Source organism: Perca fluviatilis, chromosome 3, assembly GCF_010015445.1.
Source record: "Perca fluviatilis chromosome 3, GENO_Pfluv_1.0, whole genome shotgun sequence".
Taxonomy (NCBI): domain Eukaryota; kingdom Metazoa; phylum Chordata; class Actinopteri; order Perciformes; family Percidae; genus Perca; species Perca fluviatilis.
The window spans coordinates 22,662,240-22,806,418 of NC_053114.1; the positions used below are offsets into that span (position 1 = coordinate 22,662,240).

General features: G+C 40.6%; 4 protein-coding genes across 6 annotated transcripts in view; 3 read left to right on the forward strand and 1 right to left on the reverse strand.

Moving 5' to 3' along the window:
* Window positions 1-7,664: 7,664 nt before the first annotated feature.
* On the forward strand, window positions 7,665-49,695 carry acsf3 (acyl-CoA synthetase family member 3). 2 transcript variants are annotated; one of them, XM_039795601.1, is made up of 10 exons: window positions 7,665-7,768; window positions 10,026-10,801; window positions 13,293-13,448; window positions 17,995-18,149; window positions 18,928-19,073; window positions 28,714-28,811; window positions 29,193-29,319; window positions 44,941-45,075; window positions 46,383-46,494; window positions 48,559-49,695. In XM_039795601.1, exons 2-10 carry the CDS (start codon window positions 10,043-10,045, stop codon window positions 48,671-48,673), a joined length of 1,803 nt encoding a protein of 600 aa, XP_039651535.1. In that variant the 5' UTR covers window positions 7,665-7,768; window positions 10,026-10,042; the 3' UTR covers window positions 48,674-49,695. The 2 variants fall into 2 exon arrangements, with proteins under 2 accessions (XP_039651535.1, XP_039651538.1); XM_039795604.1 differs by lacking the exons at window positions 44,941-45,075; window positions 46,383-46,494; window positions 48,559-49,695 and adding an exon at window positions 35,931-36,029.
* Window positions 49,696-51,060: 1,365 nt separating this feature from the next.
* On the forward strand, window positions 51,061-89,702 carry cdh15 (cadherin 15, type 1, M-cadherin (myotubule)). Of its 2 annotated transcripts, none has more exons than XM_039795992.1 (14): window positions 51,061-51,402; window positions 79,403-79,543; window positions 80,765-80,920; window positions 81,635-81,779; window positions 82,626-82,807; window positions 82,891-83,019; window positions 83,135-83,317; window positions 84,633-84,877; window positions 84,987-85,123; window positions 85,373-85,603; window positions 85,691-85,930; window positions 87,922-88,070; window positions 88,205-88,396; window positions 88,900-89,702. In XM_039795992.1, the coding sequence occupies exons 2-14, from the start codon at window positions 79,403-79,405 to the stop codon at window positions 89,098-89,100; spliced, it is 2,331 nt and encodes a 776-aa protein (XP_039651926.1). In that variant the 5' UTR covers window positions 51,061-51,402; the 3' UTR covers window positions 89,101-89,702. The 2 variants fall into 2 exon arrangements, with proteins under 2 accessions (XP_039651926.1, XP_039651924.1); XM_039795990.1 differs by lacking the exon at window positions 51,061-51,402 and adding an exon at window positions 71,071-71,590.
* A 2,893-nt stretch (window positions 89,703-92,595) lies between these two features.
* spg7 (SPG7 matrix AAA peptidase subunit, paraplegin) lies at window positions 92,596-100,653 on the reverse strand. Its single transcript, XM_039795704.1, has 17 exons — window positions 99,968-100,653; window positions 99,306-99,408; window positions 99,116-99,205; window positions 98,752-98,993; window positions 98,508-98,647; window positions 98,065-98,167; window positions 97,839-97,964; window positions 97,404-97,566; window positions 96,784-96,957; window positions 96,565-96,689; window positions 96,215-96,317; window positions 95,895-96,005; window positions 95,687-95,802; window positions 94,918-95,074; window positions 94,238-94,401; window positions 93,953-94,030; window positions 92,596-93,807 (listed from the first exon to the last, which is right to left on the reverse strand). The coding sequence occupies exons 1-17, from the start codon at window positions 100,193-100,195 to the stop codon at window positions 93,601-93,603; spliced, it is 2,430 nt and encodes an 809-aa protein (XP_039651638.1). The 5' UTR covers window positions 100,196-100,653; the 3' UTR covers window positions 92,596-93,600.
* Window positions 100,654-131,938: 31,285 nt separating this feature from the next.
* ankrd11 (ankyrin repeat domain 11) overlaps window positions 131,939-144,179 on the forward strand; it is a 100,830-nt gene continuing 88,589 nt past the window's right edge. Inside the window, 2 exon segments of the mRNA XM_039794179.1 lie at window positions 131,939-131,953; window positions 137,615-137,691. The gene's annotated coding sequence lies outside the window, so the exon portion shown is untranslated.

A 144,179-nucleotide genomic window follows, 5' to 3' on the forward strand; every position in this document is an offset into this window, starting at 1 on the left:
CCTTGTTTTCTGTGGTTTCCATATGTCAACATCCACTGATGTGCATTTCATCTATGTCCGCTCGGATGGTGCAGAAGTAAATATTAGCTTGTGTACAAAAAGATACGGTTAATCTGTTCTCAAACTTAATGGTTTAAAAAAACCGCAGCTAATTAACCGCACACCAAAACAGGAATACATTTTAATATTGATCCCCTTATGTCCCTGGTGCATTGTGTGTGTGTGTGTGTGTGTGTGTGTGTGTGTGTGTAGACAAGAGTATGATTATGAATATTTTAAGAGCACATTTAACATGGCGAAGCCAGAGCAGCCTCGGTGAGGGATTTGCGCCTACTCTTCAGCTAATGACCCCAGGCGCTTCCAGCAAAGCTTCTTCATATTTTAAAGAAAGTCGATAGAGCTGCAGCCCAGTCAGCAGCATTAAGATTCATACAGACGCCACAGGGACCCTGAAAAAATTAATAACACGCGTGTCTAACAATCCTTCCTACGATTTAGTGGAGCACCCAAGCTCTCTGCCTGAAATGCAAAGTAGTAATGAACACACAGATAAGATCAATTCTGAACATGCATTCCCTACACTTCGAGTCAGTGCAAAAAACATACTCTTTACACCCACTCTTTCCTTCATCTCCTTCTCAACAAACACTGACCAAAGATATCCAAACACATTCTTAAAGACCTAAGATGGCACAACTGAACAAAAGCTTCTTCTTTTTTCACTTTGCCTGGCTATAATGAATTTTTCAAGACTTGTCGTCTGCAGAGGCATTGACAAGTCCTCTTACTGCAATGGAGGTCTTTGTCTAGAATCCATCTCAACAGCTCTTTACTTGTTTACAGTTCACCAGAAGTTTTCACGCTGTACTGCTAGTGCACTTCCTATCGTCCAACAAGACATGGATGCACCCGCCACACATACACTACCTTTCAAAAGTTTGGGGTCACTTAGAAATTTCCATTTCACTTCATTATAGACAAAATACCAGCGGAGATCAGTTGCATTGCTTTTTTAACCAGGGCAGCAGTTTTCAGATTACATTATGTGCTTACATAATTGCAAAAGGGTCCTCCAATGTTTTCTCAATTAGCCTTTTAAAATGATATCAGATTAGTAAACAGAATGTGCCTTTGGAACACTGGATGAATGGTTCCTGATAATGGGCAATGTAGATATTGCATTAAAGATCAGCCACTTCAACAGTCGTGAACCCTTTTGCAATTATGTAAGCACGTAATGTAATCTGAAAACTGCTGCCCTGGTTAACAAAAACAATGCAACTGATCTCAGCTGGTATTCTGTCTGTAATGGAGTGGAATGGAAATTTCTAAGTGACCCCCAAACTTTGTATGTGTTCCTTCTTTCTTTGACAAAATTACAAGAAAACAAAAAACACAGAAAGTGTTAGCACACTCATAAAAGAGAGCTTGTGTTCCTCAATGCGTCTTCCCAAGTGTAAATAACGGTTAAATGAATACATGAATGAAAATACATGTTCGGTTTTAAATAAAATCAGGATAGTTTATTATCTGTAACGTATCAGAATTTCTGTTTTAGTTAAACATTAATTCAATATCACACTGAGTGCATCTCTGCAAGGGCTGTCTCAAAGCTTAGCAAGTTGAAAAAGAAAATTACATAAAATGTACAGAAATAAGTTGAGTTTTAGGACTACCAGTAGGTGCGGTGTTGTACTGCAGTGGGCTTCCCTTAGAGTCAGGACAACAGTGCAGTGGTAGGCTCTAGCCTCCCTGGGAGGCTAGACAACATATGGCATTGTCTCCTAGAGAACAACACACCACCCAAGCAGCCTGGCAGCCTCAGTGTGTTTGCGTGTGTTTGCGTGTGTGTGTGTGTGTGTGTGTGTGTGTGTGTGTGTGTGTGTGTGTGTGTGTGTGTGTGTGTGTGTGTGTGTGCGTGTGTGTGTGTGTGTGTGTGTGTGTGTGTGTGTGTGTGTGTGTGTGTGTGTAGGGGCAAGTGATGGTGCCTGCCTGTAGTACTGTATGTGCATGTGTACAGAGGATGGAATAAAAAAGACCCTTGCCAAGTTTCTTTGCATGACAGAAGAAAATGAATTGATAATGTATGGAGAAAAACAGACATTAATCATAACACACATTTAAAAGGCTTTCAGAGAGATTAGAAACAACTATCTCCTGATGTGAACTCTTTTGTTATCTAAGCTGTATCATGAACATGCTTTAAACATGTGATAGAAGACGGACAACTAAATATTTCACATATGGAGCAACCATATGCAACTTTGGCATGCTTGTTGGGATGAGATGCTGTAACCCTTTTAATGTTCAGAGGCAGCATATTTTTCAGGATGCAGGACAGAATTAGTGAGCTGAATTAGACGGGGTCGGCGGAAGTCCTGATCGTCTAACAGAATAGTTTCCATTTTCCTGTGTGTGAGTTAAAAGGGAAAGAGGAGAATCAATAAGGCATTAGTAGAAAGCCATCAAACAATTCTGCAGCCATCTGAAGCTTATTACAGCCAGTAGGTCAGGAAGTTGGATATCATTTATTTAGGGTGAGTTACCTTAAGACTACAGTTAAATCAACTTTATTCCATCCATTTGACCACGCCGTCTGCCTCAGTTATTCAGAGAACGTGTAAATTACAATAACAAGTTGCAGGCATTTTCATATAAGCTTTGTGTTTGTCCCCAATGAATTTGAAGGACGTTTTATTAAAAAATATAAAGGGAGAGCATCTCTGCAAACAAACATGTCTACCCTCCACAGTAAGTATCTTGAATCCAAGGTCCTGTGCTAACCCAAACAATGCAGACCTGCAGCACAAGCCACTTCAAATCCTCCAGTGGAGACATCGCTCTCTGAGGCCACGATGAGAGGCTCATGTAAGCAGCTCAACAGCAGCCTGTTTGCCCATATGTGCCTCACACCCCACAGTCTCCAGTGGGTTCTGGCTCTGTGCAGTGATACCATCTCATCTGCCAACATGGACCACTTGGAAAAAAACCAATCCCTCTTCTGGTTGGCCTATTCTGCCCTCATTGGCTCATGTTATGATCTGCATAGATAGTGCAGCCAGTCTGTCCACCAAGTCAAGTGCCCAATCAAGGGCTGGCCAGTAGAAACAGAAGAAATACAGGTGAATGAAATTAAGCAATGACTGAGATGCAGAGTCAGGATTACAACTGAAAATCAGTGGAGGTACAGTGCTTTAACAGAACGAAAGAAAAACTAAAATAAAATTCATAATCTAAAGTAATTCAAAACTCTTTACAAATTCACTTTATATGATAATCGAACGTACACTCACCTAAAGAATTATTAGGAGCACCTGTTAAATTTCACATTAATGAAATTATCTAATTAACCAATCACATGGCAGCTGCTTTAATGCATGTAGGGGTGTCGTCCAGGTCTAGACAATCTCCTGAACTCCAAACTGAATGTCAGAATGGGAAAGAAAGGTGATCTAAGCAACTCTGAGCGTAGCATGGTTGTTGGTGCCAGACGGGCTGGTCTGAGTATTTCACAATCTACTCAGTTATTGGGATTTTCACCCACAACCATTTCCAGGGAATACTAAGAATTGTCTGAAAAAGGAAAAACATCCAGTATGCTGCAGTCCTGGGGGGTGAAAATGCCTTGTTGATGCATGAGGTCAGAGGAGAATGGGCCTTTGACTCAAATAACCACTTGTTACAACCGAGGTATGCAGCAAAGCATTTGTGAAACCACAACACGCACAATCTTGAGGCGGATGGGCTACACCAGCAGAAGACCCCACCAGGTACCACTCATCTCCACTAAAAATAGGAACACGAGGCTACAATTTGCACAAGCTCACCAAAATTAGACAGTTGAAGACTGAAAAAATGTTGCCTGGTCTGATGAGTCTCGATTTCTGTTGAGACATTCAGATGGTAGAGTCAGAATTTGGCGTAAACAGAATGAGAACATGGATCTGTCATGCCTTGTTACCACTGGGCAGGCTGGTGGTGGTGGGGGTGTAATGGGTGGGGCATCCCTTTCTCCTTCAGAACTGCCTTACTTATTTGTGTCATTGATTCAACAAGGTGCTGGAAGCATTCTTTAGAAATGTTGGCCCTTATTGATAGGATACGGTCCAACACGGTATTAGTATGGTGTTCCTAATAATCCTTTAGATGAGTGTATAACAGACACGAGCAGGAGAAGGAGAAGCAGTAAGTAGTGGTGTTTTGTCAAATCACCAAGGTGTGAATCCTTGGGGCCAGTATTGATGATGACATATACTGTGGGAAGGAGACAGACAGGAAAGCAGGGTCCAGTGTCATATCAGCAGTGTGTGTCTGCAGGTCCCGCGCGGCGTTTGCTTATCCCCTTGCCACCGCACATATGTTTGGGAAATGGAACAGTTGGACGTGGCCGAGGGCTAAAATGGGTCAGACCGACACAGATGGTGAAAAAACTCCCACTGGGTCACTGTCAGATGACTAACACCCACAGAAAAACGTGAGAGAATATTTGTGTGTGTATGTGTGTAAGGGAGAGATGTAGTTAAATGTTGACAGATTTGAACAGCTTGCCAACATTTTTCTTGAAACAAGGCTAGAAATAAATACAAACACAACAAGTTTTGAATTCCAATTGGGTCATGCTGTGCTCGAGTAGCCGAAAGCAAACAACAAACACTAAAGAAAACTAGTGGATGTCAAAAATTCCTGACATTAAATTTCTGCTTTTGTAACTTCTCTTCCCTGCTTCCCTTGACTTTACTTCATGCGAGCCAAAACTATATGATCAATAACTTGAGTCACTGCTCATGTTGCCATTTACTACTGCAACTGTAATCACAATAAACACACTGTGCATTTTATTTTACATAGTGCTGCTATCAAACTTGTATACCATGAGAGCTGACATTTGGGATGAATTAAAAGCTTTGGGGTTTGGCCTTGGGAAAGTGGCGGCTTCTCTACAAGAAAAAATCAATTAAGAGTTCAAGAGAACCCAAACCCATGGAGTTGGAGTTTAACGCACATCAGTGATGAAATGGAATCATCCAGACCAGTAGAAGGTATATTCTGAGACAAAAGTAAAAAAAATAAAAACATAATCTCACTGAAATAATGAGGTAATCTGCAGGCAAAGCTGTCCTACTACTGTAGTTTTCACAAATTCATGGTGTCACAGCTAAAATGCATTCAGAGCACTTCAGGCAAATGCCCTTGGTTGTCAAAACCTCCATTAGAATTGGAATGTGAGGCAATAATTGCAGAGATGAAAGGTCACTCCATTTGTTAATTATGAAAATCGGAGGGAAATTCCTTTCAGTGTAATCCTTGGCTGCCTTTTGATTTGATCTTTCAACACCATTTCCCAACACGGGCAAAGAGACGGGCCAATGCCGTCTGGTGAAGAGCACTGAACCCAAAACACATTGCCTTTCTGAATGTTATGTTACTGCCACTTATGTTTATATTTTGCTAACTGTGCTTTTATTGATTTGATGCTTTTTTTAAATCACTTTTTGTAAACCAAAAGATTCCAGTTCCAGCCTCTTTAAAAGAACTTGTGTTTGACATAGATACACGTAGGGGAGTCATCACAGAGCATCCTTCGTCTTTCACCTCAAATAAACCATGCCATCATTTAAGGACACACAAGTGTCTTTGCGCAGAATACAAGCCATGTTGTCAACCATGCATTGGTATGTGGGTGGCATGTGCTCTGTGAGGCAGTCATATGTTTACAGTGAATCTCTTGGATGAAAGTCAAGTTTGCAGCTGCAGCCTTGGAATAATTCATCCCTTGCCTTTTTACCCAGGAGGAGCCACAGGTAGTTGATGAAGTGGCAGTGCCAAGACTCCCAACTGGCGAAGACGAAGCGCAGCTGCCAGGAGTCAGCGCGGCCAGATGCCGCTGCTGATGTACCATGTGTTCCAAGCAGGGCAACAGTGTGTTTGTGTGTGAGCTGGGGTGGGAGGGGAGAGAACGAAACGCTTGCCAAGAGATTCCCACATTGATGCCAACCTGACACATGCTTGGGTACTCCCCACGGTTTGTGTTACCATCTCAGCTCTCTCACAGATCTGTGGGGGGTGCCCTCTTTCCCTCTTTCTTTTTCCCTCAAATGCAGTCCTTTGCCAAGATGCGAGTTGGCGCCTGCTCGTGGCCGTCCTGCCCATCAGTGGTGAGATCCTTTCAGGTGGTCGTTGCTGAATGGTGTGTTGGCATCAGGCCATTGCAATAGAATTCTGGCTTCTGCTAGATACTCTACTAATAATACTACTAATCATGTTTTCGCCATAACCATAACCATTACTCCTTATAGTAGCCATTTCTTGTCCCCTCACCCCTGACAAACATACGTGATGCCTTTTATCATCCACTCTTCATCCATCCTGGCACGTCTCCAGTAGCTGTAGATAACACCCTCAATGGCTCAGATTCCAATCCCCGTATAATGCATGTCAAAAAATAAGGCCAACTTCCAGGAAACAAATCCAAAAACATGGGTCATCTGTGCCTTACTTTGTTTCATCGGAGACGACATTCGGTCATTTTTAGGTTGAATCCTTAAAAAAATGCGGCAGTGCAATCTGCATCAAAAAAGACTAAAGACTGTACAAATGCCTTACAAAAAAAGGAGTCTCTGGAAATTACATAGCTGCTGGGGTAGCATAGCATCCCCTTGAATAGCGTTTTCCCCACGAATGGGAACGAGTGGTCTTTGACGATACTATTCCTGAGAGTGGAGGGGAGTTTTCTGAAACAAAGGCTCCAATTTTGTTAGGAACATGCCATCCTCGTTTGCAGTGTAGGGGGTTTGGGGAGGGAAGTGAAAACTTTTTGAACGTGTGCCATGTCTGTGCCATTCTCTTATCTGAGGCACGCGACTGCCAGCTGGCGGCTGAATGTGCCCACTTGCACCGTGATGATGAAGCCAGACAAGCTAGTTGGCACACTGAGTGGTAGAACTGGCATGTGATCTAAAGCCAAACACAGCTCTGTGTGAGGTAGTTGTATATGCTGCACTCTCCCTTCCCCAGCCTCTCCACTGGATATGCGGATCCTCAAAAAGGGGTGGGTCTTGCCAACCAATAAGCTTAAGAAAGTTAAGAACCACAGGATGGCAGACAACAACAAGTCATGCTAATAGCTCTATAATCAATTTGAAACTAGCTATCTGTGGGCATGTAATGAAACTTGTAAGGAAGTTTGAAATGACTGTGGTGTCCCTTGTGCAAAGCACTGCATCAGATCATGTGTGGGGGTGGTGATGGCGCATATCATGATAACGGATCATGCGGGAGATCCGGGTTCGATTCCCACTGTGATACATCAACCAATGTGTCCCTGAGCAAGACACTTAACGCCTAGTTGCTCCAGAGGCGTGCGACCTCTGACATATATAGCAATTGTAAGTCGCTTTGGATAAAAGCGTCAGCTAAATGACATGTAATGTAATGTAATGTGAAACATTTAAAAATATAAAAGGCTGAATGATCTAAAACAAAATAATAATAATGAATCCTAAAAGCAATACAATTTCATAAGTATCTGTGTTATTGTGCATTTTAATCAATTCGTGTAGTGAAGTAAGAGTAAGTAAAACGACATCAAAGTAACAAAACACAATGTTGGCCGATTAAAACTGTATTTTTGTCTCAGTCTTCACACAAGAGCTGGGTTTGCAGCATGGATTGTTCTGAGGCAGGAACCATTTAATTTGTTTCATGCCGGAAGAGTAATGCCGTTGCGCCGTCCTTCACTACAAGACGTACCGGTTATGTTTTGGGCAAGGTAAATATGAATTAAAGTACATTATGTGAACAGCTGAGCACGGTTATTACTGTAGGAATATTGATATATTATTCTCTGTAGAATAGGGCTTTTTATGTTCCGTATTTTGGGCTGAGGTCCGGTCAGTAGCGGGGTCGTCTTTCATCTGTCAATTTCAGTTACCTAACGTTACCATTACCTAGCTAACGTTACATAATCTCAAATATCATGGGATCAGCATCATCGGGTCAGCATTAGCTTTAACGTTAACGTTAAGTTACTTGTTCGACAACGTTAACGCTAGTGGCAATTACAAAAAGAGCAGTCCCTGTTGTAACTGGACATTGTTTTAACTTGATTTTAGTCGAGTTACACTGAATAACGTTATTATTGTGAAAAGTGTATCGTTAAACATAATCTACCTTTTTAATTAAACCTCGCATGTTTATAGACGTTATTAAAAATAGGTAAAAACATTGATTTTAGCATGTAAGAGTCATAAATATTGGTGATAATCACACAGTTACGCACAAAAACTCAACATTGTTAGCTAATAACTAAAGAGACACTCCACCGGTTTAACTGCACTTTAATTATCACCGAGAGATCCTGTGCCTGGGAGGTCCTATAGTCAACTATAATATATATGTGTCAGGAAGCCGGCGTTACAAACTGGAGTTGTGGGGTACGTGCAATGGATTATGGAAAATGTAGGATCCAGTATAGTCCAGGGATTGAGCTATATTTGAGACCAATAGTCAGAATTTCTCAGCTTCTGCTGCTTCGATTTTTACAAAATATTCTTTTGTAATTCTTCCATCTTTAAAAGAAAAGTGCAATACTAATTTGATGGAGTGCTCCTTTCATTTTTCAATTAATCAACTAATATTTTTTTTTCAATCTACCCCTTTTTCTGCTCACCATGTTTAAAGATGATAGAAGAAGAAACACATTTAAGCCTGTGCAGTGAGTGTGATAGAGATAATGGAAATTGAAGGAAAAGTGATTGCCAATTTGGTCGATTACATTTTACAAAAGGAGATCAGGAGGATACTTATCATATTGGTGATTCCTGTTTTGGATCAAATTTCCATGTCCCAATGATTTCCTTATTCTTATTATTGTCTAAAATTAGACAAATATGTTTAACAAATTAATTTTATTATGTGTTAAGATGTTTTCTATTGCTTTAACAGATAAATGACTTATTTTTTTACATCTCTTTAAAGCACCTTTTTCTGTGGTATATGCGTTCAATTCAGCATGTCCCCAATGCAATGTAATATATATCAATAAATATAATCCATAAAATGATAAAAACCTCAACTTATTCTTTATTACTTTGATAGACTAGGACACACTTCCTTTAGTCAAGGAAGTAAATCTGGTGAAACTATATTTGTTTTCTGTAGTTATATAATATATTATATGTCCCCACAGTCCTTTTCCACCCTGTTAGTCTGTATTTCATGTGACACACCTGCTTGAGGCACCCTTAAAGTTCCACCCTGTTAGTGTATATTATGGAAAATGTTTATCGGATAAAATATTTTTAAAAACATGTTAGAAATAGTTATTTAAGTCCTGTTCATCTGTAGAGTGTGTGCTAGCTAAATGTTGCTAACTCAAAGAGCTACAGCTAACTTAGCTAAAAAATTCCACCCTGTTAGGTTATGTATGCCTAACAGGGTGGAACCCCACAGATTATTATTATTATTATTATTATTATTATTATTATTATTATTATTATTATTATTCCAGTCAATACAGTAGGTTAACCATGCAGGACATTAAGGGAGAAATCAGTGGATATGGTGAATCTGAATCTGACTTGTTAGAGGCCTACTTGGTTCCACCCTGTTATGTTCCATTTAACCCTGTTAGGCAAGGTTTTTTTTAAATATTTTAACCACAACATTACGTGTTTGGTATGTTGTTTTAAGTGAGGTACATGAAATGCATATAAATATACATTTATTTCTAATTGATTTAATTCCCCATGTCCCTAACCGGGTGGAAAATGTACAAAAAACATCCCATAATTATAATATGTTCAGCCCCTAAGCTTGGCCAACGTGCATTCCTCATAGCTATTATGGCACTGTTCTGACAAAATGTTAAAAACATCAAATACAATCATTTGAATTTTCAGAAAATACGAAGCCAAAAATGTTATCCAAAACCGGAATCACCCATATGGTATTTGCCTTCAGGAGAAGATGTCAAACTTTGTGTGCTACTTGATAAAACTAAGCCTTTGTTTCCTGTCAACTCACAGAGGTCTGATACTAGCGGATGCAAGAGGTTCTGACTGTGGAAGGTCTGAACACCTCAAACATGCTGTCAGGACTGGTTTCTGCTGCCTGCCTCTCTCTGAAGTGGCCTCACTGGAAAGCAACTCTTCACAGAATGTATAGCCCATCAAAGCCAGGGCAATGGCTACTTGGAACTGTGGTTCAAAGAGGGGCTCATAGATGGTCTACAGCACCATCATCAAGGATAAACCACAAGCCAGTGTTTACCAGGGCTCCAGCATTTGGAGATAAGCTTGCTATCATAGACAACAGTGGCAGCCACAGCTACAAGCAGCTGTATTGCAGCAGCTTAGGACTTGCAGGTAGAATCAGCACCGCTCTCAACTCTGACTTTGGGCGTCTAAAAGGAAAACGAATCTCCTTCCTGTGTGCTAATGATGCTTCTTATACAGTGGCACAGTGGGCGGCTTGGATGAGTGGTGCGATGGCGGTGCCCCTCTACCGAAAACACCCTGAATCTGAGATGGAATACATCATCTCTGACTCCCAGAGTTCACTGCTGGTGGCCGGGCATCTCTATGCTGAAACCCTTGAGCCACTAGCACAGAGATTGGGGCTGCCCTGCCTGACACTGCCCCCTACTTCTAACCTGGGCACTTTAGATGGGGCAGACACCCAAGAGAGTGAGACAGGAGACTTCACGGACTGGGCGGATCGACCAGCTATGATTATCTACACCAGTGGTACCACAGGGAGACCCAAGGGAGTTCTACATACACACAGCAGCATCCAAGCCATGGTAAATGTTGTCTTTTAAACCATAATTACATTGGAGACAAAGCAAATTACATTTTAACTTCTTTTTGTCATAGATTCATTTGCTTCTAGTTTGAGGACATGTTAATCAGCAGTCAAATAGGTTGGTAAACAGCTTTGATATAGCAGAAGATGGGACAGCTTGTGCTAATAGACTAAAATGCGATGGCTAGTTAAAATAACGAGCAGTGTGGGTTGTCTGTGGTTATCCAAAACCTTCATGGCAGCTAAACACAACATTAATTGAAACGTACACAAAAATATGTTGTTTTTTGTTCACCTTAGTCTTTATGTAATCCTGTTTTAATTAATTTACCTAATTGATAACAGCATGGTAATATTTAAAATATTTGTAATGTTTCTGTGTTAGTTAATATTCAATTCATACAAGGGGACTTTATTAAACTTACCTTTTTTCTGATTTAATATTACAAATATACTATCTAACTATCTAACTAGGTAATATACTATGTCTGTAGTCATCAGAATATTTCGTGGGTGGTGCCTCCTTGTTGGTGTGTTGAGGCGCTTGTAGGAAGCTCAGATATTAGTGACTCCGAGTCAGAAATCTACGCAAGAAATGTAAATTTTCTTTGTCATGCTGTCCATGTTTGTCTTCTAAATTTGCATTATTTAACCATGGTATTTGATATGTCATGCAGTGCAGACAGAGATTATAAAGGGACTATCCAGAGCTTCAACAAATAGAGACCCATTAAATGTATGCATGTTTTTGAGTGCAAGAAGTGTTTCGACATCCCTACACCCACATTTGACTCCCTGATTAGCATCATTCCTCTTTTGTTTCAGTCGAGCTTTCTGAATAATCACTAATTTATGCCATTAGAGATCTCCTGAAGATTTTCCTGTATATTTTTAAGCGAAATTGACCTACATGTCTAATAGTGTGGAAAATTAAATTCCTCCTGAAAGAAAGCCGAGCTTCATTTGTCTCTGGTTAGCGTTAGTGAGTGAGTGAGTGAGTGAGTGAGTGAATGATTAAGTGAGTCTGTCTTGGAAGGCAACAACATCAGGTTGTCAGTCACTGGAAAGCTCTTCTGTCAGGTTAATGTGCATGAAGACTTGAGGCAAACTTGGAAGGAAAATAAATTATATATTACTTCCAAATGTAAGATCTCATCCCAATCTTCCACCATTTTTGATGTCTTTGATATACACTGAATGTTCTTTGCATCATTTTAGGTATTGAAATGCCTGATAGTGCCTACACAGACAGCTATTCTGCAACTTTCTCCCAGTGAATGGCAAAATAAAAAATCTATTATTTTGCATTTACATTCAGAAACATGGGGTGGAAGTTTCACTGTTTATAAACAAGACAATATTATACTTTATTATCTGCTTACACAAACATACAGTGAACAGGACACAATAACCAAAACTCATATGCAATATAATGCAATTCAACTTCTAAGGTACAAATAATCCATTTTAGTTGCATGAACAGTTTATCTCACACAGCCTCAAGAAGTTGAACAGTATAACTTTACAAAGGTAGTGTTTAGATTAAGCCTATTATAACACATTTAATTTCAAATGTTCCTCCATGACTTGATATTCACAGTCACAAACATAAAACTCACACAATTATACACAGGCAGTAGTTTCAGGAGCACAAAGATAAAGTTCAATCAGTTTCCATGCCCTCCATAATCAAATCTAATTTTGGCAATTAAATGAACCATAATGGCGAGACAGAATTTTTTTTTTTTTAGCTATATAAATAAAATTGACTTTACTAGAAGAACTTCAACGTTCTTATCCTTAATTCCTGAAGTAATTTCTGTGAGAAATAGTTCAGCAATCCACTTTTTACAATTCAGGCCTGTTATGAGACTTAAAATGTGCTATTGCATAATAACAACTGGCTTCTTAAATGTGATAAATCAGACACTTCAACAAAACAATTGGCTTTACTGAACTGAGGCTATTTTGTTGGTGATTTCTCTTATATTCCTGCTAACTGCCAAAAACCTACAATGACATGACATCATGCTGGGATATTTAATTTCAAAGCAGTTTTAATGATGGTATTTCAAAACATAAATGATAAACACTAGATTGTTGGTGTTCTTTCTATACTTACAGTTTGCACATCATGCAGGGATAAATTAATTGTTGAAGAGATGTATACAGTTTTCTCCACTAACAAAGTCTCAATAGACCATAATGCAGTTATATTCTAATAATCTTGAGTTATTATTATGCTCTTCAACTGCAACTAAATTCATTGTCCGCAGGGGTTGTCAGAAGTAATTCTTGCAGCAGCTGGAAATTACTAATTGAGGTGTGAATATAGCAGTTTAGGAGGAAATTAGGTACAAAAAGTAAAACAACAAAATTGCACTCAAATTCACAATTATCAGAACAAATGTCTGCAACAGTGGAAGCTGATTGAGGTTGCTGCTGACCCCCTTCGCTCTTCCCTCTCCTGTCTCCCCCCTCACCCTCAGGTCCAGTGTCTGGTTTCAGAGTGGGCGTGGTCCAGAGATGACGTCATCCTCCACACCTTGCCCCTCCACCACGTGCATGGCATTGTTAACAAGCTGCTGTGCCCACTCTGGGTGGGCGCCACCTGCGTCATGCTGCCTGAATTCCATCCTCAGAAGGTCTCGACTGCACTCTGTGTCTTTCTTTTTCTAACTCTTTCTCTTGGTACAGAAAACCTTTTTATTAAAACATCCGAAAAAAAGAGCCAAGTAATCATTGAGAGTAAGGCTAAGAAGTATTTCAGTTTCAGAAGTACTGTGTGGACAAGGTTCTGCTGGGTTGAAAAAGCTTTTTCTACATCAATTCCTATTTCTCTATCAGGGTATTCTCCCAACTTTCTCTTCGCTTCATCTCCGCTCCCTCTCTCCTTCTATCAGTCTCTCCTCATCCTCCTCCCTCTCTGACTGTCAAACTAAGTGTTTGGGGCTCAGTGATGAATTGCCTTGTGTGGCTTTGTATCTGACCAATGCCGACTCACGGCAGGGGCTTAAGCAGCGGATCAATCGATGAGCTGACATTGAAGGATGATAGTGCTTGTTTGGCCCTTAGAAGGGAGGTGTGTGTGTGTGTGTGTGTGTGTGTGTGTGTGTGTGTGTGTGTGTGTGTGTGTGTGTGTGTGTGTGTGTGTGTGTGTGTGTGTGTTGTGTGTGTGTGTGTGTGTGTGTGTGTGTGTGTGTGTGTGTGTGTGTGTGTGTGTGTGTGTGTGTGTCAGGACCTCTACAGCTTAATGACATTGAAGGTAGATGGAAAGGAAAGGTCTTTAAAGGACATATGTATCTGTCAACATTGGTATTGCTACACTGTAATATCAGTATTCAGCTGTTATCCCTGACCTTGTGTACCAAACCGCAAAACCCCTCTTCTCAACCTCAGAAAAAAAGCCTTTATTCTCCTCCTCCTGAAGTAACAGTGCATTGATGATGAAGTAATCGATAGTCTGTCTCTTCTATCTCCTAAAATCTCTGAAGGGTAGCCTGGGCAGCAGAGCCCGGCATTGATTTATTCTGATTTTGCCTGTAGATAGTGACAAAAAATTTCAGTGCAGGAATTGTGATCCAGTAAATCACACAAAAGTCTATTTCAAGTGCTGCTGCAAACTGACAGTGGCCGATACTCTGCCTGGGGTTCACAGCACTGGTCGGATTGTTTTGTTCATCACAGCAACTAATATTTTGATTAACACATTAAGCATTAATTTAGCCATAGGGGTGTCACGATTCTCCAAATCCTCGATTTGATTACATTTTCGATTCTAAGGTCATGGTTCGATTCGATTCTCAATTTTTACATTTGTTTTTTTAAAGCACAGGTTGCTATGCCATTATTCGAAGATTTAATTCTCAAATGCAGCCTGTTATTAATATGTACTACACTACTCAGGCTTATGCATTGTCAATGCCACTGTAAGCATGTGGTTGTTGTTACATATTCTGTCCACTAGAGGGACTTCCAACATTAGCCTGGCCTTGAAGGGGACCTACGTCACAGCGCATTGCATTTCCAAAACACCGCTCTCTGTTTACATTCATTTCCCACCACGAGCACACAGCGGCAAACACAAATCAACAGAGAACTCTGTAATGAAACATTATCTAACAAGTGTAGTGAAGCAGCTCTGTTGTAAAGGCTAACGGTGCTCGGTTAGCACAATGACATCGTGTTAGAAAACAGAGCCGAAATGATTTGTCAAAAAATAAAGTAACAAAAGTGTTAGCCACAATGCTAATGGCATTGATAACTAAGCCAAACGGTGCTGTCACTGCTATCGAACGTTGTCACTCACTGGAAATCCAAAATACTTCCACACTTCAGTGAAAGAGGAGGGGGTTCAAATTCTGTCGATGGGTCTCCTGCATCTGCAGTTGCCATGCTGTCTTTTGACTGGCTGTAGCTAAGCCGACCGGGTGTGACGTAGGGGCGTGGCAGTATCGACGATTCCATTTTTTTATTCGAAGTTCGAGATTGTGACTTAATTTCGGTCGATTTCGAATTAAAATCTAAATCGTGACACCTTTATTTAGCCACAACTGTACTTTGTATTTAGTGCTTATTACCAAATGTAAGCATGCTAACTAAAATGGGGATCAATGTAACTATTATACCTAGGGTTGCAAAGGGGCGGACATTTTTCGGTAAATTTCCGGAAACTTTCCATGGAAAGTTTTAACTGGGGAATTTTGGAAACATTCCAATTTGGGAACTTTCATGGGAATTAACAGGAATAAAAGGGAATTAATGGGAATAAACTGGATATTTTTAATATTGCTTTCCATTGAAAGTTTAGCTGGAGAATTTTGGAAACATTCCAGTTTTGATTTACTATGGTTAGTGGGCTATACAATTAACACACATAGGTTAATAATGTCAATGGGTTATGTATTACCCCCCAAGATTTTTTTTTTTCTTTTCAACTACATTTAAGTTCTCTGTTATAGACTAACGGTATTATAACAAGCAATATTAAGTTTCGCATTTATAAATTTTGCAACCCTAATTATACCTGCTAAACATCAGCATGTTGGCATTGTCATTGTGAGCTTGTTAGCATGGTGACGTTCAACCACTGGGTCAAAGTACAGCCTCACAGAGCCACTAGCACGGCTGTAGACTCTTATTTTGATAGCAGCGCCAAACCAGTTTCAGTGCCGATAACAAAACGATAGAATATTTGTGATACCTTTCCTTAAAAATTAAAACAAGTTTTTCTAGAACACCATTTTTTTTCTTGTTACCAAAATAACCCAAATGCATCAGCGCTGTGCAAAAACTTTCCTAAATAAATAAAGCACTGTGTGGAATTAGCAAATTTATGATAGTTGATCAAAGGAAATAGCTTATCAAAGATTAAGTAAATTAGTAGCAATGCTAACTTTTGATACCCTGACAGTTTGTGATACTCAGTGCTACAGACACATTCTCATTCAACATCCAGACCTTCTCAGGAAGAATTAGCAAATGTATTGGAGTCCAATGTTGAGTGTTGAGGCCTGAGCCGATCATAGAGTTGTTTAGGATGCAGGCCATGGCCCCCGGCTCTCATCACATCCTGTCCCCTAGGTGGAGTTCAGCTCTTTGACGGACATAAATTGCCTTCCTCTCCCGTCCAGACTGGACTTGGTGGAAGCGCTCCACTGCACTTGATAGACACCTCCCAGAATGGTCAGGGTACACTCAGTTAATAATCTGTCTCGCTGCACAAAGTTTTATTCTGTATGTGTACAGGTGAACTGTGAATGCCACACAATGTTTTGATCAAGTTGTAATGATATTGTGAGAAATGGGATACCAATCTGATTAGACTGTTGACAAATCTTGATCATCTCAGCTCTATTTGTCTATATATTTCAGTAATGCTAGTTTATTAGAAGCAGAGGAGGTGAGAGAAGTTAAATAGATAATAGATTAGGTGAGTCTTCGACGAGATGACTCAAAGGAGAAGTGGAAGGAAGAGTCTAGAAATTGCTGGCACATTAAGAAGGATGTGGTGCTATTGTAGGTGAGAGGGCTGATGGGAGCGTGTGTGTGTGTGTGTGTGTGTGTGTGTGTGTGTGTGTGTGTGTGTGTGTGTGTGTGTGTGTGTGTGTGTGTGTGTGTGTGTGTGTGTGTGTGTGTGTGTGTGTGTGTGTGTGTGTGTGTGTGTGTGTGTGTGTGTGTGTGAGTGAGACGCAAGCAGTGAAGCAGGAAATTACGAAATGGAGAGAGAAGGTAAGTGAATGTGAGATAGGGAGCGAAGGGGAGAGGGGAGAAAGAAAGATGGGGGGTCAGAGATGAAAGTAGAGAATGAAAAAGAAGCACTTGGGGAACGGAGGTAGAATGAAAGAAGAAGTGAGGATAAGTAGACTGAGAGGGGAGGGGAATGAAAGGCAGCTGGGGAGGAGCATTTGTCTCCCGGGGTGGGGAGAGACAGGACTTGGAGAAGCTGTCGTTCACCTTGACTTAATTCATGCTGTCTTCCCATCATCTACTGCGATTTTCCCTGTGTGTGTGTGTGTGTGTGTGTGTGTGTGTGTGTGTGTGTGTGTGTGTGTGTGTGTGTGTGTGTGTGTGTGTGTGTGTGTGTGTGTGTGTGTGTGTGTGTGTGTGTGTGTGTGTGTGTGTGATGAGGTGGGGTGGGTGGGTTGGTTGTGTAAAATAGCTTTGTCCTTGAACAAGTGAGTTAATGTGATATTTAAACAATATTTTTATATTTGCATGTAGTTCACAATGTATGCTCATGTACAACGCCTGTGTGTTTAAACCAGCATGCTTGATGCAGTGGCCGATGTGAGTGGCTCCTTCTGTAACAGTCAAAAAGCACATTTGTCAAAAGCTGTAGCTGTACAGAAGGCCTTTTAACTGCCCAACATGCCGGGTCTGCCCTACAGCAGTCTGCTGTTTTCCTCCTTCTGACCTTTACAAATCTGGACTTTTTTTCTTGTCTTTTTTGCCGTTGTGTTGACAAGTTTAGTATGAGGCTACTGTCTGGGCATTACATCAAATAAAAGAAAAAAAATTGCACTTTCACAGAATACATTTGGCTGTAATAATTTAGTTTGCATGGCCCCATCCATCAGATATACTTCTTTCCTTTTCGCCTTTCCTTATCTTCCTCTCCCTTCCTCCCTGTTCAGTTATATGTTGTGCTTATCTCACTGTGTGTTGTCTCTCTCTCTCTTTGTGTCCCAGGTGTGGGAGATGCTGTTGAGCTCCGAGGCTCCCCTGGTTAATGTGTTCATGGCCGTGCCAACTATCTACTCTAAGCTGATCCAGTACTATGATCAGCACTTCACACAGCCTCACGTCAAGGACTTTGTCAAAGCAGTCTGCAAAGAGAGGATCAGGTACTGGCTGTGTGATCAATGACGGGTGTTTACTCATGGGTTGATGTATTTGTGGATAAATGTATGTGTGTGTATATACAGACTGGTGACAAATGAAAGGAAACGCCCTAATAACGTAGATACATGGGCAAACATAACCAAGTTACTTCCTTACACAGCCGAAAGTGTCATTGAATCGTTTTCATGAGTATGAAAATGATGCGTATAAATGAATTAAAAAACGAATGAATTATACGCTATGGCCCCCGCTTGTCCCCAGATCTAAACCCAATTGAGCAACTATAGGAGATTTTGGTCCAAAGAGTATATAGGCTGAGGTCTGTTTTGGTAATGCACAGCAATAATGTAATAACGCATTGCATATTTTACAAATTTTTACATTGTTAGATGTTACATGTCATCACTGTTTGTAGTGTCCGCATTTTTTTAATTCATTGGCGATATGTTTTTCCACAACTTCATGGTTTTTTATCAAAATATGCAAATATTTTCTCCCCCGAACACCATGGAAAAAATCCTCTACTCATTGACTCACATCACATGCAAATGTCTGACAACGCAGCAGATAATATGAACCGTGGATGTACAAAAATAGTCTTCCTAATTATCTGAAACATGTTTTTCAAATTTCACAGGCATTTCATAAACCTCCAAGGCCATTATAAACCTGCTCCCCTGTTAATTTTCATTCCTATAGCATAGTTTAACCTAGGAATGTGTTATTAGGAGCATGTTGTGTTTCCCTCATGACTGGCCCTCACTTCCCTTCGCTCTCCAGGCTGATGGTTTCGGGCTCGGCTGCTCTCCCTCTTCCCACTCTGCAGCGCTGGGAGGAGATTACAGGACACACACTGCTGGAACGCTACGGCATGACAGAGATCGGAATGGCACTGTCCAACCCTCTCAAGGGCCCACGCATCCCAGGTACACAAGTTTGACTGACTGGATACACTTATACACCCACCCACACACACACTTATACTTGTACTCATTATGGGAAAAACCCATATAGGGGGAACCAGAAAAAGTAAGATAAAAGTAAACTAATGTCACACTCAGACCTGTTTCAGAGTTGTTTATTGTAACTCCTTCACTCTGGTGGATGATAATCATGCTCAGGTGTCGACACACTAACAGCACTAAGACAGCTGAAGATGCAGGTCTTGGTCCTCTTCCAGGCAAACTGTGGTGAGGTTACAAGCCAACTGCTGGATCAACGGCAGGAAGTGAAGCCAAGACAAGACATGTTTGATATCTGATAATCATCAGTCACTCCAGCTTAGAAACCCTTTTATGATAAAACAAACCAAGGGCAACATTTACTTATGTGCTCTTAATTGGTATGAACACCAATGGAGGTAAATTTGTTATCACTGGCTTTGGGTGAAAAAAACTACATTAACTTTACCTCCTTTGTCTGTTATTGCTGTGTAGTAATCCTAACGTAGCTGGCATTACCTTTTAAGATTTTTCTAGCTTATGATTATCAATCAACAAACTTGCAATTAGTGATTTCTTCTACTATAATCACATTAAACAGATTTTCTTTTTTTAAATCTGTGTCCAGGAAACATGGGCAGTGAGTAAGGTTTTGGACAGAGCTTGAGGCTTTCATGGAGACTAAATGTGAGACAAAAATGACTTCACAGAGCAGAGGATTGGGGGTTCTGCTTTCCGTTCTTCTCCCACAGTCGAAAGTTTGTGAGAGTAACTGATAATAGTAGATCCCATAAAGTGTGGTTTTGCTGATTTTGTTGGTGAAATCTGCTGGGCGTCTATTAAAACATTTAGATCTTAGTTATAATCATTATTTCAACATAAGTTTCATATATTTCAATATGAAGCAGATTCTAATGTCATGGACATATTTCTCTTTACATAAACAATAATGTGCAATCTTTTACACTACAGCATTATTGCCTGGGTTTACAAATGAGCTGTCACTGCAGTAATGACACCTTGTTTAATTCTGCCACCTTTCCCGGATTATTCTGCATTTTTGACCAAAGAAACCAAACTGTTAGTGTGACCACACACTTAGCAACGTTCTTGATATTGTTCCCACCCTCACCAGTTTGATTCAGTACTTCGCTATCATGTGTTGTGTTTTGAGCGTAGGCAGTTTTCTCTGGTGTGATGTCAGGTAAAACCCCACGATCCCAACGACAGCTCCCTCACACATGCAGAAACAAAGGCACTGGAAGATAAAAGTAAACTAATGTCACTCCAAGGTCTTGAAATGAGGTCAGACTCGAGGTGGTTGCTTTCTTCTCCCGTCTTCTCCTGTCCCCCCCTTCCTCTCTCTCCACACCTTCTCTTTCCCTTGCTGTTCCCCAGCCAACTCTTCCTCTTACAGGTAAAGCTAATTAGCTTGCAAGTGGATTGGGTAATCCTCTCTCTGTTGTTTTGTTGGGGTAGTGTTTTGTTTGTTTGTCAGGTAATGTTTGGCATAAACTGAGCAGGCTGTGTTAGATTCCTCTCTGGTGATTATTACGAATGGCTTTGGTTCTATTGATGTTTCCACTGCAGCACAGAGACGTGTGTGTGTGTGTGTGTGTGTGTGTGTGTGTGTGTGTGTGTGTGTGTGTGTGTGTGTGTGTGTGTGTGTGTGTGTGTGTGTGTGTGTGTGTGTGTGTGTGTGTGTGTGTGTGTGTGTGTGTGTGTGTGTGTGTGTGTGCGCCTGTTTGAGTCAGTCTGTGTTCTTGTCTTGTCTTTAAGTAGGTTAAAATAGATCAATAGCAACCACAGGAAATACTCTCAGAAGAGTAGTAGAGTGGAGTCACCCTCTCCCCCCTCTCTTACACACACACTCACTTTCTTTTTTTCTGCCCCCCCCCAACACCAACTTAGTAGCAGACAACTCAGCTCTTAATACACTTATTGACAGCAATTGTATAAATAATTTTCTACTGTATTTAAATCATCTAATTGGTCTGATTTTGTTGTGTAGCTTACAGTTTTGAAACATTCCAGATTAACAACAGTGTGGCTTTCTAGGTCATATTGCCCTTGTTGAAATGTAAATATTTGAGATTAGTTCATCCTCCTTTTTTTCTTCTCTTCTTCATCTCATCTTCTCCTTTGATTATTTTTCTTGATACTTTTCAGCCTTTTTGGTCTTTTTACTGACATAGAGAACCTTGAGTCTTGCCTTCCTTCTGATGTCATCCAGTCAAATCATTAATGTCTTGGAAGAATAACTGTAGAACAATGCTATCTGGAGCTTTGTCATTTCTTTTCCACTCCACACAGACCTTTTCCAACCAGTATGTAGCATTTATAACTTGCCTGTACTCTTGAAATTGGCACTCAATCTTGTTGAATCATAGAGACCGGAATGCTACAAGTCTCCAAGATTTCTACAGCTCCTGACGTGTGAAAAAAAAAATGATGATAGAGGAGGCTGTAGATGGGGAGAGAGATTCCCTGAGTTGAGGCGTAAATGGGTTTTGAAGACGTTGTCATTGAGGGAGACAAGTGTGTTTTTGTCATTTTATAGATGGCAAAAACTCAAGAAAGATTACTCGGTCTACACCTCATCACCCCGATCAGAGGAAAAGAGGACGAGTGGCTGAGAAAATTACCTTTTTTGCTTGGGTTTTGTAATCTCTTTTTTACCAAGTTTGTTTCAAAGGATAATTCAGTTCTTTTAGACTTTCAGTATTTTTTTCATAGTTTCGCCCATCATTCCGATCGCTAATAACATTAACATCGCTAATCACTGAGAAATCTGAGGGTGCAAAAACACAAGTTTTCAGATGATAAGACATCATCAGCCAAACATATTTGGATTGAAAACAAAGATGAAAGATAGAATTATTTCCCAAACCTGCTGTTTATTTCATGTGTTTCAGTTCTACCTCCCAAAAGAGTGGTTTAGATAATCTTTCAAAACTGTTGCAAACAACTTGCCTGATTGTTAAATTCTCCATCGGATAGAGATGCACTGATTGACCGGCTGGTGACCGGAATCGGACGATTTTCATGTGATCGGCCATGATCGGCGACCTGCCGGTCAGTCTGACATATGCCGATTTTATGCCGGTCAAATGCTGTAAATAAATAACATTGTAAAGGCTACCATACACAATGCATAGGAATTATATATATATATATATATATATATATATATATATAAGTTATACAACTTAAGAGTTCTCAAGGACACACACACGCCATCTCCACTGGCTAGACAGCCAGTCTCTTTTTTCTTTCTCTCCCTTTTCCGCCGGGTGGCGCGCGTGCCCGCTCGCGATGTGAAGCACGTGTCCGCGCTATTCTCGCACATGTAGGAAACCTTGTGAATTAACCTGCAACATGTCAGCTGTTTGGAACTGCAAGGCTATATTTATTTAATTTTTATTTGTTATTTATATATTATTGTATTGCCATTACCTGTTTTCCCTGTTTTCATAAAGAAGTTTAGTTTGCTAAATATAGCAAATTTCTTTTAGTTGGATATTGGATGTGAAAAGAAGGAAATGGTTCTTCCATAACATTGCACTTAGATGTGTGTGAATTTCCCACACCAGGAGTAATTTATATAGTTCTATTTTATAGCGATAGGTTATCTGTTCAAAACATTTTCTGTGTTTTATGCAAAATGTAAAATGTTCTAAATAAAAGATAGAAAATAAATATTTGTGTGTGCTGTAAAGTGGTTAAAAAAAAAAAAAATGAAATCGGAATCAGCTAAAATCGGTAGCGGCAGGTCAAACTCAATGAGAAATCGGAATCAGCCTAGAAAATTGTAATTGGTGCATCTCTACCATCGGATGTTGCAATATAACGGTGTTCCCAGATCAATCATCTGATGAGTAATCAAAAAAAATAAGACAAGTTAAACCAGCATTATCATATAAATAAATATAACTTTTAAGTAACGTACACCTTGACTAATCTTTCACATTAATTAGAATGACCCTGACAGCCTTGATTTAAAGGGGGGTGGGGAGGACCCATATTTTGGAGGCATTGATGGTTGGTTTATGCTAGAAAAGAGCTAGTTTGTACGACGCCTTGCTCAACCACGTCGGAAATCAAATCCCATATGTTTATAGTTGTTTTAAACAGCCACACTTGAAGTGAAAAGCCGGCCATCATAGAGAGGGGGAGACACAATATGGTTTGAATTAAAACAAACGGTGCACATTTTTTAGACAATCTCTCCAGGAAGACATTTATTGTGTTGCACTCTGAAAAGTGACAAAAATAGTTGTGTAACGAATGAACAAAGAGAGAGAAAAGTTCAAACCCTGCCTCCTTTCTCACCTCCGCACATCTGGCCGATCACAGGGTTAAGTGGGTGTGAATGTTGGATTTTCACATAGCCCTACCAATCCCAGTCGAAAAAGGTGTTGGGGGAGGAGGTTTCCAAAGGCATATGACTGCCCGACAAGCAGGTTTGATTAAGCCTACTGGCAGCTTCACCCTGCTCAAATGTCTGAGCAAAGCAGTGAATGTCCTCCAGCTGTAGCTGATCCTGATCCATTCTATCCCCTATACTGTCAGTCTAATGAAAATAAGATACCAGAGCCACTGTGTGCTTTAGATCTAAATTAACCTTGTTCGCACTGTCTACAGCACTTCAGGATGCACTGATCATTATAAATTAGCTAGATTCAGCGTGTCTAACCTTCTGCATCAAGCTTGTTCGTTATCCTGCTTCTCCGCTGAGAAACAGTTCTGCGGTCAGTTGGTTCTGCGGTCAGCTGATAGCCTGCTGGACTGAGTGCAAGTGATTGTGTGTGATAGACATTGCTATTGAGGACTGGAGTGGATCAGATCAATATGAAGTGAGAGAATCACTCTTGAATCAGGATCTGACCTGCCTTTTATTGGGAGAGCAATGGTCTGTGAAATGGCATAATAGCCTACACACACACACACAGACACACACCCCCCCACACACACACACACCCACACACACACACACACACACACAGAAGACCACTGAGACCTTCCCTGTATCCCCTGTGCACTCTTTGCTATAATTACTTAACTCAGGAGGTCACACTTGCACACACACAAAGATGGAGGCCGCAGGTGACGTCAGTACACATGTGCGTATTTTCAATTTGTAACACTTTTTTTCCCACATTTCTTATTAATAGTTTCACTTAAACATTACTGCAGCTCACAGTTAGGAACAGTTTTGAGTTATTTCATAATTTGTCAGCTCACTTATAACATTTTTATGCAACTGTGCCGCAATAAAAAGCCTTGTCAAGCACTCAAGGCAAGGCAGCTTTATTTGTATAGCACATTTCAGCAACAGGGCAATTCAAAGTGCTTTACATAAAACAATTAAGAGCAGCAATTAAAAATATAAAAACCGATTAAAAATACGAGAATAAAAGTTACAGTGCAGTATAAGAAATGCACAATTATGTAAAGAAAGGCAGCATCAAATGGCGCTTACCCACTGCTAGTACCAGCTCTGCTCGACTCGACTCGGCCGCGGTGCCCCATCCTCCATTTTCCATTGCAGATTTAGTACCGCCTCATGCGTGAGGCGAGCGTGGCTGGTCGTCATAGCGACGCCGCAGGAAACTGCCATGACCTAACGTTTTTAAATCTCGGCATGTGGCTGTTGCCACAGCCACAAGCCAAATTTTGTTTCAAAAGAAGCTGGAGGCAGCATAAAAAACACAGCTGACTAAACTATTTAAAAATGGCGGGTTTGTTCAGGACACCCCGTCTGTCGCTAGCAATGATGACTCAGTGAATAGTGACGATTCTCTCTGACCAATCAGTCGTCTGCAGGTTTTCACATCACCTTTTGGTATCGCCTCAGCTCGCTTGGAACCTCGATGGAGGTGATACTAAAAATAGTACCTGTTAGCTAGTACCAGGGACTTTTTTTCATAATGGAAAACCAAAAAAGGCGAGTAGAGTCGAGGCGAGTCAAGCAGGTACCATGTAATGGAAAAACGCCAAAAACGAAAGGTCTTCAGCCTTGATTTTTTTTAAAAACTGAGAGTTGTGGTGGACCTGCTGTTTTCTGGGAGTTTGTTCCAGATATGTGGTGCATAAAAACTGAACGCTGCTTCCCCCTGTTTAGCTCTGACTCTGGGGTCAGAAAGCAGACGTGTCCCAGACAACCTGAGAGGTCTGGGTGGTTCATAGTGTAGCAGCAGATCGGAAATATATTTTGGCCCCAAACCGTTTAGTGCTTTATAAACTAGCAGTATTTTTAAATCAATTCTTTGAAGGACAGGAAGCCAGTGCAAAGACTTCAGGACTGGGGTGATGTAATCCACTTTCTTGGTCTTAGTGAGGACTCGAGCAGCAGCGTTCTGAATCAGCTGCAGCTGTCTGATTGATTTTTTGGGGAGACCTGTAAAGACACCGTTAAAGTAGTCGAGTCTACTGAAGATAAAAGCATGGATACGTTTTTCCAAATCCTGCTGAGACATAAGTCTTTTAATCCTTGATCTATTCTTCAGGTGATAATAGGCTGACTTTGTAATTGTCTTAATGTGGCTGTTGAAATTCATGTCTGAGTCCATGACCACACTAAAATTTATGGCTTTGTCCGTTAATATTGTCGATTGAAGCTGAGCGCTCCCTTTTAATCGTTCCTCTTTTGCTCCAAAAACAACCTCTTTAGTTTTTTTCTTTATTTAATTTAAGAAAGTTCTGGCACATCCAGTTAATTTGTTCAATGCACTTACTCAGTTTTTGTATTGGACTGTAGTCTCCTGGGGATAAGGTTATGTAAATTTGTGTGTCTTCCGCATAACTATGGTAATTTATTTTGTTGTTTTCCATAATCTGATCCAGTGGAAGCATGTAGATGGTAAACAGAAGAGGCCCCAGAACAGAGCCTTGGGGAACTCCACACGTCATATTTGTACGCGCAGATGCATAATTACCTATAGACACCTATAGACCTGTTCTTTAAGGGGATTCAAACCAGTTTAGTACTGTGCCAGAAAGTCCAACCCAGTTCTCCAATCGGTCTAGTGATATGTCATGGTCGACCGTGTCAAATGCAGCACTGAGATCAAGTAATACGAAGACTGAAAGTTTGTTTAAGTTTAAGTGGATGTCATTAAAGACTTTAACAAGAGCCGTCTCAGTGCTGTAGTATGGTCGAAAACCTGACTGGAAGGCATCAAAACTGTTGTTTAGTGACAAGAAAAGATTGAGTTGTTGAAAAACCGCTTTTTCAGTGATTTTACTTAAAAATGGAAGGTTTTATATCGGCCTATAATTGCTCATTAGTGACGTGTCTAGATTGTTCTTTTTTAAGAGTGGCTTGATGACTGCAGTTTTCAGGGCCTGTGGGAAAATACCTGAAAGAAGAGACGTGTTTATAATCTATAGAAGACCTGAAGCCAAACAATTTGAAATCTTTTTGAAAAAACCCATTGGCAGAATATCAAGGCAACAGGAGGAGGTTTTCAGATGTTGTATAATGTCCTCCAGGTCTTTGTGGTTGATCGTATAAAATTGCGTCATATTTGAATTGTTTTTTCCTGGATACTGTGACAACACATATCCTGTACTTGATATGGAGGCACTGACTGATTGTCTAATTTTCAGAATTTTGGATAAACGTTCCAATGCTACTGGTACTGAATGGTTTGTTAACCTTTCGACAGTAGCAAACAAAGCACGTGAATTATTATTGTTTCTGGCGATAATGTCAGAGAAGAAGGACCGCATTGCATTCTTCAGTTCCAAATTATAAATGCGAAGTCTCTCTTTATAGGTGTCATAATGGACCTGGAGATTTTTTTTCACTGCCTGCGTTCAGCTTTTCGACACTCTTTTTTTCTGTTCTTACCGGTGTGGCATTTCTCCATGGAGATCTTTTCTTACCAGAGACAGCTTTGACCTTAGTGGGAGCAATGACATCAATAACATTTGTAATTTTACAATTGAAATTTTCTACAAGTTCATTGACTGAGACCCAAGAGAGGGCGGGTGTGGAGGAGAAAAGCTGAATGAATGTTTCACTGGTCTTTTCAGTGATAAACTGTTTTATTATTACCTCTGTTTGAACACTTGTGTGCACAGAGATAGTGCCGTTAAAAAAAACATCAGTCACCATAACCTTGGAAATGTTCAGACCCTTGGAGATGATCAAGTCCAGAGTGTGCCCTTTATTGTGTGTGGGATCCATAACACGCTGAGTCATAGTTATCAAAAACACAACACAGTTATTTACTCCCTCTGTCCTGGGGCTTGTCAACATGAATATTAAAATCACCAGTTAATACAGATTATTGACAGCAGTTCAGTAAAGTCATCAAAGAAGGTTGCACAGTATTTAGGTGGCCTGTAGATATTTAGAAATATAGCTTGAGGGGAGAACCTCAGTTGAAGAGCCACATATTCAAAAGAAGCAAAATGTCCATAAGATATTTGCGCACATTGGAATGAGTCGTTAAAGGTCCCATGGCATGAAAATTTAACTTTATGAGCTTATTTTTAACATTAATATGCGTTCCCCCAGCCTGCCTATGGTCCCCCAGTGGCTAGAAATGGTGATAGGTGTAAACCGAGCCCTGGGTATCCTGCTCTACCTTTGAGAAAATGAAAGCTCAGATGGGCCGATCTGGAATCTTGGTTACCTCCCCTTTCTCTGCTTTGCCCGCCCAGAGAATTTGGCCCACCCATGAGAGAGAGACATCATGGCTTTCAAACGAGCAAAGTGGCAGTTGGTCAAGGCCACACCCCCACTCTCCACCTTGCCCCTCCCCTCTCTCCTCCTAAATAGCTACAGACAAATGGCACATACTAAGGAAAGCTCATTGTGGGACTGGCTCTAGTGGCTGTAATTCTGCACCAAGGCTGAATTTCGGGAAAGAGACTTCAGATACAGTATTAGGGGACCACTAAGGCCTATATAAAAGCATCCAAAGAGCACCATGTCATGGGACCTTTAAACAAAATGGCGACTCCACCCCCTTTCTTATTCACTCAGCAGCAGTCTGGACTGAAGGGCTGACTTCCACTGTTGAGTCAGCAACAGCGTAAAACGAAATAGTAGAGACTGTGGATTATAGAGGTGTATGGAGTATTATTGACATTGTGTGTGTCAGAGGAGCCTGATATTGTAAATTTTGGGTTGACTTGCCGATGCTGCTGTCATTTAAAAAAGACTGCCAATACCTTTGATAGATTGCAATGTCCTGGAGTGTATTCTGTGCCCGGTATCTCATTTTAGCAGTTCTTTTAGGAGTTTCTTTTTGAGTTTTCTTAATTTTGGACAAAACAGCTGCATCAGCCATTGCACCAGAAATCCCCATTACTGTCCAAGTAAGCTGACTTGTGGTGACTGAGACGAATGGCTTTCAGTTTAATGTTTTACAAGCTCAGCAAACCATTTAGTGACCAGTTGTGACCTGCTGTCATCGTGAGGTTAATGCCGTATTGGAAGAGAGCCCTCCCACTGTGGTAGAAATCCTGCACTAAAGGTTGATGATGATCATTCCACTGGTTATTGTTCAACTCCTGTAAAAAGGACACAAATCATCCCATCTTGCTTTTAATAGTCTACCTTCCCTTTGTACTCATGCATTTTTTGTGTGTGTTTGTACTTTGTTGACAGGGGCTGTAGGGTTGCCTCTTCCCGGTGTCGAAGTCCAGATTGTCATGAGTACCACAACCAACACCACCATTGTGGAGGGCAATCACCGCGAAACTCAGGTAGTCAATGAACGAAAAAGTTATGAGGCCGATATATCTACAGACAGTGGAGGAAAAACAAAAAATGTGATGAAGTAGTGTAATTGATTTTAAGTTTCAAACCCTAAACTCTACTGTACAAGCCAGGATACAGATATTAACTTTAAATGTTGCAGAAATAAATATAACATATGGGATATTCTTTTTTTTCTGTATTTATTACCAATGGAAATACAGTATTTTACCTTCATAACTCAGGTTAGATTCAGTTCAGCATGTGCTGTCTTGCTGTTGTTGGCTTGTACATCAATCAGCATCAAGTGGATAGTGCATTAAAACTCTTTTAAACTGTCTACTTTATCTATCTTGGTCTCTTCCTTTCTCTCTGTAAATGTATCGCAGGTACGTCAAGGTCTGGAGGGGAAAGAAGGGGAGCTCCTGGTTCGAGGTCCATCCGTCTTTCAGGAGTACTGGAACAAACCTCAAGAGACCAGAGAGTCTTTCTCTGATGACGGCTGGTTCAAAACAGGTACCTAACCCTCCTGTCTCTCTCCCCTGTTCTCTTAACTCACACTTCAGCACTGTACATGCACACACACACACACACACACACACACACTCACATTCCCTTGAAGCGACTGAAGTCTGCCACTAATTGCCTCTACATGAGTTGTACTGTTAGAGGCATTCACTCGAGGAGGATGTCAAAAGATTTTTTCGTCTGTGCCGCAGACTGCACTTTCAGTGCTCGATTTTAAACACTTAAAAAAACCAGGAGCCCAGTCCAGGTAGTACACACACCCAGACATTTTGTGTGTGTGTGTGTGTGTGTGTGTGTGTGTGTGTGTGTGTGTGTGTGTGTGTGTGTGTGTGTGTGTGTGTGTGTGTGTGTGTGTGTGTGTGTGTGTGTGTGTGTGTGTGTGTGTGTGTGTGTGTGTGTGTGTGTGCGCGTGCATTTTGGGGGACTATGAGGGAGTGATAAATGGACTAGGTGTGTTTTTGGTGCTGCAGGGCATTTTTCCTCCTAAGTGGTTGTGACTGCTCTGGGTCTTGAGAAACCAAGTATTGCTCTCTCTAGCCATCTCTCCCTCTCTCTTTAGTGTGTGTGCGGCAGCAGACAGGGAAGCTGTCATCAGAGGCTCTCTCTCCCTGAGGCCCAGAAATTATTTTGCTGCCCCCCCAAAGGAGCTCTGCTTTACTGCAAAGCCACCAGGAGACAGGCGTTAGGTTGGCTTGGGGGGGAGGAGAGGCGAAGCTGGGGGATGCAGGAGGGAGGACAGAAGCAATTGGAGCTTTTGATTGTTATGTAGACAACAGGAAATAAGAGCCAGAAGCAAAAGAATAAGGAAAGAGCTAGATGTATGTGGTGTTGGTAGGGTTAGAGAGTCTCCGCTACAAAGGATGGCCCCAGAGAGAGTGGGGACGGATAAGGTGGGGATGGAGAGCTGGTGGTGGAAGAGGGGTCGGAGGGTGAAAAAAAGCAAGAAAGAAGTGAGTGATGGAGAGCGATGCTGGCGAGGCAGTGGGAGAGCAGGGCAGAGTGTGTTTAATTGGCTTTGCAGGCTGGAAGGACAGAGATCCAGAGCACAGCACGCTGCTGTCACACTCCATTACAGCCACTGGCCACATAATGAGAGCCTGCGCAATCAGCTCCCCACAGACCAGTGCCTCAGGCACGCACACACACACACACACACGCACACACACATACACATACACAAACACACACACACACACACACACACACACACATACACCATGGACTACTCAATAGGAAGCCATCACACATTCCTTGCCCACCCACCTGACTGTGTTTCCTGATGCCAACTTAAAAAAAACACACACACACACACACACACATAAAGGTGTGAAGTGGGAAGAGGTTTTTTGGGCATCCAGGGTACTAGAAGAAGATTATTTTTGCTTGTGTTAGGTGGCAGTTAAAGCACTTGAGCCAAGACTCATGGGTATTGTACAAACCCCAATTCCAATGAAGTTGGGATGTTGTGTAAAACGTAAATAAAAACAGAATACAATGATTTGCAAATCCTATTCAACCTATATTTAATTGAATGAACTACAGAGATAAGATATTTAATGTTTAAACTGATTAACTGTATTGTTTTTTGCAAATATTCACTCATTTTGAATTTGATGCCCGCAACACGTTCCAAAAAAGCTGCGACAGGGGCGTGTTTACCACTCTGTTACATCATCTTTTCTTTTAACAACACTGAGGACACTAATTGTTGAAGCTTTTGTAGGTGGAATTATTTCCCCTTCTTGCTTGATGTACGACTTCAGTTGCTCAGCAGTCCAGGGTCTCTGTGGTCGTATTAAGGGCTTCATACTGGCCACACATTTTCAATGGGAGACAGGTGTGGACTGCAGGCAGGCCAGTCTAGTACCCGCACTTTAACTACAAAGCCACGCTGTTGTAACACATGCAGAATGTGGCTTGGCATTGTCTTGCTGAAATAAGCAGGGATGTTCCTGAAAATGACGTTGCTTGGATGGCAGCATATGTTGCTCCAAAACCTGTATGTACCTTTCAGCATTAATGGTGCCTTCACAGATGTGCAAGTTACACACTAACACACCCCCATACCATCACAGAAGCTGGCTTTTGACCTTTGTGCTGATAACAATCTGGATGGTCCTTTTCCTCAGGACATGATGTCCATGATATCCAAAAACAATTTGAATTATGGACTCGTCAGACCGCAGCACACTTTTCCACTTTGCGTCAGTCCATCTCAGATGAGCTCAAGCCCAGAGAAGCCGGCGGCGTTTCTGTGTGTTGTTCGTTCCTGTGTGTTGTTGATATATGGCTTTTGCTTTGCATGGTAGAGTTTTAACTTGCACTTGTAGATGTAGCGATGAACCGTGTTAACTGACAATGGTTTTCTGAAGTGTACCTGAGCCCACATGGTAATATCCTTTACATAATGATGTGGGTTTTTAATGCAGTGCCTCCTGAGGGATCGAAGGTCACAGGCATTCAATGTTGGTTTTCGGCCTTACCGCTTACGTGCAGAGATTTCTCCAGATTCTCTGGATCTTTTGATGATATTATGGACTGTAGATGATGGAATCCCTAAATTCCTTGCAATTGTACGTTGAGAAACATTGTTCTTAAAGTCTTTGCTCATACAGTTGTTCACAAAGTGGTGAAACTCGCCCCATCCTTGCTTGTGAACGACTGAGCCTTTTGGGGATGCTCCTTTTTATAACCAATCATGATACTCACCTGTTTCCAATTAACCTGTTCACCTGTGGCATGTTACAATCAGGTGTTTTTTGAGCATTCCTCAACTTTCCCAGACTTTTGCCCCTGCCCCAGCTTTGTTTTGTAATGTGTTGCAGGCATCAGACTCAAAATGAGTGAATATTTGCAAAAAACAATAAAGTTTATCAGTTTAAGCATTTGATGTCTTGTCTTCGTAGTGTATTCAGTTGAATATAGGTTGAAAAGCATTTGCAAATCATTGTGTTCTGTTTTTATTTACGTTTTACACAATATCCCAACTTCACTGGAATTGGGGTTTGTAGTATTAAGAGAAATCTATTATACCAAAGTGACAGAAAAAGCATAATTTCTCAGAAATAAAGTTGTTATAATGTAAACTGACAATTTAGACTGACTGGTGAGGATGACCATAATGTAAACCTATAGCACTGTTGAATGTCCCTGTGTTTCTTTGTTGTGGGGTTCGTGTTGGGGGTGTTAGATAGAAACTCCTTGCACTTATACCTCTCCCTAGCTTCTGACTTCCCTCTCACAGCCTTACCCTTTTTACCCTCACACCTGCTCCATGTGTCACAGTCCACCGCTCTCTCTACTCAGTCTCCTCATCACACTCCATCTCTGACGTGCTAACTCTTGCTGATCTCGTGTCACCTTCCCACGGAGCTTTCTGTATCTCACTTCTGAGTCTAGTGCTGTTCAGCACTAGACTGCTTTTCAGGCATCTGACTAAGACGCACTTTCTTTAAACTTAGGCTGTCAAAATTGATGCGTTAACTTTTTCAGTGAATTGCAAATGTTTGATTTAATAAGATGATAATGCAGAAAGATACAAACATCTCATGCATTCACTAACTTGATCACAGTGAAGTGTTTAAGGGAAGTCCCTTTAACATCCCTGCCCTCAATTGTGCATCGATGATTTTTAGTGATCGAACTACTCTAAGAATCGTTTCAACTCTAATCATTTATTTGTCACAACCTTACTGATAACTTCACTTTTTAAAACCCAGCTTTCTGCAGCATATTCTTATTGAGCTTTGACATACAATTTTCAATTTTCTTTAATGAATCTTTAATCTTTGGTGAGATAATATTCAAGTTTCTATTCAAATGTAATGCTCATTTTAACCAAATATCTGGAAAATACCCTCCAAAAAATGCAAATTAATGTCGATCCATCGCTGTTATGCGAATATTAGGAATTAGGCGCATCAAGGTAAAGAGCTAGTAGTACTAATTTTCCAGTCAGGTAACAGAACAAGTCATATCAAGATGATGTTATTAAATGAGGGAGGAGGGTCATTTTGAGGAAGGTTACAGTCTCCTCATCGCTCTTCACAGATCTGATGTTTTGGTCTACCAGCTTTGCCATCTCCGCTGTGGAACTGAAGCTTTAGTGGATATTTAAGTCACATGCTTGTACATCTTAATTTATTCGCTAAGTCTGTTTCCTTTTGTACTTTGTCACATTTTCTTTTTATCAAATGAAATCAACATTTCCACTTCAGCCAAGTATAAAAACTTCTTTTGCAATATCGTTCCGGTGTTGGTGTTGATCAGGTTGATGGAAATGCACTTACTGTTGGAGAAAATCATGTTCCTCCCTGTTATCCAAAGCTAGATTTAGTCAAGCAATTCAGGCTACTTAATTCATGACCTAAAATTGCAATAAACTGCATTGAATTGAAAAAAAGGTTTAAAATCCATTGCGGTCTTAAAACACACTCCGTTTGTGCTGTGTGGCTGACAGAGGGGAAGATGAAGAGAAGAAAGCAAAGCTTAGTGGGGAGACTGACAGGCCAATAGGAAGAGGAGACAAAGGGAGAGAGAAGGAAAGTGGAGTGTAAGAAGTGGAGAAGGAGCATGAGAGTTTTTGATCGATAGGTTCTCAGTTGGCCAGAGGTGTCTTCTTTAGTGCGAGCGGGTGATATGTAGCATGACCGGCAGCTGTATATGGAAGCTGTCACCTCTTCCAGAGTGCCCTCTCCTTCCACTCATCTTCACAAACATCTTGGTGCGCATTGATCCCATCGCTCCTTTTTTAACCCTCTTTTTGTGCTTGTTGTACAGTAGTTCAGCTCAAGTTGACAAAACTGCAAGAGCTTTTGTTGTTGGATTTGGTGTACACATGTACTGTAAATACAGCAAGTCGGAGGCAACGAATGTGAAAGAAGAGCAATAGATAGACTAAAATTAGTGCAGTAGATTTGGGTTCAGGCTGTGCCTTCCAACAAAGGGAGCCTGATACTACACCCGGAATGAGTTATGATGTTCTGAAATAAACCATAACTAAATGTATGAATACATAAATTAATAACGACTTGTGGGAAGAGAGGGAAGCTAGGCATTAGTGATTTAGCAGAAGCTGTGTTTGGGGGCTAACTATTAACCCTGCCTTATCTGATGTTTAATTATTTATTTGATGAACTTGGAGAGATTCGAGCTCAGAGGCAGAAAAGTTAACAAGGGGGTTAAATCTCTGTTGTTTCTCCTCAGTTTCACACTCTTAATTGCTCATTTCCTACTTGTGTGAACCAACTGAATCCTGGAAAAGCCAGAACTAGCAATAAATGTGGCAAAATATTATTTGGTTTCAAGTTAAGATTTAGTTGTTGCAATTAAAACAGTTTCCACAAGTATTTTAGGATGCACCTGCCAGGCTTATATTATGAACATGTTGCTGGATTTCAGTCTCAGACGGTTAATTAGATAAAGTGTTAAACGCCATTCGATTGAGAATTTGTGGGTCTTGTAAAAGCATGTGCGTGTGTTTGTTTGTTTGTCTGCTTGTGTGCGACTGAGAGAGATGTAACCGCAGCTGTAAAGGTGAGCTTCAGGTCTGCAGGGTAAATTCTTCACAAACAGACAAACAGAAGTGTGGCTCATATCCTGCAGAGCCATCACTAGTCATTTGTGCATCGCTCTTTTGCTCCCAGCTGTGCTCTCCTCTTCCCTGCCTATATCCCTCTCTTGTGTTCCCAATGTCATATTTTACCCCAAGTCACTATATGTCCTCCTATCTCCAATGTCAAAGCTCCCTGTGGGATTCACCGACACCCCACGCTCCAAAGAACTTTGTTCAGATCAGTCGGCCCTGGAACATTTACAGCCAAGATGTCAACACACGGCGATCTGGGTTTTATTAACACCAGTTGCAGGTACATGTAGTTAAACACTGCTTCATGTAAGCCATTAAACCCACTGGAGTGTTGGCAAACTGGTGAAGCAGCTGCCACTTTGTTACCTGTATATTTTCCTCAAGAAAACTTTAAAAAAGACAATTTTGTGGGGAAAAAACATATATAGCCTTTCAAAAGCAAAACTAATGTCAGTTTTGGAATCTGGTTTGCTCAGTGTTCAGACTTTATAATTGGCGGCTGTTTTCTGGAGTCGATGTGTCGTGGTAGACTATCAGATTTGTGTGATTCAGTGCAGAGAAGGAGCATGCAAATGGCAGTTAAGTAGTTTGCTTGATGAACGTGGCAGATCTGAGGCAGACATCAATCCTCAAGTTCAGCTTGCTATCTGCTGGTGGAGAGGCAACCCAGCAAAGAATGGAATCAGCAGCACGAATATAAAGCAATTGAAGCTCCTTTAATTGCATTATATTAAACAAATTAGATCACTCATCCAAGTGCAAAGTGCTTTCTTGTACGATATTAATTACTAAAAAAAAAAAAAAAAAAAGAGCTGTGACAAAAGTTAAGGATGATAAATAATGTCAGAGCTGGGATTTCACTGCTTGGCTGTCTGTTATTTATCCTCATTAACTCTTCCATCTTGGCATCGGGGGTTTAATGTGGAACATTAATATTCATATATGCTAAGTGTTTACAGTCACTCTGAGAAGAGGCATGACTCACATCTAGACCTCTTTCATCTTTGTGCAGATAAGGCTCTCCTCTCCACAGTGATGGAGGACACTCAGCTTTAGCAGAACATGGTGTAAGACTGTGACTCCACTTGTTCCTTCTCGCAGAGGAGAAGCATCTCCTGATCATCTTTAAACACTTCAGTGATGCTAGTGCAGAGACATCAATAAACACAGCATGGGTGTCAAATATCTCTACAAAGGAAAAACACTTGAGTTTTGGCAGATGATGGGTCATTTTTGAAACTATTTAATGGGTTTTAAAAAGGTTGTATCCGCAGGCCTAGGTGTCTGCAGAGATGGTATACAGAAGACTACACTGTAGCTTCAGTGCACGTATTAACTCAATTAAAATACAGTTATCGCCTACACAGCTCATGCAACATCCACAAGGATTGTAACTCAAAGCACTTTTTTGCCTTTCTGGATTGAGTAGTGATTGTCGATTAGTGAAGTTTATTCATTAGCTTATCAAAGAGAGGCTAGCGAAACATGTACAACATGTTGACTACACACTATGAGGACAGCCAGGTGACTCTGAATTTATGGTTTGGGATCACCTTAAACATTAGAGTAGAACCTGGTTTTACAGCAGTTATACAACAAGTTAATAGACAGAGCCTAAAGAAGTATAAATCACTCACTGTGCTGGATGACTTCTCAATCAGATTTGTTTGTTTTTAGAGATTCGCCCCTAACTTGGGGCCTGTAAAACCCTTAAAACGTTGGATGTGATATTACATTATGGAACAAATCTCAACTTGACCTCTACAGTGTCTACTGTAGCTATGGCAACACCTTAACACAGAAGTGTACTTCAGGCTTAAACAAATGTGCTTTTCAGTCAAAGAATGTTGTAATCCATCAAATGCTGTGAAAGGAAAACTGGACTTAATGAGGATTTCACATGACAACAGTAGCAAGTGGGTGGTGATGGCGCAGTGGATATGACAAATACCTTTGGTGTGGGAGATCTGGGTTCAATTCCCACTGCGATACATCAACCAACGTGTCCCTGAGCAAGACACTTAACCCATCGTTTGTCCAGAGGCGTGCGGCCTCGGAGGTATGTAGCAATTGTAAGTCGCTTTGGATAAAAGCGTCAGCTAAATGACATGTAATGTAAGTTAGAACTTAATTCATCCCAAAAAGAAAATTTGTGAAGATGCTCACTATTAGGAAAGGACACATCTGCTTTGTTTAGTTATGAAGAGATTCAAACTGGTTAAATTTAAAATGTTGTGTAATTTATGACCATAGGCTGTTAATACTAATAATATACAGTCTGTTTATGACTGAACAGTTAGCAAGTGTGCCAATTTGTTTTTCTAGTGTAGTAGCTTGTATACTGTTAATTTTTTAACCACCCACTTGAGTGCCTGGAATTGGATTTCTGAGCCACACCCTACCCATGGATAACTGTCCTCCTTTTTTTCAAGCTGTTGCAGTCTTAGTTTAAGTGTGCAGTAAGTCAAAGCCAGAATGAGGTGATAATGTGAATGTGGACATGTTTTCATTTTATCACTCAAAGTGTGGACTTTACAGGAGGCTACATGCCAGCCACATCTCAAAGATTGAGTGGGGTGTGCACACAAAATACAAGTACGCAGTACTTTCATCAAGGTCGGACTCAAATCACATACAATTACAAACACTCATATAACAGGTTTTTTTCTATCTATTTCAGTAGCAGCTGTTATGGGACTGTCACTGCTACAAAAAAAAAAAAAATGTTTTTGTACATTTTTAGTTGATTCTCTCTACTTCCAGCGACGCTAGTGGCAGACAGGCTGCAGTGTTTTTGTGATGTTGGCCTTTGTCATATGTCACACTCTGCCCTTTTCTTTCACATGCTTTTTGTCTAAGCATAGCAACATGTCCAGACAATGGCTACGTTCATACTGCAGGCAAAGGTGGCCCAAATCAGATTTTTTCATAGAAGTGTGAAAAGCACAAATAACATGGGTTGATCTTTTCAATTCTGATTTGGGCCAGTTTCATATGTGCTCTTAAATCAGAATTTTTGCAGTGCGACCTCTATCTATCATATCAGAATTCATGTGACTTTTACGTCACTCTGGATTTGTCATAGTTCTGTGCTGGCGAGGGTCCCTCACGTAACCATTCCTGGCTCTGACTCCGCATCCACACACACCTCCATACAGAAGTAGCAGCCATTGCTTCACAAAAAAACACAATTAAAAATGTGTCTCTCTTTCTCCTCGTCCTCATTATCATCTGCTCACAAATTAGCTGGCTTCCACTGCACATCAACTTATAAATGAAGCCGTAAATGTTGACATCAGTGATCTCCATATTTACTTCCGTACGACAACGTGCTGGTTGTGACGTCTATTTTATTGTTATGTTATTGTTATTGTTGCTGTTATTGTTGCATGTGGGGTCAGTTCAGGAGTGTGACCAGTTCACACTGGATGTCAACAACAAATAATGTCAACAGCCAAACAAAAAAAATCAGATCCGAGCAATAAATCCAAATTGAGCACTAAGGCTTGAAGTGTGTGTCTGTGCCTGTGTAGTTTGGAATAGTTGTGTGGACCAAGGCCTCGACAATAATTTTTTTGCCAAGGCACATGTATGCACCCAATTATAAATAAATCAGTGACAACGATGAATGATTTGGGGAAAGAATTGAAAATATACCATAGATACTTTTTACTCTTATCAAATAATATTTCACATTTTCACAACTGAAATGTTACCATCACTGTGGAGCCTCCATGCTGCTTCCCTGCCTGCTCTGAGGGTTTGATGAGTGGGTACTCAGGGAGAGAGGCAAACCGCTTGTTTGATAGGTGTAGAGCCAACAGCCTGGTGCAGCCATAGGGATCTTACTTGCATCACATGTAATGTAACTAAATATCAAATAGACTTTTTTGAAAATTGTGTTTAAAGGGGTGATAGAATGCAAAACCGATTTTACCCTGTCATAGTTGAATAACGACAGTTTGGTGGGTAAATAGGACATACATAGAAGCTCAAAATCCCATTGACACCCCTTTACTATGAAAATCTCATATTTTGAAACAAAGCTGGAAGTTGACATCAACCTCCCAAAAACCGGAACCTTTGTCAGCCCTTGGGTGTATTAAGAGAATGGTCACGCCCCAACATTTACATAGGCTACACAACTGACCTGAGATCAGGTAGTCTTCTGAATCTAGCTAGGTCACGCAGATCTCTGCTATTCCATTACAAAATTCACTTCTGAAACTTTTTTATGCGAGAAATCAACTATGTGAAGCTCAAATATGGGCCGCTTTACGAAAATGGATGGCTAATTGCAAATTTTGTCCGACTGTGTGTCGGAGTTCAGCGCCGGGGCTGCCTGTGTAGCTGCCTCGCCGCCCGGCCTGCCTTCCTTCACAGACCCTGGCCTGCTGTGAGGTACTTGGAGCTCCGTCACGACTGGCAGCCCACTGCACTCCATACCCGCGCAAAGTCACCGTCTCTTGGGCTAATGACAACCAAATGCCCCTGCCCTGACCGAGCTCCAGGGCCTGCAACTCCCCTCTTCCTGCTAGCTAAATGCCCGGTGTATGTGAGTGAGAGCGCGGTCAGCGAGCTTGTTACGCCAGCAATCTCTTACCACAGGTTTCAGTTAATCTTTTAATGTGTGTAATTATAATGTGTTGAGTTACTTAAACAAACGATTGGGGAAATAAACGCCGCTTGTCCGCGAGTCTCATTGATAGAGCGCATATTTTTATGCGCAATCTGAAGTATCGCAAACTTTGAATAAATGTCCTCAAATTCGCAAAAAAAGAAATAGTTAATGCTCAAAATGGGAGATGGAAAGCCTGACAAGCCAGACCCACATCAAGATGTTGGGTCTGGGAACTCGCCATTGGCAGGGCTCAAGCCGAGGGGCGGGATAAACGGTTGTCTTTCAAATTCCCTCTGCACGCAATAGGATAGCGTTGAAAGATTCAACTTTTGCCGTATCCGGTCTTCTTTGTTTTCAAGTAGCAGGGAATTCACATGGAACTGTCGCAACTCTGCCGTCATTATGTCAAGCCCGCCCACCGACTCTATACACAATGTGATTGGCCTGACTAGAGTTTGGTTTTTCCAGCTCGCAAGCCAATGGAGGGTTGCTAGACGACCCTGGCTGCAAATTACATTTGCAAATTCTTTCAACAGCTTGAATCGTATTGCCCTGCACTAGGCATGGGCCGGTTACAGGTTTCAAGGTATACCACGGTTTGAAAAAGTCAAGGTTTCAAAACAATTGACATTTTCTGTGATGTGATGAGCTGTTTTATATGAGTGGCCAAGGAGAGAAACTGCAGTTAAAATCTACAACCATGCGTAAAGTCAACTTGTAACGAAACTGCACTCTGCGTATTCTAGTTTATTCGCTCTAAACCAGTTGATGGAAACGTTTCTAATTTGCATTTTCTTTTTTTTTTTTTGCAACATTTTAAAAGTTTGCTTAAAATTCGCTTGACAATTAGATGGAAACATGACTGCTGTCTGATTGTCTGTCTGTGTTTGTTCCTGGCTCTCAGTGTATCTTCTAGTGTTCATGTTTTTTTGGATTCAGCCTTATGTTTATTAAAGCTCACTTTTTGTTCTGCCAACCACCCTGACTGGCCTCCTGCTTTTGGGTCCTCCTTTTGAAATCTTTAAACCATGACTGGTCCCCTCTCACTGCAGACCATTCTCCTCCTTTTTTCCTCTCGTTTGTTCAATGTAATATGCTAATGATAATATGGTTTACCATTATCAATGTCAAGAATGACACCAATGTCGACTTCTTTGAGTAACCGAAAAGATGTCAGCAGGCATGAAGGTCAATTACCAGAGTTCTGCTAAAATATTAAACGGTCACACTGCAGCAGAAATTCCTCTTAAGGCAATTTTGTGTTACTCTGAAAAATTGCTGTAGCTGGAAAAAAATAACTGTTAACACACTTCTCTGCACAATTAATGGTTCAAAATAATTTAGTCTTCATGTTAAGAAATTTTAATTATTCTGTAACAGAATGAAGTTTTCTGCCGAGCCATGTCATTTTCTTGTTTTTTAAAAAACATGATGGAAGTTTTCTCTGCCCTCCATCCTCCAGTTAAAGTCTTGATCTGTTTTTCTTTCTTTCTTTTTTCCACACTGTGTGCCTTCACTTTCTTTAATGCCTCAGAATGAGATGAAAGCCCAGTGCAATTAGGCTTCTTATCGTTTTAATTAAGAAAGCCATTCGGCCATATCTGCCTCCGACGCCATAACACATAATGGCAGAGAGTCTCTGATGCCTGAAGTAGTGTTTGTGTGCGTGCGTGTGTGCGTGCGTGCATGCGTGTGTACATACAGTGCATATATGTGTACAAGCTTGTGTGTAAGTGAACTTCCTAGTAACACAGTTCCCTACAATCTCTCTCCCGCTCTTCTTTCCTCTTTTATCAGTCTGTGTTCCCCAATCACTATTCCCACTTGTGCCTCTCTCCAAACATGCTGTTCTTTCCCTTGTTATTTCCTCCTCCTCAAAGAGACAAGGTCAAAGAGTCCTGTATAAATACTTCAAACTCAATTCAAGTATGTTGAGTGTTTCCTTTCAACCCCTTTGTCAAACATTGCCTCATTAATGCTGTTTTCTCCCTCCACGCTTAAACATTTGCAGCCAAATGGACGAATTTGATGGTATTTTTATTAGTTTCACCACACAGTCAGGACACAACAGCTTATCAATGTGCATGTAAACTGCTCTTTTCCACATTTCTATTTGCATAAGATGAGAGAGCTACATAGCTGTAACCAAATTATTCCTACACTTTATTTTCTTTTTTCCCTTCATCCAAAAGATAAGGAGAATAGGGGAAACTGTAACTACCCTGTTAGTGGTGTTAACACCCAACCAAGCTCCTCTACTCCCTCCCTCTGCTCTCTCCCTCCATCCTCCCTCCCCTCCCCTGTTACCCTGGCCTATCAGTGCGGAGCAGTGGTCTGTGAAGAAATTCCCAATATCTAAATTTACACACTGTATCAATCTTGTTTAATAGACTGGAAAGCTTATAGCCGCCGTGGCAAGCCGGCAGAGAGGGCAGCGGTGATAAATTGTCGGTGTGCAGGCGACAGCCGCCCGTGATGTATAATGAAATATTTATGATTTATCCCAGCTAATAAACTGAAATGAAGTGCGTGATGTATGGGAACAGATGGGCCCTCTATTGATGCTGAAGCGGAGAGGCATAGGGGGACGAAGAGACAGGGAAGATAGGTGGAGAGAAGGAAACAGGAGATGAGGGGATGAGAGATTCTCCAGAGGTAGTGAGAAAAAAATGGAGGGCAAGGATGGAACAATACAAAAATAAAAATAAAAACATAGTTGTGTGTGTCTGGCAGACACTGAAAAAGTGGACAAAAATGTGAGATGGATAGAGAGATACAGGGTTAGAGTAGAGAACAAATGAGATTAAATGATGAAGTAGAGGACAGAGAGAAGATGGCAGTAAAAACAGACCACCATCAAAATATAATCCTTCTCCTAAAATGTTTTATCTTGTTGATGCGAGGTGAGGCAGGGTCTGTCCTTTTCTGTTATTGTTTCCATATTTCAGATGTAGACTGTTTTCCTGCTGTAGGGTCTGCAAATACTCACAGCTTAACCTGGTGGAACCCAGGATTTTAGAAATGCTGAGGGAATGAGTCCAAAGTCTCCCAGTGCAACCCCACCCTTCCTTCAAAAAAGGAATAGTTCAACATTTTGGGAAATACACTAGTTAGATGAGGAGATTGATACTGCAGTAAATAAGTGTATTACGCAAAATGTCGAACTATTACTTTCATGACTAACCAAAACAGTTTTGTTATAAATTTTCTTAGTATTTCATTATCAGTGGTATTGTTAAGTATTTCTAGTATTTGATTGAATTTTCTTTCATTCATTCATTATAATTTCTGTAAATGTCATCTCCTTGCACTGTGGTCTTAATGTTTCTCCATAATGCCAGGTATTTAATCCTGGTGGAAAAATAATAAATCTTGTATGTCTGAAGAGGTTCTATAACCAAAATATTGTGTCAAATTAAATTAAAAGATTTTAGTGTACACTTTTCTTTTTTTTTGCCTTACTGAGTAAAAAAATGGTCATATGTAAGAATAAACTCACTGGGCCCTATCTTGCACCCTGCACAGTGCGGCGCAGCGCAAAGCCAGACGCAAGTGTCTTTGCTAGTTTAAGAGTGACGCAGTTGTCAATTTCCCATCCAGCGCCCGCACCGTTTAAATAACAAATGCACCTGCGCCCATCTTTGCGCCCATGGGCGTGCTGGTCTTACAGGGAGGTACGTTCAGGTGAATTCTTGGCGTATTGCTATATCGAGGCAACGGGAAGTGATCGCGCCATTGACCAACAAAATCCTGGTCTAAAGCCAGTAGCGCAGCATTTCATTATTATTTTAACAGCAAATTAGTAAAATGCGCCTAGGCTTATCCACAGCGCGCATACTATGCTTGTTACACACACACAAACACAGGGAAGCACAGCAGCACACAAACATGCAAAAGATTACAAATAAAAATATTACGGTGCAAATCCGCCATCATAATAGCAATGCGCCAAGGTACAAACGCGCCTGGCTTTTAAAGGGAATGGGAGATGACACTCTGATTAGTTTATTGCATGTTACGCCCAAAACACACCTATGAATAAATGAAGAAACTAAGTACAACCGTTTTGAACCATCCACCCGGCGCACAGACCCTTTTTTCCGCCTTAAACTAGCAAAAGTGGATGTGGACATGCCCTAAATGTACCTGCTCTTCTCGCTGTGCACTTAGATTGTTAAAATAGGGCCCGCTCTGTATATTTGTGTGTAATGTGGAATGTAAACTCCTTAATAAATTGCCCTTAGTTGTAATATAGCTACAGCCGCGGCCCCTATCACTCTACTTTGTTGAGCTCTCAGTCCCTCTGTATTCAACCCTCCAACCTTAACTACAGCGTATCTCTCACACACACACACACACACACATCCATTCCGTCCTCGGTCGCAGCTGTGGACGAACCACCTGTAATAATCCAAAAGGACACCTTCCTGTTCTTGCTTTTCCTCTCTCCTTTCCTTCTCTCCTCTGTCCATTTTTCTCCTCCTCCGTCTCTCTTCACTCATCCATACTGACCTATTTCCTGTGCTCGTCATCCCCCGGCCCAGCTGAGCCGCTCATCCCACATACTGTACTCCTCCTCCCCCACACCTGTCTGGGGAACAGGTGTGGATGTGTGACTGTCTGGAGGATGATGTGGGGGGGATCTTCAACACTCATCCATCCACTGCACTCTGACTTTCCCTCTGTGTCACACACACATGCATGCATGCTTACAGACACACACACACCTTGTATTCAACCAAGTTTCCTTACCCTACATTCCTTAAATCTAGTCATAAAGGTGATATGAATGTCACACATTAAACTAAGAACATAGAGCAGACAATGTGAAGACGTAAATAGTGAAAGTAGTAAAATAGTAAATAATGTACGCCTATTGCACATTGTAACGTAATGTGCAGGTGCGTAGCAGCATGAGTGGATGAAATTGTTTATTGTTTTTTTCTTATTTAATTTGCAAATTGCTTGGGGGGAAAAAAAACTGTCCCTGAATCTACAGGTGCATGTTTTGGCTGCCCTATCTCCCAGAGGGCAATAGTTGATGTCATCAAAGGTGATGACAAGGGTGGCAAGAGTCTGTGTTGCATTTCCTCCTGAAGTCCAGTATCAATTCCTTGGTTTCGTGGTGTTCAGTGCCAGGTTATTTACTGAATACCACCCATATGCTTCAAGTAATGAAAGAGAATACAATAATGAGGGTAAAATGCTAAGAAGCTGCTTATCATGCTGACATCAGCATTTAGCTCAAAGCACCATTGTGTCTAGGTACAGCCTCACAGAGCCGCTAGCATGGCCGCAGACTCTTAAGTCTTGTTTAAAAATACAAAATAAGTTTACAATTTATTTTCAATCAATCTATCACTTTTCTAACCTGCTCATGAACAACCAAAATGTCTTTTAGGTGACACCGCGGTCTATAAAGACGGTGTGTATTGGATTAAGGGCCGCAGCAGTGTTGACATCATCAAGAGTGGTGGCTACAAGATCAGTGCACTCGAGGTGGAGCGTCACCTACTGGCTCATCCAGAAATCATAGGTAAGAGTGCTGTACAGGTTTAGTTTGTAGGTAGGACAGGAATGCATTTGTCTTTGCTCTGTAGCACATTGAGTTAACGTTGAAGTGTCAAGGAATTTGAGGGCATTCATATACTCACATCAATATTAAGTGAACACTTGTCGGACTTAATTTAATACAGTTTTTAATGACTAAACAGTGGAATGTTCTTGACTATGGAGGAAATATTTATTCATAATTCAAATTGAAAGTCCAAAGAGAAATTGAAAGTCCAAAGAGAAAACAAAGCGAGATCAAATAAAAAATATTATTTTATTTTTTTTAATTTTCCATTTGGCTTTTGAATTTAATATTTGGCTTTTGAATTTCAATTTAACATTGGCTTTTAATTTTCATTTAATATTTGGCTTTTGAATTTCAATTTAACATTGGCTTTTAATTTTCATTTAATATTTGGCTTTTGAATTTCAATTTAACATTGGCTTTTAATTTTCATTTAATATTTGGCTTTTGAATTTTCAATTTAACATTAACATAATTTTCTATCATTTGAAACAAGAGGCCAAGCCTAGTGGTGAAGCTGCAGACAGATGCTCAACAGTGTGCTCCTCAGCAGTCTGCTCCCCCTGCTGCTCATAAGGTGCCTCTGCACCCCTTTCGTTTCAGACCCTCCCACCAGCCTTTGGGCCACGCCTCCTCATTTACATTGACATGTGTCAAGTCCAAACGAAAAGGCAATGTTAAATGGAAATTCAAAAGCCAAATATTAAATCCAAATGAAAATCCAATGTTAAATTGAAATTCAAAAGCCAAATATTAAATGAAAATTAAAAGCCAATGTTAAATTGAAATTCAAAAGCCAAATATTAAATGAAAATTAAAAGCCAATGTTAAATTGAAATTCAAAGGCCAAATATTAAATTCAAAAGCCAAATGGAAAATTAAAAAAAACCAATATTTTTAATTTGATCTCGCTTTGTTTTCTCTTTGGACTTTCAATTTCTCTTTGGACTTTCAATTTGAATTATGAATAAATATTTCCTCCATACTTGACTGTCCCCTAAAATTCATAACCTATCTAGAAAAAGGACAACAATTCCTACACTGTTCATCTGATGGGAATGTAAACACCCTCTACTTAAAGATAAGTCAGCACTTTTAACCCAAGTCATTGTTCCGTTTTAAAACCAACCGTGCTGAAGTACAGAACCAATACAACAATAAATGGGGCAGTGTCCTAATACTTAAACACTGCACTGCAAGATGATATAAATTGAGTAGTTGAAACTTAATAACTTGTCTGCCTTGTGTGATTTTTATCCTTGCAGATGTGGCTGTGATAGGGGCCCCAGATGCCACTTGGGGTCAGAAAGTCACCGCAGTGGTGCAGCTGAAGAAAGGGCAGAGTATGACCCTGCCAGAGTTGAAGACCTGGGCAAGGTACTGTGACTCAGTTAGATAATATTTTTCGTAGTAGACACTGCCTGTTGGTTAGCTCTCATTAAAAACACAACTCCTTCATTAATTCTGGTAAAAAGGTGTAAGTTTGCCCAGCAAAAAAGTTGAACCTGCCTCAACTTTTGCAGCACCGCAAGTTCACATTGCTGGTCCAAGTAGAGTTTATAATTACTTAGTAAAATTCGTTCTCAGAGTATTATAAACCTTGCTTCAGCATGTGGTCTCCAACCCGTACCACTAGTGGAGACTGTGACCTGAATAACAATCCACCATCCTGAATTCAACAAAACACAAAAAGAGTACCATATTCCATTAAAACAAAGGAGTGCTGACCCTGTTTGGTTAAATCTTATTACACTGATTCAAAAAGACAATTTCCACAACTCTTTGTCAGTCTTTTAGTAAATAGGCTCCTATTGCAGACTCTGCCGTTCAGCACACACATCCCCAGTGACCGGCCCCGGAGTCCTCAGATCAATAGGAAGGGATGTGAGAGAAAGAGAGGCCAGAGATGGACTAATGAGGGGCGCTGAAGGAAAGACAGGAGATGAAAAAGAGGAAGATGTGGAGGAAGTGAACAAATGATTGTTATGGAGGGCTTTGTCTTATGTGCTAACAGTTGTTTTTTTTCTGCCCTTTTCTAAATGTCAGTAGAGTTTATTTTGTCTAACGCACATAGTTGGTGGAGACATGCAGCCCTAAACTTTAGAGTGACTGAAGGCGCAAACACTCCTCTTGTTTATTTATTTTCCTTCTCTTTTACTCACCCTCTACATAGAATTTTGTCTAATTCATCGCTACTTTCCCACCATCTGTTTTTGTCTTCTATACTATTTTTCTACCACCCACCACTATCATTTATTCACATCTCTGAATTGTGTGTGTGTGTGTGTGTGTGTGTGTGTGTGTGTGTGTGTGTGTGTGTGTGTGTGTGTGTGTGTGTGTGAGTGACACAGCAGTGGGCCTCATATGGTGTGGGGGTTTTAGATCCTACTGCTGTGGCCTGCTGGTCCAGCATGGTGGATTACTACTGCTGCTTGTGACCCAGGTTAACATACACTTGCGCACACACACACACACGCACATGCACACACACACACACACACTCTTACCCACACAGTGTTTACAGCCATGGGTGCTGCCAGCAGACAGGCAATGCCAGCACACAGCCTACTGCTGAGGCCACGGTGTAGGGGAGAGAGAGAGGGAGATAAAAGGAGACATAAACAAGTAGATGGATGCTCACTCTTCAGTGCCCTGGCTTCAGCTGTCAGTCTGAATCTCTATCACACCCTCTGCGCCCCACACTGCCTTAAACAAACACACACACACACACACACACCAACACACTGCGCTGGAGAAATTGGTGACACGAGCAAGCCCCATTACAGAGATGTGTACGTATGCACATATACTCACTCACACTATACTCACTGAGTCAGAGAGACGGAGACATCTGCTGAAAGGAGTTGTTTGATGGCAGCAGTATGAGTCATTATGCTCGCTCGCACCACAAGCACGCACACAGGAACACACACAAATGCACACACACTCAGGCACAAACAAACAAACAAACTAGGTTAGAAGATAATAGAAAAGCTCCAGGCTTCAAGACTTGACGTAACACCCGTGCACTCAAAACCGAAAAAAATAAAACACTTTTAATTATCCCAGCCTTCTGTTTTTCCTTTCATTATTATTATTATTTTTTGGGGGTTTTGTTTCATCTCACAGCGATTATATTGTTTTGTATGAAGGGAATTGTCTGTGTCTGGAAGGCGAATTGGGGATATTAGGGAGGAGAGCTGCAGAGTGTATGAAGGACATTTCTTTTCTTATCTAGACTACTCTGCCACAGGGCTAGTCTTTGTTTTGCAATTGTTTTTTTCTTTTTTTTCCATTGTTGCATATGTGTGCGTGTGCATATTCCCATCCATATGTGCACATTGATCAGGGTTGTGTGTTTTTTTGTGCATGCCTGTCTGTGTTTATCTTCCTTTTGGCAGTAAACAGTCTTCACTGTATTAACGTCAGTGTTTATTGCAGGGAGCACATGGTGCCCTACACCATCCCCACAGGCCTGGTGCTGGTGGAGGAGATGCCAAGGAATCAGATGGGTAAGGTCAACAAGAAGGACCTCCTGCGACACTTCTTCCCATGACTGGACCCCCTCGATATGTATGACAACGTACAGTTTCCTGGTTAAAGAACTTCAGATGTCCTGGCTGTCCCCATCTGGTCCTTAGATCAGATAAACTTCACAGACAAATGTACAGAGGAAATACAAATTAACGGAAAATGACTTAACCTCTGACTTAATCACAACTATGAGCGCTGCAACAAAAGTAATTCTATTACATTGAATGCCAATTATGCCAAGCATTGTTAGCCAGTTACGGTGTAAGAGAGGTCTGGAAATCGTTACTTGATATGTAATTTATTGAGGCAAAATGAACAAGAGGACACAAAATGTGTGTCCAAATTGCAACTGAGTTTAAGAAAAAGTCAAAATTATTTGAAGTTGCATTAATAAAAAAGTGCTTAGAATTTAAACTAACCAACATGGATGTGACAGACATATCATTTCTAAGACACTGTCAAGTACACTGTTAATTGGTATGCAACCTAATATGACCCACTTTTTTAGGGTTTGCAGTTGTAGTAGTGTCCCAGTTCCATAATACAATACTGTTATATTTTAATTATGATTATGAATTATAAGCAGATTTAGAGTATTTACTTTTGTATGTTCAAACTGGAAACATGACAAAAGTAAGTATGCTCAAAAACTTTATTTTTAACTGGCTTTTGGTGCAGTTTGTTGATTTCTTGAATATTAACTGCAAAAACAGTGTACTATAAAGATTAATATATAGTACAAAAATACTTAAACACAGCGATACCTATTGGTGAAAGTGATTTGAGCACTCATACATACTGGTATCTGATATTTTGTTTGTGAAAATTGTGTGATCAAAGAATACAATATTACTTTTGGTGGTCGAGTGGTGGTGTCTAGAATCATGGTTAATTACACCTGCACTAAACAAAATAACAATGTGGCGATCAGTGAGAAAACACTGTTAATATGAGGTCCTTGGCATTGTACACACACTGGTACACTTGAAATAACATAATGTTTATCTGAAAATTAAAAAGTTTTATAAAATACTTTTGCATGAAGCAGTGTTGTCACGCTCGTTTTTTGTGTGTGTGTGCGTGCGTGCGTGCGTGCGTGCGTGCGTGCGTGCGTGCGTGCATGCATGCAGCTGTGGTTACACAGGTGTGAAGAGAGTCTGATGGCGGATTCTCTAGCAAGGCACAACACCACAGCTGGATGCCTCACACTCCATCTGACTAACCCTCTCGCTCTGCTCGCTCTTCTCACCTCTCATCCTTTCTCATCTCCATTTCTCCAATACTTCACCTCTTCTGTCTTCATCACAAGTCAAAACAGATTGCAGCAGCACCGGGATCAACGTGCCAGAATAGGCAGAGAATGCGTGAAGAGTTGAAGAAAAAGGCACGGAGGGTTGAAAAAAACATAAATCAGGACAGTCAGAGAAATTGGAGCCTAAACAAGAGCTGGCTCGAGGAAGTTAAAAGAAGACAGAAATGTAGATGTAGAAGAAAGTCCGTAGGGTTTTGAACAAGTGACGTGCAGAGGATTCAGAGATACAGAAGAAAGGCACTAAAATTCAGTTGAGCTAAAAAGTCGTGATGAACAGTAATAGAACTGAAGATGGAAAGAAACACAAGGGCAACCCCCAGCCAATACAAACTCCTGTCTACACACACATACACACATATACACACTTGTCCGCCCACAGTCACCAGAGACCTGATTAAGAGAGCAAAGCTATCGATCTGTGGGCTGGCAGGCTAGGATGGATGAGCAGGCAGGGCTACAAGAGCACTAGAGGACAGCTTCAGTGCCCCCAAACCCCCCCACCTAACCACCCACGCCAAAACTGGGAGTTGGCCAGGGCCACGGGCAGGAAGGCTGAGGCTGCCACGTCGAGGCTGCAGCTAGCAGCAGAGGGTCAAAATCCAAACTGAAGAGCTGGTGTGCAGTAATAGATACACTCTACTGTAGGTGTGAGTGTTCAGGGGGGCACTCAGGACGGGTTCCAGTGCCTCCCTGGTGCACAAAAGGGGAGGGGAAGCTGGTGGATATTCCCTGGACTCAAGCTTGATGGAGTACTTGTGCCCTTGAACTACATCCACCTCCCTCTCTCAAACACACACACACATTCAAACACTCCCTGCCTGTTTGCTGGAGCGTGGTGGAAGAGGTTGTCTGCAGATGGCTGCTTATTGGGCCCCAGGGTCCTGGAAGGGGGGTTATAGGGGACACCGGTGAGGTTGTTTATGTGTTCGAGACACATGGAGAGATTGGGTAGAATGGCAGAGGTTTAAAAGAACCAGGTGATGTTACAAAAAAAAGATGACGGGAGAGTTTATATTGTCGTGTTGTTTAGTTGTCTTTTTAGTTTGTCACAGTTTTTTTTTTATTTTTTATTTTTTTTTATGTAAGCCTGCCTGCAAGATCATATTTATTTATTTTCTAGACTACTTTAGCTTCCTGTTCAGACGATGGACACATTAGGTTATAACAGGAGCCAGCTGGCATCACAAGCCAACAAAGGATTGAAACAATATTACATTTCAAAGTGAGATTTTTTATTACATCGAGCACACTGATTGAATGCCAGCTCATTCAATCATTGATTCATTTTCTCTATCCGCTTTTCAGAAACCTATCCCAGCACAGTCCTGGCTGAAGGCAGACAGAAAAGCTTGACAGTTTGCAACTTCGTCACAGGGCTGACAGAGATCAATGGGGAGTCAATTAAGTCGTTATAAGTGAAACAAAGGACACAGGGACAGGTATGTATGAACTATCTGTCTACATGGAAATGTTCTAAGCAAAAGTTACAAAGTGCTTCGGAATAAAAGCAATTAAAGAGCAACTGAACACCAGCTGATCTTCAGAGGTTTATCCTCCCGGGTGTGTCAGTACGCCGTGTCATCACCATTGGCTGTTGTTACAGGTGTAACAGAACCCTTCTGACCACACCCAGCAGTGATGCTGCTGAAATAGTTTGACATTTAAGGGAAGAGTTATTTGCATGTGGTGATTATCTTCTCATCTAACGCTCAGCAATAAAGCAAAAATGTATATTTCCTAAAATGAGGAACTATTCGAGCATTGTATACAGGGATGCACCGAATCCAGGATTCGGCCGAATATTGGGATTTTTGGTTCGTTTTCTGCCGAAACTTAGAATTTTTCCCCACCAAACAGAACCCTACGCTTGCACTACGCGTGCTACGCTGGTCGACATAATGACGCCACCGTTGATTACGAGAAGGTGTTTACATACTGTAGGTGGACCGTTCAATGCAGTAGGCTGTTTGAAAGTGAAAATGGAACTCATGAGCAGAAAAAGTGTTGTTTGGCAGTACTTTCAGTCAAAAGAAGGTGATTCAAGTCGAGCTACATGTTCAATTTGCAATGCCGATTTGTCTCGTGGTGGCAAGGACCCTAAACAATAGGCTACACAACATCGCCGCTGTTAAAACATTTGCATATTTGCGTCCGAAAGAATACGAGTTGTGCATGAAGGAATCTACAGACAGCAGCCAAAATGCAGCAAATTCAGGTACGGCAACAGAAGGACTTCATTAGTGTGTTTACTGTGTTAATGGGCTGAGGATGGGAGAAGGATTCGGTATTCAGTTTCAGATTCGGCACAATCTTAACCAGTGGATTCGGTATTTGGCCGAACCCCAAAAATCTGTATTCGACACATCCATAATTATATATAAACTATTTTAAGCAAAATCATTGGTTACGAAGAGCAAGGGAGTTTAAGTGAATTTTTTTTTTTATATTATTTGAATCATTTCATCTAAAAATTAGTAGTAAACAGACAGGGGGAAACCGAATATGTGAATACAGTATGTTCCTTTGAAGCTCATCCACTGTCACTCTGACTCCACAGAGGTCTCAGTCTGCCCGTCATTCTGCTGTGAACATGAAAGCTGTCCATCATGAATGATTCTGGAGCAGAAAGAAGTTCCTCCCTCTTCTCTTTGAACACTGACTGCATAATAAACAGGTCAGACTGAAGTAATGAGCCACAGAAACACAGTAGCCTCTGAATTCGTGGCAGAGAACTTAGACACTGCTGCTCTGTTGTACATTGCAGTCACAAACCGAAAATCAGGCTACAATTATACAGTCAAACATTCGCATGTGTACACTTTTGACAATCATAAAAGGCTTTCGGGCCTGTAGCTACTTGATCAACATGACAGGCTTTGTGGATGTAAATGGGCAGAGGGAGGAGTGATGGGAGGATGACAGGCAAGGCTCTTCAGCCCCAGGGACACCCTGAGTATACAGTACACAAGCATACAAACACACATCAGTGAATTCAGAACCCCACCAGGTCTGTGTGGGTGCGTAACCGATGCTTGTAGTGGCAGGTTGTTGTTTACATGGAGCTCATGTTTATTCTAAAGCTACTTACACCTCACTGGCTCAGCCTCAGGCTTCGTTCCTGTGAAACTCCCGCTGACTCGCTCTCTGTTTTCTCTTTGCCTTTTTCTCTGTTGACCTCTTTCTGTCCCTATTGCTCTTTCTTTTTTTTTTCTTTCTTTTCCTGTCTGTCCTTTACTACACTCTGTTAATTATGTTTGTCTCACTTTCTGTGATGTTCCACAACATGTTTTTTAAATGAAAGTGATGACGAATTGAGCTAGCCTCCATATTTAATCCGCTGCACCACTTTGGTGTCCAGTTTTACTCAATTTACTAAATTACTGTACTTAAGTACAACTTAAATGTACTTTACTTAAGTATTTCCCTTTTATGTAACATTATTCGTCCACATTTCAGAGGGAGATATTGTACTTTTTACTCCACTGCATTAATCCGGCAGTTACATGTTCATTTTCAGATGAACATTTTACATAGAAAACATATGTTCTCCTTAGTACATACGATGCACTGTGATAAATTAACCTACCCGACAGTATATGTAGTGGTAATCAGCTCACAAAATACAGCATAAATGTTAATACAACAATAATAGTCTTGCATTGCCAGACCTATCTCCACATCGCTGTGTCAGCTCTGCAGTATGGTCTAGCTACACCGTCTATCTACCGATAGCCGAGATATCGAGAGGGAAGGAACATCCGGCGCGTTTCTCACAGCTTTATTCCAGCAGTGTACATCGGTTGAGCCAGACTACAGTAATAATGATCCAAAGGTATGTTAATATAACACTAAAATTATTACTTTTTCCACCACTGTCTGTGTCTTTGCACTTGAGCACAGCTTAAAAAAAACTTTTGGGGGAAAAAAATGCGCAATCAATAGTGCATTATCATGTTCTAGCTCTCATAACTCGGCCCACTCAACAATGGAGAGAGACAAGGTCATGAGAGAATAAATAGCAGGCAGACTAGCTAATGATCTATCATCCTGGACAAGCGGCTGCACCCGAGAGCGGGCTGGCTGACAAGATCATTAATAAAAGCTGCTGGGAGAGTGATCGATCGGCTTGATGGATGATCAGAGCTACAAATACTATAAAACACCTGGATGTCAAGCCTCGTCTCTTTGAAGAGAGGGGGGGGGGCCTAAAAAGAATCCAGAGCCCAACAGGGAGTCGTCAGAGGGGATCAAACCCTGACGCTCAACCTCTGTACTGTGCTGGAAAATGAATCCAGCGCTGCAGCTGTGTGTATGATTTTGTGCGTAGCTGTGCCGAATATCGCTGTATTTGACGCAGTAAATGTTGTGTTGTAGTCCACAAAGGCCCAGTGTGAGAGCATCAGTGTAATTTGAGGTAGATCAGGGAGTCAGCAGGTGTCGGGCTGTACAGCCTTCTGCAGCAGTCCACCATGGTGTAATGGGAGGTATTTATTATTGACGTGCTCCCCTCACACCATTACTGAGCTCTGTGGTGGTAATCTGTGTCTCTACTATGCATCTCCACTCCCTCCTTCATCTCTACTCGTTCTCCCTGCTCTATCTGTAGTATCTGCCAGTGTGTTACAGTGTCTCTTTTGTCATCTACACCCACACACACACCCACACACACCTTACTCAGCAGTTCATCTCGATTCCTAATCTTTTCAGTGAGAGAGAGAATGAGTTCAGAAGGAGTGTAGTCTCCTCGCATGGCTGCGTGTATCAATATCTGTACATTGATCTGGCCTCGCCTCTCCTCCTCCATTCGTTCAGATATAGATTGGTTTTCCCAGCAGGTATCTGTGCCTAGAATCTGACTGATGGGCAGAGAGCGTAAGGGAGGGTGTATTGAACCAGGGTGTCCCACATGCCACTAGAGTGTGTTAGACCGCTAAGCAAAAAGCACTGGCAGTAGAAAAGGGTGGAGCGAGGTTACGCTTTATACAAGTCTAACAGACACTGTCCAAGAGGAGTGACACTTATCAGTTTCTGAATTGATGCAGTCGCAAAGATAAAGGTGTGTAGGGCTGCAACTCTCATTTTCATTATCACTTTTAGATTCATCGATTAATCATTTAGTCTATAAAATGTCAGAAAATAGTGAAAGATGCATGCATCACAATTTACCAAAGTCAAAGCCAACTTCTTCATGTTGTTTGTTTTGTTTTTCCAAATATGTTTAATCTACAATGTTATAACACAGGAAAGTAGCACATCCTCACTTTTGAGAAGCTAGAACCAGATAAGGTGGGACAGTTTTGCTTGATATATGATTTTATCAAAATTTTCTTTTGATCAATTAATTGACTAATTGTTTTAGCACTAAAGGTGTGTAAACAGGATGTGGGTTGGGGTTTTTAACCCCTTCTTCCAAACATTGCTACAGTACATACCTCAGGTCTTAAGAGAGCCTAAGTAACACAAATTAAGCTACAAATGAAATAAGCATTGCTTTAAACTTTTCAGAAGTTTATATATATATATATAATAGATGCCAACAAATGTCATTTTCAAAATGTATTGATATCTTTCAACATAACCTTCAGTGTTTTTTGTTTATATACATTTTGCATTGTATTACAGATAACCTTCTGTATTCACTGTGTAAGTGACGTACCAAACACAAATTAGTCAGCACAGAAGTCACAAATCACAGTCACAAAAAAAGATATTCTTACTTACTTTTTTACTTTTATTACATAAGATTTTTAGAGAAAAAAATAAATAAAATATATGTATGCATAATTCTTGTATTTGAGGGTCTCTCGAGACTCCAGGTATACATTAAAGGGTAAGGAACAAACAAATGAATTTATAATAAGTATTGGATCACTGTACTTGTGTCTACTGTTAATACATGAAAACATTAACTTAATGGATGAACAGTACAGTATATAAAAGGGCCATGATTTGAGTTTAGGTTGTTTGTGTGCATGTGTAAGGGGAAAGGAGATGTTTTATGTGTGAATGCATTTTGTCTGTATGTGTCTGTGCTGTTACCATCAGTGCCTGACCATAAATCAGAGGCCCTCAGGCCGTGGGATTGCCCAGCTTGTGGCTCCATGTGTAATTACAAAGCTGACATTTAAACAGCAGCAGCCATATTTCATTCTCGCCAGCGCCTGGACGCAGAGTGGTCTATAGATGGAGTAAAAGTTTTCAAAAAAACAAAAAAAAGACAGGAAAAAAATCAATAAGAGATAGAATGCATTCTAATGCCTTGTTAATGGACCCACATATTAATTATTCAACGGTGGCCATTTTGTCTGCTCATTAAAGTGGCAGCTGAGAGGAGAAATGTTCAGCATTACTCTGCCCTGCTCGGCTCGGGCAGCGTTATTACCACATTCTCCGATTGTGCTGCTCATACTCTCATAACACTGATTTGGATCTGTTGGTTCTATTTTTCACGCACATCCATACTGTATCTGTATCACTCTGCCTGGTAGGCTGCTTCTATAAGAGATGTTATCTCTATCACATATAAGTGATTTTTTTAAAAGGTAAAATGCAATGTAATGTCTTCTGTAATTGAATTGAATTATTTCACCTCAGTCATGTCATTCATTTTTAGTTAAGGACAGTTTATTACATTCTACTCATTGTGGTTGTAACAACACTGCTGTCACCCGTAATCATTGCAGCTTTGACTTTTTCTTAAGTGGAAAAAACCTGCCCTCTTAAGTTTTCTTCACATCTCTGTGACATGGATGTATTATATTGTCACGTAATCTTTTACATTTCAAATCTGAAAAGTGCAACTTCACACACGTTTACCATGTCCAGAAACCATTTTGGGAAATGTTGGAAATCATTTTGTGCACTGAAGTAGAGGTAGATGAGGCAGACTGAGGCAAACATAAAAACGGCTATTTACATCACCAGACAAAACCAGCTCTGTGCCATGTCTCAAACCCGTTACTTTTATATACACATTTTTCTATTTTATTTCTATTCTATTCTAACAGGGTTGCATGTTTGTATACAGGCAAGTTGATCTTAACATACTGTAAACATGTTGATGTTAATAACTAGTTAATATAGTAGATAATCAATCTGGACCTAGACCTTAAAACTTTATTAAATAAAGTGATGAAAGATTTGTTTCTATTAGGGCTGGGCTCGTGATATGAGACTAGATATCGTCTTAGATTTTGGATATCGTGATATGACATAAGTGTTGTCTCTTACTGGTTTTAAAGGCTGCATTAGAGTAAAGTGATGTACTTTTCTGAACTGTCCAGACTGATCTAGCTGTTCTATTATTTGCCTTTTCCCCACTTAGACGTTATGTCCACATTACTGATGATTATTAATCTAAAATCTAAGTGTGAAGATATTTTGTTAAAGCACCAATTGTCAACCCTAGAATATCGATATCGAGGTATTTGGTAAAAAATATTGTTATATCTGATTTTCTCCATATCGCCCAGCCCTAGTTTCTATTCCAAATAATGTGTTTTTCAAGAAAAATCTTCTTTATTATCATTATATTGAATGACATGATCTGTGGTATTCAATATATTGACAATTACTGATTCAGAAGCTGTACTGCAAACAAGATGAATTATCTTTGGCTCCTCTTGACAGTATTGAGTGCAATTTTACAGGGAAATGTAATGCTTTTAAAATGATGTAACCATATTTTTGCAGCGATCATGTATTATTATGGTATTGAAAAAGGCTTTAATCCAGGAGGGGCCAGCAGTGTTGAGGATGAGTTTGAAGGCTGCTATTGGCAGGGTGAGCCAGTAGTTAGGATATGTGTATGTGAGGTGGGAGCTATGAGACAGGGGAAAAAATTAAAATTCCTCTTTGGCCTGCTGTCAACCTGCGTCTGCCGACTGCTCAGAGGAGCTGCTGCGTGACGGGATTCCTAATGACACTGCAGCAGCCATTGCCACAAATTGCTTTGACTTGATTTATTTCTCCTTTTACAACCCCCACTCACCTCCTCTACCACCCAGCCACCCACTGCTGTTCCTCCTTTTCCTCCCAACATCACCATGCAACCATTCAGTTTCTCTCTCTCTCTCTCTCTCTCTCTCTCTCTCTCTCTCTCTCTCTCTCTCTCTCTCTCCCTCTGTCTTTGTGCACACATATACTCCACATGGGGTACCATCTCCTCTTCTGCACCATGCCAGTGGCACGGAACATCTGTCTCTAGGTCCCCCTGCCACACAGTGTTAGAGTCAGGGTAGGTCGCTGACTCGACTGGCCAGTCTGGAAAGGCCTGTGGGCAGAGCAGGGCAGGACTGGCTCACATATGAGGGCGTCCAGGCGGAAACTTGTCCCCAGGTCCATCCTGCTTTGCCTGCCTCGTGTGTGTGTTTGTGTGTGTGTGTGTGTGTGTGTGTGTGTGTGTGTGTGTGCGTGCATGCGTGTGTGCGTGCGTGCGTGGAGATTTTGCAAGCATAGAAAATGATTTGGTAAGTCAGAGGGCACCAAGGCATCAAAAACAACTAAAGGCTGCTTCCATGTGTCCTCTCGCTCTGTGTGTCTTTTGCTGTTTGACTTTTTGAAATATGTGTGTTTGCCGCACACACACCTGCATGTGTGTTTCTCATTCTTGCAGCAGTGTATAACTAGCAGCGAAGCATCCCTGTGCTCAGCCACTGTTTGGCCAGTTTTAATCTCCTTACATTTAGACTGTTTAAATAGTCTCAGTTCAGTTAAGTTCCTATTTACCTAACCAAAGTGGAATGCTATCAGAGGCAGCAGGCAGTAGTCTGCCAGTCACACAGCAGATAGCTCCTTCATGCAGCGACAGCTCAGATAAGGGGGACTGGGGGAAAGTACTGTTTAATCAAACATTGGAGGGAATAGGTAATGAGCACAGGGAGCCTGGACTGGGTTGTACCAGCTATAAATCCAAGTATGTAAAGTCCTTCTTAAGTTCTTGGTAACTACTAGCTAGCTGCAAACTAGTGATTTAGTAAATTGGGTTGCACCTTTAAAGGGAAGTCTTAGCTGTAAATTGAAGCCCTGTCCAGTCAACAGTAATCAACTCTGTAAACAGGAAGTTACTGCCACATCACAAGCTATAACATGTAAGATATATTAAACGTAACTCCTTTGTAAATGTATGACCTTGTTTTATTTATATATAATATGTGTGATTCAGATTTAGCACTATTAATGCAGTTTAGATTCAGAGGGAAATATCTGTTTATGCTAACCTGAACAATTAGCTTACGCTAATTATTTTGTCCCAGTTAACATCATTATTATACAGCATTTTGATTATGTGTCTCATCAGTCATATTTCAAAGGCCTATTATTATTATAATTTTTACTCTGAACTGGTCATACACAGTATTAGCAAGCAAATGTCAGCATTGTCAGTTGGTTCAGTTAGTTGTTTCGATATCTGTAACTGTCGTTCTCTTTCCATATCCATCCATCTTTTTCCATGCCCTTTTCAGGAGGTGGGGGTATTTATCATCTTTACACCTGGAGATTTGAGGGCCATGCATTGGCCTGATAGATGGGCTAGCCACTGATGTGCAACCACCTCAGGAGACACAAACCAGACAGCTATTTAGTAGCTGAACAAGACACATTGCTTTTCTTTTATTGTTTTCAAACTGCAAGTGCGTGTGCGCGTGTGTGTTCGCGTGCGCTTGTGCATGGTGTTGGGACAGGGAGGTTTAAGAGGAGGAGGAAGGAAAGAGAGGAAGAAAAAAAAACTGGCTGTCCAGAAAAATGCAGCAACTGTGCACAAGATGGGCCATTATCCATCTACAGTGTATCACTATGTTGTTGACAAATCAATGGCTCTGACAGTGATGGCTCTGTGTTACAGCAAACATAAAGCACTCAGACAGTCTGCCTGACTGCTATGGAGACTGCTGCAAGGGAGCAGTCGGGGCAAGGGTACTCATAGCCAGGAGGTGTGTGTGTGTGTGTGTGTGTGTGTGTGTGTGTGTGTGTGTGTGTGTGTGTGTGTGTGTGTGTGTGTGTGTGTGTGTGTGTGTGTGTGTGTGTGTGTGTGTGTGTGTGTGTGTGTGTGTGTGTGTGTGTGTGTGTGTGTGTGTGTGTGTGTGTGTGTGGTATTGTAGATATGATTTGGTGTGTGTGTGACAGGGAAAGTTTTCATTGAGCACATTTGTGTTTTCTGTGCTTGTGTGCAGGTGTGAAAATGTAGATGCACAGGGGTTGCTCATGAAAGTGTCATGCCATTGATCACATTTTATGAATTATACATATTATTTCTAAGGCTAAATATTATCATTTATTAGTAATACCTCTCAGTCATTATTTTTAAGTTTCTAAAAGCCCTGAGGGCAGCACAGCACTCTAATTCTTTAACACAAAATACACTTTTCACAGGCAGTCTGCAGAGGCTTTAATGTGAGACTTGACCTGCTCCTTGTTAAAGCTGCTCTGCATTAATATCCTGCAGACTAGAAATCTTCAGACAGGGTTGTAACTCGGCTTAATAAGGAACCACAACTGCCGCCTGTAGCTGAACGTGCTACAGAACTATAATCCATTCATGCAGACATACTGTACAGTACATGGGATTTATGGTTTACATGCAACATGCATGCAGAAACGCGGAGGCAGTGTGCTCCAGTGGGTGCGTATAGAGATATCATATTTGTGTAGAAACTGGGAGTCGGAGATGGGGGGGGGGGGAGGGGATGGGATGTAATGAGTTAGCCAAGACTTGCATTGTAAATCCTAAGAAAGGAGGAGGGGGTCATCTGAGTTTGATTGACAGATAGTGTCAAAGCCCCCTGTGGCAAGTGCCAGGGGCAAGTCACTGGGGCGAGAGCACCGTTACCCATACAGATATAAACGCTTGACTGCTGTCTTTGGCATATGGGCTTCTCATTACTCAGAACACACAAACCCAAGGGTTTTCATCTAGAGTAAAAAAAAAATGGGATTATCCCACAGGGACAGTTCACATTGACGAGCAGAGAAACTGTAAAAAATGAAAATCTGCCAGTTTTTTTTAAATCTGTTGTCCCTGTTCAGATGTTAAAAGCCTCCACAGAAACTAAATATATTATTCAAAGCTAAAAACAATTCTCAGCTACATTAAAAAAACACAGAAATAAATGGCATGCAATTTTTTTTTTTATTATTAAAACAAGCATACCTTTGTGTTACATGTTAAACACCACCTTTGAATAGAAAAAAGACACAAAAAAGCAAGAAATGATCAGTGGAAAAACAAACACTGCAGACTGGATTGCACTGTATCTCAAAGTATTTTAGATTCATAATAACATTGTAAAAGTAATGTTTTTAAAATATTGCTTCAACTAAATTGCAAAAAAAGTAGTAGTATTTAGCCAACCTGATAGATTTTGTTTTTATTTGTCCAGGTTTTAAATTTTTCAAATGGAATTTTGTTTGTGTTTAAAGCAATGACAAATATGTCACTGAGCTAAGCATCTAATGTTCTGAAAAATAAATAGAGAAGATCGCTGAACAACACTTACTGGTGTATTTCCAACATTCTTGAAGACTATTCTAACAATCTGGATGAAAAAAAAAACCTCAAGTTGCAAACAAAATATGAATGCCTTGTTTTGTATGACAATATACAATATTGAAAAGAACAATGTATATATCCAGTATATATATATATTTTATATATATATATATATATATATATATATATATATATATATATATATATATATATATATATACACATTGTTCTTTTCAATATTGTTTACTGATAACATTTTTAATTTTGGTTCATGTTATTGTTCAAATTGAACAAGGAGGCTAGAATCCTAATTTGGATTAGGAAAAAGAGGCGAAACCTTTATCATCATTAGAATCAGAAACAGGTTTATTGAGTGGTGCCTTGGTATATCATGAAGCAGATGGGATATTTTGCCATCCAGATTATTTGAAGAGTCTTTGAGGATTTTTGAAATACCTTCAAAACAAAGGTAAATGTTGATTAACAACCTAATGGGTTGTTCAGAGATCGAAAATCCGATCAGCTCTCTGACTCAAATGTAATACATCATAACCGGCACAAGCTGAGGCTAAGCAGCATCTATGAATAAACATGGACACTGATACTGGAATGAAATGCTGCTGTTCAGTTTTTCTGTAGTAGTTTTTTAACATTGTGAGCACCAGGAACCAGTACACCAGTACACCCTGTAGTGAAGTGCCCCCTCCACCCTTCAGCACTGGGAGGTCAAAGCTCAGGGTCAGCTGCAGAAAAGCATCGCTGCTGAGTACAAACTCTCTGAAGGACAGCCCCCATACTCAAAAAGCCACCCTGCTGCCTAAATTAAAGATGTTACAAAATCTTGTTTGATGTTAAATGAACACAAAGCGGCAGGGGGACAAAATCATGCCAGAAGTAAAAGCCCTGTGAGTGTAATTCTCGACTCAACGAAGCGCTGCCTCTGATGTTATCCGTGTACAGAGACAGAGAGGAGAGCAGCAGGGAGAGAGGACAGGGGGAGCTGGAGGGGTTAAAAGGGAACAACGTCAGCACACACAGGCAAGAAGACAAGTGTCGACAGCGACAGAAAAAAGACGGAGGCTGCCCATGTGCCTATGTCTCCTCCACCCCACCCCCCCTACAGCCCCTGCCCCCACCCCCCTCCACCGCAGACAAGCATATGTGAGCTGACAACATGACATTGCCAGTGAAGAGAGGGAGGGACAGAGAGAGAGAGCAAGAGGGAGGACCAGGAGCCCTGGTAGCCTTGACATCCCAGACTCTGACAGCTGATAGAGGCAGATTAGGCTCACGCATGCACACGACTGTCAACCACCTCCCACCCCACACCCAACCCCATCCACCCCTCACCTCAATTCTATCCCCCCATCCAAAACGCCATTGAGAGGCCTCCCTCCACTCTTCTCTATCCCTATTTCCAGAGAAAGTGAGCATTACAAGCTCAGCACTGAGTGGATGATGTTATACGGGTGGACTTGCATCACACAGAACTTTGTGAATTTGTACTGATGCAACGTTTATGCTTTTGCTTAGCCAGCTATGACCCTGCCCTATCACTAGCCAACGTCTAACAACCGAATCAAGATGCAAGTCAGAAACAACAACGTCGAGACCTGACTACTGCAAGTTCACGCAAGGCATCTGCCTATTACCGTGCACAGCAGATATCCATTACCGTAATGTCTGTAATCCCCATGACTCAGGTGCCCTCACACAGCCCAGACGCCTCCTGTGGGGTTAGCTAGATACTGTATATGTACACACTTAGCTGATGGATTAGCTTTGAATGTACACTAGGGTTGTTGAAAATAATCATTGCATCGATGCATCGCAATGCTGACCTAGGCGATTCTGCATCGATGCAGTTACAGATCATAATCGATTATTGCCTACGGTCGCTGCTTTTTTTGTTTTTGCCTTTTGTCTGTTGTCTGCTGTGTTCAGACTCCGCTACATTCAGGAAGTGTATTTTTTAAGAGCAGATACAATAAAAAGAGGAGTTCATGTATATATATATATATATATATATATATATATATATATATATATATCTGACTGGTTGAATTTGTTGATGAAAACCATGTGTAGCAATATACGGTATAATAGTATTGAGGAGGTGACGCATCGTGATATCGAATTGATTTGAACCGTTGACAGGAAAATCGTAATCAAATCGAATCGTGAGACCAGTGAAGAGTCACACCCCTAATGTACACATAACTTCCCTCTGCATCAAGGGCTTATTTGCACTAGTTTCTTATCTCACTGTGAATAATAGGGTCCATTTTGTCTGGTTGTAAATTATTGTTTTTGGGGGTGTGTGTGTGTGTGTGTGTGTGTGTGTGTGTGTGTGTGTGTGTGTGTGTGTGTGTGTGTGTGTGTGTGTGTGTGTGTGTGTGTGTGTGTGTGTGTGTGTGTGTGTGTGTGTGTGTCTGTGTGTGTGTTGCTTGTGTATTTCTGTGTAAGAAACAGAAAGGTCACATTTTACTCTTACTGTATGACAGTTAAGAGGGAAAGAAAGTGTGTGTGTGTGTGTGTGTGTGTGTGTGTGTGTGTGTGTGTGTGTGTGTGTGTGTGTGTGTGTGTGTGTGTGTGTGTGTGTGTGTGTGTGTGTGTGTGTGTGTGTGTGTGTGTGTGTGTGTACCAAGGCAGACAGACATCCACCCTGGGACAGTATGTCATCGATTTAACTGCAGGAAGAGGCCTATTATCTCCAGCCATGGTTCAAGCGGGGGAGTCAAGTGTGTCATATGTGTTGGCTCTAATTGGCAACCCACCCTGGTGGAGGCTGACTGGGGTGAAGGCAGAGCTGCAGTAACCCAACCACCTCACACACTCACCTCTGGAAATGTTATATTGTGCTGTTCGCGGCTTTTGAGTTGCTGTTGTTTTTCTGCACTGACAGAGAAGTTACAAATTTGTGAGCTGAATGCAAATACATGTTCAGAGACATTATACAGAACAATTGGATTAGCTGACTATAATGGAAGAGACCACTATCATCATTGTTCTATGTGTACGGCGTATAGCGGTGCATGTTGCAAGGCTTTTGCGTCTATGATGTTTTGATTAGCAAACTGCACTTTGCTGTCTCCGTGTTGCATTGTGAGTCAATGGCTGTTGTTTATCTGCTTAATAGTGTGCCCTCCATCCTCAGACTCTAATCAGACAAACCCTCAAGTCTCAGAAGTTTCCTGTCTCTCCTCCTGAGCTGAATGTATACATGGTCTAACATTGCCCTCTGCAGGTGTATAAAGTCAAAACATTTGCTGCAAAAAGTAGAAAATACTGCCATCCAAAAAGACACATACGAAATATGCACACAAAAGTCTAACTGACAAACTGATGCACAGATGGAACAAAGGTGTCTTATTCAGTCTCCCGTGTCCTACATGTATACTGAGATAGATATGAGCAACTTTATTTAAATTTTTTTGTTTTGTTTGTTATTTTTTCCATCTAAATAATAATGATGCATCATTTGCTGTAAGTAATTTAATACAAAGATGAGATTTGATAGGATATAAGTGTATTTCAAAAGGGATTAATGCACAAAAACAACAGAACTGTATTTTAAGGTGTGAAGAGTAGTCTTTCAACAAATTTGCAACCTTTTGCAAAAATGCAACTTTGGCAAATGTTTTGGCAGCCGATCGGTACCTCACACTAATGATGGCAGTTTCACTTCTACATTATACATGCAGAAATGATATTAGTGCTTTGCAATGCACTTCAAAGGGTGTTAGAGCTTTGGCCTAATTAGCCACTTACTTGGAGGCTGCATGTAATACTTTGTTGGCATTGGAATTGACTTCCTGTCTAGGAGCCAGGTAAGCAAAAATAACCCTAAATTAAAGTAATACATTAATCGAGTTGCATTAGTTCTCTTGAAGAAGGGGTTTTACAATTTATTTTCTTATTGAACAAAATTAGAAGATTAGCACGAAGTAATGAATTATCAACACAAGATATGGTCGAATTACTTGCTCCCAGACAAACATCAAGAGATGCAAAACAGAGCATATAGATACCTGAAAGTGTCAATACATTATACAATAAATAAATATAAGTATTTATATGAAGATGTCTTGATGAACCAAATATGAGACCAATACAGATTTCATCCTGTGAATTGTGAAAAGTCTAATCAACCCTAAAAGAGGAGATTTTTTCTCAGAGGACGACAAAAACTTAACAACAAACTGTTTCCCACATTAAGTGCTGCTAAAATAAATAGTAAATGTAATAGAAAATAATAATATGTTTAGGTCTTATATTATTCCTTACCTTTCTTAAAGGGGATATTGATGAACATATGACACTTTGTCTTGCAAAAATCTTCAACAGTGGATTTCGAGATGGTTCACCACTGTACCTGTCATTGCTGTCACTGAAATAGTGTGAAAACCAAGTACAGGTTTCCTCTGTCCCCCTCCAATATTCATCATTAATAGTGTTACTATGTTCCTGGTGAGCCAGACAGCTACCAGGTTGGGGTCCTTATTTCCTGATCAGTGGGGCTCCGAGCCACCTGTATGTTAAGCTGAATATTGTTTAGTGACCTGACCAGAGCTTCAAGAACACCGCAAGTCTTCTTTGCTATTATCGCCTCACTGCAACCCTGCACTAACAAGCCTTTGAAACTTGTGATTTTGTGTTCTGCTGGGTCTCATATTCCTCACTGATGACAATGTGGTGCAGTGCACAAATGCTGTTTTTGCATGTGACCTTCTTTCCTATATAATTAACTTGCACATTTCTGATGTTCATGTGTAGTTTTTAATATCATTAAATATACAATGATATTGTCCAAACCTTCTCCCGCCAACCTACTTTTAAACTGTTAGCTGACTGGGCTGATAACTCTCTTACTAGCTGAATTTGTAATAGTCTTCCTTTCTTTCTGGATGACTAGTTTGGCTAGTTGAGCCAGCTGCATTACTAGCAAGCAATTACAGTGGTCCAGAAAGCTTAATGAATGGCAACATTCCAATTCCGATCAAATTTCAAATTACATCGTGGCCGGGTTATGGCGCACATATACTGAAAGGTTTATGCCTCGACACAGAGGACCAGGGTTTGAATCCGACCTGTGACGATTTCCTGCATGTCTTCCCCTCTCTCTCCCCTTTCTCACCTAGCTGTCCTGTCATAATTAAAGGCGGAAAAGCCCCCAAAAAAATCTAAAAAATAAAACAATTTCAAATTACATTTATTTAGATGTCTTTTTTTTTTCAAGAAAAGACAACAAAAGTGTAAAGTCCAGTAAAAGTCCTGCATTAAAAAAAATAAAAGTAGAAAGGTATTATCAGCAAAATGCACTTAATGTGACATATTCATAATGCAGAAACACTACTTTCAGAGTTATGAATTATTCATAACACATTGTATTAGTAGATATTATTATTTAATGTTTGTCAATGTGTAGCCAATAAGCCAATAATATAAGCCACTATATTTTGCCTGTAAAATCTTAATTCAAAAGTAAGACCTGACTGCAAATAAATGCTGTGGAGTAAAAAGTACAATATTTCTCTCTGATATGTGGTGATATAAAGTAGCAAAAGATTGAAATACTTCTTAAAGTACTTAAAGTACTTCTATATTTTACTTAAAGGAATACTTCACCCTCCACAGGATCATTTGCATATCGATTGCTCACTTTGTTTTACCATGAGTTCTTGGAGGCCTCCACGGTGAACAACTAATCCAAAAACTGAAGAAATTCATGATGAATTGAAGTAATAGTGGGGTGGGTTTAGATGACATCCTATTACGTTATTATTCTCCATTTTTTGGGGTGCAGTACTTAAGTTACATTCCAACACAATATGTCAATGCTGTGTTTACAACTTGTTCTGCTACTCCCAAATGGCCAAACAATCAAATCATTCTTCTCTAAATAATTACAGGATTATTTTAAGTACAAAAAAGAGGGTAATGTATGCATTTTATTCAGTAATGTAGCAATGAAATCCCCATCACAGGATTATTGAATATAGTTTCTGTTACAAATACACTCTTAGTTTTAATAGGCTACTTGTCCCTTAGTTGTATACAACTCTTTCTGAGTTAATGTGAGCTGTTATTTCTGCCAACAGTGGGCAGCAGAGCGCCTTCTCTCTGTAAAGATGGTTTTGGTTAGGCTTTCAGTACTTGGTTCATCTTTACAACACATGAGGCCCTTTTACAGAAAACACTAATCTAGACTGCCTAATGGACACGCTATATCTTTCCAGCACCACATGAAATGTCTGCATGTGCTCCGGTATGAGAGCCTGTTGTTCGGGAAGTGTGTGTGGGGGGCGAAGGAAGGGAAACATCAGGGCGCCAACTGCCTCTGCCTAAAATGACAGAGACAGGTGCTGCAAAATCACCCCTTTATACCAGAACTTACACACTCACACTCATGGACACACCAACACATGGAAGCATGCCGGCACCCACTCAGCACGCTCTAGCACGCACTCTTAATTATTTCACTGCTCTACCTTCTAACATGAGAGTTTCTCGACTGTAGTATCAACAGTATCTCTGCCTCCTGTACATTCATAATTTAGAGTTTCATTTGTGTAGTTGATTGCTTGTTATCCTGTTAAGGAGGTAATGTTTTCGGTGCTGTTTGTCAGCAGGATTAGTGGAAAAACTACAAACCAAATTTTCATGAAACTTGGTGAAATGGTGTGGCATGGGCCAAGGAAGAACCCATTAAATGTTTTACTGGATCCGAATCACAGGACGGATACATGTATTCCGTTAACATTGAGGAAAATTGCCTTGCATTGCCTTGGCATAGTTCTGCGCTATAACTGTGATACTTAATGTTAGTCTATGGTTTTTAACATAAATAGTCATCTGTCCCACAGGTAAAGCAGTGTCTATGTGGTGAAAGGGAGGCCAATGTGGTCCGAAGTTGTTTACTTCCTAAAGATCCATATCGGCCTTTGACCTCTGAGCAGACTTGCTGAAAGGGTGTTGAAAGTAGCGCTTAGGAGATCTAACCGTCCCAAAATGCCAAACACATCTTTCCTGCTGTTTGTGTTTCCCCTGAGAACACATAACCAACAAAGTAAACTAACTTTCTCACTCTGTTTCTGGACAACAACAACCTTTTATTGCAGCTGAGGTGTTTGCCTAAAACACTTGTACTTCATCACTCATGGTAGTGTTTCTGTCAAATTTGAAGCATAACAGTAATGGCAATCTCTGCTTTGACATCACCCATTGAGCACCATTAGATCTTCATCTTCTGCTCTGACATGAGTGTTCAAAATAGCAGGAGATCAAAGAGTTCTGGCTGAATGTTCTGAATGCGTGAGGGCACGACACAGACCGCACCAGACCACAAGGTTATGTATGCGGCCTCACGACATGAAGGTTGATCCGGACAAGATGGATTTAAGAAGAAAACAAGTGCTAAGCTACTTAAGGCTTTAAACACAAGAGTATGTTGTGCTGTCTAGTGGGGGCTGTAAAATATATTTTTTTTATTTCCTCACAGTGTGGCAGCAACAGATGTCAAAAGACAAATCGATTAGGGTGTGGTCAAGGAACTGTTGAACAGATTTTTGTGGCTATTTAGTTCTGGGATTGACGTCATTGGCTGTTTTTCAGTTTTAGTTTTGTTGTAACATATTACTATGGGCTAATGGAGACAGATGTATTTGCTTCCAAATCTTTAAAGTATAATACCATTGTCAAAAAAACTATTTATTATCAATTTAAATTGAAGTAGAGGTTCTGCTTTGGATGTATTTGAAAGTTGTGGCAAGGTGATATCATGACTTTGCGTAAACATACACGCATACTATCTTAAGCCAAGTGGCGTGTTACCTGTACGCATTTTGAGCTATCCGCGTGTATGTCTACGCTGTATACAGCGGATGTAAACATACATACATACAGTACAGGCCAAAAGTTTGGACACACCTTCTCATTCAATGTGTTTCTTTATTTTCATGACTATTTACATTGTAGATTCTCACTGAAGGCATCAAAACTATGAATGAACACATATGGAATTATGTACTTAACAAAAAAGTGTGAAATAACTGAAAACATGTCTTATACTTTAGATTCCTCAAAGTAGCCACCCTTTGCTTTTTTTGATAACTCTGCAAACCCTTGGTGTTCTCTCAATGAGCTTCATGAGGTAGTCACCTGAAATGGTTTTCACTTCACAGGTGTGCTTTGTCAGGGTTAATTAGTGGAATTTTTTCCCTTATTAATAAAAAAGCAAAGGGTGGCTACTTTGAAGAATCTAAAATATAAGACTTTTGTTTAAGTACATAATTCCATATGTGTTCATTCATAGTTTTGATGCATTCAGTGAGAATCTACAATGTAAATAGTCATGAAAATGAAAAGGAAACACACTGAATGAGAAGGTGTGTCCAAACTTTTGGCCTGTACTGTACATGTTATCGCCACGTGGCGTGTTATCGCGAGAAGAAGGCAACGGTTGAGTTTAGGAAAACGTCACACGCGGGTTGGGTTTAGGAAAAGAACAACAGGGTTGGATTTAGTAACAGAAGAAAGCGACGGTTGAGTTTAGGAAATGTGACACGTGGGATGGGTTTAGAAAAAGAAGAATGGGGTTGGCAAAGAAGAAAGCAAAGGTTAAGTTTAGGAAATGTCACACGCGGGACACGACCCCCTGTCTCCTGGGTGAAAGTCCTGTGTTTTACCCATTCGCCACCCCGACCAACCTCCCTATGCAGATTTTCGCCCTTTCATACTACTCGCTACGGCGTCAATTCACAAGCAATTGCAAGGTAATGTAAGTCAATGGAGGCCAAACGGAGTTTATAAACACGCTAAAAAGTATGCATCTTCATAACATGCCAATAATGGCATACGAATTGGCGTGTCATACATACGCCATTTCACGAGATCAGTCTGGTTGTAGAATAGTTCTGCATAGAGCTGAAACAATTGGTCGATAGATTGATTGATAAATTAATTGATTGATTGATTAGTCAATCAACAGAAAAATAATCGCCAACCATTTTGTTAATCGATTAAAGGACCAGTGTGTAGGGTTTAGGCGGATCTATTGTATTGGCAGAAATGGAATATAATATTCATATGTTTTCATGGTGTATAATTGAACTGAAACAAAAAATCTTTGTGTTTCGTTTAGCTTAAAATGAGACTTCATATCTACATAGGGAGCGGGTACTTTTTCACGGAGCCCACCATGTTGCATCACCATGTTTCTACAGTAGCCCAGAACGGACAAACAAAACACTGGCTCTAGATAGAGCCTTTCTCATTTTTGCATTATCTGAAAGCTACCATAGATTTTACCAAAAGCCGTCTCTGGTTTTACTACATGCTTGGAAAGGTAGCGATGGGGGAAGGGGTATTCAGTTGGTTGGTCTGCAACCTCACCGCTAGAAGCCACTAAATCCTACACACTGCTTCTTTAATTGTTTAATAAATGAGTAATTTCTTTGAAGGAAGAATGCCAAACATTTACTGATTTCAGCTTCTGTTTGTTTCTGCTTTTCTGTTTGACATCATTGTAAACTGAAAATCTTTGTGATTTGAACTGTTGGCAATTTAATCAAGTCCTACTTTGTATTTGTCCAGATTGTACACATTATTTTGGCTTTCTTGCTCTTTGTCTCTCTGTAAAACACTGTTGTTTTAAAAAAAAGTTTACTTACTTACATGACAGTGGAGACTGTGATGTCTACACCAACAGCTGCCCTGCCTCTCTCTCTCCCTCCTTCTGTCTCTCTCTTTCTCTCATCGGTCTGTGAGTGACAGCACATGTGCTGGGGTACATGGGAGGGCCGCTGCTGAAATTCTAACCCCTTACCCCACGACAGTGAGACATACTCCGGCTATGGACAGGGAGGAGCTGTGAGAGACAAACGCTGGGAGAGGAAAGGAGGGACAGAGAGACAGCAAGAGCAAGAGCATAGAGAGAAGGAAAGAGAGGAAAAAGTTTCAGGGTTGGAGAGTTTGGCCTTTTTCATCAAGTAGAGCCACTCAGGAGCCCAGTTCTTACTAAAGGAGCCTCAGATCTTTCAGTCATCAGGGGCCTGTTCATACTGAGTTTCTGAGTGCAGGTACTGAGGATGGCGGTACAGATGTTGATGGTGTGTGTGCTGGGTGCTCTGCTTTGTCAGGTAAGAAAAATCTTTTTCTTTTCATAGCTGCTGTTAACTAAAATGAACAAAATATGTTGATTTATTGTTTCTGAGTTTAGTGGACAGTTGTTGAAGTTTGTTTAGTTTAACTTTTGACTCTATAAAGAACTTAGAGCACAGGTGCCTGAGCAAGTGTAGTGAGCAAGTGTAGTGTTCCTCTCCATTTATTTTCTGATTGCTATAAACATGGGTATAACAAGTCATTGAACCTATGGATTGGATAGGCTGCTGTAAAGGTACTCCACTTGCACTTGCGCTGTCCTGTGTGAAACTGGCCCCCTCTCTGTCCCTGCTGTACGGATTCAGGCTACCCACAAATTTTAGCCCAAGACTTCCTGTCCCTCAGAGTGTGATCTTGGTTAGAGAATAACCTTCAGCTGCCCCACTCTTCAAATATACAGTTTATGTTTTTACCTGAGTGATGTCTTCAACTAAACTGATTTTCATCAATAGAGGCACTAAACTGGCTCTGCAATCAGAGGTTGCAGCTGATCTAAACATTTCATCCTGGTTGGAGAGAGGATGATGAAGTGTTTTGAGGAGGACGAGACTCCAGATGTGTACAGAGGGCTCAGGGCATCATTAGTGGCCCCTGTCAGCAGACGCCATTATCCAGATCTAAAATGGATGACAATGTAAACTGACATATTACCAACAGCACTTCCAACCACCATCAGTCTTTCTCTCTGTTTGGAGAAGGAATGAAGCCCAGGTTGGGAGGGTGAGTGAGATGGCCTCCAGTGATTCTTCAGGGAAGTCTTGCTACCTTGTGCTCTATAATTCAGAAGTTGCAGATTCTGTGTAGCTGTAGAAATGAATAATTCAGATGTTCTCAATCGGTGTCTCTGACCTTGTCAGTTATTGCAAATTTTCAGTTTCTGTGTGGTTGAAAGTCTTGGTGAATTTATGCTGCTTTTGTGGGTCATGTTCATATGCCATGGCTAAGTGATCATGGACAAAAAAAACGAACATGTGTTGTCTCTTTTTAACATGGGATGAACCATACCAGTTTGTCGCAGTGAGGCCTAAGCCACTAATGACATTACACAAAAGATATTTCAGTCAAATCCTCAGGACCTCAGTAATAATTTGATTTATGACCTTCCATAAACATAAATAAATAACCCTGTGGATGACTTGAAAGACCTGTAAACATTGAAGTATGACCTTTAGGGTGCAGGAGCCCAGTCTTCAGGCTTGATGCAGATATCAGAGAACTACTTAAGCTCTGTGTGGTGAAGCAGATATGTGGTTATATTGCACCTTCAAATACCAGAGGTGTTACAAGCCCAAGATCCCCAAATAACAAAAAAGTGTCTCTTTCAGTTTGATTACTGTGTTGTATTTTTTATTAAATGAAAACAATCTACTCCACCAAAATGTAAAGTTTATAGCTGACTCTATCACAAGGAACAGCAGGTGTTCCATCATTACAGCAAAAAAAAGCATCAAAAAAATCTAAAACTATTTCGACCTCGACCAGTACTCACTTTACCAATAAATCCCTGAATACACTTTGTCTAGCGAAGCCATTGGAATCCATTGAAACTGCTTTGAATCTAAGCTGACCACAGCTGCCAGCCCCCACTAATAAACAAGCTATACACTTTTTAAATCCACCTTTCAAGACTACAGTGGCTGAAAACATAAAAAGATACATTGTTGGTGGAGTATTCCTTTAGTCGGTGAATCTGCATCATTAATAGTAGCCTTTTACAGAATCTCAAGTCCCTATTTTTTGTCCATGTTGGAAGAGGACAATTTGCTACATGCTAAGCAACAGTTGCTAAAAGCTCACATGTCGATACACATACACATACAGTTTGGACATGGCTCAAGTAAAACAAAACAAATAGACATTTGTCCTGATTTAAAAAAAAAAAAAAAAAATAGTTTAACCCATCAGCAGCTGTCAATCCAATCCAAAGGCTTTGTCACCTGATAGCTTCCAGTTCTTTTTTAATTTTCAGTGAGCTGGTGTTGTTTTGAACTGGGCAGTGTTTCGGGCCTTCTGGGTGTCTGTTGTGTTGAGGAGTGGGCAGCAGCCACAGCTGTTCCCAGATGCATACGTGATGCCATTTGTCCCGCTCTGTAATCCCCCTCGCGGAAAGAGGAGTGGGCCGTTTCTGAACCATGAAATCGGGTACAAATCAAGAGTCTGTAGCAGCGGCCAGCTGGCGCTGAGGTCTCACTCATCGGAAACAATCAGTCAGAGGATTTAGGGTCTGAATCACAGGTCCTGCTGGGTGTGGATACCTGCAGGCTGTTTTACACTGACTAGGGTTTCAGAGGGAGCTAAGGGTAGAGAGACAACTTCCAGATTGTTAAAACTAGTCGACTGAATAGTGAAGTCCTTTCCTCTTTATTATTATATTTTATGGACTGAGACATGTAAAACCAAGTGGTTGCAGTTGTTGTTTTAGAGGTCATGCACAAGAAAAAGCTAGCAGCAATGTTACAATGGGTTTGTCAATTATGCCATTTTGTATCCCCAATAAATAAATTAATAAACCCATGTAGAGATGTTTAAAAATGCAGTCTTTAAATGGGTAAAGACTTTATTTTTAAATTTCTTCTTCTTTCTATTAACATTTTAAACCCCTTTTTCCGTTGAAGTTTCTTTATTTTTTTGAAATATGTATACTATACCTACTGTATGCCTACATTTTGTTGTTGTATTATACTTATATTGAGTTAAATATTCAAACCCAAGACATTTTTCACATATTTATATTTATACAAATTCAGTCTGATGTAGTTGGTATCTCTGGAAATGTTGGGATCTCCACTCAAACCTAAGTACTGCTGGTTTTAAATGTGTTTCTCCTAGTGTTCTCTCAGCTTAAGTTTGCAAAGATGCATTAGGAGGTTATTGTTTAAACAGATTATGTTTTTGTTCTGGCATATTCCCATTAACAGAATATATGATGGGAAAGTAGAGGAGAGGGGCAGTTCATCCCTGTATTAATAGTAAATCTGTGCCTCTTTCACATCTAGAAGATTCTTCCCCATGCTCTATTGAATGAAGAAACGATAAAATGTCATTCTCATTAATTGAATCCACCACTTTAGTAGTCAGAAAAGATTCTTTTCAATTTTTTTTCCAGTAACTCCATTTTAAATGAGCCCTTTTATTCTTAGTTTAATATTATAACCTTGCTCAGCATTCCCAAAGCTCGGACATCTGCTCCGAGGGGGACTTACACTGTGGCACCATAAATAGGGTGTCCATGCCCATGCCAGGCAGTCATGACTTAGCAAAGTGTAGGGGTGTGGGACCAGTACTGTTTTTGACCGACTGGTTGAATGTCCAGTAACAGAAGTGACCAGATGGACACCTGTGTGACCTCTAGCCCTGTGGCTAAAGGGACAGACAGGCATGCTGCAGGCATTACTTCTCGGCTGGACAAGAGTTCTTGAGTTATTGGAACGACTGTTCCACTCACACAGTGATATATACTCCTCTACACAGCAACAGTGGACTCTCTCAGGGTGGTACCTTACCAATACATCCAAATTTTACAAGATGGCAGATAGCATTTTAGTCAAATGTAACACTTTTGACAAACTGGTATAATTTTAATTTGTCACAGTTGCATTTCTCCACATTTGTAGTGTGTACATCCCTCACACCTGTTACCATTTCTTACAATCAATCAGTGTTTGAAACATGTATTTGCATTGCCATGTTAAAATGCACTAAAACTAAGGGAGTTTAAAGGCGTGACGGGAAGGACAACAGTAATGGCTTGTGAATAGTGTAATGTAATGTATTTGTGCAGCAATACTTAGAAGGTGGACAGCTCCGATGGCTTTGTGACTGAATGTAATAGTTAGTGTGTGTGTGTTTTTTGAGTGTAGCTGGTATGTGACCCCCTAAATATCTTGTCTCTTTCTGTTTTGATATGCAACAAGTACTGTAAATTGTACTCTTGTTACTACAAATTACATTACTTTTTAAATTTTAAGTTGTTACTTATCAGAGTACCTAATGCGTTTATATGTTTATAACAATTGGTTAATACAACTGTGACTCTTCTTCTGTTCTTACAGGGTCATCTTTAATTATGACCAGTGTGTGTATTTTTACCAAATGTAACCAACCAAATGTAGTGTGGCTTCCTATTGATATTCATGGCTTCTCTTAGAACGATGATCATTTATATTTTATATGTTTATAGTTTTATATATTCAGGTTATTATGAAATTATTTATTTTAAAATAATCATTACCAATTGTCTCCTATTACAGTTTTTGCCGATTGCTTACACACTGAAATCAAAAGTATTACACAATTATCAAAACCTTACACTAAAGGGCCAAAATATTGGCCCAGATGTGCACCACTATAAGCACAATGTCAGCCTCACACTTTTTGCAAAACAATACACAGTGATTTGTAAAAAAAACTAAACACACTTGTATACATTAGACACAGAAGTACATCATGATGTCACTTCCTGGCAATTCCAAAGCACTGACATATTACCACATTACCACACCTATGAGCCAATCTGCTCAACTGTAGATACACCAATCAGGTTTAAGCACTATAAAAATGCAGCAGGTACGTCTAGTATTTTCTGTACTGTATTTTTATTTTTACTGTAATTGTAACCTGTACTGGATACAGTATTTTATGTTTGTCTGTTGTTTGCTGAGCTAACAGTGTTATACACACTACTGTAGTAGCATGAAAACTGGGACAGGTTTAGTTGAGATTCTCCATGTTGACATGTTGACTGATTTGAATATATGGAGACTAATACATTATATTTTCCTCAGTCTGCAGCATTGGTCTGGTGTAGTGTTTGGTGAACCTATTGTATATTTGCACTTTCTCTGTGTACTTCATTTACAGTACTCTAATCACTAATAAATATAAATGCTGAAAGTGTTTTACGTTAGCAACAGCAGTGTGTAAATGGTTCAAACTGAATTACTGTAAGTCTTATGAAATGTGTGTGTTTCATTTTGCAAAAGGTCTGAGGTGTTCTGCTGATTGGGTGTGTGGTTGTGCTAATTGTGTGTAGTGTTCTGATAAACCGGTCCCTGTTTTCAAAACAGTGCACTGACTATGATACTACAATATATATTGTTATCATCTTTATTATGTATTGATTGTCTGTCTGATTTTGTAAAGTGTCCTTGGCTAAGTTGAGAAGCATTTATTAATAAAATGTATTATTATTATAATACAGTATTGAAAGGTAATTTAGTGCACATATCTTGATTTAAAGTATTTCAAATGAACCAGAATACTATTTGCAATGTGACAATGCAATTTTGTTCTCCAAAGCCGACATCAAAGAGGTGGAATTGAACTTTCTCGGTCTCATAAACACTCCAACAGAGTGCTTAACGGTTCTTCTTTGAGGGCATATCATTCCCAAACAAGCTGTCTATACTTCTGTGAGGGCTCGAGGTGAAAGGCCGGGCTGTAAAAGTATCTGGGAAAAACCTCTAAAAACAGTTAATCTGTGTGTGGTGTCGTCGTTCAGCCTGTCAGAAACAGCACTCATTGGTCTAATTGGTAACATGACTCTTTGGTTTTACCGCATCTTGGTCTGGTAAACACATTATAACAGTGGCAGATACTTAGTGGGGCCACTATCCAAAACACAGAGTCATTTTAAGATCAGATTAAAGTGACTGAATAAGAGACTGATATGTGTGAAAAGGTAGTGTGCAAAATAAGAAATGGTGCTTGGTGGTTGTAAGCTTTTTCTGACTATCTCTTAATGTTTTATATTATGGAAAAGATGCAGCGCTTTACTTTTTGTTGTGGTTACTTTCAGCATTACCAAAGAATAGTTGATGTATGACTGCAGCTTTTAAGGTGGTCACATCCATCAAACTTCTAAAAACACATGGCAGACCTTTACTCCAACACAACCCTTTATTCACCAATCGTTTTGGGGATTTCTTGCATTCATCAGAGTAGTGTCTGATGTTGTTTCCAGTTTTCTGTGCTGTATATAATCCATTGATTGTGTGATTTATAGATCATATAGCATGCCTGTGGACTGGATACAAAGCGGTAGCTCTTAACTCTTTCAACACAATTTTGTCAAATTCATTTTTACACAGTATGCTCAAGTCTCTTCCATCTCTTCATATTTATGGATTCATTTCAAAGTCAATCTGTGGTTAACACATTCATCCTAAACTTCCTGTTGCTCGTTTGGTGACTAAAGCATGGTGGACTGGAGAAGAGTTGTGTGATGTGTTTGATTAACTTAAATTGAAGCTTACACTTGTCTGCACCTCACTGTGTGTCCGTTCTCAAAGTTAGAAAAGGGACCACACATTAGCCAAAGTGTCCACAAATCAGGCAAACCTAGAAAGTGCTATACTTGGAAATACAACTGTGATGCAGCTGTTATTGATGTTGAGGTTAAGTGACAAGGCAGAATGTGTGCTATGCCAGCAGAGGTTTGAGAACTCATATACTGTATGCACAAGTCTTAAGTATGGAAGTAGATAAGGATGAATTTGTGTGGGTGACATGCACTGCTGGAATGTCAGTGTAAACATCTCTGTGAGAGTGGAGATGACGATGGCTACAAAAAGTTAAATAGGTGGGGGTCGAGAATATAGAACAGTCTAAGATTAGCCTGCCCTCTGACTTGGCCAGCAGATGCCAGCCATGGTTGCCATTCCTCCCTGCACTGTCCAGCAGCATGCCAAAGGATCAGTATATCAGATCACCCGCCCCAGAAACAAGGCAGGCCTTCACAAAATATTCACATATTTATCAACTATCCATTATTTGGCTTATGTATTTACGAATGACTTAAAATCTACTGAAACAGGTCATTCATTAAGATTTAGTTATATTTGAGTGAAGTCACACAGACAAAAGAAAATACATCCACATTTTATTTCTGCAATTGCTTATGCCTTTGAGCTGTTAAACATATGGGAAGTTATGCTGATTCCGGTGAATTCCCACAGAAAAGAAGGAAGCAACTTGTGGAAATGTATGTGCTTATGTGTGGGTGGGTGTTTTGTTGATGCACATGCATATGTGTGTGTGGGTGTGTGTGAGAAAGCCTGTATATAAGTGTGTCTGTGGAATTCCTACAGCACAGCAGATCCGTAAGGTGACCCCAAACTCCCAGTCAGGTGCAGAGCTGAGCATAAAGGGGAATTTGTGAGTGTGAGTGGGAATGCGGGTGGGAAAGCATAGGATCTAAATCCAAAGTCGACAGCTGTTTGTGTGTGTGTGTGTGTGTGTGTGTGTGTGTGTGTGTGTGTGTGTGTGTGTGTGTGTGTGTGTGTGTGTGTGTGTGTGTGTGTGTGTGTGTGTGTGTGTGTGTGTGTGTGTTTCTCACATGTTTGTTTTGTCTGTAAACGTGGTCAAGACAGCGAAGTGCTGAATGGGGGCTTGTGAAATGAGCGTGAGTGTTTGTGTTCCCTGGTCCTGAGATGAATTTGCACACAGATCAAAGTGAGCTGACAAAGACGTGTATTAGTGAGTGAAACCTGAAGCTGTGGCCCTGCATCCCTTCTGCTGCCCTGGACAATCCCATGGATTCCACTTTACAGACAGCCTCAGCGCCTACAGCTAGCATGCAGCCATTCGATCAGACTGTTGGGAATGTTATAGCACTAAGGGAGCACTAACTCTTGGCATGGTTTTAAACAGCTGCAAACATATATAATGACATAATTTGTCTTCCATGAAGGAGAATTAAAGGAACCAAAAATATACTCAATGTGATCCCTATCTGAATGTTCCTGGGACTTTCTTTTGTGTGAGTTTCATGCTGTACTTGTTTCCTTCAGATGTGGAGCTGTGCAGAAGAAGAGGCCCTTCACCCATGGAGAAATCAAGGCAAGGGAGTGGTCAGAGTGAAGAGGGACTGGATCATCCCTCCAATCAGAGTGCTGGAGAATAGCAAGCAGGTTCCCGAAGACCTTGTCCAGGTAACAATGTCAAATTATAGCTGTTCACAGCATAATTTCATCAGTGGATAACTGCTGTTTCATTTCTGGTATAAATGGTATTTACTGTTTAGGTTTGCAATTTTAAAGTCTGTCTAAAAACAATAGTCAGGGGCCCATATGTACATTGAAACTTTAATCATCCCTCCTGGTTATACTGATTAGTAAAAGATCCCCCTCTAAATTAGCTTTCAATGTAAGTGATGAGGGGACAAAATCCACAGTCCTTGTTCTGTGCAAAAATGTATTCAAACATTTATCTGAAACTAACAGTTTTTTTTTTTATCAATACAGTGAAGATACAAAGCAATTTAGCTAGACATGCTAACGTTTGCAGCTTACATTAGAGCAGACAAACACGCTGTTTAATTAATTCCTTACACTTTTACAAATTTTTTTTTGGTGTTGGAAAGGTTAGAAAAAATGCCTCTTTATAAACAGAGTTTCCCTATAGCGCCACACATGCTGCTTCTCTACAGTGCATAGTTACGGCTGCTGAACTATGATTGGACAATCGCTGTGTGGTGAAGGGGTTTAGCTATTGGTCAATTGTGACAGGGGAAGCAAAATGGGGACTTGAGTAATAACAGCAGGTGCACATTTAAAATAATAAATAGATAAAATGCAAGTGATATAATACATTTTAGACTGCTATAAAAGAAGGGCCTTGTGTTTTATTCCTTTGTAGACTAAACTATCATGCATCATATTACTCTTAGACTGTATAGAGCTATTACTGTATACTGGATCCAGTTAAACACAGCGCAATACTAGCCATGCACTGCTGATTGTAATACTTCATCACAGATGATCACACACAGCACAGACCAGTGTTAAAAAGACATGTGAAATGTAAATGTTGTGTTAAGGCTGTCACAGACGACCAGTAAGTGTATAAATCCTACCGTACAAGGAGAATTATAGAGCCTCTTTTACATGGTGGTGAAAATGCAGGAGAGACCATATGTGAAAGAAAGTGAAAACAAAATGCATAAAATATAGACTCCTTGCTATTATAAGTTAAGAATATAATTTCCTGTCATAAGTCAAAGGCCTGCGAAAGTTTAAACACTGTTGTCTCAAGGTCCTTAACTGTCAACATGCTCACATCTGGTGTTACGACATATGGTTTACATTCCTCCCCCCACCTCCCCATGAGGTTGTGATGATCACCAACTTTATCTCCTCTCTCTCTTTGACTAGATCAAATCGGACAAAATCTTCACAGGTGAAGTGATCTACAAGCTAGAGGGGCCGGGGGTGGACCAGGAGCCCAAGAATCTGTTTGAGATTGATGATAAAACTGGAATAATCAGGAGCAAGCGGCCGCTGGACAGAGAGAGACACAACAGCTTCACGGTGAGACAGCATCTATCAGAATCAGGTTTAATTGCCAAGGAGTACTTACAAGGAATTGGTGGCCTTGGTGGTTAGTGCACACATAAACAAAAATACATATTAAACATTTTTATGAAATATGATGTATTTATGTATCTAGATCTATGGGAGTAACATTTTAAATCACCATGGAAGTGAGTTTCAAAGCACAATCAAACAGAGGTACTAAACACACAAGCCACAAAGCAATCAATAAGACCTTACACAACGTGTTTAAGAGCTTAGGTCCATGTTTTTGTCTTAAAGCATTTATCAGTGTCTCAGACACCAGTACAAACAGCCAGAGGTCAGTTTCCAAGGGCTTTTATGGGCATCTTGGGAGAGAGCTGTTTCGGGCCAGATGAATGTGATGATGTTGAACCAAACATCCTGCACATTTCTTTCTGGCATTTCCATCATATGTTGTGTACAGATACCACAAATACCCACAGTTGACACATGAGTGTTGGATGTATCCTTCATGAGATGCAAGATATTTGTGGTAATTAATAGGAAGAAACAACAATCTCATGATTGCAGCTTTCATTGACATTAACATTTGTCTGTTATATCTGTGTGTGTGTGTGCGTTGTGTGTGTGTGTGTGTGTGTGTGTGTGTGTGTGTGTGTGTGTGTGTGTGTGTGTGCGTGTGTGCGTGTGTGCGTGCGTGCGTGTTGTGTATGCATGCGTGTGTAGCTCAAAGCCTTTGCGCTGTCCCCCAGTGGAGAGAGACTAGAGAATCCGTCCACCATAGAGATAGTGGTGCTGGATCAGAACGACAACAGACCTGCCTTCACCCACAGCCAGTTTGGTGGCATTGTCTCTGAGTTCTCAGTCCCAGGTACGTGCATTACACGCTGCATTACAAACCTTTCATTTTCCTATCTTTTTGAAACACAATGTTCCAAAAAGCAATCTTAAACGCCCTTCCTGAAGTAGATTCAAAAGTTTATAAGTAGCTTTGACTGAAGTATAACACTTCCCCCATACTTTCTGTTTGTTTCAGTGTGTCATTGAAACTACAGTATAGCGTTTAACAGCTTGAATCTGCTTTAATCCATATATTTAGATTAACAATGGACATATGATTATGATTACCTGATTCTGCAGTTCTCCTCAGCTCTGCAGAGCGTTTTAGAGTCTTTCAGCTCACTGTTTTGGTTTTGCCACTTTCATTAGCATTGTTTTCAGATGCAGCAGACAGCTGTTTTCAGCTGGAGTACCCTAAAATCTGACTGTACAATATCTGCTTAGCACCAAACAGCAGACAGACAAAGTACATGGTGAACATAGTGGAGCATGTAGTACCTAAAGAGTCAGATATTGCCTTCTGGAGTTGGTCAGACTAGAAATAAAAGAAGAGTAAATGTTGGACTTATATGTGTAAATAAGCATCTGTTTGCTAACAAGTTTGCCAAATCAACTTACATCAAATGTGTCAGTGTTGTGTTTACGGCTTGTTTTCTCTGCCTCCAAGTGGATTGCAGGTTTAAGTAAAATATTCCAAACAAGTAAATTGTTTGTAAAGGCACATTGTCTTTCCGTTTTCAGAATAGTACGGTTTAAGACTTGTTAAATGTTTTGTAAAGTATGACATTTTTTTCAGTGAAGTCCTGCAGCCTCAGCACATATCATTCATACCGACTGATCTTTCCTGCTGACCAAAGCTGTCGATTCATTTTGACAGGCACCTCAGTGATGTCAGTGTCAGCCACTGATGCAGATGACCCAATGACAGAAAACGCTTTCCTGAGTTACTCCATCATTGGCCAGGAGAGCATTCCTGCCAATGCTGTTACCAAGACTATGTTTGGTATCAACAACGAGACAGGAGCCATCTACACAAGAGATGTAGGCCTGGACCGAGAGGTAAAACGCAGGTTAAGATGCAGATTTTTGCAGATCATTGTCGTATGGTTCATTTCACTAATACGTGCTGTATTCTGTCCTAGGTGGTGAAAAGTTTCCGATTAAAACTGCAGGTTGCTGATATGGGGGGCATGGGACTAACAAGTGAGGGTGTGGCTATCATACATGTATCTGATATCAACAACCACGCCCCACAGTTCAGCCCTGCCTCGGTAAGTCTCAGTCAACAATATATGAGGGATATTTTGCAGTTGGTTTTTTAAACACTTAAGTTAAGCTGTTAGATGTTGAATCTTTTGATCTGTGTTTTCTGTGTGGTCCATGTAGTACAGTATGACAGCAGTGGAGAACAGGGAGGACTATGAGATTGGTAGGGTGAATGTGACAGACAGAGATGATCGTGGAACAGGAAACTGGGAGGCCAAGTACTTTATTTCCAACGACCCTGAAGGCATCTTTGCCATCAGTGCGGATCCTGCCACCAACGAGGGCATTCTGACAGTGGTGAAGGTACAGTCTGCTGAACTGCTGTTAACTGAAAGAGTGTGAAGGAGGGGTTGTGGTGATTGTTGAGTATCCATCACACATAACGGTAGTGGATAAGGAAACAAATGATTTCTACCAGCTTTGTTCCTCACCCTGGCCTTATGATTTGATCTTCACATGAATCTGTTTTTATCATTTCTCAATATTCGTCACTGCGCACATGAAAAGAAGCTTAATAACAAAGGGTATGGGTAAGAATGACACCCAATATAAGTATTCACACGCTGCTAAATTGTCAGGTCAAAACTTTGTCCAAAAGGCAAACTTTTCAGGGGTTAAGATAAGGATCTTACATCATCTTCTTTTTTTTTTTTATCTTGACCATGATGTGTTTTGTAGTTTGTCTAATGAGTTTTGAAGTGGTTGTGGTAACTCTATATTAATTTATTATTTCCTCTTAATGTCAAAGGTTTTCCAAAAATAAATATGTGAAGTTTTGACAACGATATTTTAGTCAGTTTATAAGCAAAGGAATTTACCCTTACACTGTGCTTCTTAAATCCAAATAAATATTGATTAACCATTCATTATATATCTGAAACTATATTCTCCATATATGTAGAATTATATGTTTGCCTGTAAATTACTTTGAAATATTTGCCTATCCAGCTAACCTGCTTTGGACTTGTCCCAATAGCAGTTAACTGGACTTAAATCATTGGAAGTTGACCAATTGAACACTGTCTCTATTTTGCCTATAACTGTCAATCTAGGAACCTTACTATGAATGTATTAGGAAAGTATTAGGAATTTAGAGACCCATTAAGTATCATGTTGCCGTGAATGTAGAATTTTGTTCAACCCACAAAACAAAAATATGACCATTACTGTTCAGTCAGTGTTTGAAAGTGTACACCATTCATACAAAATCAGATATACCTTTGCTTTACATCCCAGTGACATTTCTTTAAAATCCATACATTTTCTATGTTCTATCTAAAGGAAAAAGAGTATGTGTTCACAAATGTTGACTGATCTGTTTGGGGTGCAGGAATAATTTTAATACATTTTCAAAATGGGTGGCATTGCCCTTTAAAGTTAAAATGTGCTTTGAGGCCCTTAGTCACAGCTCAACAACTCTCTCTTGTGGTTGAGTTTTAAACTTGAAGTTACTCAGACAAAAATGCTTATTTGACTTTTCCTATTTTTATGTAGATCGGTAAATGACTGAAATTTGAGCCTTTGTTATACATATAGCATTATAATTCATTCTCTATTATCTAACCACAGTGCAAGGTTTCCCTTCCTCAAGCTTTTTCTGCTCTGTTTTGTCATGCAGCCTCTGGATTATGAAGCACAGCATGAGTATGTCCTGATTCTGACGGTGGAAAATGTCAATCCTCTGAGCAACAAGGCTCCCAACCTCCCAATGAGCACCGCTACAGTGGTGGTGACTGTCGTGAACGAGAATGAAGCTCCTCATTTCAGGGAGGACCCCATACAGATTGTGGTCCCTGAGTCTGTGGTTCCTGGGACTTTACTGAAAAGCAACATCGCTTTCGATCCTGATAATTCTGACCTGAGGTACGGTCGTAGACTGTATAACGATGCAGACAAGAGGAGCATTTTTGTGTTTCCAAGTAAACTAATAAGATGTGTTTTTCTGCAACTTTTTCTCTGCTCTTTGTGGCAGGTATGAGATTAGCAGAGATCCTGAGAGGTGGCTGGACATCAACAGAGTTACAGGAGACATTACTGCCAAGAGAACCTTCAACATGCGCTCTCCAAATGTTAGAAACAATATCTACAATGCTGTAGTCAAGGTTACAGGTCAGTTTATCTACCCTTAATGCACATGGCAGGTTTTACACCTCTTTTAAGAAAAAAGATGAGTTTACTTATTTGCACAGTAATAGAGGAGTGTTGTGAGAAGGCTAATACTTGTAAATAATCTATTGCAACTTAATGTTGTATTGTTCTTTTTTGCTGTTTTTTATGACCGTTCACTTTCACAAATGAATTGCCTTGCCTTGCCTTGCCTTATGTGACATTGCTGTGTATTTATGTTCTCCTGTGCAGATGCAGATGGTGTGTCGACCACGGCCACAGTGGCCATCACACTGAAGGAGACCAATGACTTCCCCCCTCAGCTCTTCCCTCTGAGTGGCACCGTCTGTAGGGATGCAGGCAGCAGGAGTTCTGGTCTGGCTGTGACTGCTGTGGATAAAGACCTTCCTCCGCACGCCGCACCCTTCACCTTTGAGATGCCTGACGATCTGTCAATCAACTGGACTGTTATTCAAGTCAATGGTAAGGAGAGAACACCAGGGGTGGGGATGGAGTGAGAGGTGTTTCCATGAATCTCCTAACCTTCCTCCATTCTCCTTCCTTCTTCAGATACTCATGCTGTGCTTCAGCCCCTCATAGAGCTGGAGGCAGGAGAGTATGCGGTCACAGTGTTTGTGTCAGACTCTGGCAGCCCAGTTCTGAGCGCTTATGCTCAGGTCAACGTCACCGTGTGTCTCTGTGACTCCTTTGGAGATTGTAAGTCTGAGGCGGGGGCTGTCCTAGGCTCCAGTGTGGGAATCAGCTTCATCGCTCTCATCATCATCATGGCCAGTATTGCACTCCTACTGCGTAAGTGAACCATCCAGTCTTAACATTTTGGGTTGTTGTTTTTTGCAACAAGAATAAAGCAAACATGACCCTAGTTTAAGATATTTCCAATTCAAATAAATCACTCATGAAGATGTGCTTTTTTGAAGTTCAGCATACAAATAATCACAAACATTTCATGTCATTGTGTGTCATTTACGTGACAAACAAAAAAGATAGAGCTGTAATAATTAGTTAATTGACAGAAAGATAGTCGGCAACTATTTTGATAATCAATTAAGTGTTAAGGTAATTTTTAAAGCAAAAAATACAAATGGTAAATTCTCATAGAAAATACTTTTCAACCTGTCAAATATGACAATATTATATATATTTAAAGGTGCAATATGTAATATTGTATGTAATACTGGCAGCTAGTGGTTAAAATAGTTACTGCACTACCAATTCAAAATACTGGAGAGTCGTTTCCCCCGCCCCCTCCTGCCCAGACTCGAAGTTCACGGGGGTTGCCAGGCTGAGACCGCAGCATTCACAACAATGTTGCTAGACGCTTTTCTCACATAGACAGACATTACTTCACAGCACAGCAGAGTAGCTAACGTTAGATGCTAGTCTCACATAGCCAGACATTACTCCACAGCACAGCGGAGTAGCTAACGTTAGATGCTAGTCTCACATAGCCAGACATTACTCCACAGCACAGCGGAGTAGCTAACGTTAGATGCTAGTCTCAAATAGCCAGACATTACTCCAAAGCACAGCGGAGTAGCTAACGTTATGCTGGCTATATTGACAGTCATAAAAGCCCGTGCTCACGCGGAGCCATAGATATATACACGACGCGGAGCTCTGTAACCAACTGACAGACACACTTTTTCGGCTTAAAATTACAGTATGAACCGCTAAAAACACAAAAACCTCACCGTCCTCTCCACACGCCAGTCAGACACACTTCCTCGGCTTAGAATTACAATACGAAACGCTAAAAATACCACTAGCTACCTTGCCGACGGAACACACTTCATTGGCTTAGAATTACGGCAACAATCGCTAAACACACTGCAAACTCATAGTCCTCTCTTTCCGATTTACAGCCCCCCTCTCGTGGCTTAAAATAACTCACCGTTGTCGGCTCCAGCTGCTGAACTACACGTCGTAAACAGCCATGGGCTGCTTGCCTGGTCCTCCCGGTAACGTTAGCAGTTAACAGGGTTAGCATGGCGGCGTTAGCCAGGACCTAGTGGCTGTGATAAATTAGCCTGAAGCTAATGCTTACCTGTTCAGGAGGAAATAAGCCAATTCTGCGTCCTTTTGGGATCTAAGCTGTCTCCATCTTTCAAATACATCTCCAATATTTACCAGGGGGTTGTTACATCTCTGGTCACGCAACTGTTAGAAACATGCCGTTTACTTTTTTTTTAGGTCGGGTAGAATCTATCTCTGTTGATCCTGTTCATTTGTTAGCTGCTTTCATGGCTGTAACAAGGTTACAGCTGTAGCGCGCTGGGTTTATGTTTTTACAGGTATATCTGGCAACCCGGCCTGGCTGTCAAACTGGGCCGTTGATAACAACCACAGACCAAAACATAAACATAAATTCCGTCACGGAATGTAAATTTCAAAAAGGAAAAAATACTGACATTAGCATTGTTGTCAGAAAAGATAGTATTTCAGTTTAACATGTTTCCTTAATATCTGATGAGGCATTGGTGTCATTTTTGGATTTATTACAGTACAAATATTACATATTGGACCTTTAATACTTATATTATTTTAAATTGAATATTTTAGGGTTATTGATTGTTGGTTGGACAAAACAAGACTTTTGTGGATGTGACTTTGGACTGCGAGAGACCGGGACGGACATTTTTCACTATTTTCCGAGATTTTATAGACTAAATGATAAATTGGCAGATTAATCGATAATAAAAAGAATCGTTAGTTGCAGCCCTAATAACCAGATACACACGTTATCAATTAATACTTCATGGTTTCCCTCCGTTTGATTGCAGTGCTGCTCCTCCTGGCTGTGGCCGTGACCTCTTGTGGGAGACGCCACCATATCAAGAAAGGAACCGGTCTGCTTGTCGGGGAATCAGAAGATGACATCCGTGACAATGTTTTTAACTATGATGAGCAAGGCGGGGGTGAGGAGGATGAGGTAAGGCTGCTGCACAGGTCACAAGTCAAGTGAGTCACAAGTGAGCGATCCTGTGATCCAGTTTATACATATCATCACTGTATTCTTAAAGTACATGCAGAGTCAATCTGTAGCTTCTTCCTCTCACCTTGCAGAATGCCTTTAACATTGACCTGCTGTGGAATCCCCATGATGCACCTTCGACCCCCGGGTCCTACTATCCTGGGTCTGGTGTTCCCCGAGGCAAGCAGCCCCTCAGGAAGGATGCCCCACATAACCTGCCCTCACCTATCTACCCACGGAGGCCTCCAGCAGATCCCACTGACATCGAGGACTACATCAATGATGTAAGAGCCTTCTACCATGACCCTGTTTTATCTCAATTTCATTAAAAAAAATATTCTAAAAGCCCAGGCCATAACCTAAAGTTATATTCAAGGGTTTACACACCATTAAAATTCCAAATGCAAAAGAGGAATTTACTATGACTCTCAAAGATATCAACAGGCCTAATAGGCAGTCTAACACTGAATATTTAAATCTAGGGTTTGCATGTTTTCTGATGCCGTTAAAGCTTTGTTTAGATCTGTAACGATAAAACGTGCCTATATTTCCAATGGTGATCAGTTTAGAAAGACAATAAAGGCTTATTTTTCCAGCTATAAGTCAAACTCTTCTGCCATATATGTGAATATACTTGTACTTGGAGGCGAACAACTCTGTTGCATATGTAAAAAAAAAAGTTGTTTAAAGCCTTTGTGATTATGTCCATTTACAATTTGAACAGCATTCCCAGAAAATTTGCTTTACACATATCAACTTAAAAACCTTGTAATTTGTCTTCCCTCAGGGCCTGGAGGCTGCAGACAAGGATCCTAACGTGCCTCCGTACGACACAGCCCTGATCTATGACTATGAGGGCGAGGGCTCACTGGCAGGCAGCCTCAGCTCCATTGCTTCAGGCAGCTCTGATGGAGACCAAGACTACGACTACCTCAATAACTGGGGACCACGCTTTCAAAAACTGGCCAACATGTATGACCCACGTTAAGGTGGAAACAGAGAGAAGACCTGTGTGATTCCCCCCCTCCCTCCCAGTGTTTTTTTTTTTTCTGGACACATTTGAAAAGATATTAGTCCAGGACAAGATTTGAAGTGTGCCATGGAAAAATAAATGCTATAGCAAAACATTGGCCTTTAATCTAATGTGCCTTAGGTTTTATTGAGGATCATTTGGACACAAATGGCTCGTTGCAAAGTTGTGTGGTTAGCTCGGGAAAAGCAGATGAAAGTAAAATCGCAAGTTGACATGATCAGCCACGAGGCACGGAGCTGTGCATGCTTCAAGGCAAACAGGATGTTTAAATGATTGTCCATGTCTGGTTTTGTTTATCCTCAGACTCAGCAATGACGCATACAACAAGTCTGAGATATTAAACAAAATCGTCATGTATTTCTTTTTTTATATATATATAAGTGATTATTTTATAAGGTAAATTTGCTTTGATATTGATTTTGTTTGTTTATCTTTTTTGATCACAAATCCTCCATTCCAGCATCTGTTACTTTTTTGGGAAAACAATATTACTCAACAAAACAAACTGTACCACACTATATTCTGTAATCAAACTGTTTGGAGGTGAAGACTTTGAATGACATTTTTATATATATATATATATATATATATATATATATATATATATTCATTGAATTTAGACTTTACTGGCATCTACAGAATAAATGTAAATATTTTATTTAGTGTGTGTATTGTTTATTATTAAAGAAGACCTTCACACTAGGTTCACCATTCATACATGCACATATGTATACAGTGCCTTGCGAAAGTATTCGGCCCCCTTGAACTTTTCGACCTTTTGCCACATTTCAGGCCTCAAACATAAAGATATAAAACTGTAATTTTTTGTGAAGAATCAACAACAAGTGGGACACAATCATGAAGTGGAACGAAATGTATTGGATATTTCAAACCTTTTAAACAAATAAAAAACTGAAATATTGGGCGGCAAAATTATTCAGCCCCCTTAAGTTAATACTTTGTAGCGCGCACCTTTTGCTGCGATTAGCGCTGTAAGTGGCTTGGGGTATGTCTCTATCAGTTTTGCACATCGAGAGACTGACATTTTTGCCCATTCCTCCTTGCAAAACACGCTCGAGCTCAGTGAGGTTGGATGGAGAGCGTTTGTGAACAGCAGTTTTCAGTTCTTTCCACAGATTCTCGATTGGATTCAGGTCTGGACTTTGACTTGGCCATTCTAACACCTGGATAGGTTTATTTGTGAACCATTCCATTGTAGATTTTGCTTTATGTTTTGGATCATTGTCTTGTTGGAAGACAAATCTCCGTCCCAGTCTCAGGTCTTTTGCAGACTCCATCAGGTTTTCTTCCAGAATGGTCCTGTATTTGGCTCCATCCATCTTCCCATCAATTTTAACCATCTTCCCTGTCCCTGCTGAAGAAAAGCAGGCCCAAACCATGATGCTGCCACCACCATGTTTGACAGTGGGGATGGTGTGTTCAGGGTGATGAGCTGTGTTGCTTTACGCCAAACATAACGTTTTGCATTGTTGCCAAGAAGTTCGATTTTGGTTTCATCTGACCACAGCACCTTCTTCCACATGTTTGGTGTGTCTCCCAGGTGGCTTTTGGCAAACTTTAAACGACACTTTTTATGGATATCTTTAAGAAATGGCTTTCTTCTTGCCACTCTTCCATAAAGGCCAGATTTGTGCAGTATACGACTGATTGTTGTCCTATGGACAGAGTCTCCCACCTCAGCTGTAGATCTCTGCAGTTCATCCAGAGTGATCATGGGCCTCTTGGCTGCATCTCCTTCTCAGTCTTCTCATCGTATGAGCTGAAAGTTTAGAGGGACGGCCGGGTCTTCGTAGATTTGTAGTGGTCTGATACTCCTTCCATTTCAATATTATCGCTTGCACAGTGCTCCTTGGGATGTTTAAAGCTTGGGAAATCTTTTTGTATCCAAATCCGGCTTTAAACTTCTCCACAACAGTATCTCGGACCTGCCTGGTGTGTTCCTTGTTCTTCATGATGCTCTCTGCGCTTTACACGGACCTCTGAGACTATCACAGAGCAGGTGCATTTATACGGAGACTTGATTACACACAGCTGGATTCTATTTATCATCATTAGTCATTTAGGTCAACATTGGATCATTCAGAGATCTTCACTGAACTTCTGGAGAGAGTTTGCTGCACTGAAAGTAAAGGGGCTGAATAATTTTGCACGGCCACTTTTTCAGTTTTTTATTTGTTAAAAAAGTTTGAAATAGCCAATGAATTTCGTTCCACTTCATAATTGGGACGCACTTGTTGTTGATTCTTCACAAAAAATTACAGTTTTATATCTTTATGTTTGAGGCCTGAAATGTGGCAAAAGGTCGAAACGTTCAAGGGGGCCGAATACTTTCGCAAGGCACTGTACATTGCATTCAGGAAGTATTCTGACCCCTTCGCTCTTTTCACACTGTTATGTTGCAGCCTTCATTGAAAAAAAACAACCTTATCAATCTACACTCAGTATCTAATAATAACAAAGTAAAAACAGGGTTTTAGAAGCTTTTGAAAATGTATTAAAAAGAAAAACCACTAGTATTCAGACCCTTTGCTATGACACTTGAAATTTGGCTTAAGTGCCTTCCATTTCTCTTAATCATCTTTGAGATATTTCAATGCCCTGATTGAAGTCTGCCTGTAGTAAATCCAATTGATTGGACATGATATGGAAAGGCTAACACCTGTCTATAAGGTCTCACAGCTGACAATACATTCCAAAGCAAAAACCAAGCCATGAGGTCAAAGGAGCTGCCTGCAGGGCTCTGAGACAGGATTGTGTTGAGGCACAGAGCTGGGGAAGGCTACAAATAACTCTGTTGCATAGAAGGTTCCCAAAAGCACAGTGGCCTCCATCATTCTTATACGGAAGAAGTTTGTAACAACCAGATCTCTTCCTAGAGCTGGACGCACGACCAAACTGAGCAATCGGGGGGAGAAGGGCCTTGGTAAGAGAGGTGACCAAGAACCTGATGGTCACTCTGGCTGAGATCCTGAGTGAAGATGGGAGAGACTCAAGAGAGTTGAACAGAGAAAGTACAGAAATATCCAAAATGAAAACCTGGGACGATGGTTCACCTTCCAACAGGACAATGACCCCTAAGCACACAGCCAAGACAACCAGGACTGGCTTACAGACAGAGACCTGAAAATGGCTCTCCACCAACGGTCGCCATCCAATCTGACAGAGCTTGAACACTTGTTCCTTCTTTTTTCTTTTTAATTAGCAAATTTTAGTTTGTTTTTGCTTTGTCATTATGGGGTCTTGTTCCTTCTTTTTTCTTTTTAATTAGCAAATTTTAGTTTGTTTTTGCTTTGTCATTATGGGGTATTGAGTGTAGATTGATAAGGGAAATGCTTAGCGTAAGGCTGCAACATAACAACATGTGACAAGTGAAGGGGTCTGAATGCACCAACTACATCAGGCTATATACTACATAAATAGCTACACAAATGATTTAAATAAAACTTTATTTAATATTTAGCAACACCATCCTTAAGAACAATCTATACACTGTCCCTAATACAAGGACTTCCAAAGAAAAACCTACTTCAACTTATTTAATCTGTAAGTGTCAGTAATATCTGCCGCTAAATCATCAGATGCTTTATTTTGGCCTTAATTAATGTTTCCTCATTAACCCTTCAGTCAAAATAATGCAATTACTTGAGTACAAACTCTAAGGGATAAATGTCCACAGCAATCTGTTATAATTCTTTACTGCAGCTCATTTGAAAACCAAACACAATAATGCAGACTTTGTGTAGATGCGAGTCTCTTAAATGAATGCAAATATATATATATGTTGTGTGTCAACTCCAAGTTGAAAAATCACCCCTAAATTCAACTTTTGTCGGGACAGAATGACTTGAGTTACAAATGGCTAGCATTTGCTTTTCTGTCATTTGCAGATGTGAAATAACAAATTCTCAAAAGTAATACTTAAATCCAAACATGTATATGCTGCAGTATGTTTGCATAAAGGCGATGCCACGTTAGTTTCAGGTATTAGTACACAGTGTTTGGGACTTCTAAGACAGAGCATTTCATTGTTGATTGTACGTACAGTAAATGTTGATGAGGGCTCTTCTAAACTATGTGCGCTTTTGCCTAGAGACATCTTGTTTAAATAGACTTGTTTTGAGTGCTTCCAAGGCATGATAATATGGGCTGTGCAGCAAACGCATGAGAAAAATGATGGAATTTCTCCCAAAATAATCATTGTCAAAGATGCACTGGCTTGTTTAGTCTTGTTTCACATTATCTAAATGTGTCAGCTAACTGGAAAACAAGTGCAAATGTTCCTGCACAAAACATCTGCATGGAAACTGATTTCAGGCCTATAAAGCTTCAAAGTAAGGAATCAATTCCAGGTTTTAAAATTTTCACACGGTGCCTGATGACCCCCCCACAAAAACGCAGCAGTTGGAGAAGAATTTTGAGACAGTCATTTTAAGGTCAGACCAGCTGTTGATTCACGTCCTCGTCTCTGTGTTTACGGGGAGGTGGTTGAGGCTCGTCTTCTCCTGTGTCTTGTTTGTCCCTCTCGGCCTCCAACCAGCTCTGCGGGACGATCATCTTCTTGGGCCCATGGGGGGGTGGACCGAGCAAGGCTTCAATGTCACTGTAGTTCACCACCTCTCGTTCTAACAGCGCATTGGCCAACTGGAAGGACAGACCCCAACGAGATGTGACTCATAACAACTGAACACAAAACTAAAAAGGTAATACAGAAGTACTACTCTCAATGTTAACAAAAAGCTACTGTCTAAACACACAAAATGTATGATCAAAGAAAGGAACAACTGACCAGTGTCAGCTTGTCTCTGTTGTCCTGTAGCAGCTTCTCTGTGTGCCTGTAAGCACGCGCTATCAACATCTTCGCCTCCTGAAAGAACAACACGTGCTGTCAAATCTATATTTAATTAATGACACGAAACACCATTCGGTGTTCTAGGTAAAATTAGCAAGGAGATGAGAAGTAGTATCAAATTTCTGCCCACTGAAATGAAATAAATATATATTATGTCCACATTCACAGTGTGCTAATGTGGACTAACGGAGAACAGAGAACTAATCCAATTGTAGAACCCACGTGGTCCATCTGCTGCTGCAGGCCCTGGCTGAAAGGACGGCGTCCAATGGCACCTTGCGGCTCTTTGTCTGGAAACGAGACCTGGCCGACACTGTCACACATGCCGTACTGCTTCACCATGGAGTAGGCCACACGTGTCACCTTACGCAAGTCATCCTGAGCTCCTGGGGGACAGAGTGAGGATTCTTCAATCACTGTTTTTAACTGGGTGCCGAGTTATAGTACACAGTGTACAGGAAAGTGTTTATATTTGGATGTTCAGCCGTTTACTTTTCAAATACTTGGCTGAAAATCCTATTCAGAGATGAGTGTTAATCAAAGTCCATGTTTGTAGGAGAAAAAAACCCCATTTTTATTAATTTATCAAAATAATGAGCAAAGGTTGCACTGAGAGTCTGCCTTCAAGACTAAATTACTGAGAAGATAAAACTGAAATACGAGTATTAAAAAAAAAACATTCAAAATATTATTGTAATAGTTTCCTCTTATTAGTAAAAATAATCTCACTTCATATCAGAATCTTACAAAAAAAAAAAATATTTGGTAAGACTGAGAAAGGGTGAGGAATCTGAGCAGTAGAAAGCTATGAAGAAGTTATTTGAAAGCAATCAGCAGGATACGTAAGAAGCATCCATTGGAAGAAGGTGACATGTGTGTGAGCATACAATAAAGGAGTGTACCTGTTGTAACCTTGTTAAAGGTGATCGCCTCAGCAGCTCTTCCTCCCAGAGCCATACACATCCGCTCAAACAGCTGCTCCTTGGTGAACAGAAACTGTTCACGAGGTAACATCTGGGCAAATCCCAGGGCTGCATTAGTTCGCGGGGCAATGGACACCTGAAAAACACACCATGCGATCAGTGATGTCAACACAAGTTGTTAAAAAAGTGAATTAATCTTAATTTTCTTCAAAAATTTTTTGTCGTTTATTATCAAGTCTTCCGGCTGGTCAATAGCATAATCTGGCTGTACTCATTCATAAATGTACTGAAACTGGGATTGTTGTTGGCAAAATCAATAACAATCTACACTGTTAATGGAGTGCTACAAATGTAACACCTAGTTTGATGTCCTGGCCCATCTGGCTTTGACACATAGTCAGATGCGTGAAAGTCCAATGCAGCAAATACTAGACGAGGCAGACCAGCAGAGAAAGAGAAAAGACACCCAGGATCAGTTGCTCAACATTGAAGAATAAACAGTTCTGCATCTATAATTGCCAGAACCACGTGTCAATAAAGAGGAGCAATGACGGATGACTAATGAGATATTTGGGCAAAGTGAAAAAGGTTTTATCTAGATATGGTGTCAGACTAAATTTTAATGGAATTTTGAATCTCTACTCTCCAATACAATTCTAAAATACAAGCATCAATTAGGCCACACTATGGAAAGTGCCAAAAAAAAGCCTACATTACATCAAGGAGCAGACATGGAGGAGTGTGTTACCTTCAGCACTGCCTCTGTGTGCTCAAGAAGCCATCCCACTAAGGCATGTCCAGACTCATGGAAGGCGACCACCCTCTGCTCCTCTTTACACAGGATCTTGCTCTTCTTTACACTCCCTGAATCATGTCAGATTGTCAGATTTTGCTAGTGGCAACTGAGATGTGAAATTTGTAGTTTTCCCGACAATACAACGTTTGCTTCATTGTACCTGCTATTACTCTCTCCACTGCATACTCAAAGTTGAAGGTATCGATGGACTTGTACCCTTCTCTGGCAGCATGCAGGGCCGCTTCGTTACAAATGTTGGCAATGTCTGCACCTGCAGAGACAAAGTGAGTTGGCAGCAGATATTTAGTGACCATATGGGAATCACATTTCAGTAAACATCAGCAGTGTTGTGACGTCCAAAGATGTTTCACGTTTGTTGATCAAAAGCTTATGTTTATTCATAGAGGCAGGCCATTATTTTGTTATGGCCACAGATGTTCATAGATTTACATGAGGACAAAACACTAAATATGTATATACCACTGAAGCCTGGGGTGAGCTCAGCCAGGCGCAGGGAGTAGAAATCAGCTGGTTGGGTCAGCTTTAAGATCTTCAGATGTTGCTCATAGATCTCCTTCCTCTCCTGAGAGACAACAAGAAAAATAAGAAACTAGATTTAACTGACAAAGTTGTCTAAACCTCCGACACAATTAACATGGTTTAGTTGACCCAATGTTATGTTTGTTTGCCTGAAAATGTATAATGGAAGAGCCTAATAGGATACCAATTTGCAAACAGCAAACTGCTTGAGGAATTTCCCTCAATTTCCTTTGTAAGGACCATGTTTATTTCACAACTCAATTAAGGTTCATTTTAAGTTTCAAGACTACCTGCAGTGTGGGCAGATCTATAAAGATGTGCCTGTCAAGTCTGCCTGGTCTCATGAGAGCATTGTCCAAGATATCTGCTCTGTTGGTGGAAGCAAGGACAATGACGTGGTCGGTCGTTCCCATTCCTGCCAAACAAGAAGAAGAAATGTTTCATTATTCTGTCAAAAAGGTCTGGCTATGATGACACCAAACTGCTTTGAAATCCCACATCTGACTCACCATCCATTTCTACCAGCAGCTGGTTGAGGGTCTGCTCCTCTTCAGTGTTCGACAAACCTGACATGTTGGTGGAGCGCTTCTTTCCCACGGCATCAATCTCATCGATGTAGACGATGCAGGGCGCTCGGCCTCGAGCCTCCTTGAACAGACTCCTTACCCGGGCAGCACCCAGGCCTACACACAATATAAGTCATGTCAAAACTGAGGAGTAACATAAAGCATCTAATCTGTCTTCAGAAATGAACCTTTTAATAAAAGGCTTCCATATAAAAGGCTGAGCAATGAAGTCTAACATCAAATATCACAACATCTGTTTTACCAATACTTGGATATCTCTGGTGTGACAGAAGTTTGGAGATGATATGATATTTACGAAAAACAATCATCATTAGAAATGTGTATATGATGAAGGGCGTTCCTCTTATACATCCAGAAAAGTCTGATTTCTTGAATAAATTACAGAATATCCCTGCACTGTGTAACACAGGAACAGACATTTAATCTATATCACAATATTAACATAACCAATGATATCTACTCTCATTTTGAATATCAGCATCATTTTGATGTAGGTTGACTGGCTTTATGCCATATTAGTTGCTGGTGCTGTCTTTCCATACCTCCAATGACCTCCACAAACTCAGAGCCAGCAATAGCCAGAAAGGGCACCTGGGCCTCAGTGGCTACAGCCTTAGCCAGCAGGGTCTTCCCACAGCCTGGAGGCCCAAGCAGCAACGCACCCTTTGGAACTTTGGCTCCCAGCTGGAGGTATCGTTCTGGATTCTGACAATAGATACCATCAAAATGGTAAGTAAGTAATAGACTGCAATGGGGAAATTAAAGTTTTACTCATGCGAGATTTGGATGGTAGATACAAAGAACTTCTGTTTGTCCAGTAGATATTGTAGCAGAGGCTGGTATAAACCATCTGTCAGATTCACCTCATCCTTAGATTATTAATTGGGATTGAATATTCAATGTGTGCTTTACAATAAAACAAACGGCGAAAGTACTATACAAGACCAACATATATTACTGGGAGTCCGGGTCCTTACCTTGAGGTAGTCGACAAATTCCTTTACTTCCATCTTAGCTTCGTGCATGCCTGCCACATCTTTGAAACTTACACCTTTACCCGACTTGCTGTCCACAATGGTGAACTTGGCCATCTTCAGCTGATTCTGTTCACAGTAATATGCAATAAACGCACTAGTTAAATCAACGGAACACAATAAGAACTTAAATGTACACATATCAATTTGCTTATGTGGTTTCACTCACAAAAGCACTGAAGCCGCCTTCTCTGCCCCCCATGCCTGCTAGTCGGAAGATATACCAGAGAATAGCCACGCCAATAGCAGCCATCCCCAGAGCATAGACTGCACTGCAAAGTGAACACATGAAACAACATTGCATTAAGTCGTAAAAATCAACGTAGGAGAAAATCAGGTTCAAGACCTTAAACACTTGAGTTCAATTTGCCCAGACTAACTGTTTAAATAGATATAACAGTCACAAACATACCCACCTATTTTTAAAAAGCCTTTAGGATATTACGGTTACTTTATGAAACTACTACTAATAAAAAAACACATGACAAGTTAATTGATGTCTTTTTGTGGTTGACAGGTCCTTTTACTGTGTATTTAAAGGATGTGTATGGAGATTGCATTCCTTCAAATGCAATTAAATGGATTACTTTAAAAGAAAGGTCATGTTCTTACTTCCCAAAGAATCCAGTGCGTTTGTACGACACCTGTATCCTGTCCTTGGCGTCAATATTGAGCTCTTCTTCAGCAGCTCTCAGCTTCTCCTCAAATTTGTCAATGTTGGCAACCTGCATTCTGTACATAAGCGCCAGCCTCTGCAAAGCGAGATACATGGCAAGAAATAAGAGGTTAGCATGCACATCTGCTGTAAAGGTTCTGATGCTAATTGTGCGTTTGCATTCAATCCTGCACAACATACAGGCCTTCCAAAAATAACTGCTCCAGGATGAAGGTAGATTTCCACAATGTCGCTCTCAGGGACAACCTGCACACGTGACACCTCTCCCTTGGCCAACATCTCATTGACAAAGTCATTCCAAGAGATGTTACCACCACTGGTATTAATGGAGTTCAGCAGGCTCATGATGAGCGCTATGATGAAGAGGGTCCGCAGACGCTCCCGGTACATCTGGTCCTCCTGCTCGCGACGTTTCTTCTCCTCTGAGAGGTGAGGCAGATTGTGGAGGAAGACAATGAAAAGGATAAGAAAAAGAAATTAAGATCCCAACCAGATTTGGTGCGCTTATTGAACAGCCAGGCAGCTAAAGCAATGTATCACTTACCTTCATCTTCCTCTGGAGTTTTTCCCTTTGGTCCATCACTTTTATTTTTCTCTTGTTTAGATTGAGATGTACTGAAGAAGTTTAGTGAGCCTGAAATTAAAGTGTTTTTCATCAGAAGTAGTTATAAGTAAGTAAGTAAGTAAAACATAAGAGCATAAGTATGTAAGTACTAAATAAACTGCGTGTTTACCTAATAGATTTACCAAACCAACAGGGTTCCTCAGCAGGTTGTTTCTGATTAACTCTTTGCTAATTCCCACCATGCCAGGACCCAATGGTCTATGGAGGAGACTCTAGAATGGAAACATTGGTACAACATATTTTGTTGAGACAAAATATCGGAGAAAACTTGACAGAGGAAGTAAAAATAATTGTAGTGTAGTTTGCACATGCATACAAACTTAACCACAATACAATGCATTTGCAACTGAGTAGAAGCCGTAAACAATTTCACATTAAAGGCCTTTTACAGTAGAAATGTAATCACACGTCAGACCACTTCAAAAAACACTCGCCTGGTGGTACTGGCAACTTAATTTCAAGCACAGGGAGACAGCTGACTCTATTTGTAAACACATTCTACTAATGGAAAATTAGTGGAAATAATATTTCAAATTCTTCTAAAGAATCCAAAATCATTGTTTTTCCTTCATAGCTTATATTTTAAGGAAAGGGGTCTCAATGAGAGGCTACTGGTGTACAGATCGTACTTCACAGACTGTTACATGTCAACGGTGGTCTTTTTTTACTCACATCTACATTACCACTACCAATCATGAATACAAGGCAAACATGGGATGTATTTTTAAAAAAGCACTCATCAGACATATATCATGATGTATTTTGACTTACATGAATGAGTTTCTGTGGCTCACTTGTAAGTGTCCGCTCTGATTTTGAAAGAAGCATCTTTCTGACATTAGCGCATCTGAACAGCACATTTTTAACACTATCGCTGGATCTTGGTTGGTTTGTTAATATATGGGAGTTTCGCCTTGACAGTGTCCACAATAAACCTGTACTGTATTTTCTACAAAGACCAGTACGATGCTGCTGCAACAACAACAACGCCGTCGACATAGTGTCTACCACTACGTGCTGTATATTAACTAAACAATTGCAATGCCATATCTTTCAGTTTTCTATTAGGTCGAAACTATCTGTTTTAAGACGTTTGTTTACCCCCCACCACCAAATTCGCTAAGAGCTAGCTAGCTTGCTAGGTTATTCAACCGTGAGCCCATGGTGCAGCCGAGCAAAGATGTCAGCGCGAAATCAACCGAAATCAACACTGCAACTATCCACTCCCGGACTTCCTGCGCAAGGAAAAGAAAGCAAAAAAAACCCAATACGTTTTTTTCTGTAAACTTGATTCTATAGTTATTTTCTAATTATTATTACTATAGAGACTATGTTTAATCCGTGATGAATATTGAATAGTGTCGCTTTACACATCTCGTAGCCTGTCAAAACATCTTTGCTTCGAACTTTGACCTTTCTTGTTGTTCTTCAAGGACCTACTGCCTGCGCAGACGTTTGCGCAGGAGTTATAAAACACAATTAACGCGCTGCAAGTTCCAGTCTCACATACTATATTTAGGCTGCTAAATTCCTTTTTTTCCGAGCTAACAGGTTTACAATGCAGCAAGTAAAATCTGCACGTGTACTACACTAGGGGACGCACACTCACTGCGCACTCAAGACAAATATTGGTTCAGTTAAGCAGTTGCCCTTAATATTGAGCCACTTTGGTTCTGAGGTTTATTTTGTGCTGACAGGCAGTTTTAATGGATACTGTGTTTCTGTCTTATGCAATTGAGTATGAAAAAACGCATAAAACATTGCATATTATCCATATGCAGATGAGTCATATATTCCTAACAAGTAAGTGGCAATAAAGTAAGCTACTGAATATTGTAATGTACAGATACGAGTAATCTGTTATACTTACCCGCTCTTAAAATTGAACAACAAACAATAATAAAATCAATTAAAAACACAATAACATAATATAAATTCATTACATAATCATACCAAAGGTCTATAAAAAAAAATGAGCTGACAAAATATATAATACAATAGTTTTCCCTGGTAGCGAGCAGCTGAAAAACTAACAAAATAGAAAAAGAAAACTTCCATCGATTGTTTTTCTTGTCAAGGTAACAGCATTAATGCGAATAGTGAAAATAATAGTATTCAAATGATTCTGTTTTCAGTTCAGAATATTCTCTGAAACCTCTAGAAAAGTAGTAAAAGTAATTTTCCCCCAAGTGTGTTGACACTCCAGCAGTCCAGCAGAGTGCGCTATTATTTCATTGAGTAAAGCTCTGGATTCACACCTCAGTCCTATTAGGTTTTGCAAAAATGAATACATATCAAAAAAGTTTGTTGTCAGTTAGATCCAACTTGGAAAACTCAATCACGTTTTGAGATCGTGGAACTATGTGCCAACAGTCTGCTTGTTATCATGGAATACAATCATATAAATAAGTATTTAGTAACTGGAGTAAAGATATGCAAATCACGGCCCCTCATATCCCTTATCGCTGTTGTAAAGTACCGATGTCGTGGGAAGCGACGTGTACATGTCAGTTTGAGTGACATATTACACAAACCAATAAGATTATATAACTTTTCTGTGAGCCAATGGGAGCCTTCGTTTCACCCACTCGCATGTCATTTCGACCATAGGTGGGTTATGTTTGTTCACCAGCACGTCCCGCTTTCTTGCCAGCTCTGTCTCTTCTGACCCATGTTTGAGGTCTGACATGGGTCCGACCAAAAATTCTATCCATCGAAAGCAAAGCTTACATTTTATTAAGCATCACAATATATGGTGAATACTGATACATGTGATTATACATTTATGAGAAGGGAATTAGCCATTACCGGCATTTAATGTATCGTTTGTGTGGATGCCTTAGAAGCTTCAGAAAATGTTCGCAAATATGCAGCGTAACCGCGTTACATTTTGCAGTACACACATCAACATTTGCATTTGAAATAACGTAGGAAATCTAAATACACAAACGACGAGTCGGAATAAACACATTTTAAGGTTTCAAGAAATGTTGAAAACGAGTGCACCCAATGTCTGTACTCCATTTCCTTTTCTTGGTCTCCAACTTTATAATGGAGTGTGGTCTCCATTAGGTTTGAAACTGTGAACTGCAAACAGCCACGTTGGAGCCCTGCTTGTGTTGTTCTGAAGCGAGAACAGGATGCTAAGTGGATCCAAAATGGCGTCTGTTTCATCTTGAGCGAAAACGGTATCCGCCTACAGCGCCATGGCCAATCAGGAAGCTCCTTTCATTCCCGACGCGTTTCCGTCCCTATCGTCCACACACTGAAGTCAAAGGCCGCACGAAAACCGCTCGAATGGGTTGGCGGAGAGGATTAAACCGAAACAAAATATGATCTTTTGATGGTTTATGTTGAACCAAGCAAGCCTACCGTTGCACAAATGGAGTGTTAAATGTTCGTAGTTTGCGGTGACGATGCAATAGCTGCGCTGTAAACGAGTTTTCGTGGATATTTTAGTCTTTTTTTCTTTGGACGTCTGTTTGTTGGTCTACATGGTTTTAACAAGCTAGCGCTAGCCTCGATTCTAGAGTGAGCTGCTTTCGAGCTGCGATGGTCGTCGCGAGTTTATGCGGATGTCTCCGGGCCCGTCTATACTGAACCAACGGCAACAAATGGGACCATCCAGCATCGGCCGAAAACATCGCGGCATAGACTAAACATTAAAGATTAAATACGTATTTGAATTTGTGGAAATTCAGACAGAGGTAAGTCGCATTTTTACTGGACCTGCATAGCTAACGTGTTAACAACAACAACAACAACAAACTGACTTGCTGCCCCCTTGGTTAACTCAGGTTTTATGTCTGTTGCGACACAGGTCAACTTGCAATATTTTCATTTACTTAAGATTTTTTAGCCTTTTAATATGTGCCCCATGGTTATATATTTATGTAATTGACTTTGTTTTCACTGGAAATACACATTTATTTTAGTAGGCTGCTGTACTTATTAAATGCAGCATTTTTAATGATTATTATTGTTATACATAGCTCTGTTAAAAATACTGATAATCTTATCCAAAAAAACACATTAATTCGTGTATTACACCATGAGGTACCTGTGGTAAATCATTTCCAATGTGTGATGGGACTGACACTGGCTGTGTTGAGGTTTTAAAATTAAATTGAAATGTTTTGAGTAACGTTAAGCAATTCGTGCTGCATACATTATTGATGCCGTACATGCATACTAACAGATCAGCTTTTGTGCATGTGTTTTGCAAGACTTGTCTTAGAAGCAAACATGAATTTCCTTACTCTGTCCACCCACAGTACATTTTAGAGTAATGTTAGGCTTAAATGTGTTGCATACTCTCAGGACTAGCACTCAATGGGCACTGGTAATATCCCAGACGACAATTATCATTACATTTCTCAAAGGAGTGCATTAATAACAAACACATTTGTAATTGTCACAATGGCAGTAGTGTTTGGAAAATGATCTAAAGCAATACTGGTCTACCTGCTTTTTCCAGTTAAGTGAGCACAACATAAATTCCATTCATGAAGCACCATGTCTTGTCCATTTGCTCTTTAGGTTGTCAGAAGTAAAACCCATGAAGAAAATGTGTGTTCTTTGTAGGACTATTTAAAGAACAGTGTTTTGAAATTACCACATGCTATCTGGATTTATCTGAAAGTGTCTGTAAATAGGTAGTAGACTAACAGTGGGGGCTGTGTTGATGGATAACCGTCACAATTACCTATGTTAGTTCAGTGGAGTGTCAGTGTTAAATAACATGTAAAGAAGGGACACATTTGAGATGAGTTGTAGAGGAAATGGAATATGGAGGAGAAGCTCTCTCCACTTTGGTGCAGTACCAATGCTGAGGAAAACACTGCAGTGCCGCTGGTGGTGTTTTCCACCAAGATACTGAGAGTGTTTTAGCTTGTTGGGGCGTTCATGTTGACTACACTGCAGAGGCAGTGATGCATATCTCTGTCTCCCTTGAGCTTGCGTAGGTCCTATTTCTCTGTGCTATAGTTAAAGCATCAAATGGTATTACATGCCCTATTCTGTTATACATGAAGATTAGCATGCGTGGGATTCAAATATGAACGAGACGTTTTTGCAGAATTCTTAACAACTCTGATCTCTAATACATTACCAAATATCACTGATTGTAAAACTGAGTGTTTACATTGTGAATGTAAGATAGCCCACACGCAGAATGACAGTCTCGAAATAAGTCAAAATATCTTGTCCTAAGTGAAGATAATTGCCACACTCCTTTGCCCCTTTTCCTATAAGTAATACCAGAGAATGATACTATGCCCATGCTTGCCACAGGAAATGGAGTTCTGCCGGGGTCAGAAAGATCATGAGCTGTGATTATAGCTTTGGGTTACACGTTTTGTGTAATAGAAAGGCAGGCAACATTTCTATGTTTTTGCTCATCTACTGCCAACAGTGCCTCTTATGTGTCACAACTCTTCAGACTCCATTAATGCTCGTTTTACCCCGATGCAGGGGATTTGCTGACCCGTTTGCACCACACCACAGTTATGCCTAGTTCACACTACCCAGCCTTAGCCCTGATTTTCCACTTGCTGACAGATTTTTTTTAGCTCCTTGACAAAAGCCCCAGATCAAAGGGGAATCCAACGCATTACACATATCTAGCAGGCTAAATATATTGACCTATCTGGGAGTGTGTCAGGGAGCTGCAGCCACGGGTTGAGGGGAAACCTGAAACAACCAGTGCGTTTACATGCAGTTTAAAAAACACGATTACATCCGGGTTAAGGCAATACCCCGGATTCTCCAACGCCATGTAGACACCGTACCCCAGTTCGAATCGGAGTTCTCACACCCCAGTTAACAGACCTAGATGAGGTTGACAGAGTGCGTGTGTGGAAACAGGCTATTTTGTGAACATGTGTGCTCACGACAACATTGCCTATCCCTTCTTATCTTTTTCTTTTATGGTTTATTGCTGGAAATTGGTACAAACAACTTGCAACGTTCGTTTTGGCGGACTCTCATTTTTAGAACAAAAAATCTGGTCGCAAGCATTGTGCTATGTAATTTCCTGTGTCACTTCTCGTGTGTGTTTTCATGACAGATGTAGTTTGGAGAACAGACTTATTACTTGTAGCGTGTTACCCTCTTTCACCGGTCAATCATGTAGTGTGAAAACCGCAATGACTTCAAGACTCCTGATTACAAGACAGCAGCGTGTGTAGTGTATGAACAGTACAGCAATCTGACGACTTGGAAAGTCATTAAGTCTGAACTTCGCTTAAAGGCCCTGACACACCAACCCGACAGTCTGGCGAGGTCGGTGACTCGAGTCTGTTCGGTGTGTTCCGTGCCGTTGTCCGTCAAAGGAGCTGTCGGCCTTCATTTTGGCCGACCTGACTTGCTGGGTCGTAGGGCGGGCAGTCAGACTCAGCGACCAACGTGATTGGTGGAGTGCTAACCCGGAAATGACGAACGGGATGAACGTGACTAAGCCTCTCAAAATCTGACGAAAATCTTTTAAACTGACCTTTATCGATCTGAAATGAAGACAGATTCAGCAACTGCATGGTCTATTTCTCGCTTAAAATGTTTTCAGAAACACATTTCAGTGAACTATTTTCGTAAAATAAGAGATCGTATTTCGAACAAGCCGCCATTACTATCGGCTGGAGAAGCCAGACCCACGTGACGCGTTCATCATTTCCGGTTTTCATTTTTTGTATTACGTCTTGCGCACGCGCAGAACGTACGCTAAAGACGGCGTCGCTTCGGTGTGTTCCGAGCCACTTTTTGGACCTCAGGGTGCCGACTGATCAGTCTGACTGCCTTTTCTGTCGATGGTCAGATGTCGGGTTGGTGTGTCAGGGGCTTAAGTCAACTTCTAGGTTGTTTGCAAAACAGCCCATAATGACACTGCTGCGAACAAAGTGTTGTCATAAACATGCCTTATTGCTCGGTTTGTCCTTCACAACCTTAAGAACCTTTTTTTTAAGATTTTTGTTGCCTAATCTCATTCTTAGGTAGTCTTCCACATATGTTTTTGTGACTGACTAAAAGGCTGAGTTGAAGACAAACACAACTAAGTCTATACATTATGGCTTAACACAACAAGAGGGAAAGCGAAAGAGCAAGACGCTCTTGAATGCTGTTTGGAGGGCTTGCCAGTAACTGTTGCACAGGGCAACCAGATGATCAATATGGCCATGTTCAGTGATAACCAATGTCAGAATCACTGAATAACCCACTTTGCACAAATGAAAACACAAATGGCATGAAAACATGGAAAGAATATCAGGGATGATAAACGAAAGCGGGCAGATATGATGAAAAAGAATATGATGCAGAGAGCACTGCAGTAGATATCATTCTTCAGAACATGACTCTGCATATCAACTTTTCAGCAGTATGGTTTACTATATTCTACACAACACAACATACATTTCTGCCTATTGTAATCCACTCATTGACCCTGCAAATACAATCTGTCACTGTCCGTTTTATTTGGTCTTTTTAGTGGAGCTAAGTCACATATTCTTGCTGAAAATCCAGTATGTGTCCCTAACATTTCATGTATTTCTTAGTAATATTTGTCAGTGAAATATGTCTTATAATTTAGGTAGGACCATTACAGTCCAGTTCAAAGTTATTCAAATATGGCAACCAATCGGTCATCCTTGGTAACCAAAAGCTGATTGTTGGTAGCCAGCCTGGCAATTGTTTAAATGTAATGTTTGCCCCTTGTTTGTACGGATGTGTCCCACCACTTCTTTTCTTTCTTTTTAATGACGAGTGCCTTTTGTGTGAATTGGTTGCTTTTTTTAAATGAGCCTCCAGCAATTGTTCATCTTGAAAAGCAAAGACGGCAGCTAAGAGGTCAAATAATGGTTTTAAAGAGAAATGGATCATTTATAGATACTTAAAACTTATTTCAATTTCAGTGGTATTTTTGTTTCACGTAATTAAGAAGTTGTGTTTACTAATGATGTTTAGTTTTGGGGTTTACAAAAGACTTCTGCAGCTTTCAGTTTCAGAGCATTCGTCGTTTTCATATCCTTGTGAATTGTATACCTTCAGGATTTGACAAAAAGGTTTGGGGAAAAAATAGCCAATATGAAGACATAAGTTTGGCTCTAATACCGAGGCATGTCATACACATTTATTATTATTATTATTATTATTATTATTATTATTATTTCTGACAGTTTATGACCCCTGTGCTTGAACAGTTAATCAGAAAGGTAACTGATGATAAAAAAGCCTATGATTGTATTTATTGTATGTTGCTCTTGAAAATAACTAGCCAAGATATGTTGTATATAAATAGTATATGCTTCAGGGATCGACAGTGCTAGTGTTTCACTCGCATTTGTGACTAAAAATAGACGTGTGCGAACTGTTAAATGTATTTAGGAACATGTGTGCGAATAACGTTAGGGTATTTTCACACTTGCCGTCTTTTGCAAATGCGGCCAGTAGCTCCCATGATGTTTGCAACATTTTAGTTTGAGTTTGTGGTCTTTCCGTCTTTGTTACTGGAGCATATCTAGCGTGTCTCAGGTAAAACCGCTCTGTTTTCCCTTGGGGTGAACGGTGGAGACAGTGGAAGCGCTGCCCTTGGCGTTGCACACCTCTCGGAATTGCCGCGGAGCATTGCGTTTAAAGGTCGTATTATTTCAACTTTCACCTCGAGGCACAATCGAAGCCAGAAGCGATGACGAGGTGTACCTGTGCTGCGCATTGGCTCTGTGCTCGCCGCCCTACCTCGCGGTTTTACCTCAGATCGTGTGTAGCCGGTTTAACAGCGGCAGTAAAACTGTATTTCACACTATGTTGGTTAAACTATTAATAATAGTTTATTATCCGCGGTTAATTAATAAGCTGAACCGTATGGGTGGTCTGTTACACCCCTACTGTATATTCAACATCATTGACTTATTGATGAATATGACATTCATAATAGAAAACATTACATTTCATAACACTTTGTATTGATAACACGATTTCATTATTGTTAAAATTAGCTACAAGTATCACTGTACACCAACAGTAATAGCAGTTACCTTGCTATACTTAATACATTTTTTTCTTCTTCTCATACCTATAAATGTCTCCTCGTATTCCTTTTATCAAAGAAAAACACATTCAATACATTTTCATCTCGCCCCATAAGTTCTTTCTGCGCTCCTACATTTTTCAAAAAAAAAAAAAAAAAAAAAGAGCATCGAGCCCTGCGGTTTGTCCAGTAATAACACCATTTCTCCTGTCCACAACATTTCTCTGTGCGTCTCGTATGTTTGTACTTGTATGTTTGTACTTAGTTGTGAATATGCTTGAAAAGCACATTTATTTTGGTTTGCCTGGCGTAATATTGTAAGTAAATACTGTTGGTCTTGTTAGAGTTTCTAAGTGTGAGCAGAAAAGATGAAAACATTTCCATGCCACAAAACCTACCAGTTTTGTTTAAAGTATCAGTGGTCATTAAGGTGAAAAAAAATTGGCGCTTTTTCTGCTCTCATGTCCCCTTATAAGATGTGTTTTGTACAATAATATGATGACATAGTACATAGGTGGCTGCAATTTTGTCCATGGAGATAGCTGAGAAACCTTCTTGAAGTCCAATTAGCATAATAAAACGACTAGTTGTAAAAGGGAAAAGAAGCCTTTAGCTGCAACTCCAGCAGCCGCTCTGCCTGCCCTCTTTCCATGCTGGCTCTCCCCTCCCCCTCTTGTCCTGAGAGTGTGGTCCTTTTAGGTAAACAAGCATGGCTACTCCTGTTTCTTGCCTCTCTTTGTCTGTCTCTGCCTTTTTTTTTACTCCCTCTGTCTCATTGTCTCTCTCAGCCCCTGTTTGAGTTGTGTGAATCTTTTATAGCTGCTGTTCTACCAGCACAATCTCTGCGGATACTCAAATGGCATCTGAAGCCCTTTGAAATTCAGCCTGGTCCTTTGCCCCCCCTCCTCTATCCTCAAAGCGAAATGGAACAAAATGGCGGGCCCGATCTTGCTGTTTCCCTCGGGGGACTGTGGAGCCTCATTTTGGGGTTTAGGAGGTCCTGATGGTTGATGGCGTCTTTAACTCATGTTAGGTTGCGCGTACCTTCTAGCCTTCCGCTGCAACGCTCTTGATAATTTTTTTTCTCTTGCACATCAAAGGGAAAGAATCTCTATTCTGGCACGCTACTGCTTCTCCAGAAATGTGCATTTTACAGACTTGGCTTTTGATCTCTCTGATCGAAGCTTGGAAAAGGAATATTTTGTGCTCTTGTTTTTAAGGGAAACTTACTGATATGCTTAATCACACTTTAAGGTATGCAGAACATTTCAAAACTTCACACAGAAGTAGGCTCCCAGGGTTTGATATGTTTAGCCATGCTGGCATAAATAGGGCCTACATTATAGCATGGGCTGACCAACAACTCAGCTTGTTTGCCATATTGATTTGAAGTATTCAAAATCCCATTATAACATTATTGTTTCCATCACTACCCTATTATTATTTGAAGATTATAAAAAGAACAACTAAAAAAAACAGAAGTTGTAATAGATTTATATAAAAGGGTGTTTGGTGTGGAGTTTTGATTTGTAGAGCTTGGTCTGAGATCTCTGTGTAGGCATGAATTACCCCAAAGAGGCTCAGCCATTATAAGTCCAAAGTTGTCCCACACCGATGAGTCTCAACAAGTTAATTTATACATTGCTTTTTTTCAATTTGTTCCCTTATTCTAACACATCATCCTAGTAGTTTCATTAGTTAACATATTTGTATTAGACATGCTACTATTGAAATTCCAGTCAGTTGACTCAAGGGTTTAACTTAAGGAAGAGTGATAATAGATGAATGTCTTGGCTATAAAAGGGCCTTCACATTTGTGTATTTTCCACACTGAGAAAGCCTGAGTATGTAATGCTATTAGGCAAATGGCTGTGTGCCTCAGTCTGAGCAGGCATGTATTAGGGGTGGTGCAAGTCTGGAGACAACAGTTGGTGTTTTGATTGGATGTGCTGCTGAGCAGGAGGCTGCATGGGATGATGTATTATCTATACGTGGCATTGGTAATGTTCAGAGGTTAGTCGGCCAGGTCTGGGAGCTGATGGCAGAGACGGTCTGTGTGATGTGTCCCTCTGGGCTCGGCTGTTCTGGTCTGCTCAGCCTGTTGCTGACACACAGGGAAAAAGACAGGACAGGCTTGCTTGCCTGGATTCACTTACCTTCTCTGTTTTTCCTCCTCAATCATAAGGCCCTTTTTTTTTCTTTTTTTTTTTAAAGAAAAAAAAGGGGGTTTTGCCATGCCTATCTAAAGCTAAGGTGGCCCACATATGTTTTTAAAACCTCATAAGCTATTTAAAGCTACAAATATTAATGTATTAATCGATTAGTTGTCAACTATAAAATTAATTGCCAACTATTTAGATTTTTCTGTTTTTTTTTTTCTGGTTTCTTTACTCATGACGGCAAACTGAATATCTTTGAGTTGTGCTGGGAAAACCCCCATTTAAGTCTGAAAGTGAAAGATCTTTTCTCATGCCATTTTCTGTCAGTGCTAGCTCAACACTAATTGAACCTGGTTTTCACTGCTAGAGCCAGATTTGTGCAAGGCTTTTTGTGAAGTGGCTTTTGCAATGCAGAATCATCGATTAGGTTAGTTGGTTATTATTGAGGTAAGATGCCAATCTGAATCTATGTTGGGAAACTAACCATTGTTTGTCAGATCAGTTTTACTAAGTGAACTGGTTAGGTAAAGGCTGCAGGCGCTTATAGCATGTTGGGCTGTCGTTTTCTGCAGGGTGCCTGGTGGTCAGAAATGTTTTGTCCTAGCATTGTGCATGCATATAGCATTAATGTTCCACACGGTCGATCACACAATATTGCTGTTGCAGAACTGAAACAATATTGTTTTTCAAATCACATTGCCATGACTGATTTATTTCCCCATTGCTGTTTCAGCTCTTTATTCAAACATGACGTCTTGATAGAAGAATGTGAAATTGTGAAAATGAATGGTAAACACGATACATGTGAAAGCAGCTTTGTCTTGAGATGGCACAGGGTCGTGTGTCCTGTCCATAACCAACCTTTGTCATCCTAAGATAAATGAAATATGTCTGGGATGTATTACCACTTTGAGAAATTGCTTCATGCCTGACTACTGTGCTCAGAGGCAAACAACTTTATCAGTTTTCTTTAAGCCCTCTTGTGCCCAGCAGTCCTCTTCATGTTGGACATAAGCTATAAGCTGAGACAGGGGGTAAAGGGTGTTAGGACAAAGTGCTGGGTGGGGGAGGGTAGAGGTGGTGTGGCCTGGCTGAATCTCAATCACCAAGGCCCTTCAGTAGGCCTGGCCTTTTGATGGGCCAGCTGCAGCCATTCATCCACCCATTTACATTGAAATGCAACAACAGGAAGGGGGAGGGCAGTGCTGTGGGGAGATGGGCCTCTGCGCCTGTGCGGGTGGGATGTGAATGAAAAGCGAAGGCATACCTAAATACCAAAGAGATGAGGTCCCTCAGTCGGGGCCCATGCCCCTGCTCACCAATACATGCAGCCATACTTTGTTTCCCCCCAGCATGCTGTGGGGCAGTATACTCAACACAAAGGATCTAAGCACCCTCTTTGACCAGTACATGCATTTCCCCTTCTCAGCTCTTTTCTGTCTTTACAGCCAGGCTGGTGGCTATAAAGAGGTTGTGATTCATCCCACTGTCCGTTTTAACAGCACTCTACTGTTGCACCTATTGTTGATGCTGCTTTTTATACTTTGCCTTCTTCATATGTTGTGGGTAATTGCCTTCAGACAGATGATTTACTCTTGTTAATTATTTATCAAGGCTGTATGGGTTGTGGATTTTAAAGTTCTTGTTCCTGGCTCACTGTAATGCAGGTCATATTGTGATATTGGCTGGTGGAAGAAACGTGTTCTGTAACTCTTTAGAGGCTTCAGGCAGAAATTGTAGTTCAGACAAATGAGGCCAGTGTGTCATTTTTCTGAGTTCATCCAGCTTTCCAGGGTAACTTGGGAGGTGTGCATGTGATGGTGATTGAGAGGCATTTTGGTTTTTGGTGTTAAAGCCATGTTCAGACCGGCAGTAGCACTGCATCAAAAACCACAGCCTTCTCATTCATTTCAACGAGACCACTGTGTTGACACCCCAGCTGCAGCAAGAAACACACAGAAATCTTGGATCTGGTTGAACTTTTGCAACAACACAACATCACAAAAATACTGTGTTGGCTTGTCAAATATGTTCAAGCTATATCCCAGGTAGAACACTTTGTAAAATACATGACACAGAGCTACATCATGTAGGCTACCTAATGGTATGTTTGAGTGGTTTAATGAACCCTTAATGCGACATCTTTACTCTCCCCTTCAACGCGTAAAATGACTTGTTTACAGAACTGTGAATGAATGGATCGCTGAATCCAAAGTTATACAGTCCTTCCAGAAAAATGGAGTTCATTTTTTTTGTGATTGTTGCGGGCAAAAATCCTTGATTATGCGGCACATTTTCTTAAAAAATGCGATTGAATGTGCAGGATATTTATGCAATTTTATGCAATGAAATTGCGGGAACTTGCAAAAATTGCGGTTTGATGAAAAAGAGAAAAAAAAGTGATTCCCCCAAGACCCTGCTTTTCGATGATGTTCATGTCGCATAATTACGTCACTTCATAATGTTCCCATGGCAACGGGAAAATGGCTTTTGTGTGAAGTAAACACAACAGTTTCCAACTTTCTGCTAAGATATGTGTGACTTTTTTGCAACGGAAATGCGGGGATTATGAAATAATGCAAGCGCGGCAGAATTTTGCGCGGAAATCGGCAATTTATGAGGCGAATGTGAGGCATATTTGAAAAAATGCGGCCCCCGTATAAATATGAGGACTTTGGCTGTTAAGAAGTTACCTATTCGCCCCTGCTTTTTTCAGTGTGAATGTTTTGTTAAAAACAGATACGACTACATTATTTAATATCATAGGTGAAAGTAGGAATATTATGTGAGAATGCTTGGAGCGGCTCTGACGGCATTCAAATCAATTACCTGAAATCCCCCACCCACGCCAACTCAAATAAGTAATTTTTCACCATCTCTACAGTCTCTGTAGGCGACTGCTTTTAAATGATGTATTGTAGTGATGTATCAGTGTTTTATTTAAAGATGTACTGTATTGATGTGAAAGGCTTTTTTTTTTTTTTTAGTAGGCCTAACTATAAATGTTTCCAAGCGTGCAGTAATGCCACTGTAGCTGATATCGTGGGAAATTGAAACAGCGAAACTAAAATCTGTATTTATAAACTTCGCAGAGAAAACATAACTCCACTTTTAGCTTCTGAAATAATCAATGGAGTGATGCTGTTGGCTGCTGTTCTCCTCCGTAAATGCGTGCACTAGCGGACATCTCCGCTGTGTTTACAGTTTAGAGAATATTGTCCTCATTAATAATGTATTTCTGTCACCCACCCACAACCATCTAACCCTTATAACACATAATATATACAGTAGATTCCTAGGTCTAATGCGTTCTGCTTATCTTGCACACGTTTAACAATTATTTCCATACAATCATCCTAATCGGGATTCATGTGGATAAAAATGAAATGGGCAGGAAGGGTGAGCGTGAGCAACCGATAATGAAAATAAACTTAATTTGCTGAACACCTTTCATACAAGAAACAACCTACAGCCCAGTGTTTTATAATAACAACATGACATGCAGTGAGTGCTTCACATGAAACGACATAATTTATGCAGAATAAGAAGGGAAACGAAATGGGGATGAAGTAATATTTTCCACCGGGTTGTCCGCGTTTCTTAAGCCTGCATGAAACTCTCATTTAGAACGCACGGGGCGAAGTATCCAGATGCCTCGTTTCACCGGCAGACCCACGTCATAACATCCGTGTCACACATACCACAGCTGCGCAGGAAAACAACAACTCCCATTAAATCTGAGATATTGCTTATTTTCTGTTTTGATTATAGAAAGTGATGCAGTGATAGTATTTTCATATCTTTGTTTGTATGTTGGCAGTAGGGCTGGGCAATATGGCTTATAGATAATAACAGAGGTTTGAACTTTATAATATCTATTTTGCATATTATGTCCATAATAGGGCAAACATATACGCATATTTATTTCAACATGAGCATGTCTTTTAAAAGATCTACATACCGACACATTACAAAATAAGCTAATTAAATAATGTCCTATCCTGTAACAAAACATCTTGTCACAGTGTAGGAAATAGGGCTGTACGATGTTGAGCTTTGTCGCCACTAGTTCTTTGCCTACTCCTTGGTGTGTCAGCCCCTTATGTGACACTCTGGGGTGGTATGCTATTATTTTGAAGTGAAATTGGTCCGAGGAAACAGGATGTTTCTAAATGACTGTACCAATACTGTCGGATTGGTCTTTGGAAAGGCATTCTTTATTATTAAGTGTGACTAATTATTCACACAGTTGAAGTTAAATTGTTCTTTGAAATCTAGTTTTTAGGCAGTAGGTTTTTTATTATCTATTTTATTTAATATTCATTCATTTATTTTATTTATGTATTTATTACTGACTGACTGACTTATTGAATGAATGTGAAATTGGCTATCAAGTTCACCGGAAGGTTGCTTTTATTTTGAAGTCAGTTTTTACAAGCTCTTACCGTAATGCCTGACCCTATATATTGTATATATGTATATACTTGTACCGCAAAACACTGGGGGCTAGTTTTACCGTCTTTTCCGAAGTGGAGGCTGGCTTGACTGCAGTGTTCTGCACCTTGTGGGTTTTTAAGTCATGGAACATACTTATGGTACTGCTACCTTTTAGCAGCAATGATTTTTGTTGGCATATTTTGCTAAAATATTGGGATAGTTGTCACTTCCACATCTACCCTCCTGAAACTGAACCTCCTCCTTACTTTTCGTAACCAATTCGTCCGCCTCCGTCTTTCATTACTGTTTCCAAACTCAACAGTCTTCCCAGGCTCTTTCCCTGCTTTCCTCCCAGATACAAAAACACACACCTCATACGTCACACACACTCACCCAGGAGAGTGGTCTGGATGGGTTGGGGAGTGAGCGTCTGAGAGTGAGCAAGCCATAAGAGGGAGCGAAACGCCAAACCGAGGATCATGCCAATTTGTACTCAATTTTCACAATAGTCATTTACTACATCCCTCGTAGAACAAGCCACAATACATTGAGTATATCCATTATATGGCCCACCCCTGGTTGGCTTACATCAGCATGGATATAAAAAAAAATATTTTGATTGCAGGTATGCTACTTGTCAACAGGCTCTTAATAATTTCTTGGCTGCTGTAGTTAGACCTGCGATAGACTCACTATTTCATGCTCTGTCAGCATAAACATAAAAGATTTATCAACAAAAACATCTGCGCTGTGTGATCATCACTTGATGTTTGAAAAGCTGAAAGCTTGTAGATAATCTGACATAAGATGTAAAATGTTGCTAATTTTAGCTCACGCACTTTTCTTATGTTCTACATTGCTGTATCTTGTCAAACCAATGAGATGTCACCTGGGCAGTTAGACATTTTTCACAGCTGGGCATTTCTTATTATCTAATATAAACAACTGGTCAAGTAATCAAATAAAACGGTCAACAGAAATTGCACCCCCGAATAAGTTTTTAATATAATATTGTCTAGAATATTCTTACTAAGTCACAGAGAAGGTGAAAGGGGTAGGAATTAGCCAGTGTGTTTAACCAGAGCGGTCAGCAGGGAGTGGAAAATCACATCATCTTCAGTCAGCCTGCACAGGGACTTTCCCTCCCGAATATGTGGCAGCGCAGAGCACTTCTTAAAGCTACAGGCCATTATGTGTTTGGCCCTTGTATCAAGGCTTGTACATCTACGTTGTATCCCTGTGTCAAACATTGTCAATACACTTCACTGAGTTATTTGTTTTGCCCAGAAAGGAAGCAGTCTAAACGGGAAGTGAAAAATAGGCGAACAGGAAATATAGAAAACAGTAAATTGGCCTAGAGCTACCAATAATCTTTCCAGCATTTCGCTGTGTTTGTCTGCCAAGGCTTGGAATAGTCACAGATCTGTGATTGGTTGACTAGAGTTAACCAGACACTGATCTTTAAAGTTCTTTTGATACTAGAACCTTCTTTCCTATAAATACACTGCCTTGTTTTTGTGCCTATCTGTGTGTTTGTGTGTGTGGTTGCGTGTGTGCTTGTGTCACTCATACTCCCTGCAGTGACTCTTTTTATAGAAACAGCAGCCAGCAGTGTAATCTCTGGCGTGGATGTAGGACAGTCTTTTATTCCTCCTCATTACTTATGCAAAGCCAGTTCTCAACTACAATCACTGCATAGCCTGTTTGAACAGTTTTCTTAGAAAAAGGTTAGCAGTTAAAGAGTCATAGCAATGTTTTTGCATGGTTAAACACGTGTATTCTTCTCCATTTATCATATACGTAACTTTTTTTTTTAAATCTAAAGTTAACTTGTAGTCTTCAAAATTGCTTTACATCATAGTTTTGTGGTAATACAGTTTAGAGCTAAGATGCTTTCAGAAGAAGTGTGTGTGTGTGGGGGAGGTTTGACGTAACATCATGTATCAAAAACTGAGGAGGATCACGTTGTTAGATACAGTCTTCCTCTCCTACTTTAATGCCTAACAAATCTCTCTCTCTCTCGCTCTTTCTCTCTATCTCTCTGACCTGTCTTTCACTGGTTGAAGCCTGAAAATATTGTAAACAAATTAATAACATAACTAATTACACTGGTCGGCAGGGTCACGTCGGTACTACAGAGTATTGGTTCACGTAAAGTCAAATGTTGCCAAATTTCGGTACCTGAGAGTAAGCGCAAGCTTATCCGTCCTCTCTGCATGTTGACCGAGAGCAGAGGTCCACACACAAGCGCGTCAAAACGTCTGCGCCGCAGTTTTGTTATTTCTACAGCACCTTTCAGCAACAAGGCAATTCAAAGTGCTTCACATGAAACATTAAAGAGCAATTAAAAACAGTCATGATGAAAATAAAACCGGCTAAAATGGAATAATATACAAATACAAGAATTAAAGTAGAATAATTATTCAATTTAATAGGTTGTAGGGACGGGTTTGGGAGGAGAGAGGGAGGGGTTTTATTTTGTTATTTTTATATTTTGTTATTTTTTGTGTTTAATTTCTGTCAGTGTAAAATATTCTTACAACTGAAATATTTGTTTTTGTAAGTACCGAAAAAAGTACCGTTGGGTACTGGAACCGAATTCCAGGTACCGGTATCGGTAGTGGTATTGGTTCAGATGCGAAAGGTACCCAACCCTACTGGTCGGACTGTTCAGCTCTGTCTCAGACTGATACCTCCGGTTCAGGCTGGTCCTCATCCTCAACACTTTTTCAGTCGCGGAAAATACTTTTCAATACTCTGGATTGAAGCAGCAAACATTCAGCGTAAGAGTAAAAAATGACAACATTATTTATTTGATTCACAGCTGCTATATAGTGTTTTGACCTCGACAACCCAACTGCATTTTACCGCAAAATTGCGACTAGTTAACTTTCTAAAGCAGGCACAATCACTTGTTTGCCAAGAGTCGGGTCGTTGATTGTGAATGTGTGATTGTGTAAAGGTGTTCACGAGATAGATACCAACCTTTCGTGAATTTCGCCAGCCGTCTTCTCTCCTTGATGGAGACAGACGCTGTGTGCACGGTACGCTCAATGGTGTTTTAAGCCTCCAACATCGCCTTCCAGGCAGCTAACCCTCACCTTAACCCTAACTATAACCATTGCCGCGCTGCCTGGAAGGCGACGTTGGAGGCTTAAAACACCATCGAGCCCACCGTGCACACAGCGTCTGACAGAGAGATGGAAGAGAGCAGGGAAAGGAAATGCAGCGGAATGTGTTTTAAATGGCATTTAAAAAAATAAATTAATAACGCAATGTGCGGCGGCCAATGTTGATAGTGCGGTGCAACGCCACACATTAGTCTGTGTGGGAAACACCATCCGTAATCAGAAGGCTTCCTGCATTATTTTGTAGCCAGCTCTAAAAAGATATTATATTATATATATATATATATATATATATATATATATATAAATATTAGAGCCCCACCATTAAATTGTCTAAATAATGGAAAAACATAGATCCTGTAAGCTTTGAATGTGCACATTTTTTGCCTTAAGCATTTCATTTCACACCATATTTGTCAGAGGCTATGTTTTGGTTCATACCCCATTAAGTGTCTCATGGTATTGATGCCAAGTAACATCTGCTTTTGTGGCACTTTCCCTTGCAGAAGGGTTCAAAATTGAAATCTATTTCAAGCTACAGCTGTTCTATTATGAATGTTTTTCCTATTTAATTATTAATATGGGGCTAAATTTGGATTGGTTGGTTGATATAGCAATGGGGTTTTGAGTTCATCAACATTAAAAGTAGTATGGTCAATTCTACCATTGCACTTTTCCTTTACCGTGCCAGCCCTGCATACCTTTTCTGCATGACTATGTGGATTTATACACATGTGGTTATGGCAATATATAAAAATCTCCAAATATCTGTTTAGCACAAACCCACACATGCTTATTGTACTTATGCAGCATATCTGTTCAATTTCATCATATCACCCTCTGTGATTCTTGGACAGATTAGATCGTCTGCTGAACTCAGCCCTGTGGTGCCCTGTTAAACTTGATTTAAGCGTTGGATACAATCACGCCCGACACAGAGTGCGTGCCTCCGTAGATGGTGCGCACGCTATGAGAATGCACGGAGACGTTTATGCTCAACGCATTGTTCGTTGCAGTATTCTTCGTCGCTCTCTGTCCACATATTTAGGGCTGTTTGACTCTCTGTGGTCTGTCTATAAAGAATCCTACAGATGTTCGTACAGGTGAACCTGCTCTTCCCAGCCGACCATGTTGAACTGAAAGCGTAGTTAAAAAAAATTCAGAGGTGCACGACCACATGCCGCAACAGCTTGCGGAGCCTTTGCGCTGGAAACGACAGATGTTGTGACGTCATTTTATGGCCTCACGCCGGGAACGCCGCGGCTACCATAAACTTAGCGGTATGGTTCTGCATTGAATCTACGTCGTAGGACCCTACACCTTTCCCCCACGCCGTAGCCTGACGTGCCCCTCCCCAGAAATGTAACTACACGTCGCAGCGACGCAGGCCGCAACAACTGTGATTGCTCCACTTGGCTGAGCTTGGCAGTGTCGCATTTCCCCCTACTCCTGTCCCCCCTACTCCTTTCCGGATTCTCCTTCTCCGTAAACAACATGAAATCAAGGAGAGAGTTAATTTTTCCTGCCTTAGCTTTCCGACCATGGCCAGAAAGCTTCCACTTTCTCTCTGCCACATTTTCCTTTACATCTCAGAGCCCAGCAGTACGCTTGCATACTGCATCCTCACATACTCGTCTCCCTTCTCCCCTAACTCTCTGTCAATCTCCTCCCCCATCTCCACCTCTATGCAGTAGCCCTGGTTCCTCAGGAAGCACTGCTTGCAGGAAGCTAAGGGCGTTGAACCTAACTGTTTGCCTTGTTTTCCCCTTTGATGAAAATCATAGTAAACTATGCGCACACACCGACAGCCTTTGTGTTTTTCAGCTTTCAGTTTGCTGCATTTTTGTGTACAGTAATGGAGGATACTTTACTTGCAATGCCTTTTCTGATGTCCTAATTGTAAATATGCATATGTAAGCAAGCAGTTTTTCCCTGCCAGTAGATTCTGATGCTTAATCTTAAACTGTGCCAAGACGGAGTGCATATGTGATTTTTTTTTTTTTTTTTTCAAATTAGAATCTGTACTTGACTGTGGAACTGATACAGAAGATGTCATTCTTCTGCGTGTAAGGTAGCAAGAGGCTGGCTACTGATCGCATAACCATAAAGTTCAATTCACGTATCTGTAATAGCCGGGACACATTTAGCCGATTATCGGCCGTTAGACAGTCTGGCGAGGTCAGTGACGCGAATCTGTTCGGTGTGTCCCGTGCCGTCGTCAGTCTGGGGGGCTGTCTTTAGAATCATTTTGGCCGACCTGACGTGTGCAGTCGCCGGCAGGGCAGTCGGAACTCACCCGGAAATGGGGAGCGGAATGAGGTGACTAGAGTCTCTCAAAATCTGACGAAAATCTTTTAAACTGACCTTTTGTTGAGCTGAAATGAAGACGATTCAGCAACTGCATGGCCTATTTCGCGCTTAAAATGTTTTCAGAAACAAGTTTTAAGTGAACTATTTTAGTACAATATGAGATCGTATTCTGAACGGCCGCCATGACAGTCTGGCTTTGAATTTCCGGAGAAAACAAACCCATGTGACGCGTTTGTCCAATCAGCTGCCGGTTTTCATTTCTTGGGCAACAATACAGATTAGCGCCGCCTGCTGTTATAGAGATGTATTACGTCTCGTCTTTTTGGTGTGTTCTGTGGAACTTTTTGGACCAACACGGGCAGGCTGATCATTTGGACTGGCTTTTCTGTCAACGGTCGGCCGTCGGCTATATGTGTGTAAGCAGCTTAAGAAAGTGCATCGCATCATTCCAGTTCTGATGTCTCTTGAATTGATTTTAAAATACTATTTTATACTGTTTATAAAGCACTGAATGGTTTAGGGCCAAAATACATTTCTGATCGTCTGTTACATTATGAAGCACCCAGAGTCAGAACTAAACACAGAGAAGCAGAGTTCAGTTTGGATGCACCATATATTTGGAACAAACTCCCAGAAAAGTGCAGGTCTGATGCAACTCTGTTCTTCTAAATCTAGGCTGAAGACTTTTTTGGAGCTGCCTTTTATAAAATTAAGTAATTGTTTTGTTTTTTTTATGCTGCACTTTTATTGTTGTATTTTATACCTTTTAAAACCTTACTCCATTTTAGCTTGTTTTTATTTTCAATTGTCTTTAAAGTCCAGGTAAAGCAAAATCAGTGATTTCTTTCTAAACGCATTGTACATGTTAGAAAATACTTGTTAAAAACGTTTTGTAAGGAACGGATTGTAAGCTATATATACATTGTAAATGTTCTATTATTACTGTTAGAAATGGTTTGTGTCAAAATGTGTTGTGTGTGCCATGGTGTTTTGCCCTGTTAAAGAGTTAGTTGTGGGTTATTAATTGTGAAAAGTTATAACCTTTAGTAAGGGTATGCAGTTAATCAGGGTCCCCTCTCAATACACTCACAGCTTGCCCGAATTGGCTTTAAAAATGTATACTAGGCATTTGTATTAAATGGCCACCATCCAAAGTCCTGTATTTTCCTTCCTTAGTGTGCACATGGCTGCAGTCATACCTCCACAGAAGCGATTAGAGAGAGCTGTCCCTTGCTTTTAATCTGGGGGAGTTCAAAGCCCTTTGCAGTAGACTTGTGTGATTTTTCTTTCCCATCCTTGGAGTTAGAGAAAAAAATAACATACACTCACACCGCGTGGGTGTGTATGTTCATGGTATACAGCCCTCATTGGGAATCGTTGTTAACATTAGTAGCTTAAGTATACTCTGCCTCAGATAGTGTTGTAATGTAGCATGTTTATTGTCAGTGATAACTCTAGGGCGTTTTATTGTCTTAACATACACATGCACGACCACAGATTGCCATAGCGATTACCAAACTCTGTGTGCTTTGCAGTAGTTTCACACTGCTTTGATTCATGCACACCCTGCTCTGGCATTTAGACAGCTTTCCAATGAGGCTGAAATGAGAAATGTTTGTGTGTGGCTCAAGCCTGTCAAAAGGGAGAAGAGGGACACTGACATCCTTGTTAAGGTGACCGTGGCATCATGGATGATGCGTATACACTTTCACATGCAGCAAGCTATCACACCTACACTGTGGAACCATATTGTCACATAATCTTTCTGGTCGTGTTTGCTCCATATTGTAAAGAGGCAGGTTGTATTTTGAAGAACAGAAATTGCATTGATAAAAATCTGAGTTTCACATCCCACTGTAGAACTGGTGAGCTGGCTTTGTAGCTGAATATATGATTTAGTATGTGTGTGGAGACGATGTGTGTCAACTGAAGATATTTATTAAATTGCTACATTTTAACTGAATTGTGTGGGTGAACGGATAGCCGCAGGCATCCAGCACCGACTCAGTCGACGTGTTCTGTGGTGTTAGAGCATGTGCGGGTGTTACTGTCGATCATGCACCATGTGCTGCTGCTCCTCCATTTCCAATATTCAAAGAGTTCTTTTCTCTTTTTTTTCTTTCACTGCAACCATGGCAACAGAAAATGACAAATGGCAGAACTGTGGAAACGCTCAGGTTGTGTGTGAGGCTGAATGACAGAGCAAGCTTTCTTTGTAGAGAATCAAATCACAGTGTGAGTGAATAGGCTGGCTATCCTTCACTTAACTGTAAAATGCCATTTTTTTAAAAAAACATTCAATATTTAGTTGCAAGATAGTTGAATGAAACTTTGCTTCTCAAATGAAATCTACCTTTTGCCAGACATTTGGCAATTAAGTACCGGAGGCTGAAGTGCCACATCCCAGTTCTTATCTCAATATGCAATATTATGATTAGAGATAGGAATATATACACTGCGGAGCCGGTATCAGCATTAGTGAGAATGTGTGCGGTTTTCCTGTTTTTTATTGCATGTACACGGCCATTAATTAGGACAACCAGAAATGAAAGCTGCAAGCAGCGTTGGATGGGCCCTCAGGGTTGGACTCTTATGAATCCTGAACATTTTTGAGCTGATTGGGCAATGTACACTTGAGTTACACCCACTTCCTGTTTTGTGGCGAAACGCACAAAATGGCCGCCCCGCCACGGCCAGGCCCTATGACGAAAAGTTTTTCTTCTAATAACTTTTCATCTTTAACGTCTTAAGATGGCACAGACCAAATTTGAAGTCGATCGGATGAAATCTCTAGGAGGAGTTCGTTATAGTACGACATGTGGAAATGGCCAAAAACAACTTTCAATTCAAAATGGCAGATTTCCTGTTGGGTTTAGGGTATTACTCCAATGAGCTTTATTGTACGTCTTGACATAATACATATGCATACCAGATTTCGTGAGTCTACATATACTGCAGGGGCTGTTTTTTAGGTGGCGCTAGTGAGACGTTTTTGGGCGCCTATTACCGAAACCCTTAAAATGCGTACATTTTTACCAGGCTTGATGCAACCGCCAATTTTGGTGAGTTTTTGAGTATGTTAAGCCCCTCAAAAAGGCAATTCATTTGTAGAAAAGAATTCATTTAGTTGCAACAGGGCCTTCGCCGCTGTCGGCGCTCGGGCCCTGAATATCGGTTGCTGTGAATTTAGTCAGTAACATGCGTTAATGGGACATGAATGCACACTTGATTTGTAATCAAGAAACAAGTCCATTTCAGACAAAGGATAAGGGGATTTTATCTTTGCTATTTCCAGGTAGTGTTACTTTCCTACAGAAGACTGAATGATATGATTGTGTTCTGCTCTGTGTACGTGTTATGGAAAAAAAAGTGGAGTGATAAAGACTAAAAGCCAGAGTGTATGAGCTTACCTGAAACTATTTAGCTATAAGTCATTGACCAAAGCTATGACAAAGAGCGCTTTGACAAGTCATGGGTATTAGAATCCACCATTTAGTCGGCCTGTGTGGGGAAACTGCTCTTCTACCTTGGTATATTATTTTACACCTGACGAGAAGAAATCAATGTCCAGTAGCCAAGATGTGCCAATGGAGAGAGCGAGTCTGAAAAGTACTGCTGTTTTTCTAGAGCGTCATCCAGTGCTGTAAAATAGAACCGTGGCATATTCTGTTGCAGGGCAGCAAGTACACCCACGCCAACCCATGTCTTGTTGACCCTGATGTGTAGGTTTATATAAAAAAAATAATAATATAAGAGCCTGTTTTGACGTGTGTCTCTCGGACGAGTGTGTTTTGAACTCATATGTTCGAGGTCAGCAGTGTTGCAGTGTGTGTGAAATGAGCAAATGTGACATTAACATTGTGACATTAACTAGCCTAGAGCAGCCGTTTGGTAGCATTGCTTTAACCTTTCAATAGCTAGAGTAATGTAGTTTTATGTATACAGGAACAGTACACAATTAAATATTAACCTGAGAAATGCATTTTCCGCCCGATGAGTATATAAGTGCAGAAATAATAAGAAAAAACTTGGACGAGCAGCTTATCCCTAAAATGAGAAAAGCTGTTCCACCTTAAAGGTCAGCCCACCTTAAGTTAGTGAGCCTGTGTAGTTGTCGCTAGCTCCGTGGCTAACCCTCTTTACTTAAACCAGCAGATAGCAAGCAGGCAGGACACAGGATTTCTGCTTGGGTCTTGAGGAGTTGTAGCAAGTATTGTAAGTACTGTCAGATAAACTGTACACAGACTGTGCTGCAACGTTCACAGCTATAATGTTGCTGCTAAATTCATGCTCAGCGACAAATGCACCTCCCTCTCTATTTTTCCCTCTCTCTCCACCGCAAACTTGTTGACGTGTGAGCTGCAGCTGCCTTTGTATGCGCAACATGCTGTGTGTGTGTGGCTGTGTGTGTGGCTGTGTGTGTGTGTGGCTGTGACAATGTTTATGCCACTGTCCGTGAACTATCATGCGGCATACGTGTAGAAGACAAGGAGGGGATGGCTTGTCGTCCAGATGCTGTTGACATTATTTTTACGTTCAGTAGCTTAGGCAGTGTGCAAAAACGCTTAGGTGTTGCGCATAAGCCGTGTAATGGAAGAGAAAACCCTGGAAAATAAATTTCAAAATCAAATTTATTATGTAAGAGCTAAAAATACATTGGCAGCTTCTAAACTGTGGATTTGCTTCCTCCTCTCATTTTCATATCATCGTTAATTGATGAATACTTTTGGGTGTTGGACTGCCTTGCAGACGCACTGGGCTTTGGTGACTTGTTTTTGACATTTTACACAATTCATGGTATAGACTAATTCATTGCTAACGTGTTGAAAGAAACTGATACTTAATGATAATCTGAAGTTGTCGTGGGTGGAACTGATTAGATTGGCCGCTGAGGTGACTTGGCAAATCCAAAGCTGATTTGTCTTAACATCAGAGTTAATTCAATTGTCAACATTAATTACATCCAAAGCCAAGGTCTTTGCTTGGCCCCCTCTGTATTCTCATGGTTTGGCCTATAATAAGATTTAAAAGAGCAGAAAACAAACTGTGCATTCAAATAAAAACCCTTGTTTCAAACATTTCATAGAAAAGTGTCCTACAGCAATATATGGTAGAAATAGGATAAATTGTTTTTACATGTGTATTTAAAGACTTTTAAAGGAACACGCCGACTTATTGGGAGTTTAGCTTATTCACCGTAACCCCCAGAGTAAGACAAGTCGATACATACCCTTCTCGTGTCCGTGCGTGTTGTAACGCTGTCTGACGGCTACACCGGTAGCTTAGCCTAGCACAGAACCTGCAGGTAACTGATTCCAACTAGCTGCTACTGCTCTGAATAAGTGACAAAATAACGATAACATGTTCCTATTTGTTCCATTCACATGTTGTGATTTGTAGAGTCACAGCGTGTACAAAAAACAACGTAACATGAGACACAGACATCTTCTAACCGGAAACTATACTCTCAGACAAGCTTGCTGCAAAGCAAATCATTCCGCCCAAGTACTATATTCTTCCGCCTGAGAATATAGTTCCCGGTTTGTTTACGGTTAGAAGATGGCTGTGTCTCATGTTATATTGTTTTTTGTACACGCTGTGATTCTACAAATCGCAACATGTAAATAGGCACATGTTTTGGTGCATGTTTGGTTAACATGGCGTTATTTTGTCACTTATTTGGAGCGGTAGGATTTCTGGCCTGATGCCGCTGGAGCCGTCAGACAGCTTTACAGCACGCACGGAGAAGAGAAGGGTATGTATCGACTTGTCTAACTCTGGGGGTTACGGTGAATAAGCTAAATTCCCAATAAGTCGGCGTTCCTTTAAGTGATAATATAGTTTTGTGCTTCACTGAATTGCTGGCTTTGGTGGTGATATCAATCACATGTATAATCTCAAGTAACAGACTTAGGGCACTATTTTTTTTTCACAGCCCACAGAACGAGGGGAACAAAACGGGGCTGAAAACGTGCGTACCCCACTTCCCAAGCAAAGGTTGTGATTTATAAAAAACAAACTTGACGGGAGAATGTGCGGTCCTCCACGCAAACTCTGACCCATGCGTACGCACGTTTTGGAGACAAAATAGGAATTGGCGACGCAGATGGTGAGGTGGTGAACTGAAGTCAGACTGCAGAAAGTACATGTGGGAATAAGGGTTAGGCTACTCTTAATATGTTTAAGTATTAAAAAATAATGCCTCACGCAAATTTCTTCACACCATATGAAGATAAATCCAGCAGTGTTATTTGCGCTTGTACTGAGTGATAATTGTTCCATAAACACCTCAAACTCAAATCTTAAATAAAAACTCATTCTTAATATTTAATCAGCGCTGTCTCGCCGTCACATTGTCCGCTACGGAGCGCAGGAGTAGGAGATGGCCCGACTGCATGGAATACAGGATAGCATCAAATACCCTACCATTAGATAACTGCACAACACAGTGTAAATAACTAAATATCTCTCTTTAAAACTGCATACCGTATATCATCAAATGTCAAAGTCTGGAAATACAGCCGTTAAGCTCTCGCGCAATCGTTACGCTCTATGTCCTTGTTATCGGTCTAAAATGTAATACTGTTTATAACAAACCCTGCATGAAGAAAAGTGTGTTTGCCTATTAAATTTCGATTTCAAATTGTATCTCGGGGTGGGGGATACCAGTTGTTGCTGTGATTTTAGCAAGGTGTTAACAATCACAAATTGTTGTAGACTAAACATAAATACTGCGGTGAACCCGTGCGTAATGCTGCATGATGGCACTGCTGGCCCTGCAGGAGGACAGCAATGGAAGAATCAGGAGAAAAAGAGACTTCAGGGACCATGACGATGACTGGCTCATATGCCGATTTAAATTCCATGCGTAGCTGTAATAGTAATATAGCCTGCTTTCGGATCTATGTACTGAATTGGGTCCAGTAGAGAACGGCAACGCCGAACCGTGCCATCCCGGTCCAAATACAGGTCCCTCGCCACTCTGGGTGAAACCGGCTGTTTCCAGAGGGAAATGGCTGACCGCTAAGTGTTTTTAAAATAAATATTATATATAATCTTCAACTTCATCACTAAGGCGTGTTTGGATATAATATATAGTTCTGTTAAATCTTATTATATAACGTCTGGTATATCGAAGCTGTCCCCGCAAGTACCGTAAATGCCTGCTGATTTGGAAGATTTTATGAATAAAGGTAGTCTATAGATCCGGTTTCCACCGCCGCGACAACAGGCCGAAAAATTATAATTCAATTGGCAGCAATTCCCGAGCGTGCGAGTTTTTTTTTTTTTTTTGTTTGTTTTTTCTCCGCCAGTCGTCATGATTCGGCATGTTTCTTGTAACGAAGAACAACTGCCAGGGTCATTAACATACTGATCAGCATTCACGAGGTGCTTTACATTGACCATTTATGGTTTAAAAATGGGCGTGTACAGGCGGGATAAGAGGTTGATCCATGTATTGCATAACAGTCAATCTGTGATTTATAAAGGGAACATTGCTTACAGGTGTGCATCGCCACGGTTTTATAAATCTGACTTTTTTTCGGCGTACGCCAATTTGGGCTTTTTGGCACACGTACACTTTAGGGGTGGGAATCACCAGAGGCCTCACGATACGATATCATCACGATACCTATGTCACGATACGATATTATTGCGATTTTAAACATATTGCAATATTCTGCGATATATTGCAATGTACTACCTTTTTTCCAACTTCAAATTTTTCCCAATTTCAAATTATGTCCCCAAAGGACAATTTTGTCAACATCTGTTCATCTCACTTCAATTTTATTGCTGCAAAATGGGATTGTCAAGCAGACAAACTGACCAACACATATATCATAAAAGATCGATACTTGGCATCAGTGTATCGATACAGTATTGCCACGAAAAATATCGCGATACTATGCTGTATCGATTTTTTCTCCCACCCCTAGTACACTTATAGTAAGGATCCTACGCACAGTTTTATAAATGAGACCCCTGGTTGTAATTGGTCAAAACACTTGAGCATGCCATGCATGATTTTCGGTTTATACCCTTACTTCTTTTATATGAATCCCTGTGATGAGTAACTGGATGCAATCCAATGGATGTTTCACCTTGTCAGATAGGACTGCATTTAGCAGGCACAAGACTTTTTGGTTGAGCTTTTATCTTGTTGATGAGGCCTTGATTAATTGAATTAAACATTGATTTATGTTTATGAAGCCGCTCTGAACAGCAATACTATGAAGGTTTCAACCACTATGTTGTTGTTGCCTTCTCCATTTTCATTCCAGCTACATCAGCGAAAACACTCTGTGTTATGTACTGGGAATGTTTAAATGGCACGGGCTGTATATTAAGAACACATGCAAGATTTAGGTTGAGGCCACCATTTAAAAAAACAAACAAAAAAACCCACCTTTTTGAATGTGAAGATTTTTTTTTTCCCAATCCAGAGAGCTTGTTACCTTGACAACAGCAGAAGATTCATAGCAAGGGGAGCTGAGCTGAGCTTGCCGCGGCATGGCTGAGCCGAACAAACAAGCGCTGTTGCTTACTGTGTCACGAGTACGGCTGCCTTCTTATTGCAGCCCTTCTCCTCCTCCTCCTCCCCTGACTTATCTGCCTTCATTTAATATCAGGCTTTTATTCAGCTGGTTTGTTATTCAGCTGGTATCAACCAATCCCAGCCGTCTGACAGACTCACCTTTTTTATCTTTGTTATCTAGAATAAACATTTTTCCTTAACTCCCTGCTCTCTCTTTCACCCATTCTCATCCTCCTCTTTGCATTTGCTTTTTATTACGTCGTCTATGCTGATGCGTAATCTCGCACTGTTGTGTTTGGTCTTTAGATTCAACTGTTTCAGATAGAGCTGCCAATGTGCTGTCTGCGTTGGTTGCTCATGCTGGAAATATCCGTGTGTTGTGGTCGCTCCCTGCAGAAACCAGGCTTTATGAATAATGTAGGTGTTTTTGAAGATGAGAGGTGTGGTGTGCATCTTTTTCTTTCTCCTCCCCCTGGCCCATCTCCCTCTTCCCCCAGCTGTCTCCCCACACCCTCCAGTGTCAGATTTCCCCTCCAGTGTTTGACTATAGAAGAGCAGATGACTCAATCTAATTAGTGAAGCTATTACAATAAGTTCAGATACCTGATGCTTTGACATACTGCAGGCCCAACCCAGGTGGTTGTATTGAGCTGCTGTTGCTTCCTATTGTTTATTTGGTTTCAGACGTAACATAGGGCTGGGTTCATTATCGACATCAGGGCTGCTGAGGGATATTTTTGAGTTAGTTAAAAGAAAGTATCACTAGAAAACTGCCCTTTAAAATGTTAACTATCATTCTCTTTTATTGGTGCCTTTTTGTGATCACTTCAATGTTCAATTTGTTTTATAAAGTTGGAAATAATTTCCTTTCAGTTTGTTTAATTCAACATGTAATTTGTTGCATTTTAGCAGTATACTGAAAGCATTAGAAAAGCAAAACTGAGTACACTTTAATATCTGTTTATTTATCGCAAGTAATATCGTTATTGCGGGGTGGGAGGTTTGTCACAATGTAACTAAACAGTATAAACTTGTTTGACTAAAAAAAAATCACAATAGGTTATATATTTGGTTTTCTATATTAGGCTAGTTGGGTAATCGATCTATTTTCGAAGTATTTTTTGAACATCAGTAATCAAAGTTCATTTGAAATATTTCTGTTAATCAAAAGCACATTGCTGTGGCAGAGTTATTACTGTAATGTAGATACTTATTTTATTGTAGCTAGGGATGTAATGGTATGAAAATGTAACCTCACGGTTATAGTGACCAAAATTATCAAAGGTTTTTGGTATTATCGTGGTATTTTTAAAAGTGTGTTCAATATGTTCAGAAAGCACTGATAAGCCTACACAAGCTGAAATAGTTTCAAAGTGTAACAGTGTTTATTATATTCCAAAAATATAGGCAGTGATACGCCATGATTCCAACTTCAAGAAACGCACGTTGTAGGCTACGCACAGCACCTGCGCGGCAACTTCAGGAGACTCTGATGAAGCTAGGAAGGATTAAACACCGTGTTTCCACACCGTGGTAATCCACCGTGATAATAATGATATTTTAAATGAAAACGGTAATTGTTATCGTCAACATTTTTATCGTGGTTTACCGTTACACCGGTAATTGTTACATCCCTAATTGTAGAATGACAGATTAGCTTTACCTTGTAGCCTTATTTATGGACAAAAGCACTTTTGTGGTTCTATTTTAACTGAGATAAAAAATATAAACCCTAAAGGCACATAATCCACTTCAATTTTTATTCAATAAAATACAAAATAAGACTTCAGTAAGTCTGGTCAATGTAAGGACCGAGTGGGCGTTCAGACCGAAAACAGTCCTGTGTTAAAATAACTAGTGCCGTGCCCCGTGCCCGTTCAAAACATGACTGTTCGGAACAGAACAATTGCTTAAACCTGTGGTATTGCTGCTGGCAGCTTTATCATGGAACCCCTCATCCAAAAAACTACAAACTGGACACTGCGCTTCCTTGGGTCCTGATCAATACACAAATAACAGTTGCGTCACATACCCAAGTTGCAACTGCTCACAGTCAGAAACACCGATGAAATACACTTTGGTTCACAGTAAAAAAAATACCAAGAGCAGACTTTACCATTGGGCAAGCTAGGCAACTGCCTGGGGGGGGGGCTGTCTTAAAATGGCTTAAACAGCTATAGATTTTTATGATGTTTAGATATGAAAAATATTGAATGTTACTATTCTAACTTAATTTATCCCGAAATAACTTAGACAAGGCTCACAAGGCACTTCAAAAACTGTACATTACTGACTTACTGTGTACTTTTACTTCATAAGAAAACACTGTACTACTACATTTACCTGGCAGAGAAATGTTACTATTTGCATTGCAAATTCAGATTTTACATCAACAACTACAATACGATGCATTATTTTGTATTAAACTATTGAGCATTATATTGTAGTTAAAAGGTACCACCTTGAATCTGTGATGTAAATGTAAGTACCTCGTGCTGATAATGCCTCTCTTTCACTCTTCACTTGAAGTAAACATTTGAATGCAGGACTTGTACTGTACGGTATTAATAGTTTCACGTATATTTTGAGTACGTCTAAGTAATCTATCAGAAGTGTGCACTTCCACATATTTGATTGGCCAACGCAGCACCTTGCCGGGTGACGTCTCCTAGCGTTCTAACAAAAGTTAAGCCATGTTAAATTTTAATGCAGGACAGCCCTGCGTTTTTTTTGGCTGGACCCTCTGCATTGGCACAACCCACTATGTTGACAGTGGCCTCATTCAAATCAATAAGAGGGCGGCTTTTTTTTCATACAGGGCTAAAGTCGGTCCGAACACAACCTTAGACCCATTTCAACCCAAGGGCCCTTATTTGTTTTTAACACATTGCGATTGATTGGACAGCAAACAACACAACTTTAAGCTAATGTAATATTACAGAAGTCCATTACCAGACTCCTTTGGCTAAACATACTTTTTATTTCATCAAGCCCAACAGCACTACTTGTTAGGTTTGTCTTGCTTAGATTCTGTGCCAACATTTCTAATCCTGTGCTTACTATGTCCCTCAAATGAACTCCACAAAAGGCTGCAGTGTGATTTGTGAATCCATCTCCCTGCATGATGTGTACGAGGCTTGTCACGCTTTATGAAATCAGACAGAGGTCAGCGCTGTTGTTCCAGGTCGGCTTTCAGCTGGCTCTGATCTGCTCTCTGATAGGACAGGCAGACACAGGACTGGCTGGAGAGGTGCTCTGTTGCCCTGGGGGGCACACTGGTGTGTTATATGGTCCTGATTTCCCATATAAACGCAGCAGCGATACCAGTTTGTTGTAATGGAAGATCTTCTTGTAATCAGATGCCAAATGACAGAGAAGCAAGACAAAAGATGCCTGTGTCCTGAAGCCAGCATTAGAGTCCCTGTCTCCTCCTTAATCCCACAGTATCAAGGGGAGGTCTCCCTCACACACACACACACACACACACACACACACACACACACACACACACACACACACACACACACACACACACACACACACACACACATCATGTGCCACCACTGGTCATCAACATGGAACCAGCGGTCTCTCTGTTCCATTGTTTTAAGCTTAGTTAAGCGCTGTAAAACGCACTGCTGATATTTCAGCTGTTAGATAACCGTGACATGTCCAGTGAACATGCAGAAGAATTAAATATGCAGACATGTTGTCATGGTGATGCTGAACTAGAAATGTGCTGTAATTATGCGTGATAATGCTGAATGTTTGGCCTCAGCTTCAAATGTTGGGGAGGCAGTCCTTTTGACATAAGGCTAGGTTAAATGAAGCCCAACTTTAGCTTGGAGTTTGAGCATCCACCTCTGACCTTTTCATTAGCTTCGCTGCATGGTCTTGTGCACAAATATTCCACATGTTATATTAGGGATGCTAAGCTCCAGACACAGAGACGGTGACTCTGCAAAATGGTCTCGGGAAGGAACTTGGTGGAACATTTGCACCCTGATAAAAGATTTATATAATAAAAGGTGAAGTTAACTGTTCACACAATACAGTAGCGTGAGCTATTTAAATTAGCTGGATACATGGTTAAACGTAATTTGCTCTTACCAGTGTATCTTTCCTGTGTAACGATAATTCGTCCACAGCAATCCTGCCACAATCGGTCCCAAAATGTCCCAGTTTGATAGCAGATGCCGTAACATTAAACATATTCTTTGTAAATCTTTAGAATAATTCCCCCAAAAGAACCAAGCAGGCCTGCCTTGTTGCACGATTAGAATTTCCTTCAGAACATGCCATTTTCAGGGTGTAGCTTGCTGGCTTGAAATTTGTTGTTTCCTGAAATACACACATCCGGTATCCAGTAAATGAACTGTCGTTGATGCAGACTAGGCAATCATGCAACACAGGCTTTACATGCTGAAGGCGAAGCAATGTTCGCGGTCTGGACGTTTTTCATGGTGAAATTTTTTTATTGCAGTATACAGTACTTTCAAGGTCGAAATAATGCAAGGAGGATGCCATGTGAAATCCTTCAGCACCACCAATTTGATCACTCATATGAAGAACTGCCATGCAGAAGTTCACAAACAATATCAGGGGCAAGTTACTAGCAAGCATCCTAAATGCAAACTGCTGCAGCTCACACATAAGGGAGTGTTCGGTGGAGGGAGGAAAGAAGAGAGATGGAGGTGTGTGTGTGTCGGTGACGATAAAGTTTGCAGTTACGCTATAGCTGTGAACGTAGCAGTGCACAGTGTGTACAGTTTATTTGTCGGTGAATAAATGCTACAACTCTTTAAGATCCAAGCCTTGTTTTGCTTGCTACCTGCTGGTCAAAGTGAAAGGGGTTAGCCACGGAGCTAGCTAAACTTCAGCACAGGCTCAGTAACTTGAGATGGACAAGACACGGGTGTGCAGCGTGCAGTTCACTGTGGCGCTGTCTCGCACAGATCACTCTTTCTCTGTTTTAAATGAGTCGGGAAACGGACAGCATAACCTGACTTTACTTTTAATGATATTAAACAAAGAGAAATGTTCTCCCTTCGTCTTATAATGGTCATACATTGATACTAGAGTAGCCTACTTCCTTGTTTAGTGCTGCAATGAATAAAATGCAGAGGAGGAGAAAAGAGCATCTGTCTTTACAAAAATCATCTGTTGAGTGTTTGACGGTGATTTTTGTGCTGTAGAACGTAATCACTGTGAAACAATAACATGATTTTTATTTCTCTCTGTCTGCTGTACAATGACAAATTCAAGTACAAAACTACTGGCCTCAACTACTGCCAGAAAACGCTTGGTTACGTTGTAACCTTGGTTCTCTGAGTGAAGAGACTATCTCTCCAGCGTACATATGGAATAAGTAACGGTGTAACTGTTAGTTATACAGGAGAGAAGCCAGTCATTTGAGTTTGTGGCAAAACCTTTCATTGCTGGTTTTTCATTTTGTGACTTTTGGTTGAATAAAGGACTATTTTTCCAGTCTTTCATTGAAGTTTTTTTTTTTTTTTTTTTAAATAGTGTAAAAATCTCGCCTCGATGAACCCAATCTCGTGTCTCGTCTGGTGAACTGTGTGTCTCGTCACACCCCTAGTGGCTCCGTAACTTGTTGAAGGAAACAGTGTGGTAAATCTACGATTTATGGGCTTTCCAAAAAAACATTTTGTTGAAAATAAATGCCCCAGTTTATGCACACCTGTGCATGCATTTTTTTTTTTTTGTCTGTCTAGTGATTTATCTGATTGAGGATGTAATTGATGTTTTGTGTAAATTTGTCCTGTCAGCAGTTTTTGTGTGTGTGCTACACATATGTGTCACTCTTTCATTCTCTCCTTGTGTAGCTTAGTCAAAGCTAATTAGCTAGGAAGCAACAGTCACTAAGGAGCCCTTCAATGCCACCCAGTGCACAATCACTCCAGTCTGTGTGAGGAAATTTCTTCCTCACACAGTTCTGTTTCTACCATTAATGCTGATGGAAGCAACGGAAATATGCATGTACAGAGGCAAACCGTGACAAAGTAATTTTTCAATAATATGTGTGCATGCAAAAGCATTTTGTAGAAGCTTAGTTTTACGACAAGGAGATCTTTCTATTTGAGTAAATACAAGGACTACATTTTTGGGAAAATGCAAGGTTTGGGTTATGCTTGAAAATAACTAGTTTGAATGATGTTAGTGCATAGTGAAAAACCAGCATTCATAGGAAGGGGAAGACGCAATATAGTTTTAAATATTGGGATAACACTGCACATTTTCAGATGCATTTCCTCTCCTGGAAGGCATTCATAGTATTGCACTTTGTTGTATACACGAAAGGTGACAGAAACGTATGTGTAGAGACTAAAAAGCGAGTGCTTTCTCACCTTTGCAGTGGGTGTAAATGTTGTATTGTCGGTATTCTAAAAGTGCAGGAGTGGTCGGACACAGCTGCCCAATTCAGACGTCGGCAACTTAGTAAAAACATTCTAACTAGACTGAGTTTAACCTTGACCAGCGCTGGTGCATCCTGTGTATTTTTATACCTATTAGTAATGTTGTCCATCCTCAGTTCTTGTGGCCAGAGGAATGTGTCCTGTATGTTGTCTTCTTGTTCCCATGAAGAGGAGTGTTATTTGAAGTGTGTTGTATAGTGCCCTGTAAGGTTTTGTCAAGTAAAATGAAAAATGTCAAGAGAAAAGTGTCAGGTTGGTTCAACTGCAGTAGGAAGACTTAAGAGGATAAGCACAGCCTTTCTTTATCCTCTCTAATAACAAAATATTGAAGTTTATTAGTTTAAATGCAATTTTCAACCATTCACAGCTCTTAGAGGCTTTGTACACGTGTGAAATCACTGAAATAAACAATAAGGGTTACATTTTCTTACTGAAAGCAGCTCCACCCATGTCACTTTCTGGCAGTTGTCAGTGTAGACATTTTTTATTGTTCAGTAATAGGGTTTTTGTTTTTCTTCTTTCAGCTCCATGGTTTGCTAGTGTATCTTCATGTTAGGAAATTGTATAATTTAGAGACTAACCTTTTGTGACATAAGTTTCAGGGTCTGCTTTCAGTGTTATGCTTGTTGGTGTAGCCGTGCTTTTTATAGTATACAATTCTTGGTTAAAACTCTGTCTCTTGGCAGTGTTTGTAGATGATTGTCAAGGGGCATTGTCTGTATTCTGTATCCCAAACTCTTTTATTATAACAATCCGTCAATCCTGTGCTTCCCGCTGGGAAAGTCCCACAGATTCCACTCTACTGCAAAGACAAATACGCATCTAACCATCATCCTCCTCACCACTTAGGCCATCCCAGTGAGGTCTGGCCTTAATTTGTCCCACGTACCCACCTGCAGCCCTGCCTGTACTATCAGCTGTTACTATCAGTCTATCCTATAAAACCATGTACACGTCCTATTTGATATTATTGTGTATAGGGCTGGGTACCGAACGTCGATACTTTTATGGCAATCGAAAAATAATTTATCTTTCGGTGCCAAATTTCGGTTCCAAAAGCGTCTGAGCGCGTAAGCGCAAGCTTATCTGTCCTCTCTGACACAGAGCGGAGCTCCGACTGTCTCTCTCACACACACACACACACACACACACACACACACACACACACACACACACACACACACACACACACACACACACACACACACACACACACACACACACACAGAGAGGTGTGGACGGAGTAAACTGTCTGCAGTTTTGTTGAAGTCACGGTTGGTTAGTTTTTAAAACTTCACACAGACAGTTTGCTGCGATGTGATATTAATGGCGAGCCGAAGGCGGTCGCTGTGCTGTTGACGTTACACTTCATCTTACTAGACAAGCAGGCACAACGGTGGTGTCTCTGCCCTGATGACTGACTGACAGGCTGAGCTTGCAAGGCAAGGCACTTTCAATAATGTTATTCTGAGTGAGCAGTGTTACCAGAATTTTGATAACTGTTTTGATTCACAATTAAGGTGGAAAATAAAAGCTTTGTGTATGTATTGTAATGTATTTTTGTTGATGTTGAAATGGATTTTAAAACATATGGTATCGAAAAAAGTATCGTTAGGAACTGGCATCGAAACTGAGGTATCAAAATTGGCACCGGATCGAAAGATTTCGAACGATATCCAGCCCTAATTGTGTAGCAGGGATATAAACTGCCATGCTTCACTCGTTCGCAAGCCATGATGTCTCTCTCTTTCTCGTGGGCGGGCAAAATTCTCTGGGCGGGCAAAGCAGAGAAAGGGGAGGTAACCTTTCCCCTTATGACGTCCTAAAGGGAAGATTGCAGATCGGCCCATCTGAGCTCAAAGGCGGAGCAGGATACCCAGGGCTCGGTTTACACCTGTCGCCATTTCTAGCCACTGGGGGACCATAGGCAGGCTGGGGGAACACATACTAATGTTAAAAAAAAAACTCATAAAGTGACATTTTCATGCCATGGGACCTTTTTTTAAATATTGTTTAAACTGACTGTTTCCATAATTACTGGAATGTCACCAGTTTAGCTCAGCACTGCCTAAAGAGCCATGTTGTCAAATCTGTACTCCTTATCAACAGGTAGGTGCAGAGCTGGGTTAAAATGGATAAAGACCATGGTTTGAGTGCTCAATGTTGGGTTGAAGAAACAAAAAGGGCACGAAATGCATGTCAGTGCCACTGTGTCCTGTTCTTCCATAGGCCTTTATTAGCTTGCCTGAGAACAGTGGATGAACCGATGCTGGGAGGAGAAACATGACCCTCTGCATCCACCCCAATACCCATCCGTTGCAGGGAATGTGAAACCGCTTGTGCTGTCCTAGTAATTAATGCTTGATTTTGTTTTCATCTTGTTTTTCAGGATTCTGTGGATCAGACGGCAGGTGTTTTTCTAGTTGGATTTTAGCCCACTGACATTCTCCCACAGCCATGGAATCGGTATGTTGAAGAATAACATCTTTTTGAAATTCTAACCTGATGATCGGTCTGATGCTCAGGCTTCTCAAGGCAGCTTTTATTGACGCACTATTAGTAAAGCATTTTGTTTCTGAAAAATATGTTTTTTGGCTTTTCGGTTTGTGCTGGCATCATAATATATGCAGTACATGATGGCGTGTGTTTGTGTGTGGGTATTCTTGTGAACACAGCAACTGGAGAGCACAGGATTGAAATGTCACATTTGCACCTTTTTATCTTTTTATCATCCTTCATCTGGAGCATACATCATTTTACCATGTAAGGAATATTGAATACTCCTCTTAAGTCTTAATGCTTTGTGAAATGGAGTTTATGTTAGTGTCAGAATACACGTGTTTGGTTTAACGTGTTTGTAATTTTCTTAGTAAATAACATAATTGCAGTAAAGATACATAATGCATGTATCTTTATTGTCAGCCATGCAGGAGGCTGTGTGTGCAGGAGTTGCTTGTACCAACAGGCAGGCTGAAAGCGCAGCAGCATTGAGCTCTATCCACTGGAATGTATGTATTAAGAATGGGGCTTAGTGCACGCCTAACCTCTGCTTTCCTGTCCCCTTTTGTGTGTGTGTGTGTGTGTGTGTGTGTGTGTGTGTGTGTGTGTGTGTGTGTGTGTGTGTGTGTGTGTGAGTGTGAGTGAGTGACTAAAAAGTAGGTCACAGCTTCTGTAGTGCAGAACTAGCATGTGTCCAACAAAAGCCCTCCATTAGCCTCTCTCACCCACACATGCATTGCCCACGCGCAAATACACCTTCCTGTTGGTTAGTGTGACTGTAGCTGAAAGTCCTGATTAATTTATACTTTTTTATTATGAGTACATGACCACTTTTATTGGCTATCTTAATGTCACACACACAAGCGTTTACTCCAGCACGAGCAAAGTTCCACACCGATCAAACTACTGGCATTATGTACAAGCATCGTGGACATAGTTTCAAATTTCTGTCAACAAACGCGCTGCTTAGTTTTAACTTGAAGGTTGTGATCATGGATTGCATTCACTGGTTAGGCACGTCAAGTCCTGAAGCATATACTTCTAATTTCAGTAGAGATAATGCAAATCTAAGATTACTACTCTTTCACAGACAGAGTATCATCAAAAACATGCCAAATCACATAGTTGGAGAAATCACAAAACCATTGAATATTACAAAGTATTTGTTGCTTAGTGATCAGCGCCTGGGCTGCCTATGTCCCTGACACCAACAGTAGAAGAACAAGCACTTTATTATTTCCTCATTTGGGAAATTAAATTTTTACATGCTGCTGTTGTTATTCAGTTAGGCAGGATATCCGCATTCATCTCCTGATTCAATTTTGATTCACAAAGTCCATATTTGGTTATGAATCACTTCAATCCTTAAAGATTCAGTTCAAATAAGTACCAATGATGTCATTACAGAATTTATTCTGGGATCTTAAATTCCAACAAGTGAGCAACACTGTTGTTTCTTTGGGTATAAAATTGTGTAAAGTGCACATTAGGCTGAATTGTAAATATTTCCTTGTTATAAAACTGTGGACCAAGGATTTATTTCCTGTGCAAAACAACTAAAACATTAAACATCTATATTCCCATAGGCCTACATGCACAAAACAGTTGATCAAGAGTAATTAAAGACCTGCATCACTTGCTAGGCCGTCATTATGCATGAATATGCATCATTTGCATCCACTTTATTAGAACTTTATTATCAACTAGAGTACAGACAGGGCAGAAGCAAGTCTGCTTACTAATTCATCTGCACGGTTTGTGTTGACAAGACATCAGCCTGATATCTGCAGACAGCTGGCTAGCTAGTGTTAGCTAACCAGCAGGGACAGACTGAATAAAGTACAGTGTTTTTCCTGCCATTATATGGCTTAGGTGTGGTGTTTTTACGTAGCGCCTAAACGTAACAATGTGGAGAGCATCTGGACGGGCTGACCATAGACTGCATAGGAGCCGACGTACGGGACTGCCGTCCGCTCGTTGTCTTTTGCACACATGCACGCATAAGGGTTCTCGTACACAGTAGAGGTGTTGAAATTAATCAAATAATCGATTCATCAAAATGTGGACATGGACGATGCTGCATCGATAATCGGCCGGGCCATAATCGATTATTTCTGTTTACAATTTAATGTAGGCCTAACAACATTTCTGTTTACATATTCTGTTATGTTTTGCACATTCAGGTAGTGCCATGTGCTCAGTGCTGTAGTTTTATGTATCCAATTTATTTAGTATTAGAGCACTGCATAATGTTTTGTTTTTGAAGCTTGAAAAGCTATGCATTAAATATCCTATATGGGTTTAATGGTAAAAATGTATTTGACGCATCGTGATGCATCGAGATTTCGAATTGAATCGCTGACATGATAATCGTAATCGAATCGAGAGATTAGTGAAGATTCACACCTCTAGTACACAGTGGCACAAACGGTGTCGCAGCCGCACGCGCATCATGCAGCTCTAACTGAACATCTTGGAACAAGTAACCACTGCCTACCAATAACATCTAGCTTAGATGTACACACGTTTACTGAGAAAAAGCACAAATGCAAAGATTGATCTCAGGATTTTACGAATCGATATTGGCGCATTCGAATTAATAGGAAAATCCATTTGTGTCTGTGTGGCTGTGCACCAGAAAGAGCTCCTATTGTTTACCTCCGAGCTGCCTATATCTGCTTACTGTCAGTGAAAACCAAGGAAACTGATCACAAAGTTTATTATGGTGCCAGGAGTGGAGTACATGCTGTGTCTGTGTGCCTATGGAGGCTGGAAACACAACACACACACACACACACACACACACACACACACACACACACACACACACACACACACACACACACACACACACACTCTGCCACTCTCCTCCTCCCTCCCCTCATGTGATTTCAGTCACATGGTTTCCAGGCAAGCAGCTAAGTAAATCAGAATCAGACCTTTATTTTTAACTGCTTTAAATCCTCCACCTGGTCTCCATGGTTAGCAGGACGGACTGAGGTGCCTGGTAATCACTTAACCTTTTCTTTTCGCTCTGTGTTTCTCTTTCACTATGTGACTGTCTTGGTGCCACTTCCTCCAAGCCTCATAAAGCTCATGCCTCATATCCGTCTACCTGCTCCCTATCTGGGTTCCATGTGTGGCAGACAGTGCTCTGCTTTGATATGGAAGTGTGAATATAAAGCCACTGTAATGAACTAATGTAGTAGACATTAGTCGTGACTAGAAGCCCGTTCACACATACATTCCTCTGTGCTCTAATGCAGAGACGCTTGAACAAGATTGTGGAGCAAAAGCTGTTGCATAATAAGCATTAAGTTTTTATAACATGACTGAATGAAGAGGTCACCTTTTCTTTTACCAGTTAAAAATAGTCTGGTATGAGTGTCATTATCGCATGTCATACACAGGCTTTTTGTGTGAGAGTGGTGTCTCCTCTCTATGGTCTAGCCAGCCACCAGCAGTGCTGATATCATCCGGACTGTTATCTTTCAGCAGAGTTGATGAGAGAGAGAGAGGGGGTATCTGTGTGTTCGATTCGGTGCAGATGAAAGGCAGAAATTCTTGTAATCACACCTTCTCCACTGGTTCCCTCACAGCTCCCCTTCTATTTCCTCCTCTTCCTCTAAAGCAGGGCTTGTTCCTCAGTGGGGATTAGTGTGTGCAGCAGCTCTGAAGAGAGGGAAGTGGGCCCTGCCAGTCACATTACATAACTCGCCCCCGCTAGTGCGGCTCGACCTGGCCCGGCTGGAGAGACGACTATAGAGGCTTTGTTTTCCCAGCCTTCCCTTCTTCCTCCCCTCTGCTGCTCCTCCTCCTCCCCCTCAGGCAGGCTGCGCACTGATGCCGTATAGAAGGAGTCTGTTTGCAGGGAACAGGCGAGGCACTGTGGCATCAAGTGGGAGAAATACGCTAATAGCAAGCTGAATGGCTCACATCTTAGGCAGAGGAATTTGAGGTCTGCCCTAAGTCTTACAGTTTCAGGGAGATAGGAAGCAAGGGAATGCTGTATTATGCATTACTGCCTGCCCAGGGGCTCCACTTCAGCAAGGCCAGTGGTGACACAGAAGGTTCGAGTTCATTTCAAGATTAGTCTGACTCACAGGATGTAGACTGTGCGTATGAGCCGTCCATTGGCCGGCTATTTCAGACAGAATTGTCCTCTTTTTTTTATAGCTATGTAAGCTTTACCGTTTTCAAATCACTGTCGCTATGTGAAACAACAACTGCCACCTCCGAGCTAGCAACCTACACGCTAAGTTCAGTGAGCTCTTCCAAATCTAAAGTATAGGCAGGCTTCACCTTTAGGGCACGACGATTTTTTTATCAGTAAAATTCATATCACATAGTTGACATTTGTCTTTTCAGACTGATCTCATAAAGTGCCGTATGTATGACACGCCAATTCGTATGCCATTTTGGCATGTTATCAAGCCATTGACCTACATTATGTGTGAATTTTCACAGTAGCGAGTAGTATGAAAGGACATAAACCCAACCGTTTATTGTTTTCCTAAGCGCGTGACGTTGTGTTTTTGTCGTTTTTTTTGTGTGGCAACACCACGTGGTGTGTATGTTTACTTCCGCTGTCTACAGCGTAGACCTACACGTGGATAGCTCAAAATGTGTACAGATAACACGCCATTTGGCTTTAGGAAAGCGGCATGTATGTTTACGCAAAGTCATGATGCCACGTTGGTCTTTTAATGTTTTATGTAGCTTTTTTTTTTTCTTCTTTTTTTTTTTTTTTTTTTCTTTTCAGGGATTTAGTAATTTAATGCCAAGGCTCCACCTCCCATGTGCAAGTGTTCCACTAAAACAAGTTCCTTCCCTCCCGACACTAATTTACAAGGGCACCGTCGCTGCATCCTGGATTTAGCGCCACCCAAGACGATTGTAATTGTTTTTGAAGAAATACAGAGTTTTTTTGTTTTTTTTTTCCTTAGTGCAAAAATTTGATGGCTTCAGTCAGACCTTTCTCCTGCGCTGGCCCAACACTAAAACGAAATGTTGAGATTGGTCTGGCTATGCAAGACTATTTGAAGAGTGCTGGAGCTCTGTGTCAAATTCCTCAAGGTTGACAGGTTGTAAGATGGTTTGAGTATTCCCCTAATTCCATGTGTTTGTGCCATTATTCTGTGCAGTTCGACCACACACACACACACACACACACACACACACACACACACACACACACACACACACACACACACACACACACACACACACACACACACACACACACACTCTTTCCAACCTGGCAGCCTGCCACTGTTAGTAGGGTGGGAGGTCAGTGTGCTCTGTGTAATGCAGGTTCAGACCAGTTAGCTTTCTGAGTGAGTAGAAGTAACTCGTAGGTGTGAGCGTGAAGAAGATGAATAGCAGCAGATTTATCTACAACATCTTGCAGCATTAAGTCCAAAGCCTGTTCTTTATTTCTGCATGTTTCCCTTTTGAGGAGTTGTGAAGAAGGAAAGTAATTCCGGCACCAGAAGAGACTTGCTGTTAGGAGCATAAGCAGTAGCGATATGTCCAGTTACCACAGCAGTAAATGTGTCTGAATAACATGCATGTGCCTATAATTAAAGTAGAAGCATATTCAAAAAGTTGTCTAGCTTTTGTCTCTTGGATTGCTGATCACAAATGCTGACTACGTGTACATGCACACAATATTCCGGATTTTTTTGCCCTTATTCCAAAAAGATAATTTTCCCAATAAGCTGTTTACATGGCTAATGAAATTGAATATTCCACTATTATTCCAGTTTACATGCAGTCGTTGGACTGTGCGAACACAACTCTTTCATTCCTTATACCTCCTTCTTGAAAGTTGTCACTGCAATGTTAGCCCATATCGAAAAACCGGTTGCTTAGCAAGTCTTTCATAATGTTGGTATCCAAGTCTTTCATAATGCTTAAAAAGTAGTTGCATTTCTCCTTTTTTTCTTTTGGGCATGCATCTCTACCCAATGCTTGCAAATGGTTGGCTAGTTGGTTTGTGTACAACAACAATAGCAGCGGACATAGCTGACTGTAAACTGTAAACAGGCAAGGGGCCATAAGCTGTCACAAACTACACTAAAAACCCCAATTGCGCATATTCCAAATGTGCTGTATACATGACCAAAGAATGCTTCTAAAACCTGAATAATACTCTCATATCCCACATATCATAATCGTAAAATGCTATACTCGCAAAAATGCCTTTTTCCAAATAATTTTGAATATGCTGTTTACATGACCCTCATCAAATTTGCAATATTGTCATATTTGGAATAATAGTGAAACTTGTAAACGTACTCCGTTCTACAACAGTTGTGTGTATGTAATGTAGTTCATACTGTCTTTGAAGATGATAAATTAAGTTGGGCATTTTGTTATTCTTCAGGGTTTTGGTTATTTATATTTCTGTTAAGAAATGCATATGTAGAATGATCATAAAAGCAATCTATTAT

Bases quoted from the DNA above. Each gene is read 5' to 3' on its own strand.
- cdh15 (XM_039795990.1), top strand. From the start codon at position 71,540: ATGGCGGTACAGATGTTGATGGTGTGTGTGCTGGGTGCTCTGCTTTGT. The intron at 84,878-84,986 runs GTACGGTCGTAG...TCTTTGTGGCAG, and splicing joins CCTGATAATTCTGACCTGAG to GTATGAGATTAGCAGAGATC. The intron at 88,071-88,204 runs GTAAGGCTGCTG...CTCACCTTGCAG, and splicing joins GCGGGGGTGAGGAGGATGAG to AATGCCTTTAACATTGACCT.
- acsf3 (XM_039795601.1), top strand. From the start codon at position 10,043: ATGCAAGAGGTTCTGACTGTGGAAGGTCTGAACACCTCAAACATGCTG. The intron at 28,812-29,192 runs GTAGTCAATGAA...AATGTATCGCAG, and splicing joins GCAATCACCGCGAAACTCAG to GTACGTCAAGGTCTGGAGGG. The intron at 46,495-48,558 runs GTACTGTGACTC...TGTTTATTGCAG, and splicing joins GAGTTGAAGACCTGGGCAAG to GGAGCACATGGTGCCCTACA.
- spg7 (XM_039795704.1), bottom strand. From the start codon at position 100,195: ATGTCGACGGCGTTGTTGTTGTTGCAGCAGCATCGTACTGGTCTTTGT. The intron at 98,994-99,115 runs GTAAGTGATACA...CTCACCTCTCAG, and splicing joins AACTCCAGAGGAAGATGAAG to AGGAGAAGAAACGTCGCGAG. The intron at 94,031-94,237 runs GTGGGTTCTACA...TTGTTCTTTCAG, and splicing joins TGCAGCAGCAGATGGACCAC to GAGGCGAAGATGTTGATAGC.